This window comes from Watersipora subatra, chromosome 9 (genome assembly GCF_963576615.1).
Source record: "Watersipora subatra chromosome 9, tzWatSuba1.1, whole genome shotgun sequence".
Lineage (NCBI taxonomy): Eukaryota > Metazoa > Bryozoa > Gymnolaemata > Cheilostomatida > Watersiporidae > Watersipora > Watersipora subatra.
The window spans coordinates 53,876,089-54,019,104 of record NC_088716.1 but is presented as its reverse complement, the minus strand read 5'-3'; the positions used below and the strand labels follow the sequence as shown (position 1 = coordinate 54,019,104).

Genomic DNA, 143,016 nt, shown 5'->3' with positions numbered 1-143,016 from the left:
ATCAGTAATAAGTTTGTGAAGGTCGCTGGTTGAGTCATGCTTTTGATTAGCAGAAGTTGCAGCTGAACAAGTTTCAGGCTGTTAACACAACCCAGTGCCACCAGAATGGATATTTGTATTAAAATAACGAATGTGAAGAGAGAGGTTGTTTTGGTTACCAACTTAAAAAAAGGTGACGACAGTGATTTTAAAAGGGACGACAGTGATTTTAAAAGTGACTATTCTGACGGCAACTTTGTGTGGTAGGACACCCAAAATAAATACCATGTAGTACTTCTCCTTTCATATTTGAATATTTAAACTTCTGTACAATTAAGTAGTTTTCACCCCGTGTTACTCATGACTGGTTGTTTTTACAAAGGTTTTAGTTCTAAGGGAGGACAACTATCAGCTACGTAATTTGCTATCAATGCACAGCTAAAAATCTTTTTCCTATGAGTCATTTTATGCAGCTATAAATAAACATGCTTCAAGTTGTTCATAGAATACATCCAACTTTGTTAAAACTTCTCTTGAATAAATATTGTAATTATATATTACATTATTATCAATATCATGTTTCGATGCAAAAAATAAGCTCACCACCCTCCTATCGCTAATTCTAGTAAGTTTGAACAGCGAGATAGCTTTATTTGTAGAGAAGTGGTACGGAGAATATGAAATAGACCAAAATTTTATCCTTAATCCCTACAAAGCATGGGTTCCTAAGTGTCTTTTCTGCAATAGCTGAAGTTGAAAAAGTAGGCTACAAGCCAGTCTTTGCAAAAGCAGAGGTGTATAAACATATTGTTAGTGCAATAGGGAAGTCTAAGGACATCATATAAATTAGTTGCGGTATGGAATGTGTTTAATCGTGTTATACCGAGAGTTCAGAACTAGGAGTATAGACTGTGATCCTTTCGTAGTAAACAGTTCAACCTGTTACACATTGCAGAGACAAAGTTTTGTTCCTAGTAATGCTATCAAAGATTGAGTAAACAAAATAGATACAGTTATGATATTGCAGTTCAACAAGACAAGAGCATGGTTAGTTTTGTCTATTTATTATGACCATGAACAAGTGGGAAATTTATAAGTGTACTTGCTTTTTAACTCTAGCTTCAACTGCCATTCTATAGAATAAGCTAAACAAATACATTTCTTATAAATTAACAGTTTCACATAGAATACATTTGAGATATTGCACATTGGCTACTGCATATTGCATACTATATATTGTAGATGGTATACTGCAGATTGCTTATTGTATATCGCATACTGCCTATTGTTTTTCCTACTGTACCTTGCAAAATGCATATTGCACATTGTGTGTTGTCTATTGTTTTGCCTATTTTACATTGCATATCATGCATTACACATTGCCCATTGCATATTACACATTGCATATTGCATACTGGGTATTGCACATTGCATACTGGATATTGCCCATTGCACATTGCATATTGGGTATTACAAATCAAACTACTCAAGAATGATTCATAAGCAAAAAGCTGTTATCATGTGTGTGTGTGTGCGTGCGTGCGTGCGTGCGTGCGTGCATGCGTGCGTGCGTGCGTGGCCAAAGATACAGGAAATATTAATTTGTTGAATTGAAAAAGCACGGCTATGTCATGAGCTGTACAAAATCGAAGTGCAGTGAAAACGGTCAGCATAGTTCATGTAACTGTTTATTACAAACAAACGATACAATATACACATATCATTCGTGCATAGGAATGAGAACAGCAGGAAACATCAAACAAGAGATGAGGATGCTTGCTTTAAACAAGATGGAGGGCCGGACACAGAATTGAATCTGATCATATTGGTTTGTTAATTCCAATTGGTTAGTTTACCAACTGGAATTCTCTATATTGCACTTTTATTTACATCTCCGTATGTTTATTATTATGCTTTTTGTACTTCTGAATTAGAATATTTTTGACAGCTAAAAGATTAAGAAATTCATAATTTGGTTACAACATCAAAACATTGTTTAGCCACTGTCCCAATAATAAATAGATCCTCCTTTTTTACGAGCAATGAAAGCTGGTCTAATAAAGATATTGAGGAATGGCAATCGAAATCAGGGCTATGACAAGTAACCATAATATTAATATTTAATTATTAAATACACCTTAGCACGCTTGTAACATGATACACTGACAAGCTTAATATTATCAGGTTCAAGCTGGTACAATATTACAAAATATTGATACCAGAACCATCCTTTCGTCCTTCAACTGAGTCACTTGATGCCTTTTGGTTGCAAACCACAAGTAAATTAATAATAGATTTCTAAATATTTGTGGTGATTTAATATGAAGCAATCCAACCCTAAGTGATTCTTGCTTGTTTTGTGAATCATGGCTTCCTTTAAATACAAATTTGCCAAACTGAATACAATTTGTGACACGTTACGAAACGAGAAGGTCATCGATTGCGCATATATTTATTTGAGGCCTGTGATAGATGACACAGGTGTTTGAGGTGTTGATTGTAGCAACATGTTTTAGATTTGCATTATTAGACATGGCTATAATTTGGAAGACAGATAAACGTCTGGTGATAGAATGATTCATTATATCTCCTGATGCTGAGCATAAACGTACCCGGATATGGGCATATGATAGGAAATGCTGTATTAATAAAAATCGATTGCATAAGTAATCTAAGCTTACATGAGTTGTTAACCAGGAGGAATCTAATTCTTATAATCAAACATTGACCTCTCCCCTCCAGACATATCAAATGTTCTCTTTCTTATCACGGTTCTGAAATATTTCATAGAGTATTCCGTAACACAGCTTAGTACCCGTACATCTCACAAGCCGTAGCATTTGGCGTGCAATGTCACACAAAAAACAATATATTTATATAAAAATGAATGCTGATCACTATAAGGAAATGCTGACTAGCAGATCCCTGGTTACACAATCGAATACGAGCTTAAAAGATGCAAGCCTGTAATAAATTTCAGGCAAGATGTCTGAATGGCACAGAGACATAATGTACCTGTGCATAATGTACAATATGTAAATAAGTACATATTGTACATTGTTGTATATTGTGCAGATGACGGTTGAAATGCCTTAGCTTGTTTTCTGTTTCCTGCTTCCTTAGCTTGTTTGCTGCTGTAATAACCTAGTGCCATTATGTCTTTTATTCTTCTTTGATTACTCAAATTTCTGTTTTTAATCACGATTCTTTAAGAAATTGGAACACGGGGCGTCTGCAAAGCCCCCCTATAAACTGAAGAGCAGTAATGCACAACACTTTTCTTCCCTGTTCTCGCAGTTTGGCCTGCCAGTGGTTCACTTTTTTAATGCAATCCATTCTCTCTAGAACTGCTTAAAAACTTATCTCCTTGCATGGTTCGGTGGCTCAAATCAACCTGACCCAAGGCCATGTAACAGCTGTGCTAGTAGCCTAAGTTCCCTCAATCTATCTTTTCATGATGGGCACAAATGCCACACCCATGTGGCTGTTAAAACTGATGAGACTGAACACTCATGCTAATGAGCACTTTCGTCCTTCCAACCCAAGGTTATACACCTAAATCAGAAATTTTTTAGCATTGCCATTAATAATAATTATTTTCGCAGCATTCTGTAATCTTTGAAACTATGGAAATGGGTAAAACTGTTAAATTTGTTACCTTCACAGAGAAACAGTTGATATATCTACATGTACATGTATGTTCAATTAGAAACAGTTGATATATCTACATGTACATGTATAAGGATAACTATGATCTTAATTTAATATCGTCATGACGCAGGTGCGGACCACTCAGTGGATTATTAAATAAGCTTTTAAGAACAGCTATGCAAGGATGTGAGTTCCTAACAAGCCTTTCCAGCTTAAAGAGATTTATCATGAGACGAGTCAAACAATAAAACACATCACATAAAACCGCTGACTCTATCCTTGGGTGGTGTCAGCAGCCTCTATCTCCTAATCCTTGGGTGGTCCGCAGAATATTCACAAGAACTCGCTACACTGTTGTGTATTATTAGAAAGTTACGGTCTTGTGGAAGCTATGTGATATTTTCCCTAAGTGATTGGGACATGGGACTGTCACAGCCTTTTTTTAATTACAGTTATTCACCTGCGTATAAACACAACCCATCTTACATGTATGTCATTTGTTTACATCCAACTCCCGGGTCAGTACATTTCTTATCAAATAGACAAAGGTAATAAAATAGTAATGCTTGACATATCTATTCATTTTAAAAATTACTTGTTAGCAGTTCAAATACACTGAACAATGATAAAGGAAAGGGAATGTGTAACTGCTGAGAAACGAATGTATGCATGCGTGTGGTGTGTGGTGTGTGGCGTGTGGCGTGTGGCGTGTGGCATGTGGCGTGTGGCGTGTGGTATGGTGGCGTGTGGCGTGTGGCGTGTGGCGTGTGGCGTGTGGGCGTGTGGCGTGTGGTATGGTGGTGGTGGTAGTGGTGTGCGTGCATGCGTGCGTGCGTGTGTGTGTGATGTTTTATCGCATGTAATTTATGGGTAAATAATAGAAAATAAAAGAAATACAAACATAAAGCAAAAGGGACTGTCCAATAGTTTGAGAACAGCGACAAATGTGACTGCTTATTGGTAAATTGGATGCCACAAATTGTGTCAATTGAATACATACATGTATAATATGTTGAGTATAACATATCTATATGTATTTACTAATGGTTTACTAGTTTGATGTTATAGAAAGATTTTATAGAATTCCAAAACTTTCATTTATAAAGACTTCTTTGGAAACCTCCGAGAGGCCTTAGATACCGTATTAGCCTTAGATACCGTACGGATTAGCCTTAGATGCCGTACGGATTAGCCTTAGATACCGTATTAGCCTTAGATACCGTATTAGCCCTGGACGCGCTTCTTATTAAAAGCGAAAGAAGTTGAAGAAGAGTTTTTATGAGTTATATAAAGAACTTTACACATTTGAGCAGTATTTGCTTACAGTAACAATAAAACCAGATAACTCTTTGAAGTTTACGCAGGCATCTCAAACCCATGAAACTGACACTTGAAGCTGTAGACTAACAATTATAAATATATGTTACTGCTGTCGAATTTTCAAGGATACAAATAAAAAATATCTGATAAGAACAGCAAGTGGATATCAATAGACAATAGAATATAATGTGCAAAACTGAGGTAAAAAAGTATATGTACACATACTGGGTATATTGGCACTATATATGTATATATATTAATGAATATATTTATAAATATATATAAATAATTAAATATATATATATTTTTTTTATTTATATATATACATATTATACATATATATAGGGCCAGTATACAGCCCACTAAATAGCTCTATCTAATATTCTATTCCATGATCTAACACCACCCAGTATGCCCAAAGTTGAGAAAACAGAGGCCATATGCATGTCTTATGTCACAAGCAGTACTACTGTGAAAAATTCTTGAGCAGATTTGAATAAAAACTAACACATAAAACTGTGAAAAAATTATTGGCGTTTGCTGACAAACCTTTTAGCAAGTATCTTTCAATTCCCATTGTGCTAAAAAATTATGCAGCTTCACCTATAAACGGTAAGTTTTAAAATTCTGTAAGAAACAAGATCGATTTGTAATAAATAATCTCTTTGTTGTTGAACAGAAATTGTTTTGCAAAATAGCAAAATTAACTGGGCTTGTCCGGGATTTGAACCCGGGACCTCTCGCACCCTAAGCGAGAATCAATCCCCTAGACCAACAAGCCAACCCATGTGTCATAGTGGCAGGTATTAAACTGTACAAAATTAATCTGGCCTCCTTAATTACTATCACCTGCTCTTGTCAATCATGAACTTGCAGTAGTAATTCACAGCCCACTAAATACATGTAGCTCTATACAGTATTCTACCCCATGATCCAACACTACCCAGTATACCCAAAGTTAAAAAAACAGAGACCATATGCAGGTCTTATATCACCAGCAGCTCCACCGTGAAAATTCCTGAGCAGATTTGGATAAAACTAACACATAAAACTGAAAAAAAATTATTGGCTTTTGCTTACAAACTTTGTATCAAAAAGTTGGTTTCAAATCACATAGCATCAACAAAATTATGCAGCTTTACCTATTGCTCACCTATAAACAGTGAGCTTTTAAATCTGCAAGCAGCCTGATTGATTTATAACAACCTCTTTGTTGCTGAGCAGCCACCGTTTTTGCAAACAGAGCAAAATTAATTGGGCTTGTCCGGGATTTGAACCCAGGACCTCTCGCACCCAAAGCGAGAATCATACCCCTAGACCAACAAGCCACACCTGTACAATAAATGTAATGATTAGAAGAAAAATAGTTTTAAACATTCTGAAAGCTTTGCTGCTATGACAACGTAGAAAAGATAATCTGGTCTTACGATAATTCCTTTCAACAAGAATATAGAATTGCAGTAAAATTCACCCAACCAGAATCAGATTATATTATATTATTATATATATAATATATATATAATTGTCAGCCATATTTGCTGCTTTATAATATTATGACTATTTTTAGGCCCAAGGTTAATCTTTTAAGGTTGACTCTTCTTCAAAAGCTAAATTTTTGTAGCAAAATAGACCATTCAAACTGCATTGCAACAAATGTATGGATCCAATATCTGTTGATCTTTGCCATCCATAACTATCGTTCTATCGGCCTTTTCATATTTCGATCTTTTGCAGTCTTTTGCTCATCGTTCAGACTGTGCAATGACTATAACGCGCTGAAAATGAAATCTCATACGACTGGAAGATAATTTTGTAATTACCTAATTTCAATCTTGCAAGAAGCAAGATTGCTATAAATCAATCTTGCAGGAAGCAAGACTGATTTATAGCAATCTCTAGCAATCTCTTGCTATAAATCATTGCTAAACAGACATCCTTTTGCAATGAGAGCAAAAGTAACTGGGCTTGTCCGGGATTTGAACCCGGGACCTCTCACACCCAAAGCGAGAATCATACCCCTAGACCAACAAGCCGCACCTGTTAAATAAATGTAATGATTAGAAGGAAAATAGTTTGAACATTCTGAAAGCTTTGCTGCTATGACAACGTAGAAAAGATAATCTGGTCTTACGATAATTCTTTTCAACAAGGATATAGTTGCAGTAAAATTCACTCAACCAGAATCAAATTATATTATTACATGTATATATATAATATATACTTTATAATTTTCAGCCATATTTGCTGCTTTATAATATTATGACTATTTTTAGGCCCAAGGTTAATCTTTTAAGGTTGACTCTTTTTCAAAAGCTAAATTTTGTAGTAGAATAGACCCTTCAAACTGCATTGCAACAAATGTATGGATCCAATATCTGTTGATCTTTGCCATCCATAACTATATTTTTATCGGCCTTTTCGTATATCGATCTTTTGCAGTCTTTTGCTCATCGTTCAGACTGTGCAATGACTATAACACGCTGAAAATGAAATATGAAATCTTATACGACTAGAAGCTAATTTTGGACGATTGTACACACGCAAGCACCCACACGCGCATACACACGCACTGTCAAAGTGGGTTTTATTAATACAAATAATCAATTCATTAAACAAAAACAAATTATATGTTTTATCAATGTTAACTGTAACGAGATTTTAAACATAACAACCCTTTGAAAACGTACAGCCAAAAAGTTGTAACGTAATTCCGTTAGGCTGTCATACAATATTGTTATTCGAACGCAAATATTTTGCTGCTATCAAAAATAGCAAATGTTTTACGTTCTGTTTTGATTGACAGCAGATGTTTACAGCGCTCCGCTCGTAGTTGACACAGTCTGTCACTGGCTGCTGACGTATTGAAACTTTGACCTTTGCGCAGTTTGCATAAACAATGCAGAACAAAAAGGCTAAATGAGAGGATGGTCAGCCAGTTTGGACTGACTAGATCATTACCTGTGGGCGCAGCTGTACCTCCCATACCTCCCGTACCTACCGTACCTACCGTACCTACCGCAAAGGGTAAGTTATGGTGCATATACTCACATTTTATATATAATATTAACAATAATCTAAAACCTGAAACAAAGCATATGCACACTATAACACAGTTGCAGTGCTTTGCCTGTATGTAACAAGTACAGCTAAATATTTTGCTCATAAGAGATATGATAACATGGTTACTAGTACATATTAGCGGTAACCGAGACTTGCCACCGAAGATCAAGTCGGTTAAACTTTGATTAAGTAAGTTACTTCATAGCTTAACAGTTTAACTCTATGAGTAAGTAAAGCGATGCAGTGAATACACATCATAACTCTATGAATAAGAACTGCTACACTATGAATAATTTATACATAAATTGTGTGACTCTATGATTATGATAATTCTATGGTTAAGTAGTTTAACTCTATGGATGAGTGTAGTAATTATATATTGTGCAAGGTAAGTTATAACAGCGCTACTTCAAGATTAAACAAAGTAAAATAAGTTGGCGCAACTCTATGGATGGCTGTTGCAGCTCCATGGCAAAAGTCGACAAGTTGACAACACTGAATTCTCATTGCTGCCAGCCCTCTAGTTCTTGCCAGCCAAATGCTTGTTCAACTGATTCCAGAAAATCTCTCTTGTTTGTTTTGGTATGAGCGGCTAACATCACAAGCTCTGCAGATTGTTAACAACCTGCTTCCTGTTGCAGATGGACTTCTGGAACTTGTTGATTGCGCTGCTTGTTGTGCAGACAGCTTCAGCAACAACTTACGATTACTGGAACCCATTTTTACGAAAGCTTAGACCCGCATTTCCAAAATCCAAAGAAAACAGAAACCAGAAAGAAATGGCTAGAAATGGAGAAATACCAAAGATTTTTGAAAGTTTGAGACGAAATCTAGAGGTAATTTTACAAGATTTTTGACTTTAAACTTTATTTCAGCAATCAATGTGTGTCGCTCATATTTGTTTCTAAAACGGGATGTTTACAGTGAACTTTACCTGCTAGTCATAGCAGAGCTTAACCGAGAGAGTACAGTAGATGCTCCTACAACGTACATAGTGTGTTACAAGAAGATTTACCTGATAGGATTTTACATTTTACGAGCAGTAAAATACATGTAAACTGCCTAATCCTTCTCAAGACCGCCCTAAACTCACCCCGTTGGTCATTCAAAAAGGAAAAGCTAAACTTAACTTTTAAATTTAAGGACGATACATCAACTGTAATATTACTGGTTTGTATCAGGAACTTTTCTCTTTTTCTGATCACTTTTACTTGGTTCACAGTTCATGATTACGGTTATTATACGTTGAATTAAAAGGAGCGCTCACTTTCACTGTTAATTTACACCAATTTTTTCACTTTTTTTAGCCAGCAGGGTCAAGGTCAATGCTGCAAAGATAGAAAATGAAAAATACTGTATTCGTCTCAAAAAAAGTAAAGTAAAAATATATATTTACTTTTGTTAGAGCGGTTCCTGTTTGTCCCTTTGTTTTTCCAAAGCCAGGATTGAAAGTTAGGATAAAAAATTGCTTTCAATGAGACTCTAATTCATGACATTCAGAAAGGTAGACTGGCTCTTTAACACCTGCACCAATCATAAGCGTTTTTGAATAGTTGTGCACCTACTTATTCTCTTTGCTTTATACATCTGACGATCTCTCACTGCACACTAGACTACGAGAGTACTAGTATAATATATAACAGAGATACCTTTATACGTCGTTTTCTCTTCCAGGTGCAGCGAGAGAAAACGATATTTTAAAGGCTGACTATGGGAATCTCATTGTTCAAATCGAATTTGAGAACTTCTACTGATATGACGCTTGATATGATATAGAATTTTTTATTTAATACGATACAAAAACTTGAGAAATTTTTTTTACATAAGTGGAATTTACGTCATAGTGAGTTTACGTTATAGGAGCGTCTATTGTACTAAAATTAGCACTGATTATAATGTAGTTTGAACGCAATGCCTACATGAAATTAATTCTAAGGAATGCAAGTAATCGAGAGAATGCTTCTTAAGTCTTTATACTAAAGATCAATCCAAGGTCAGTGAGGTTACAAGGTCAAGCTCTAGCTTTAGTGACAATATGTCATGAAGAACATCATTCATTATCATAAATAACATAAAAGGCATTCAAAGCTGCACAAACTCTTGTGATCATCTACAGACACGAAAGTGATGCTAAAGCCTGGTTCTCATATCAATTGCGAGACTCTGGCGGTAACTTGTGCAGCAAAACGTTTGCGACGTTAGGCTCGGCAGCATATGTTCACATATAAGCTGCATCGCTATACATAATCGCGTAATCAAATAAAATGTTCGCTCGCCGTGCCGTTTCTATAATGGTGACCTTCACCTGTACAGGGCATTTTGGTAAGGGTTTGCCTGCGGCCTTTTGCAAAATTTGAACAGCGCTAAACTATTGCGTTGCCGCCGGCAACTACCGGCGGTCCTCGGCGGTACCCGGCGCGCAGGTTCCCATTTCACCACTAATAGCCTGCGGTGCTGTCGCCGGTGCTTTGCGACGTATATGGGAACCAGCCTTAACTTTTATATAGCAGCTGTGTTAGATCTGATTGCATCAGGGAACAGAAAACTAGGAATGAGATTTAATTCATGGGTGATACCTGACCATCCACAGCTAATGTTTGTAGTGTTTACTAACACATAAGATTGACAGATAAGACAGACGAGTCATAGCAAGTAGATACATGTAGCTACTGTGTACTGCTGACAACTTGATGCAGGTGGTCATGGCTGCGCTTAAAAAGGGGTGCTGAATAGTCAGCCCAAATCTTACAGGTAATGAAGCAAGAATGCCTAATCATTCGGACTCAAATCACATGTGTTGATATCTCACATTGTCTCGTTACATTTCAATTGTATTTTATCATCAATTTTTACAGCATTGTCAAAATAGTCATGCTCTTTACAAGCATCATTTCTGTTGTTGCTTAACCATAAAATTTAACAGCCTTCTTTGTATATACTTTGTAAACAAGGGCAATGTTATTTCCGCACTTTACGCTAAAATCCACCCAGCTTTTAGCGTTTGATTTTGAAGGATGAGTTAGAAACGGTGGCTATATACACTAAAACAGTTTCTGTTTAGAATTTTTTATTGCTAAAGGCTGGTTTACTCTATGTCTCCATATGTCAGCATTGTCCTCTCAGCGATTATTTGTCGATTATGTGTACAGTTAACCAAAGGCATCGTCGAGGCAACACGGATACTTTGGAAATAACTGCAGCTGTCAAACTTCCCCTGTCAAACTGTACCACTTCCGCAATGGTAATCGGTCGTCATGGATTGCTCGATCTATACTTCCGATCATGATAGTTACTGCGGGACTAGCATTTCATTGTTTTCATGAGCGCACTGCATAATGAGAATGCTACACTGCAGATTATTCGCTGATATTATATGGGTTTGTGATAGTGGGAATAATGTTATCACAGATGATCACTAAAGTATTGTGTGATTAGCTCCGATGTACGGCGGTATAGTGCGAACCAGCCTGTAGCGTTTTTACACCTTTAGACGTTTGTATGTGGGGGTTGACTTATAAAATGTTTTGAAATGGTTTTGACTATGTTCTGGCTCATCTTCATTTGAATATGTATTTAGCAGTAGAATATAGTAGTGGAACACGGTGAAACCTGTAGTACAAACAGCTATCAGATAAAATATAAGTGATAATAAATCGGTATGCAAGATAAATTTTGCATACTCAGTTAGGAATGAATTATGAGAAGCCATTTAAAATGCGAACAATAGCACAACGATACATATGCATATAATAAAAATTGAATAATGAAAAAGTAAAATTATCTTTTCCCTTCTCAGACAACCACTGGCTGATAAAGTTTACTGATTACTAGTTTACAACTTGTGCTGAGTTTTGAGTGTCTCAAATGAGACAGTATAATGCATATTTGGTCACATGACCGCCAAAAATGGGTATTAAAATGAGGGTTTAAGGACAGATTACATACCGCCTTTGTTACCTACATTGCAAGAGTGAGAATTGAGTGACAAAGCAGACTCAGCAATACTACACAGCCTTTAAGGTATAACGATACATATGAATATAATAAAAGTTGAATAATGAAAAAGTAAAACTGAACAATCTAGAACAATATCTTTTCATTTATAGCATACTCCAGTTTATCTTACTCAATAATAGCACTTTCTCCTTACGTAGCTTAAAGTGTTAATAAATGCTATAATGATTTTACCAACTAAGTAGTTGCCAAGAATGGACTGACATTAGAAATACTGAACATGAAGGAATGCTTTCGACACGTCTTTCATAAAATACTCTGTTTAAAAACGTGGTGTTAACAGAATGTTAACAGGTGTTAACAGAATGTTAACAGGCATTAACAGTATGTTAACAGTGTTAACAGAATGTTCAAAGGTGTTAACAGAATTTTTCAGCTGAAGTTGGTCTTACAAAATCTTTAAGTCTCGTGTTTTAGAACTAATGTCATCTGTTTTTAAGACATTTTTCTCAAAGCACTATTTTTAAAAAAGCTGAATTTATGCACCTAAAATGCTTAACATGTCATGCAATCAGTTATGCATAAAACGTGACAAAATCAAAACCAGTAGCACAACCGAGTCTGATATCAATTATTTTATTTCTTGTGAAATGGTAAAAAATTCTTGTGTGGCGATGGCTCTATTTGACATTCATACACATTTTTATTATTTTCTCATAAATATGGTAACTATTTATTTATCTAACTATTTATCAGTTTCATTTTATAAAAATTCAATGAACGATATATAAAACTACATAAGGTGAAGGACACATCCACCCATCTTTTAAGATTTTATTGGAAACTTTTATGATTACTCTGTATCATTCCCTTAGAATGACCTTGTTAGCACAAGTCTGCTACACCTAAATATAGTTGGACAGCCTATTTCTTATGGCTTTATTGTTCTTAATTATTATTTTATAACATGATCAGGTTAGTTGGTAATTATGAACATGTCGTAAAATTATTACTTAAAAAACCCCTAAAAGTCAGTGTGACAATCTTTACTATAATAAGAGTCATGTCTGTTTGTCTGAACGAAGGCTCACTCAGAGGTTAGGAAAAATATTTTTTTTGATAAGATTTGAACTCACAACTTTTACCTCCACAGATCAACACTGTACCACCTGAACCCATTGACCAACTTGCTGTATTTTAGAATATTGGAGCATACTATTAGTTAATACACTTGCCGATTGCCAATGCGTCTGACTAGACTGCCAGCTATTAGATTATATCTATAAATATCCATGTCTGTCTGTCGTTTGTCGGTCGTTTGTCTGTCGTTTGTCTGTCGTTTGTCTGTCGTTTGTCTGTCGTTTGTCTGTCGTTTGTCTTTCGTTTGTCTTTCGTTTGTCTGTCGTTTGTCTTTCGTTTGTCTTTCGTTTGTCAGTCGTTTGTCTTTCGTTTGTCAGTCGTTTGTCAGTCGTTTGTCAGTCGTTTGTCAGTCGTTTGTCAGTCGTTTGTCAGTCGTTTGTCAGTCGTTTGTCAGTCGTTTGTCAGTCGTTTGTCAGTCGTTTGTCTGTCGTTTGTCTGTCGTTTGTCTGTCGTTTGTCTTTCGTTTGTCTTTCGTTTGTCTTTCGTTTGTCTTTCGTTTGTCTTTCGTTTGTCAGTCGTTTGTCTGTCGTTTGTCTGTCGTTTGTCTGTCGTTTGTCTTTCGTTTGTCTGTCGTTTGTCTGTCGTTTGTCTTTCGTTTGTCTTTCGTTTGTCAGTCGTTTGTCTGTCGTTTGTCTGTCGTTTGTCTGTCGTTTGTCTTTCGTTTGTCTGTCGTTTGTCTGTCGTTTGTCTGTCGCTCATCTGTCTGGTTATAGTGATAAAGTTTTAGCAACAAAAAACCACCTTCATACTGGATTTGAACTAGCGACATTCAACCATGACTTCACTATCTAGCACACGTAACCACAAGGCTAAGCCGTTCTTATCATACCCTTGGCTCTTACCAGATACCGTATATCCTTTTCGTGATTGCACACACTAAATGTGCACTTTTTATTATTAATTAATACAGTGCACCTTTGGTTTACGATGCCCCTGTTATACGATTTTTCTGGCACACCATATGGAACATGATGTTTTTTCATCCTTGGCTTTGAGGCAAGGCTATACTAGTACCATACCTCAAAGACTGTGGTAATTATAGTTAGGTACTAAAGTTAACATATTGTTTTGTTACAAATTTTTAATATGTACAGTACACATATGAAATTTAGATGATTTTACCAGGGGGTGTTTGTATTAGATATTTACTATGAGTTTTTTGCCACTCAATACGACATTTTCACCTTACGATGCCAACACTAAAACGAACTAAAAGCATATAATTGTATACCAAATGATTTTTCATTTTAATCGTAGCGAAACAGATTTTATTTAGTCATTACTTGCTGATGGTTTCACATTCACATTTAAACACCTTTACAGTCGTTTTACTTTTTCTCTTAATTTATTTGAGCTGCACAAAACACTTCTCTCATGATATGAATTTTGAAAGTTAGAATGGTAACTGTTGTTAACAGTGCAGAAACTTTTTTATGTACCGGGCAACGCCGACCCATTCAGTTGTATATAAATCTCGGCATTTTTCCCTCGTCTGTCCAGTTAAAGCGATGAAGTTTCAGGAATGAAATATCCGCTTCGCACTGGATTTGAACTTGGTGCCTCTAGGTCTGCAGACCGATGAGCTAATGCAATATACTACCCCGCCTTCGCCATACTATGACATAATAGGGCACATATTTATGCAGCTCTTGCAAAATTACTATTGGCCAGCTTGACATTAAGCATAATGTCAAGCTGACTTCACAGCTATTATTATAGTAAAGACTTTTACTAGCTTAAGTTACTAGCTTACCAGCTAAGTTACTCAAATTCATTGGGTAGTTATTTTATTATCTGTGCAAAGCCGGGCATTCATCTAGTCTTTACTATAATAAGAGTTGTGTCCAATCGAGTGTCTCAAGCCATGTTTACAGTGTTAGGCAAATAATGCTTTGCATAGGAATTCAACTCATATACCTGGCATCAGTGGCTTGGTGCATCAAGGCATTAACCACTGCACCACTCAGCCACCTTCCCATATGTTGGATTAATTATGCACATAGTTATTACACCTGATGATCTCCCATGGTGCTCCGGACTGCTTGGGTACTAGTACAGTTGTCGCTCTTATAATGTATACCTCCTAAAACGTAAATTTCAGATAACGTAAAGAATTATTTTAAGGAAAGTTTTTGCTTCGCACTACATAAAAAATTCCTTTTAATGTAAAGTGTCAAATCGGGCAAGTTCATTAATTTGGTTTTAATGTTACTTTCTTTCGCTGCACTTGCGAAAGAAAAAACTGATGTTTTTTCTTTTGCAAGTGTTTGTTCGCAAGTGCGGCGAAAGAAAAAACTGATGTGTGTATAGCGTTATATCTACTATATATATTATACAACTTCCATTGGATTCTAGTTCAACGTGATGAATGTGTCGACAAAACAGAGAATAGGTAGCTGCGCAATTGTTCATATATACTTGAAGGCAACCGATTGGTGCAGGTGTTACAGCGCCGGTCCACCAATCTGAATGTCACAAGTTGTAGCATCATCAAAAGTTATTTTTATTCTAACCTTGACTCTTGGGTACAGATGTATGACGAACAGGTAGTACCATTTTTTATAGTAGAAGGATCTTGTTGTCTTGCTGTATTCTAGGCGAATAAATATTTGTTATTAGTTTTACTTTGCAGAATAGATTTTGCCGTTTAGAAAAAATAAGCAAATATTTGTAAAGGAACGTCGAAGATGTGTGCTCTCCATCAATTTATTGTAGAATTATCGCAATCATAGTCTATAAAACCAGTGAAATTGGTCAACAAAAAAGAAAAGAGTTGTCATTTAAACCAATAATACTGCATTTACAGTACAGCCTACGAGTTAAAAAAATAGGTGAGTTTGGAAAGATCTTGGAGCGGATTAAGTAATTTACATGTTCTTTACTGTTCTTATTAAATCTTCCTGGAATGTATTATTTACATTGTAGGAGCGCCCATTGTATACATAAGAGTTCACTTGTGTGGTGCGATGTGTGATGACACTTACCTTAGCCCAAAGGCTAAAGTCTTTGTTTGGGTGGATGTAATAGTAGAATCGCAATATGGCCACACAACACTAATGTTAAGCGGATGGTTTTATTTGTGCTATAAGTGAAACAGCGTGTATATGTGACCTTGAACACAAGTCAGCCTATCAGGTTAGAGAGGTTAAGCTTGCTAATGATTCATCTGCCAAGAATAATGAAGCAAGGATTCAAAACGTTGACATGTAGTGTGATGAAGACAAGCTGTCTATATGGTTAGACTGTGATAGGGCATATCCTTGCAAACTGTTGACAAGTTTATGTTTTCAGGAGGTCTCGTTAGGATCTGGACTAGATGAAGATGGGTCAGGATCTGGACTAGACGAAGAAGGGTCAGGGCTTACTGAAACTGCAATGCCCGAACCAGGTTCTTTTTCTTTCGAAGTCTTTAATCAAATGATAGAGCTTCAACTATCCCAGTCGACTTCTGCTGCTACAAGATCTACAGTAAGTAATATTATAAACGTATATATGTGCATGAATTAATAATATCACTTCTAAAATATGAGTGGACAAAAATATTCAATTAGTTATGAATTTTGCTTGTAGTTGGATTATCTCATGGAAGGTGATTATGATGGATCTGGTGTAGGCTCAGGGTCAGAAGAAGGCTCGGGCAGTGATGATGAAATAGAAACCACAGAAGACTCTCAGACTGATGGCAAATCTGGCACTGCTAGTGAGGTGATCAACAGAGAAGGTTTGGGTATCGAATATACACCTGGTGCTGATGATGAGGCGGAAACCAAGGAAGGTTCAGGTATCGAAGATACGCCTGGTACTGACGATGAGGCTGTAATCAAGGAAGGCTCAGGTGTTGAATATACACCTAGTAATTATGATGAGGCGGTAATCAAGGAAGGCTCAGGCATCGAATATACACCTGATACTGACGATGAGGCGGTAATCAAGGAAGGCTCAGGTATCGAATATTCACCTAGTAATGATGATGAGGCAGTAATCAAGGAAGGTTCAGGTACCGATCATACACCTGGTACCGGCAATGAGGGGGTGACCAAGGAAGGTTCTGGTATTGAGTATACACCTGGTACTGATGATGAGGGGGTAACCAAGGAAGGTTCTGGTATTGAATATACACCTACTACTGATGATGAGGGGGTAACCAAGGAAGGTTCTGGTATTGAATATACACCTGGTAATGACGATGAGGGGGTAATCAAGGAAGGTTCAGGTACCGAATATACACCTGGTAATGACGATGAGGGGGTAACTAAGGAAGGCTCTGGTATTGATTATACACCTGGTATTGACGATGAGGAGGTAACCAAGGAAGGTTCAGGTACCGAATATACACCTGGTAATGACGATGAGGAAGTAACCAAGGGAGGTTCAGGTACCGAATATACACCTGGTACTGACGGTGAGGGGGTAATCAAGGAAGGTTCAGGTACCGAATATACACCTGGTAATGACGATGAGGAGGTAACCAAGGAAGGTTCAGGTACCGAATATACACCTGGTACTGACGGTGAGGGGGTAACCAAGGAAGGCTCTGGTATTGAGTATACACCTGGTAATGACGATGAGGTAGTAATCAAGGAAGGTTCAGGTCGCGAATACACACCTGGTAATGACGATGAGGGGGTAACCAAGGAAGGCTCTGGTATTGAATATGCACCTAGTAATGACGATGAGGTGGTAACCAAGGAAGGTTCAGGTACCGATCATACACCTGGTACCGGCAATGAGGGGGTGACCAAGGAAGGTTCTGGTATTGAGTATACACCTGGTACTGATGATGAGGGGGTAACCAAGGAAGGTTCTGGTATTGAATATACACCTACTACTGATGATGAGGGGGTAACCAAGGAAGGTTCTGGTATTGAATATACACCTGGTAATGACGATGAGGGGGTAATCAAGGAAGGTTCAGGTACCGAATATACACCTGGTAATGACGATGAGGGGGTAACTAAGGAAGGCTCTGGTATTGATTATACACCTGGTATTGACGATGAGGAGGTAACCAAGGAAGGTTCAGGTACCGAATATACACCTGGTAATGACGATGAGGAAGTAACCAAGGGAGGTTCAGGTACCGAATATACACCTGGTACTGACGGTGAGGGGGTAATCAAGGAAGGTTCAGGTACCGAATATACACCTGGTAATGACGATGAGGAGGTAACCAAGGAAGGTTCAGGTACCGAATATACACCTGGTACTGACGGTGAGGGGGTAACCAAGGAAGGCTCTGGTATTGAGTATACACCTGGTAATGACGATGAGGTAGTAATCAAGGAAGGTTCAGGTAGCGAATACACACCTGGTAATGACGATGAGGGGGTAACCAAGGAAGGCTCTGGTATTGAATATGCACCTAGTAATGACGATGAGGTGGTAACCAAGGAAGGTTCTGGTATTGAACATACACTTGGTGATGACGATGAGGAGGTAACCAAGGAAGGTTCAGGTACCGAATATACACCTGGTATTGACGATGAGGGGGTAACCAAGGAAGGTTCTGGTATTGAATATACACCTGGTAATGACGATGAGGGGGTAATCAAGGAAGGTTCAGGTACCGAATATACACCTGGTATTGACGATGAGGGGGTAACTAAGGAAGGCTCTGGTATTGAATATACACCTGGTATTGGCGATGAGGGGGTAACTAAGGAAGGCTCTGGTATTGAATATACAGTTGGTAATGACGATGAGGAGGTAACCAAGGAAGGTTCAGGTAGCGAATATACACCTGGTACCGGTGAAGGCGTTGTCACTATTGAGAATATTGGACTTGATTATGATTACTTCACTGATATTGTGAGCTGCTTCTTTTTTCCTTCAATTAAAAAGGTAACTGTATCATACTATATGTCTATAAAATAATATAGATTTTAGCGAGTCAAATTCTTACTGCCTTCAAAGTATAGGAATCAAAAACACCATGTGCTTTGTCTAATAATGCAACTAAGTAAGCTTTAATTAAATATTTTTGTTACTTTTGGTGTTTGAATTGCTACTCTGTTTTATTGTATTTCTAAACTATGGAAAATTAGTTATGACCTTCCTGTTAATAGGATGACAAGAATTGGGATTACTATGAAGACAGTTTCGAATTGTTTAAAACACCTGATTTTACACTCGACTCTTCATCAAGCTATGAACAGACTTCAAGTTCGATGCCAGCTAAGACAACCCCTAATTCCAAAACAACATCTAAGGTAAGTTATGAGAGATGAAGCCAAAAATTGCTACTAAAATACAAGTTTACAAAATAAGCTTTTTGTTTACTTCTCTCTTATCTCAATATACAAACTTAAAACACATTGTGGTCTGAGAAACTTCTAAATCTCCTAGCAAATTAAACTCGAGTGGCAGTTGAAATTAGCTAATCTAATTCTCATAATTTTTGGATCTGGTTTTCTAACTTCTTCCACAGCCTTCGTTAATCAATTTCATGTACTTTACAAACGATAAGTTTGAATAAGTTCATATGTGCAGCTGTTTCTGTCAAAATATCTCTTCTGTAAGTTTTGATCTTTTGTTTTTCTTTTAAAGGAAGCGTGACATAAAGTTTCATGAACTTTAAAATTTAATCAAATTCTTATATTTGAAGTCGTTAAAAGTAATTTTATATTTGCTTCTTCCAGTTTGCTCTTTACACAATAGTACATTCTAATTTTGCAAACTACACAGTTTTACCTGTGTTCATGCCTATTGTGTCTATGCCTACCACGTCTATGCCTACGTGTCTATGCCTACCGTGTCTATGCCTACCGTGCCTACATCATGCTAGCATACATGAAAAAAAATTAAACATACTGGGCTATTGCCATGTTTTAACGCAAATAAAACAGAAGATTGGCAGGTGCTGTTTTTGTAGTATATAAGTAGTTTTAATGAACAAACAACAAAAATTATCAAACTAATACAACATAATGATCACTTACTAACCTTTGAACTATTACAATAACCTTTGAACTATTACAATAACCATGTAATTTTCCTCGCATTTGTAGACAATGCCTTGAAATTAAACTTAATTTCTCAGCATTACCATTTCCTAAAAAGTCAGGTGTGATAACAATACAACCTTTACAGTTATGATAGTAGAACTTGTTTTGGTGAGAAATATTGGGCTATCTTAAATAAAGGTTTACAAAATATGCAAACAAAATGAAATAATACAAAAATACTATGTTCTTTATAGATTTGTGTTCCTTCACCTAAATGATCAGTTGCTATAGAACTATAATGACAACAATTAATGTTTGAGATGACCAGGCGTGGCAAGTGGATATAAATTGTTCTAGGATGACATTCCGTTTAAAATGAAGCTGTTGGTCTGGTAATAAATTTGGTTGATGCAGAAAGTTTTTCACAGCTCACTAGTAGCACACAGCTCACAAGTAGCAAGCGCGCAACAAGCGCGCAGCCAGCGCGCAGCAAGCGCGATGCAAGCATGCAGCAAGCACACTCTGCGCACCAATTCAATGAATATCACAAGTAGTAAGCTTTTTCAGTAGGATATTTTTCCAGATTCATAAGAATTTTACTGCATTCATATAACGATTCATATATATATAATTTTTATAAACGGTGTCAGGGTGGCCTAATGAGTAGTGTCTTTGATTGTTAACCATGGGGTTGGTGGTTCGAGCCCTGCTTAATGCCGATCTGACAAAAAGCTCTCAGCAAGCTTTCAACCCTAAATTGCTGGGTCTTTCGGATCTGGACCATAGTTTGGAGGCCCGTGTACCATACTGACAACATGGGCATGGTAAAGATCCACTTCTTTCCTTCGCGCATTGAGCCAATGAAATGGCTACCTGGCTCTATCAGACTTGACGTGTTGCGAAATGCATCCCTTCGGGTTAATCTGACAGTTCCAGAAGAAGCTCTTGATAAGTGTTAGGACCACCCAAGGTATCATATAAGGATCTAGTCCTGTCTATCTAGTCTAGAGAACATGAGAACACTACCAAGCGCCCATCATTACATGAGGAAAGCATACCATTACCCTTCGTTTTTTCGTGACGTCATTCTATCGTCGTCTGCCATCTTTATGAACAACTTTCTTTGTTAAAAACATGAAGCTTCTGCAATTAATTATTGCAAACAATGCTTTTGTTTGCAAATTTGTTATTTTAGTATCAAAACAACACCGAAAAATACTATTAATCACAAGAATGACGATCGTTTTCTACAGAGATGGTGACTTTTTCGTGGACGAGCGCATGTGCAAACAGGGTCATGACGTCATAAAAACGATGGATTATACTTTTGCTTCATACAACGAGCTGAATAAACAGCTCTGATGAAGACGAATTCAGTAACGATGCAAAATAGTGTTTGCTGCTACATTTTTGGAATGCAATCCATTAAAATAGCCGATATAAATTTTTAATTTATTTAAGAGCATTGAAATTAGTTTTAGTATTTCAAGCAAGTAATATAATTCAGTTTTTTTAGTAACAAATTGCATTATTATTTGTTCAAACTTCTACTCGACAGAATCATGCCATTGGTTCTCATCTACCAGGACTATCAGAGAGTTCAGAAAGTACTGTGAGCCATGAGACTGTCAAAGTTCATTTAGGGGCATCTACTAAAAAAGCCTTGCCAACTTCAGAGAAAACTCGTGCGGGAGAAAGGACACCAAGTGTCACTCGGGTGAGTAATAAAACACAGAAACGGTTTATGTATCTGACTCTCTCAAAGTCAGCAAGCTTATACATGTATTGCCCTGCACAAGGGTCGCACACAGCTTTTTGACTGATGGGTTTATACCTTTACAGCTGAATACCTTGTAGACCAAAGTTTGGTTATTTTGTAGCCTCAGTACTTGAGCCTATGTAATACTTCACCTGTCACATAGTGCATTTCTATATAGAATCAGTGGCGCTAACTCTCAGTTGAAATATACAATTATCTTGTGTGCATGACTGTATAATAATAATAGTAATAACAATTATAGTAATAATAATAACAATAATAATAATAATAGTGATTAATGCTTGATCCTGGGCAGCAATGATCAGCCTTTCAGTCTCTGTCTCAAACGAGAGACTGAAAGCCTGATCATTGCTGCCCAGGATCAAGCATTAAGAACCAACTATAGGAAGGCCAAGATAGAAAAGTCAACAAACGATCCGTAATGCAGATTGTGTAAACAGAAAGATGAAACAGTGTCCCACATAGTCAGCGAATGCAGTAAGATTGCACAGACAGAATATAAAAGGCGGCATGACAAAGTGGCAAGTGCAGTGCACTGGAGCATATGCAAGAAACATGAGTTGCCCCACACAGAAAAATGGTACGACCACCGTGCAGAAGCTGTATTGGAGAACGAGAAAGTGAAGCTGCTATGGGACTTCAATGTGCAGACAGACAAGGTTATTGAAGCTAGAAGACCAGACCTGATAGTAATAAATAAAGAAACCAAACAGTGTCAGGTCATAGACATAGCAATACCTGGAGACACAGGGTAGTACAGAAGGAAGATGAGAAGATTGGTACATTCAAAGAGCTTGGGTTCGAGATAAACAGACTGTGGAAGGTGAAGACCGGCGTGATACCAATAGTAATTGGTGCACTCGGAACAATATCAATGAGGCATATAGCATACTTGGCGGAGGTGGGAGTGAATATGTCTTAAGATGTCTTAATATGTCTATAAGACGGCCATCTTAGGAACAGCTCACATTTTGAGGAAGGTCCTCTCTTAGTGGAGTTGAGGAAGATGTTGGATCCTTTGGCCTTTTGTTAAGACCCGGACTCAACATGGACAACAACCAGTCACCTACCACCACACGACTGTGAAGAAAAACTTTTACAACCATAATAATAGTGATAATAATAATGTATAATAATTCTTAAGTTTGCATAAGGTAATGCCAGATCATGGATTCGGTTTGTCAACATTAAATAATGATACGTCAGCTAAGGTGTCAACAACCTGGTTTACCAAAGGCTGCCACCGAAGTCTTTGCTTAATACCACAGCGCAATAACACTTTGCGATGTAGTACTAAGCAGAGTACTATTGCAGAGTACTACATACATGTATAATACTATAGCAAAGTTTCAAAAATTCGAGTTAATGAATTGAAGCAAATCGAATCACTTCAATTCACTATCTCGACTCCTCCGCAGTACTAGTAAATTACCAACTTTTAAAACACATTTGTTCAACTCAATTAACATTTCATGATTTTTGACTGTTCATTTGTTTTTGTTTTTGGCATCTAACAACAACACCATTTTGTTGATGATTCCAATGCTAGTAAAAAGTTATGCATACATAGAAAGATAGATATAAAAACAGTTGACGTCATCAAAGCCAGGTTTTTTCTGCAGAGCAGACGGACACATGCTTGACGCTCAGATGTCATTAAAATAATAATCTTTGGGTGTATAATGAGTAGCATTTGAGCATAGAGGGTCACTCAGTAGAGACGCTCAATCCGATCTGCATCTACTTTGTCAACATAAAATTCCTACAAAGAAACATGATGGCTAGTGAAGTGAGAACAGTCATAAAGAAGCTACTGAGAGTCTGAATCTAGACACTTGAACAGGAGCTGCTAATGGTTGCTACTCTATTAAACACTAGATATTGATTTATCAATAATCAATAATATTGATTTATCAATAATCAATAATATTGACTTATCAATAATCAATAACATTGATTTATCAATAATCAATAACATTCCTTATAGACTCTGGAAAGTAATCGTCTACCTTCTTTATGTTTCTTCATCTCAACTGCCGTGTTTAAGAGAGTTTAATAAAGTTTTCATTCATACATTCAGCTGAATTTACAGAAGATTTGTTTTAAAGATTATCTTGATTTTTAATCAAATTATATGCATCTTCTTTAAGATACCACTAACAGCCATCATTGTTTCACTTATAAGAAAAAATATCTCAAAAAAATGAAAAATATTCCTAACACTGTAATGCACTTAGATTTCCAGAAGTAATAAAACACAGCATTTGTAAAAAGAAAAATAACTGTACATGTGATCATGCAGTGAAGAAATATTTCTGAGTTTGTCTATTGGCCCACTTGTCTATAGATATTACCAACTTTGTTGACATCAAGTAAACAGAAACTGAGGCCGCGAAAGTTTTGAATCAGAGAGAAGCTTGATAATAATTTATGAGCTTTTCCTAGATCTCTCAATATGAGTGGGCTTTATATATTCACTAAATACTGGCATGGTTACGCATGAATTGACTGGTGTTAGAAACTCTTATTCATAGATCATGTGTAATATTTTGGTTTTTTTCAACAGTTTTTGCAACAGTCATAAATAATTATGTAATTATTGTTAACATGAAAGTAAAAACCTGTTTAAAGATTGTTTTAAAATGACAAGATCTGGACTCTCAAATGGCTTTTTTGTGAGTTTTATGGCCTTTGAATTAGGATTAGTAATTATGTCAAATAACTATGTGTAATGCTGATTGAATAAGCTTGTTTCTTACTGTACTCACTTGAATACAACACTTTTTAGGACGTTTTTTTTAATTATTCAACTCAACAATCAACTTGGTATAAAGACAAGTAGAGCGTCCAAATATTTATAGTTTTTTATTGTATGCATGTATAACTTTTTATTGACATTCGTAATCATAAAAAATGATATTTATCATTACATTCCAAAGAAAGAAAAAAAATGAAATGACAGAAATCAGGAAATATTGAGTGGGTTGAACATAAGTGTTTTAAAAAATGATAATCTAATAGCATTGCAAGAGAGTCAGGATAGTGACTTGAAGGTTGTAGTAACAGAAAGTTTATAAACTGAAACATACAGTTTTTATTCACCTCTTCCATTACCATTATGTATTCAGTGATCACTGTTTGGTGCTATTGAACTTATTGAACTACATATACAACTAATAGTAAAAATATTACTGCAGATGCCGTGTGTTCAATTGTTCTCTTGACAAATGAATAAGACTATAGCAGGTTTATAAACTCAAGTGAGATCCTTAGGATGACTGAAGGCGTATGCCGTCAAACCTCTAATTGAATGCCACTTCTAGTTGAACACCACCTCTAATAAAACGTCACCATAGAAGAAGGGTTGAAAAATACAACCCCACTGCTTAATTAAGTGCTACCTTTTCTTGCCCATAACTTTGACATTTTCTTATTTTTACGAATCCAAAACAGAAAGTGGTCAGTAGAAAAGTGTCCACAAAATAGTTCTAATGATGACTCGGATACATCAATGACAATTGATTTTTTGCTGTTGTTGTAGTGGTTGCCATGATTTTAGTGACGGTGTACCTGAAAAGATCGGTCGTTGCAATCATCAGAACTACTCTACATTCAAAATCACTAAGGACTAAATCGTATGCATTGTTTTCAGATTTGTCCATAATGTGGTTTACAATCTTACCTGAAAACTTCAAAGCGTTTTGATGAACAATGAGAAGACTTTTTAGGAACACCAGATGGAGTAATAGCAGCCATTAGTATGGCGTATTCCAACTTTAAAAAATTAAAAACGTTATATGTTCGTTTTCTAACTCCAAAGCTTTACATTTTTGTCTTCAAAGATTTGAAAGCGGGACTATCGAAATGCGTAATAACAGTACCAAGCTAATATTTTTTAACCAAAGCAGTTGGTTGTTTAAAATGTCTGATACTTCGACGTATATGAAAAACGTTTTAGAAAAGATGCTGAAGCCAACGGCATTAATGCCAATTTGCCCGAAGGAGAGTGTAAACTATAGGCTTTGATTTGAAGCCTATAGTTTACACTCTCCTGATTTTATCGTTCAAAAATCAAAACTAAGGCTTGGGTTTGATTTTTGAACAATAAATTTATAATTCAAAAGTTATACCGAGCTAGTCGAAAAATACAGCACTACCCTTTATTTAAACCCCACCTTTAATTACATGCCACTATAGTGGATGGGCTGAAAAATAGAGCGCCATGGCGTTTAAATATATAAAATATGGTTTTACAGTATATAAAAAGTAATTAAAATAAATATGAGTAGTTTTATTTTCAGCCCAATAAAACAAGTTATAAATATTGATGATTTTTGAATTATTTATGCTTTGCAATGTTTTTTAGAAATACGGATCAGCTACGGAGTTTGTAAGGAAGTACTCACACAGTTCCAGCTCAAAGTCATCTAGTAAGTTCGTCGGTTGGTAATGGAGCATGCTGACTATCATGTAATGGCTATTTGCCGTAGCACTAGAAGTACCAAGCTTCTAATGATCACCACACTTGCAACTAGTTAGCTTGAGCTCTTAAAACTTCCGCTAACAGCCGCTATAGCTATGGGAGTCAGCTAATCCATTTTTAAGCCATTATTATTGTAGACTGTTTAAAGTGAAACCTTGTTTACTCAATCAGAAATGATGAGTATTGGTGTCAATACGGTAGCTTCTGCTTTAACATAAATAATGTTATGCAGCAGAGAAATCAGCAGAGAAATAAGCTGATATGCAAATACAACCACACTGTAAAACAATAAAATTTGGCATATCAGCTGACATAAAAACAAGCGTGATGAATCATCAAGTGTCACTGATCTCAACTAAACTGGAATATATTTGTGAGGTTGAATTGTTGGTGGAAGAAATTTCTAGCACCTGTTTATACACGACAACACCTTTAGTTTCCATTCTATTTTCAGATGTTATCTGAAATAAATTAGAAAATGTGTCAACAATTCTTTTAGATCAATTTAAAATGTTTTTTGCAGTTTCACTGGCTCTAGCTGTCGGAGGACCTGTCACTGGTTTATTTATCATCTTGCTGGTCGTGTTTACTGTCTGCGTTTGCAAACAAAAGAGACGGAGTTATTTTGGCCAATATAGGCGTGAGTATGATTTGAATGACTCGGAGTCAGAAAGTCTATGTTCAAATGACACTTCTAACGATTGTTTGCCTTGACAGTTATTTGTCAACTTGTTAGGGTCTATTTCTGGGAGGTTCTGCACTGGAATTGAGATCAATCATGCATTGTCCTAAAGCTTGTTTGCGTGTGTTTTGCAACACGTTCTGCTGAACCTGGTCCAAGGTCACTATTTGACAAACCATGGTGGCCTATTATTTTCTCTTTTGTAGACTTTGAGGATACAAATCAGCTATTCGACAAGAAGAATAAGGAGCTAATTGGTAAGCTCAATTTTACTTCCTGAGACTTTGTGTTTTCACTGCAGCGATAAGCTACGTTGAACTACAGCCCAGCTTACCATTGAACAGAAGAATACATTTGAATTGTCATCCCTGGGAGGGACACAGGTGACGTGTCCCTCCCAGGGACGTGTCGTACGTGACTGGGGCACAACATGTCAGGAATTCAAAGATTTTTTAACATTTTGTCACATTTATTTTTTCAAAACACTTAACATCTTATAACTCAATAGAAAAATTATAGCAAACTGGATTATGTAGGCAGTTATAGAGTCATGTACACCAAAGGGAATGAGACCGGCTCCTACGTCAACAAGCACAACCATAGACAGTCTTTTCACCTAGCCTGTCTGCAAGACAGAAAATACAATCATGAGCAGTGTAGCCCGTTTTAAAAGCGTGTGACCGCATCCGCCAAGGAGCATGCTACGTAAACTTTGTGAGATACCAAGTTGTCCTTACAAAAGCTCTCAAGTTAACCTTTCCTTTCAAAATCTTTTTAAAAAGATAAGTTCATTTTCTTTAATCTATGCAATCGCTCATCGACAAGTTCAAGCAATACAAGTCCAAATATTTTTAAATGGCAGCAAGTGCTAAAAAATTTTTGAATTCCAAAATTTTGATAAAAAGAAATAATCAAATAAATAGCAAGCTGAAATGCTGCCATCAACTTATTACTAACTTTTCACATGATGGAGTCATCTCAGAAGATCAATCCACATTTCATAACTATTCCATTAAGCATGGTTCACACTATATCGCCGTAGGTCCGCGTTTTCCTTTCGGCGTTCATCAACAATTATATGAACCCTAAACCAATGGCATCAACGAAGCAACGTGGACAGGTCGGAAAAGTTTGCTGCTGTCAAACTTTCCCGAATTCACGGTTGCCGTTAGCGTGATTTATTTATTCCCATTTATAATCATTGTTGCGAGACTAGTATTTGATTTCAGTCATGCAAAAACAAAGAAGTTTCTTCGCGAAAATTTAAAAAGAGAAATGGAAGCACCAAGTCACGCAGTATTTGCTGATGCAAAGTCGGATGGTTTTGTGATAGTGTGAACATCATTATCATCGGCAATCACCGAAGTATTGTGGCATCAACTCCGAGATACAGCGATATAGCGGGAACCAGCCTTTAACAGATGTTCTACTCATATTAATCTCATCAATACAAGTGCTGTTGTCATATGGCCTGAAACAGTATAGAAAGATCGACTGCTACCTAAAACAAATTAGTCTAAAACACACCTGGAGTGACCCAGCCATAATGGCTTGTACCACTAATCCATGCTAAAGGATCCAATCGTTACTTTCTTAATCTTTAGTTTTTAAAGCAGCTATTTGACAACAGTATGCTATTTTGATTTGTAATCATAATTCAAAGATTAAATTTTCGTTAACTGAAAAAAATAAAATAGATGACAATGTTATTTTATTGCGAACAAAAGTAAGCGAAGGCATATTTGCCCACAACCCTAACGACTACATATTGTAGCTCTGTGTCAGTCTTGCTGCCAATAATTGTCAGTAACTGTGGGATGATCCTAGTTAGTGGTACAGCCAGAGATCTGCTATTGCTGCAGTTCTGAGCAAGAATGGGTACACACTACAATGTAAATGTCCCCTACACAATTCTAACCGCCGTAGCAGCTTACTGTAATTAGACCAAATCATTTCCGATAAAAGCCTCACTAAGGCTGTCATGCATTTGTGTGTCACGTGAGTATTTACATATATACCAGCTTTATAGCACCTGGTGGCAATAATATGGGTAATCTTAGAGCCTGGTTTCCATATGACAGAGTAATGATCGTGCAGGGCGCAGTGATCGTGCGCAATGCATTGCTTGGGCTGCGATGCAGTGTTTCCATAGCATGCGTAGGCGCAATTCTTGCATCGAACAGGGTGGGTAATTTCCGCTTACTCTTTTGTACGGGAGACCGATTTCTTCGCGATATTAACTAAAACAGCCATTGTGGAATAGGTTGAAAAGGTCGAGCGGTGTGTTGTGAGATACATCATCACACGCACCCGTCGTAAGAATTCATTCGGTTGGATCCTAGTGATCATCGCACGCTCGACGTGTGTTCGTCGTGCGATGAGGTTTCCACATCACTGCCGGCCTACGTACGACGTTGTGCGTCTTGTTGCGCACCTTGCGCTATCATATGGAAACCAGGCTTAAGAGTGTGAATAGTTAAAATTTTAAGGTCTACAAGAAAATGAGAGAGAAGTCAGGTTTATTGATATGATTTTACTGTATGAAACTTTCCCGTACGGACTACGCAATCATATTTTATACTTCCATATTATATTTTCATATTTCCTTTTATCTTTTAGTGTGATTGAGCAGGACTAGGAAAAGAGGGAGTTTAGGTGATCTCTGTGCACTCGCTGACCCTGATGGCCTCCACTGTACTCTCAATCTTATTTATAGCTACTGTTCAAACATGTAGATCATTGTGATCAACTTTAAACACTGTATGCATTCCGCAGCTTCAGCACAAGATGTGTCCTTAAATATATATATATATATTTTATGTTGTGAGCGATGACATCAATTTATTGATGCCAGAGCACCTAGAGTTCAATGACTTACTCTGTGCAAGAAACATATTTCTAACATTTGTGAGATGTCAGGGCCAAATACATACAGATTATAGCATGTGATCTGTAGATAAACTCTTATCTCATAAATACAGAGCTTATGCATTAAATTGTTTTTGAATTTTCGCTTCAACGATTAGTCTAATAGTTTTACCAAAGCTGACTTGTATGCAATTGACAGCATGTTAATTCATTATTTTTATAATAATACATATTGTTGATAGACAAGAACATGTTTATTTGTACATTTATGTAGGTGATAGTTCGTTGATTAGCTTGTGTCCCTACATGTGTGAGTCTAAATCCACTCTATAAATTAATGGAATGCTTCGGTGTCAGACTCAAAGTCAAACCTTTGACCAAAATATTGGAGTTGTTTTCCATTACTAAGGAAAACTACTGCTCTTTCCAAGTTCATGTCTTACGCTGTCACACTCGAGTTGATATCATTTATGTAATAAGACTTCATTCCTGTCATTACTTATGCTCATATACGGTGGCCTTGGACAAGCAATCATATCGCGCTTTTATTACCCAGTAAAAGCCATAACGTGCTAAAAGCATACGCATTGCATTTGAGCAGAGGCCAAAATGCTACGGTAATGGCAATTTAGCAACTTGACCTAGTGACAGGCATTTAGCTAACTCCATAATAGAGATATAGAGAGGCTAGAAAGGCTATGATGAGCCTCATAAGGAGAATGAGGACCAACCATCGGATGCCATTTAGCTTGATGAACTTTTGGTAGTTTAGAGTCTCTGTAGTCTAATATACTCTAACAGACTATTTCATATACCCAACCACCCACTTCAGATTTACACCTCACAAACAAAGACCCTCAAGTACACCAGACATGAACATCTTACTCGACCTATATCTAGAAAATCCTTATACCACAAGAATTTATTTTAAATGCTATTGAATTCCCATGTTATTATTACTTTTACGTATTTGTTTTTTCCAATGGATGGTTTTTGTGGGCATTGACTGGCGAAAACAAGCGAAGATCAAATTAAATGAGATATTTTCTGTCTGCTAGCTATCAGTAGCTAATAAGGTTCTTAGTTTCATTTATATTCTATAATTGTCTTGCAAAGAACAATTTCATGTGACGTGCTGAGATGAAAAGTCAACACACTTGTTAATATCAACACACTGATACCTGCCAATACTGGTGGTCTCCTGGCGTTTTACCATTTCTACAAGTCATTCTTTTGAAAACTTCAAAACATGGTTTATCTTTGCCTGCCTAAAAGTAATCCCGAAAAATTTCTTCAGTGTAAATATACCTTCGCAGGCAAAAGGAAAGTCGTTTCTATATAAACTTTAGGTTTTTTATGCTGCTGGGAATATATGTTTCCTTCTCAGATTCTGCTATCACTAGCAGATATTCCATTAACTGTCATCAAAATTGACATTAAATCCAAATATATTTTATTGTAACGGGTAATACCCAAGCTGAAGGTGTTATTCATTTATTGGTTTACTCAAGGTCGCTGATGTCATAGATGAAAAAGCAAGAAGGCGGGGGGGGGGGGAGGGGGGCACACGAACAACCAGGCTAATGTCTAATCTTCTAATCTAATGAATGCTAAATATCATAGGACTAGTAGCAATGGTTGCCATGTAGAATAGCTAGCTCTTTATAATGGTTGACAGGGGGCTTGTGTTTGGCTTCGACATCTGGTCGTTATGGAATAACTTACCCAGTGAACCGAAAACAAACCATTCTTTTTTTGGTCAAAACCTAACCTAAATTTAACGGCTTTAAAAGTCAGAGGACCAAAGAGTTACATAAAAGCTGATAATCAATTTTGTTTAATTTGGTTCCAGAGAGAGCTGAGGAAGAATAACAAATTGATCATATCATTTTAAGTTGATGTCGCAACAACTTCATAATAAGAAACATTTTCTTGCGTTGTTTGCTTCTAATCCGAGTCTGTAATTGGACTGTAGTGCAGCTTGTTTTATACCCATAAGACCTACCTATTGCGATGGGCCGTTCCCCTTGAATGACTCTAATAGCGCCTGAAATACCGAGGATGGGATTGGTCAGTCTAAACCATCGCCACACGCTTTCCCACCGCTGAATGTTTGTGTAGTAAATAGAGAGGCTTAAAACTGCAGACACGGATGTCAGAGCTCATAATCCAAAGATACTTTACAGTGACTGCCTGGTCACACAGTAAGAAGGTATTTACAGTGACTGCCTGGCCACAAAGTAGGAAGGTATTTTCAGTCCAGAGTGCCACATAGAGGTGAGTTTAGCTCAAGAGCTGTTTGCAATGGATTGATAATCTATTTTTCTGTAATTAGTATGTCAGGCATTGTTAGATTTCAGATGTTATGCTTTGTCAAATGTGGTATGTAGATATATGCTGTTAAACATGGCATCCTAATGACTACTAGAACCTGTAGTGACAGGTGACAGAGGTGACAACATTTCCAATCATGGACAAAGGATGCCGTTTGTTTCGCCAACTTACGAGTTTTTTTAATTTTCATGTAGGACTGTATGACTAGAAGATATACCTACAGTCACACAGTCAACCGTATGGCTCCAGGTATATACCTACATGTATATATACATGTATATATACATATATATACACATGTATATATACATGTGTATACACATGTATAAATACATGTATATATACATGTATAAATACATGTATAAATACATGTATAAATACATGTATAAATACATGACATAAATATATGACCTATATATATATAGGCCTATAAGTCAATCTATAGTCAATTGTGATAGCATTATAGCCCTATGATTGAAGTAGCTAACTCCATGAATTATTGCCATGTGCTTAGAATAGCATAACTTCATGGATAATAGCCCTATGCTTAGCACAGAATAACTTTATAGATCATAACCCTATGGACTATAACTCTATGGATAAGCACCACTAGATGGCTTTGGCTAAGTTATGTTTACCATGTACCGTATACCAGGTATGGAGAGTACTATTATGTTACTCGGACAGTACGAATTACCAGACAGTAGCGAAGCTGCCAAAAAGGTGTAATGCCAAATTCTGAAGGTGTTGGAGCCAAGTTGGACTCAAAGCAAAATAACTTTTATTTTAAAATCTGTCATAGTATTCTATAAATACATAGTATTAAAAATTAATGAAACAATAGCTAAACATGGTGGAATGCATCAAGTTAACTTGTAGCCACCTTGTACATGTATTGTGGAGCACTAGTAGCAGTATCATACCGCAATAAGTAGCAAAGCATCTCTACTATACAATAATACCACAACACAACTAGAAACTAAAGAGCTTGTTGCAACGACACTGATCACTATTAATAGTATTACTACTAAGCCCTATAACTATGTGTTATGACTAATATACTAGATACATCATAACTGCACTGTTACTATGTTCTGTTACCATGTACTATACCTATGTACTGTAACTATGCACTATAACTATGTACTGTAACTATGTACTGTAGTTATGTACCTTAACTATGTACCTTAACTGTGTACTATAACCATGTACTCTGGCTATGTACTGTAATCATGTATTGTAACTATGTATTGTAACTATGTACTGTAACTATGTACTCTAACTATGTACTCTAACTATGTACTGTAACTATGTACTGTAACTATGTGCTGTAACTATGTACCTTAACTGTGTACTATAATCATGTACTTTAGCTATGTACTGTAACTACATGTATGTACTGTATCTTTGTACTGTAACTATGTACTATAACCATGTACTCTAACTATGTACTGTAACTACGTATGTACTGTAATTATGTACCTTAACTGTGTACTATAACCATGTACTCTAACTATGTACTGTAACTATGTAGTGTAACTATGTACTGTAACTATGTACTGTAACTATGTACTCTAACAACTAACTATAACTAGGCCTAATGGCTATAGTTAAGCATTTTTAGATGATGTTATCAGATGTACTAGCACTCCTAATCAAAATATTGCATCAGCAAAACAAAATGCTAAAGGAGCAATAGGCCAAGGAAGTCGCCATTTCCATGTTTTGACTAAAGTAAAAAGTCGTTTAAGGATTGATTATAAACGAAAGCTAACGTGGTTGCTAGCCAATGTCTCACGGCAGCTGAGCTTTGCTGATCTCTCATGTTTACTTATCACCTCAAGGTCATCAGCGTTAGACAGTGGCTGCCAAAACACTATAAGCTATGACTAGGTTATTTCTCTATTGCAGATGAATCTACTTCAACTTCTAGCCACGCTGCTGCTAGCGCACACAGCAATGGCGAAAAGCCGAAAGAATTTCAAACGATTATTGGTGAGGCCATTGAACTTGAAGTTGTCTCGCAATTATTTATTCACTTTGTCCTTATTCTACAGGCTTAAAGATAAACTTGTACAAAATGTTAGTGTATTCTATCAGCAAGTACGGTATTTTTCTACCAGTTGCGATTGTTTTTAAGTTTGAGGTGATCTGATTGCCAGGATGTTTCGAGATTATAATCGACAAAGTTTGATCGCAGTCTCTCGGAAGAAGAATACATGTGAAATGACATCACTAGTTGATATAGTTGATATCAGCTAGTACATTCAAGTTGCAGCGTTACACATCTCGATTCTGTCGGTTCTTTTTGCAACTATAGATGTCATAGTCCCACTTTCGATTGGTCTAAGCATTGTCACCGCGATCAAGCTTTGTCGATTTTTATCTTGAAACAGCCTGGCAGTCAGATCACTCCAAACATCAAAAACAATCAGAACTGATAGAAAAATACCGATACTTCCTGATAAAATCAACTATATTTTGTGTGTTTATCTTTAATTAAGGGCCGGTCGCAAAGGCCGATGTTGTTTGTCTAGCAAAGACTTTGTAACTCTAAGTCTTAAGATTCTCAAGAGGGTCTTGAAAGACATGGAAAATACAAATAGACTACCCTGTTAAGCAAGATGTTGGCTAACAAGGTTGTGTAATTCCGGAACTCTTTTAGCTCAGCAAGCAAAACAATTGGCTTGGTTAACAGAAGAGAGCAAACAAAACAAACGATGCGTGAAGTTTGTTGTTTGCTGGTTAGATTCCTCCTTTGGCTTGTTGAGCAACAGAAGAAAGTTGATCAACATCTTAAAGAGTCTTAAAAAGGGGGAAAAGCTGCAGCCTGAAATACACTTAGCTCGGCTGTTTACAAACTTGTCAGCTGCTCAAGATGGTGCTTACAAGTAGTCTTCCAACATCTGACAGACGCTTTCATCCAGTTAATGGCATTCATTGGTGACTTGGAAACCAAACAATTTGTAGATGTCTGAAGTTTTATGACTACATCTGTGAGATTAACTGCTCATAGCACATTTAGTTTAGCGCATATATACTCAGAAATACTCAAAAACAAAGATAAGTTGACACACTTTTTAGCATATTATGTCGTTGTGTGTGGGACCACCAAAGTTTATCACTCTATATCAGGCATTGATATGGTATTGGCTGATATAGAGGTATATATTGGTATATCAGGTATGGATTTGACAACCCAAGTTATGTTGACTATAAATTACATTAGGGTGAGTTTTCTGTCAAAGTATAGATTGCGTTCCAACAACCATTATTAGTGTTTCCCATTCTTATTCATGAAAATTAAAACAGGAAGCATAAGTGTTTCGCATGTGCGTGTATTTCTCAAAAAGTTGAATTTTCTTCCGGTTGCAAGCTTCTTTAATTCTTTATATTATTCAAGTATGTTACATCAATGATCACAGTCTAGCCCTAGTTCCCTAGTTGAGTATACATGTACAACTAATCAATGATCACAGTCTAGCCCTAGTTGAGTGTACATGTACAACTAATCAATGATCACAGTCTAGCCCTAGTTCCCTAGTTGAGTACACATGTACAACTAATCAATGATCACAGTCTAGCCCTAGTTGAGTGTACATGTACAACTAATCAATGATCACTGTCTAGCCCTAGTTGAGTATACATGTACAACTAATCAATGATCACAGTCTAGCCCTAGTTCCCTAGTTGAGTATACATGTACAACTAATCAATGATCACAGTCTAGCCCTAGTTGAGTATACATGTACAACTAATCAATGATCACAGTCTAGCCCTAGTTTCCTAGTTGAGTATACATGTACAACTAATCAATGATCACAGTCTAGCTCTAGTTCCCTAGTTGAGTATACATGTACAACTAATCAATGATCACAGTCTAGCCCTAGTTGAGTATACATGTACAACTAATCAATGATCACAGTCTAGCCCTAGTTCCCTAGTTGAGTATACATGTACAACTAATCAATGATCACAGTCTAGCCCTAGTTCCCTAGTTGAGTATACATATACAACTAATCAATGATCAGTATGTATCCTCAGTTGAGTATACATGTACAACTAATCAATGATCACTGTCTAGTCCTAGTTGAGTGTACATGTACAACTAGTCAATGATCACTGTCTAGCACTAGCTGAGTATACATGTACAACTAATCAATGATCACTGTCTAGCCCTAGTTGAGTATACATGTACAACTAATCAATGATCACTGTCTAGCCCTAGTTGAGTGTACATGTACAACTAATCAATAGTCACTGTCTAGCACTAGTTGAGTGTACATGTACAACTAATCAATGATCAGTATGTATCCTCAGTTGAGTATACATGTACAACTAATCAATAGTCGCTGTTTAGTTCTAGTTGAGTACACATGTACAACTAATCAACAGTCACTGTCTAGCACTAGTTGAGTGTACATGTATAACTAATCAATGATCACTGTGTAGCCCCAGTTGAGTATATATGTACAACTAATCAATTATCACTCTTTAGCACTACTTGAGTGTACATGTGCAACTAATCAATAGTCACTGTCTAGCACTAGTTGAGTATACATGTACAACTAATCAATGATCACAGTCTAGCCCTAGTTCCCTAGTTGAGTATACATGTACAACTATGTTTACTGAGGCACGCATATAGAGTCAAATGTACTTATGCTGCCTTGTTGAAGCAGTTAAAATTTAGGGAAGATGTTATATGTATGGAGACTTTCATGCTAGTTTCTGAGCAATAATTTTATATACTGACTTATCTTATAAATAGATAGAGAGACAAGAGGTTAACTATGGAGAGATGTTTGAAAGATGGAACTAGACAAAAAATCTAAAAATCACAATCAGTCTAACATGACAACAGAATGGATATTGGTATATTTTGTTACTACCTGAATGCCCGGCATTACAAGAATAATAAAATAATTACCCAATGAATTTGAGTAACTTATGCAGGTAACTTAAGCTAGTCTAAATCTTTACTATTATAAATGCTGTGAGGCCAGCTTGATGTTACGACGCATCACGACGTCACATGTCAGTTATGCTAGCATTTCTGCAAGTGCTGCATAAGTATGTGCACAATTACTAATTAGTATTACCAATCGAACTGCGTAGTGTAGTGGTTAGTACACCTGTCTAGAAAAACGGATGTTCCGAGATGAAGTCCGGTGCCAAGCGGATTTTCATTACTAAAACTTTGTTGCTATAACTGGAAATCCAGATGACAAATGACAAACATTGAGACATATATATTGATTCATTATATATTACAGATATATAAATTATACGCTATGTATATATCTGTAATATATATCATATATATGTTATAGATTGATCAGAACGATCATAAAGAGTTCAACCCGATGCTGACGACCAAACAAGAAGCAGAATTTCAAACAATTGTTGAATCAGGAGATTTTAAAGCTCTGTCTGAGTTCCTGAATTACATCAGACGCTTGCAGGTACTCTACCAATATAAAATGCATTTTGATTTGTGGCAGTTGCAAACATTACCAATCATATCAATATTTGAAAGATGTGTAATTTATTAGAAAGTGACGGAAAGAATTGAGAATACTTACTTGTTATTAAAGGATGAGCAGTCAAAGTTTTTCAAAGGCTTATTTGCTTGTTAATTGTTCAATGAAATTAAAAGCTTAGGTATGGCTCTATAAAATTGGAATCTTAGACATTCTATAGAATATATAACAACTTGAATAAGTCTGTGAGTTTCTGTCCCTGATGGTTTATGGATAAAATACATGTCAAGAAAGCCGCTGAAAAAGGTCTTGTTTGACATAAAAGTAGCTGATACCATATCGTTACCAATAATCAAACAAATGGTGACAATCTTTTTACCATTTTGTGCTGAAATTCAATGAAGAGAAAATGAGTTTATTCAAACGGCAAAGAAATGGTACACTTACTATCATTACTCAAGTTGTAGGAAAGCTTTAAGATCTAACGTGTTTGTTTTAATATATACGTTTTGATATATATTCTAGAGTATATGTTTTAATATATGTATATGGGCTTATATGTACACAGCCTGTACATATAAAACATATATACAAACTTTAACAAACTCATTTTTAGCCTGAGAAACTGATAGATGACTCTGGTGAAGGGTCTGGTGTTCAAGAGGGTTCAGGTACTGATGACGAGTCTAGTGGCTATGAAGGATCGGGTGATTATGATGATGGCTCTGACGATAGTTCGGGATTTCCTTCAGGCTATGAGCCAGAAGTGATTGATGAGGTGATGCGATTAAATGAGTCTTTGCCCTAAGTGTAGTACTCTGTATATTAGAATATTGTAGTACTCTGTTTATTAGAATATTCTAGCACTCTGTATATTAGAATACTGTAGCACTCTGTATATTAGAACATTGTAGTACTCTGTGTATTAAAATATTGTAGCACTCTGTATTTATATATATATATAAATTAATACTATATATTTGTAAGAATACATTCTTAGCAATGGGTTTACTGTGTCTGGTTCTTGAAAATATACCAAGTTAATACTTAGCAGTCTCTTACAGTCTATACAGTCTACTGAAATACTGTCAGTAGCAAAATGTACTTAATACTTTTTTCATGTCATTGTAAATTGGCAATAACACCATTTGGCCAATGTGAAGAAGTTTGCGATTTCTACAAATGTGATGGAAACTACTAAATATAAATTTGTTTGGCTTGAAATTTGCAAAGATGGTGTTTTGAAAAACCTTGAAGGTTGACTTGCAACAAAATTCACATTACAGTTATTCGGTTTCAAAAGATTCACCATGTCTTACTCTGTTGTGTTGTAGGTGCAAAATATGTGGAAATGTGATTACAAGCTCTTAAAAGCTCAAAAACGAAAAGCCGCCGTAGATTGGAATCTATTTATCTGACGTAGTCATTCCAGTTTGGTTATCGTCTTGTCACGTATGTTCTCACGTGAATTGAAAGGCCAATAAAAAGCTCAATATAAAACTTATTGTAGCACTAGTTTATGACAAACACTTCGGGTTTTACCGAAGACCCCGTATCAAATATAGATGCTCGCTACTTTACAGTTTTCTTTCGGCATTATTCAATCGTCAAGTCGTAATCTGATCACGTGACCCAATACAGTCAAACATGGATAACTCGCCCACGGATAGCTCAAACACATGGTTAACTCGAATGGTTTCTTTGGTCCGTTCCCACGTAATGATAAATTGCTATAGATAACTCGAACTCAACACTGTTAACTCGAACTGTTTTTTTCCAACGGCTACCGAAACGGTTGTTATCGCTTTAGAAAATCACTTTATTCCAAGCCATAGATGTAAACCTCAACTTTTCGTAATTCATAAGCGTCGTTATTACAACCATCGGCAAAATATTTTTGTCAACGACTTTTCTAAAGGTTTGGTGAAATTTGATTTATACCAAACATCCGCATAGCGATCGCCCTTCAGAAGCAAGGTAAAGTGAGGTAATCTTTGCATAAACTTCAAGAAAAATCGGCAAAATTGATCGTGGGTAAAACGCTCAAAAGAAAAATATGTCTTTTCTTTTGAGCATTTCAACAATGATCAAGTTTTGCCAATGTCAATCTAAAAAACGTCCTGGCAATAACATCACCTCAAACAGCAAACCAATCTCAAGCGATAGAAAAATCTCTATACTTTTTGATAAAAACGTTTTAAACTTTACATTAGAAGCATTTAATTTGAAACAAGCCATTTGTGCTTTTGTTTTATATTATTGTTTGTATATGTACTGATGTCTTTTCTTTTGAGCATTTCGACAATGATCAAGTTTTGCCAATGTCAATCTAAAAAACGTCCTGGCAATAACATCACCTCAAACAACAAACCAATCTCAAGTGATAGAAAAATTTCTATACTTTTTTGATAAAAACGTTTTGAACTTTACATTAAAAGGATTTAATTTGAAACAAGCCAGTTGTGCTTTTGATTTATATTATAGTTTGTATATGTACATGTATCTACTAATAAATAAGTAAATACATGGACTTGTGACAGTGCTCTGATAACTTGAACGCTCTGATAATTCGAACACTTTTGCTCGGTCCCGTGAAGTTCGAGTTATCCATGTTTGACTGTACTTCGCAAATAAATTTTGCAGCTCTTTTCAATTATCACAGGTAACCAACAGGCTCATCATGATTATCAGACAATGATATATACTCCTTCGAACTAAGGTTAAAAAGTTTAACGATTTTTTACGATAAGTTATAAGATATCAGTGCTAAAAGTGACAGCATTACAATGACGATAAAACAGACGGGTAAAAACAATAGACATGGTTTTATTGAATGCGTGAAGTACATTTGTGAAAATATTTCGACGGATGAGGTTGCATGAAAGTGTAAACAGAAACCATCCTGTAACAACTACGTCCCATTTGAGCCATTTTGAAAAGTGAATCCAAACTACGGCTGTCTCGTGTGGCTGCGATTAACTGTTCGTTTTTGAGCTTTTAAGAGCTTGCAATCATATTTCCATATATTTTGCACCTACAACACAACAGAGTAAGACATGGTGAATCTTATGATACCAAATAACTGTAATGTGAATTTTGTTGCCAGTCAACCTTTAAGGTTTAATGCTGAATAACGGCTGCCGCTCTCGTTATATATTAAAGATGAGGAAATATCTAAAAGTGCTTACGACTATGACCTTTGTTAGTATTCTCCGCATAGTCAACCCATCTAGCCTTTGTACTATGTGGATGTGACTTATTAACCATTGCTTTTGAACAACTACCATCAGATAAATCTTGATGCGCTTATTTTGTAGAGAACTTAAACTCTGCCAAAAGTAAAATCAATAAAAGTAAAAAAGTATGTCAAAGTCAACTTATACTTACCGTTGCAGGAGCCTACTATAAAATAGACTAACATCATATATACAACTAGTTTACCCCTGGCACAATTGCATCTTTACTCAGCTGTTGCGTTCCTGTCAAAATGTTTTGTGCTTTCAAAATGCAACTCATATTCTGTTAATAGGAGGAGTTCTCAGGCAGCGACCCCGATCAGGATGGCTCAGGGCTTTTCGAGACAACCGAACCTCTTCTGGCGAGAACAAAGAGTCTTGAAATGATGTCATACTCTGTGCCATTCGAGCTCAAATCAACTCCTGCATTAAGATTTGTTGATGGCTATAAAACAACAACTGACATCACTTCTCTTGTTGAAAAGTGGCTTTATAGAGATGCTGAAAGTTCCTGGAATCAGTTTCACCCTTGGAGTGAGGATAAACCAGAATCTTCTTACACAGAAAGCATGAGTACTGAGGCTGTGACAGAAAAGTTTACAGCTAATGTCAAGGTATCTTTTTACACTATAGTTTACCCTATTGTATTATAATATGTTGTGTTGTATCAAATTATATCACATTATAATAGTATAATATAGTATAACATATTTTGTCTTCTTATATCATGTTATATTTGATTATGAATAATCAGTTGCTACCAATACTGACGCCCTACATGTGTCTGTCATAGTTTTTCTAATAAACTTTCTGGCTATGCTATCCTATCTACATGTTTTACTTCTGATATCCTACTGATTCGTTAATAATATCTATTTATGATAATCTATAATAATCTATAGGATGTTTAACTGTGGACAAGGGTGATAAGAATTGTCTCTTTCTGAAGATCTATCCTCAACTCTTTAAGAACCAAAATTTAATGAATTTTTAATAAATGATTATTAAGAGAGCGTAAAGTGACCATCCATCGGTTCATGGCATTTCATAAGACAGATATTCAGTATTCCAATTCATGACATCTTATTTTTTGCCTAGCTGAATGCCCAAGTAATAGCTGAAGCAACAGTGGCAGGCTCATATCAGATTGGTGAAATTAATTTCACTTCTTTATTTCATTAGCCCTATCAGTTATTCAAACATATTATTAGTGAAAACATTTTTATATGCGCCTGAAAATTGCCAGCCGTATTTATTGCTTAGTGATACTCTCACCCTTGTTTGGTACAAACGATTCGATCCTTCAAAGTCGACTTTCCTCCATGAGCTGTATTTTCTCGGCAGGATTGATCCTTCAAACTACATTGCAACAATTGTATAGATCCAATTTCTACCAATCTCTGCTGATGCAATGCCATTCAGGGCGATAGTTGTGCAGATATTCTCATGTAGCAGTATTTTGTTGATCCAATTCGTGGCGTTAAAAGTAGCTCATTGACAAAGTCTCTAAAAAGCTCAGAACTTATGCCATAAACGTAAAGAATTTTAATATACATCCTTCACATTACTATGGATATGTTACCACTTCAATATACTTTAATATATACCCTTCACATTACTATGGATATGTTACCACTTCAATATACTTTTTCAGGAAAGCTTCAGATCCATTGGAGATTACTCGTGGAGTGATGGAAATGTGAACATTGGTCATGGTAAATTCAACATCACTGGTAACCATTAACAGTAGTATTTAGATTTATATATTAACATGTCTTTGTTTCTTGACAACCTGACTGGGTAGTTAAATAATTTGAGTTGTGTATGATTGTGAAGCTACTCTCAGCTGCAGGAGGTAACACCGATTAGTGTTGTGACCACTCATATATATATATATAGATGCATGTATATAGATAAACTAGCTGTACTACCCGGCGGTGCCCGGGTAATAAAAAATTCTTTACGCAGAAAATTGATTTGTATTTAACATAAAACAACATTTGCCATTCTAACTTTCAAACTACATATCATGAGAAAAGTGTTTTGTGTAGTTGAAATAAATTAAGAGAGAAAACAAGAACAACTGTAAAGGTTTTCAAACTTTGTCAAACAACTGTAACTTCCAAACTTCATATCATTAGAAAAATGTTTTGTGCAGGTCGGAATAGTTAAAAGAAATAAAACAAATATAAAAGGGTTTAAATGTAAATGTGAAACAATTAGCTAGTAATAGCTAAATTAAGTCTGTTTTGCTACGAATACAATAAGAGATGGTTCGGTAATGATACAATTAATATGAAATGAGAAAACAAAGTAAAAATTCTGAATATGTTGAATTCGTAATAACAATTCTTGCATAGAAGTGTATGTATAATAAAGATTACTTTTCCACCAGAAGCAATCCATCAAAACTTTGAATATGACGATACTGGTACCTCTCGATACTGGTACAAATGTAAAAATGAGATATCATACTGTCTTTGTCTGACCGAGCGGTGAGAGAATGTAGAGTCATTTCTATTGGAGATAATAAAATTGTCCGCTTGAAAAGTATTGACCTTCACCGTGATTTAGCAATTGAACATTACGAAAGGTCGGAAATAGAAGTTCATGGAAACGCAAAAAAAGCCTGGTGTTTCATAGAGTAATAGAAGTCATAGAGTTTCAAATAATACGTCATTTAGCGTGGCATACACTATGCAGTATATGATAACGTCTTGGATCAATATGCTTTCCTAGCTCAGTGGTAGAGCTCGTGATTAAAAACTTGCGGGAGCAATCTCCGTAAGTTCAAATCTATCAGATTGTGGAATTTTAATTGTAAGTTTTTAATAGCCATAGATGGATATATACAATGATGAACGAATACACAAACTTTGAGACATATAGATATACATGTATAAATATATAGATAAATATATATTTCTCAAAGTTGGTCGTCGTATGTGTATTCGTAGGTTTGATTGTTTGGCTATAGATCTTAAAAGGAAGATTCCGTACCAAAGAAGATTTGTTCTCGGTCTTTACCGTTCACCAGTCCGACGCCCTACCCACTAGGCTACAGAAATTGAATTGTTAGCTTGCCAATATAAGTCAACATATGAGAGCAAATACTAAACGGCTTTGCGTACGATGTGGGTCATAGCATAATGCCACAAGAAGCTGTTCGCTCACATTATTAAACGTACTGGCTAATAGCGCGCAGGCTAATAGCGAGCAACTCTCACTACTTCTTATGGTCTATAAGACAAAACACTTTTCTCATGATATGTAGCTAGAAAGTCTAGTATATACATATATATATATATATAAAATTGAGTAAAAATGAAAGTTAAAGTTAAGTTTAAAACAACTTTATTACTAATAGTTTCATATTGCCATGCAATAATCATCAGATATTGCATGGCAATATCTGATGATTAATATTGAGCACTTTCATGCAAGAGACTGTTCATACTGTATCTACTGTATATATATATATATATATATATATATATATATATATATATATGTACTTATGTATATATCTATACTTTGAGCTGTGCTTCCCGGCGTTTCCCGGGTATTAAAAATCAGCTTATAAACAATGAGAAGTAATGAGAGTTGCTTGCCACTTGCTATCAGCCTGGCACTTTGCCAATGGAAAATTTGAATAGCCTTAATAATGAGAGCAACCAGCTTCTCTGACGTGATGCTATGACCCTACGTAGTACACAAAGCTGTTGGGCATTTGCTCCTATACAGCGACATATGTCAGCTAGTGAGCAAATCAATCTCTGTGGTGTAGTTGGTATGGCCCTGGATATGCGAAGGGAGGGTCCGAGATCAAATCTTCTTTGGTGTGGATTCTTTATTCCAAGGTTTTAATAGCTGTAGCCGGAATGCAGACAGATCCACATATGACAGACATACTTTGAGAACTATATAAATAGAATATATATATATATATATATATATATATATATATATATATATATATATATATATATATATATATATATATATATATATATATATATATATATATATATATATATATATATATATGTGTGTGTATATATATGTGTGTATATATATGTGTGTATATATAAAATAAATATATATATATGGATATATATATACTCATGCTACAGACAGTACTGTTTTGGCTATTGAAGCCTCATCAGTGCAGCAGCTCAGAGCAGGCAAGAGACACAAATCCCATTACCAATGAGAATTGACTAGATATATATATATATATATATTTTTTTTTTTATCTGAAGAGTGTGATACTTATTGTACCACATGAAACTATTAGTAATAAAATGTTTAACTTATAGAGTGAAGTTCCACTTTTACATATTTTATATATATATATGTATATATATATATCTATATATTGATATATATATCTATATATCGATATATATCTATATATCGATATATATCTATATATCGATATATATCTATATATATCGATGTATATCGATATATATGAGTGGTCACAACACTAATCGGTGCCACCTCCCACAGTTGAGAGTAGCGTCACAATCGTACATAACTCAAATAATTTGACTATATATTCAGATATATAAAACTTTATCGCCAAAACTGGACACAGGAATGATAAACGACCAACAGGCTAACGACAAACACTGAGATATATATATAGATTCACCTATTACTTATTCATCAGTAAACATTGTTGGATATTCCATGAATACTTATACAATTACTAGGTGAATGTCGGCTTTGCAGAGGTAAAAAAGATTATTAGTGGCAGTTAATGTAGTAGCCATTGGTTAAGTTTCTTTATCCAATGAATTTGAGTAACTTAAGCTAGTCTGAAGTTTTACTATAGTGCGAGCCAAGTCCGTCCATCTGAAACAAGCGTTAGGAAAAAGATTCTACTTCACAGGAATTGAACCCGTATATATAGTAGTTGCATGGATGTGAAGCCAAATGCACTACCATCCAGCCATGCAGCTAGCTTGCTACGGTGTGGAATAGTTGTGCGTGTTGTGCCTACAAAAATTGTTACATAGAAAATCATTACGCGTCATGATCTCTCACGCTATCATGATCTCTCACATTATCATGATCTCTCACATTATCATGATCTCTCACATTATCATGATCTCTTACGCCATCATGATCTTCAAGCTTGTTAGTTCAAGCATAATAATAATTATTAACTAATTTGTAAGTCGCATAGAAAGTAGTCTGTGCGGCCTATTGGATTACATCCCGCCTGCATAACCGTTGTTTCTGAGCTCAATTTCAGCATGACATGGTTTTTCCGTTAGCATATTTTAATTGCTATAACTAGACATACAGACGACAGACCAACAAACAGCAAACACAGATCTATATATAAACTTAGTTATTCTTACCATAGTATGAAATAATAAGCATGACTATGTTATAATAGTAGTATTGACCGAGTTAAGCTTGTTTACTCAATTATTTCACGGTTAATTCCTTTCCGCTAGCATTCACCTCTTATATGTCCAAACTTGCAATAGTCGTGTTCTTTCTTTGCACAATGCAACAAATTTAACATTATAGTACAAAATCTTTTGTTATTTTAAGCATCTTTTGCTATTGGCAAAGGGCAGAGCAAATGAAATTGATGTCTGACTTGCCAACTATGTATCAAACTGTTAGGAGTTAGATGTTTAGCTAAACATGTTTTTAGACATCTGCGGCAAAGCCACCTCTATTTCTTCTTATTAACCACGAATTATGGGCAATGACTTTTAAAACTTTAAGACAATAAAGTGATACAAAATTTATGAATAGGAGACCTGATTTCTCACAATAATAATGTTATTGAGGCAAACTAGTAGCAACATATCTTATCTCTTGCTTGTCTTGATTCTTTTTCTTTGTTGTATTCATTCAAGGCTGGTTCGCACTGTATCGTCGTATGTTGGTGTTGTCCTCTCAGCTATTATTCGTCAACTACATGTACCACAGACCGATGATATTGCCGAGGCAACACGGATATGTCAGAAAATATTGCAGCTGTCAAACTTTCCCAATATTTAGCCTTGTTTCCACGAGTCTGTACAAGGTGCACCATCCTTGGCAATGGTGCTTGGCTGTCACGTATTGCCTAATCCATTTTGCTCTTCATGGTAGTTGCTGCAGGACTAGCATTTCTGTGATCTCATTGTATAATGGGAACATTATGTTCCGGAATATTCCGGACTATTCGCTGATGCAAACGTCGATGGGTTTGTGATAGTGTGAACAACGTTGTAACAAATGATCACCGATATATTGTGGGATGACTGCCGATATACAGCGATATAATGTGTACCAGCCTTTAAGAACAGTTCAGGCACTGAAAAAATCACTTACTTTCTGAGCTGGTTTTACAGTACCCATGGCACTGGTTATTGGAGGACCCGTCACTGTTCTAATCATAGTCTTGGTGATTGTGTTTACCATATGTGTCTGTCGCCGAAGGAGGATGCGTTATTCCCGCCGCTACAGACGTGAGTAGCTGCAGGCATTCCCAAATATTATTCAAACTATTAGCTGTGTCTCATACAAAACTCACCAACTCTGCCAAGATTCTCTTTAGAGACTACTTATTTTGGTCAAATTGCCAAATGGCCTTTTGCTAGTACTCCAGCTAGCATGTTGTAGGAATCTCAATCAATCATAAAGCACCAATAGTTTATGCGTATCAAACAATGTCGCAATATCAAACCACCTTGATACCACTAGCTGAGGTTATGAAAAAATATCGCCATGTCGAGCTAAGTTTTTTGTTTGTAGAGTTTGGAGATGCAGATCAGTTGCTGGAGACAGAGAAACCTTACAATATTGGTAAGTTCTGGTTCTTCAGCATCCTATAAAATCTCTGTATACAATTACTGCCCATATAACAGACTAGTACAGTACTGTCAACTAAGAGTCCAGTATACTCCAATAGGTTGGTTCCTAACATTTTAAGATTACTGTATGTTGACCTGTAGTTGACCTTGAATGCTCATGTTTTCTGTTTACTACTATTATGTTCCTTGCGATGAGAGAGATTGGAATTGAATGAACATGGATGATGAAATTTGGTTCAAGTGATTTATGGGCATTTTATGGCACTTTTAGTTTATGTTGGTTGTCCGCTTGGATGTTGAGATTGATTAGGCTTAATTCAGGATCTGCAATCTTCCATCAGTCACTTATTCATTGATAAAACCTTTTAGTCACAGTGAAATGGTATTTCCAGCACCAAATCTGCAACTGCGACCATCTCTATACCAAAATATATCATGTTTCGTCTTTTGTAGTTTGAAGAGATCGAGAATAGAAACCTTCAACTGACCTTCATTTTTTAAAGTTTGCATTTCTCTAGTCTTACTATTTTAAATGCTACTTTGTAAAGTCATTTATAAAAAACAGTTATATAACAATTGTCTCCAACATTTTATCTGTCACATTTATTCAATTTTATAATAAAAAGTGTCTGAAGCAAATAAATTATACATGTAGGATCTAGACTTTATTTTCTGCTTGCTGTTGGCACACTAAACTCTTTTACCTTTGCTCTATGTGTCTACTTACATGTACTAACTACCAGCTACAAACTACTTGCAAAAATGTTTTAGTCTCGTTGCTATTGCTGCCAAATAAAACATTTTATATAGGCATACTCCACAGTGCTTGATTTGTGAAATAAACATTCAATGCATGATTACCCACAGCTAGCTAGAATAGCACCCAAAGTTACTGGGCAAATGTCTGTCTGTATCCTGAGTGCTCTACATCTAACCTGAGGGATCTTTCATGCTATAAGAAAGGTGATGATTTATATTGATAAAAATAAAACGACTTGGCTTACAATTTAACACTTGTTAAACTCTCCAGCTTCCTTAAAGCTTTGCTAAGAACTTCTGTTTAGGTGGTAAAATGTCACTTTGTACTTGCGCGTCAAAGACAGCAATTTCGAGCCCATCTTTACTATATTAGAAGCCGTGTCAGTCTGTCCATCTGTCAGTCTGCCTAAAGTCACGGCTAAAAGTTAGTAAAAAAAATCACAGCATACAGCATATCTGACTATCTCTCGCTGCACATCAGACTATCTCTCGCTGCACAGTAGACTATCTCTCACAGCTCATCAGACTATCTCTCACAGCACACCAGACTATCTGTCATAACACAATAGACTATCTCTCACAGTACACCAGACTATCTCTCATAACACAATAGACTATCTTTCACAGCATACCAGACTATCTCTCACAGCACACCAGACTATCTCTCACAGCACACCAGACTATCTCTCACAGTACATCAGACTATCTCTCACAGCACACCAGACCATCTCTCACAACACATCAGACTACCTCTCACAGCACAGTAGACTATCTCTCACAGTACACCAGACTATCTCTCACTGCACATCAAACTAGCACTCACAGCATATCAGACTATTTCTCACAGCATATCATATTATCTCTCACAGTGCATCCGACTATCTCTCACAACACATCAGACTATCTCTCACAGTACAGCAAGCTAAATCTCACAGCACAGCAGACTCTCAGGTTACTAGCAAAGATGAAGATTATTTTGGAATATTTTACTCATATAGCTATTAATTTCCTTGTTTTTATCATCTCAATGTAACATTTTGTCAAATAAATACTTTTCCTTTGTCTCATTGTCATAGCGGCACCGGAAAGCTCATCAACAGATTCTTAAAAGTATTTTAAGCAGCTGATTCTGCTTTGCTCATGAAACAGACTCCGATTTTAGCATAATTGTTTTCAAAAACCGCTCTTGAGTGTCAAATACTGTACGTAGTTCAGTAACTTGAGCAATTGCTTTAAAATTTGGGTTTTCTCTTGCTGTATGGGGTCTAATGGCAATCACCGACATAGAACTTGACCCATATATACCGGTTGACTGTTACTGTTGTGATGTTTTCCAAGCAAGCAAAGATGAGTCTTCATATTTACAGGCTATTAACAGGCTATACAAATAATTGACATTTAGAGTGTAAACGAATGTATACATTTATACAAACAACATGAAGAAACAATTTTCACACAAGCTCTCCATGAAAGTTTCCCAAATCTTTCACCAGCATTGAAATGCGTGTCATTAAACCTGCAATTAATACAACAGTTCTGGAGATTCAAGTAGTAATTTCTTTACTGATTTCTCTACGGGTAATGGCTTTCCAGCCAACTAGTGATGTAAATATTACATAACCTTCTAATAATTGACCGGTCATTGATGGCCAGTCATTGAAGCCGAAAGCCTCATGTCATTATGGACAATCGGCAGGCTATGGGATGATATTGGCTTAAAAGATCAAAAGCTAACTAAGTGGGTGTACTTTTCTACTCTTATGATGACAGCTAGGGTTTCCCCGAAGCTTTTGTCGAAGAATTAGGCATGTAGAGTCTAAAGGTCATTTATGTAGCTGTTTATCAGGTGAGCTATAACATTATTATTCAAATAATATATTTAGATATAATGAGCAGATATGTGAACATGGAGGGCAGAATATGGCTTGTAGTGAAGTCGCTGGTTTATACTAGGGTGAATGTCCTTTTACACTCTGTCGCATAGTTTTGTATGTACATTCAGGTCCCTGATCCTAAACCATATTAACAACTTTACATCAATTGTGAAGGCATTTAGGATAGCACAACTCTCTTTGAACTGAATACCATATTGACGCTCCAAGCTTGTAGAACTCGATGAAAAAAAGCGAAATAAATTATTAAAATAGTTTTTTCACTCTTTTAAAGATGTGATGTTTTAGAGGTAACTCAAGAACCATAATGATTGCAGTTCACTGAGTCTGATAGTGTGTATATTTTCTATGAACAGAAAAACAAATAGTTTTAGTATAAAGCTTTTGTTTCTGAGGAGAAGCTTTCTAGCTTTGTCTACTTTTGATCCTTTGTAACCAAGAATTTCATCCAGCTTTATTTTTCTACAACTGGTTCATCGCATAGCTAACAAATCTATTTGTGCAGCCAACAACAGATAAAGCTATTTTTTAAAGTTGAACTCTGATTGGCTGTAGCAAAGAATTTGGCTGCTCCAATCTCTCAGAGCAATATTTCTTATTATTGAATGTGCGTGTGTGCGTGCGCGCGTGTGTGTGCGTGTGTGCGGCTCCACATGCCCATTGAGCGCTCGCGTGCGCAATGGACATGTCTGATCACACTTTTTATATAACCTGATGAAAGGAATAAGAATAAGTGTATCCTGCAGGAAACTTGGGCTATTATTGGCAAATTGTTTATCGTTAGTTCTATGAGAGCATTACCAAATATGCCAACCAAGAATAGTTAGGTTGAAACAGAAGGAAAGGCCAGAGACTGTAATAGCATTAACTAGATGTAACGCACAGATAGAATGTAAGCCAGAGTAAAGTGGGTGTATAATACTAAACCTAACCATTATATTTATAATATGAGAATAGTTAATCAAGAGAGAATAACTCTTTAAGAATGGCTCAACAGTTTGAATAGTTACAAAGTAGGTTGTTTACTTTAGTAAAAGGCAGTAGTGTGCAGCATGTAATTATCAGGAGAACAGTTGTTGACCATTGTAATGTAATATGCATGTAACGTGTATGATAACTGCATAATATACATAATAGCAAGGGTTTGCTAGGTTAATCCTATGTTGCACTGACTATTTTATGGCCAACTACTGCTGGATACTCACTTGCAGTGAACACTCTATGATCAGACGTCATGAAGTAGGTGGTCTCTAACTTCATTGAGTGCTAAACTATTGTGCATGTTTTGTGAAACTGGTACAACAACAATAATACCGTGATAGCAAAGCGCATACCACTGCTACGAATAATTGTGATTTGATTTTAGCTTTTTACCGGCCAATGCCGATAAAGACAAAACCGAGTCTTATGAAAATAAATAACATAAAAGATCAATAATATTTAAAAAATAATTTATTATAGTATAATGACATTCTAAATATGGTGCGGATAAGATGTTTATGTCTGTTGTGCAAAGTAATTTTTATTGATGAGTCACAGCAATTAAGTGAGTGGTTGAGTATATTGGGTGGTCTGTTTGATTTCAGACGGCAGAAATTCTAAAATATTAAAAATATTAAAATATAATTCTCCTCATTGAGGCTCATCAGTCTACCACAAAGTTTTTGTAGCCTTCCTATCTCTATCTGATAAATATGGAAACCAGCAAGGTGTTGCGTAAGTCAAGACGGATAACACTACTCTGGTACAACAAAAATAAACTTTGTGGTTTTATGCCAACTTCCCAGAAATGAATTAAGGAGTGAGTAGCTGATTTAGTTTTAGATATTATATACTCAATATGATTGTAAAAGTATAAATGTATATCAAATCGAACACCAAGTAGTTTAACTGAATGATTTGCTTCTATATTTTTATTGGTTGTCTTATCCTTAGCTGACTTCTGCTCTAGTATGTTATTTTAAATCATATTTTCGTTCTTTACTCATTTTTTCTTCTTTCTTGATAATTTACCTTAGAAAAAACAAGATTTGTTTGCACATTGTAATGAGAGATTAATGCGGCGGCACTAAAAACGAAAATGGTCGTTATTTAGCTTTACCTAGATCATATTGAGGGGAGCAGCCTAATGGTGTAGTGCATTGTCTAGGAAACAATAGATTGCAGTTCAGTTCCTAAAATGTCCACCAGCAGTGGTAGAAACTCTATCTGACTTGAAGTTGTTCCCTCCGTCTAGCCAATGATAAAGCAGTCTGTCATGGTTGACTACATAGGAATCCGCTGAAAGACATTGCTGTTTAATTAGGTCATTTCAAGCCTATGTACTTGGGCCATAGATATATATAGGTTTATATATCTATGACTTGGGCATACTATGTATATAATCTTTATTTAAAGAAAGAATTAGTGGTGTTAAAAAAACAGCTGATTTAGGAGTTGTTTTCTTTTCAATTGGTTACACCATAGCTTGGGCATATAGCCCTCAGTTATATAAAAACAACAGGCCTGTTACAGTAGGCCTAATACTTTTTAGTGAGGTTGTTGACTTATCTCATACGTCTACTACAGTTTTAGCGATGTATGCTCGCTTATTTTAACCCACTTTTACAGTTTGATGAAAAACAAATGTTAATTTTTATTTGTAACACCAAATGCAAAAAACTAAAATTGCTGTACTACCATATAATCCATTCGCAGCTGCACTATTGTCTTCATCAGCTGAACTCAACTTTTGGAACTAGCTTTAGTCAATGAGTCATAAAACTTTACTCACGCATTCCACATAATTTATGATGTTAGCCATCAGTTAGTTGATTATAGAAAAAACAAGAGCTTTGCATTTCAAGAAGAAAGTCTTAGCTGAGCCAGATGAAAGTAAAATACAAGTTGAATTAAAAGAAACTTCACAATCTATTTTGGTTATATAAGTTAAGCAAAGGCAGAAAATATAATTGGTTGTTTGTTAAAGTAAATATAAACAAGATAGAGAAATTCAACAAATGAGAGTATTGATGAACATCTGCACTTATGCATGCACACTAGTTACTTACTTTCTGCTAAGAAATACAAACCTACAAATTTAAACATGGATATGTTGTTGAGCATTTTGATATGTCAAACTTATTACTTAAGTTGATCAAAGTTTGATATGTATATCCATGTCATAAAATTATAGTAATTGAGTACATCTAGTAGCAAGTAAATAACTAAGAATATAAGAAATACCATTCAGTGATTCGTGTTGCAATGTCGGTCGTGAGGGTCTCTGTTTGCTTTGCTAACTCATATTACAAGATGCTGCTTTATGAGGATGCTCTTATGAGAATACTGTTTGAGTATTATAGGATGAGCAAACAAAGAATAAGAGAGGTATCGTCTTTGTTTCCTACTCGCTGAAAAATATTTTTGAGAGAAGAACGTAATTGGATAATATTCTATGAATAAAAACCATACTTCCTTGTGAAACAAACAAGGAACTGGTTTCGTAATCATTGAAGGCTGTTTATGTAGATTTGTTTCATCACATTTAAAGATAACAATCAAGGTTTCTCCTCTTTATGTTTAACTTGCAAACAAAGCATTAGAAATTACTCTTGTAAAGGAAACTGCCGGTTTCCTTTACTCTCCACAACGCAGTCAAACAACAACACATAGTGTCAAGTGCTAATGGAATATATACCGTATTTACTAAATAAATATATAAGTTTGGATGCATGACAAGCAAAAGACCACATTCAAAGCATGCAGAGAGGGTGGCATACTGCTCTGCCAAAATGATCAAATCTTCATTTTATACTTTTACTTTCGTTTTAGGCTTCGCCTGTTTTCCTTTGTTCTACGCTCGGTTTCTCTTTCATCATTTTTTCGGTTTCTTCTCGGCCTCTCGGTTTCTTCTTAATAGCCCAAGCGCCCTAAGGGTGGTCGGGCCTTCCTCGATGTCTTGAAAGCTCAACCCTACGACTGTAGTGACTAAAAGGCCCATCGCTACGGCCCTGGTCACAGTGCTCTGCTGTAATACTCTTCCCCCAGTGGAGGCTCTAGAGGCTGTTCACTCTGAGCTAAGAGAAAAGAGCAGCTGTGACCAGAGCCGCTGCTGTTGAGCACCGCACACCAACCTGGCCACCTCGGTCCCTGCAAATGCTCGGTCTGTTCCTCTCCTCTCAGGTGCTGATCCTGAGGCGTTGGCTCGTTTGCAGCGCCATGCGCCGCTACTGTCTGCTGTTCTTGAGCAGCTACGAGCTCTTTTTTCTGCAGTATGTATAGCTCCTCATCAGTCGGTGCAACGCCTAGAAAATGAGTCAGTGGCTCTAACTGGCTCCCGGGCTCCATCTATGAGGCGGAGACATGCTCTGGTGGCGTTATCATTCTGACTGCCCTTTTCCTGGACGAAGAGTCATGTGCTTCTTGCCATGTCGGGCTTGATGAAGCCATGTTGCTACGCGGCCTATGAGAGACCCTCAGTGAACCCTGTGAAGAACTGCATGCTGTACAGGTGTGGCCGGAAGTGCTTTATGACCTTCACCACGGCGAGCAGCTCCTTCCAGGTCACGCAGTAGTTTTTCTCTGTGTGTTTCAGCATTCATGTGTTTCAGCTATCTCGCGCTTGGCTCTCGCTACTGGCATTCGTGTCCAGGATGTACGGCCAACTCGGTTCCGGGTACCCCAACACCGGGGCCAAGGAAAGGTACTCTTTCAGCTTGCTAAAAGCTGCTTGCTTGCCCTGGCCCCACATTCATTCCTCTCCCTTGCTCGTAAGTCAATTTAGAAGCCGGATTAAAGTGGCAAAGTTGGGTATGTACTGTCGGTAGTACCCTACTGTTTCCAAAAAGCTCTGTAGCTCCTGGAGTCCCCTGGGGGTCAGCCATTGAAGGAGGACTTGGTTTTTTGCTTGGGTCGGTAGTCATCCCTTCGGCGCTTGCCACATGGCCTAGATACCGGACTTGCAATTAGAGGAGCTCACACTTGGAAAGATTTAATGTTGGGCCGGCTCCCTTCAGCCACTGAAACACCTCCTCTAATTGCTGTAAGTGGGTGTCGAAGTCTGAGGCGATGACTATGATATCATCCAGTTAAAGTAGCAGCGTCTTCCATTGTAAACTGTGTAACACCTACTCCATCAACCTCTGGAAGGTGGCTGGTGCTGAAATGAGTTCAAAGAACAGGACTTTTCATATTCAGAGACTGGAGCAGATAGCAAATGCTGACTTTTCTTGTGCGTTTGCATCTAGTGGTACCTACCAGTAGCTACTGACCAGGTCCAGTGTGCTAAACTATTGGCTACCAGACAGCGCATTGAGGCTGTCATAGATCCGGAGAAGAGAGTAGGCATTCTGGTTGGTGACTGCTTTCAGCTGCCAGTAGTTCACACAGAGATGCCATTTTTTATCTTTCTTTCAGATAAAGACCACTAGAGAACTCTACGCGCCACCAGCCAGTTTACTGAGCCCCTCGTCTAATGGCTCCCAGACTTGACGCTCAGCCTCCGCCTTCTTCTCAAAGCTTAGTCAGTGCGGTGGTCAGCAGATAGAACAGGTTTCCTATTTGAGTGGATTAGAATGCTCTACTTCAGAGGTCCGGCCCATACTCCTATCTCGGGTGCTAAATGTGCCTTGGTAACATGCAGTTGTGCCAGTCATTCAGCCTGCTCCAGTTTTGTACAGTTATGTTGGGCTGCCACATGGAAATCTGCTAGGTAAGCTAGCACCGCTCCCTTTAAAATTTTCACACTTGAAAGTGTAGTTCTCAAGTCAGAGAGATGGTTCGTCATGTACCTGGTGATCTTCTATCCCTATGTACTTACCCACTGTACTACCAGCTCGGAGGTGGAGTGCAGGTTCGTCAGATTGAGGCACTTTCCATGATGCTTCCCTTTGACCCAGGCTGGTTCAAACTCATGTCTAGCGGTAGCCTATACGGACACCCTCAATTACTCTCAACAGGCAGTAGTTTCTGGTCATCACCCTGCATGGAAGGGCCATCTTGGTTCTAGCTGGCACCACCAAGTCGAGTACCACCTGGACTTTACTGAGCAGCAACCGGTCGTATCTGTTCGTACAGGTCAACAGACGACCATTCACAGATACCATGAGCGTCTAGAATTCCATGGCTCACTGGTGAGCCACCAAGAAGGGCATTCCTAAGAAAGCGTCCTCGCTAATCCAGCTCACTACAAAAAACCTCATTGGTCTTTACATTACGGACTGCATGGGTAGTCAATTGACTCCATAAAAAGACAGCCTGATCAAATCAGCCAAGAGCCTATGACTGTTACTTTTCTCCAACAAGTCTCTCGTGGCACAGGGAGCTTGTCAAAGAAATACTTGCTTAGTAGGTTTTTGGTACACCCGGTGTAAAGCAAAAACTGAACAGGTCACACTATACATGTACAACCTACATATGATATATGTCATGACATACATCCATGATGTATATTATTTATACTATACAACCTGCATATGATATATGTCATGACACACATCCATGATGTATATGATTTATACTGTACATGTACAACCTACATATGATATATGTCATGGCATACATCCATATGATTTTGTTACTATTTGTGACAATTCTTATATTATGAATGTTTTTTTGAGAAACTAAAAATTTTTGACAATATTCCAAGTTTCATCTGCTCTGTAAATTACGGCTTTTGTATTACACAATAATCTATATTAAATAGGTTTTAGATGCCCAGATTATTATATGTTCAGCAACTATGCTGTAGTTGTATTGCAATTTAATGCCATACCTAAAGTAACAAACTACTCAAAAAATGTTTTATATCTAATTAGCAAAGTGGCCTTCTCCGGAGGGCAAAAACACTGTTTTTCACTAATGGATTTCTCCATCAAAATCTCTCCGTATTTCATGTCTCAGTTGCGATTATATAGTCAAGGGCGAAATGGGCTGTCTGGAACTCAGAAGATATCTTTGTATTTTTAGTGAAAAGTGAGAACAAAAGGAATCATTCAATGAAATTTGATTAATAAATAAATGAAAGTTGTGTTGGCTGACTAACCATAACACAATAGCTGTCATAAAGCGAAAGAGGAAAGAAGGGGAGGAGGGAGGAGAGGAGGGAGAGTAAGAGGAAAGAGTGATACTTCCTTGCAGAAAGCGTAGCATCTAACAAACTGCCATTTTTATAACAGCGCCCAACATGTCATCAAACAACACCAGTTGTTTGATAATATGAAAAATGTTAAAAAAATTTTAGCATTATACAATGGGACTATCTTATATATAATAACATTATGTTATCAGATGTTAATCTATATCTTATTATATTGCATTACTGCACAATATTGTATCATGTAATATTATATTTAAATATATTATTTTATATTATACTATGTTAAGTTATATCACATGATATTGTACTGTGCTGTATTCATTGTATTGTGTTATACTACAGTATACTGTGTAACTGTGATACATACTTATTACATTGTTTCTTCATTGTTATAGCATCACAACAATACTGTTTACTTGCAGAATCGGTTAAGTAAGTCGTTAAGTCAAAAGCTATTTGCGAATGCTGATAGTTTGAGTCGACGTGTGGGGCTGTTACAAAGGTATCCCACATTGCTTGCACTCTGTAATAACCACACCTATGATTAATAAACATGAGCAGAGACTAGAAATAAGATCAATTCCCTGTAGCCCATCGACAGGCTTCAAGTGCGAACCATTTATCTAGAATACTTGAATAAAACTGCTCGGCGAGTGAGCAGATCTTTAGAAATGCTAGTAATTTTAAGCGCACGGGTTGTATGCCTTCTATTGTGACTATTGTTTGCTCGACAACATTACAGCCATCATAAATCTATCGATTGCCCTCAGCTTGTCATTCAGGGCACAACGACTGTACTGTAAGTGCATCACGAACAGAGAAGGAACTTAAAGCGAATCTACTGCTTGAGACAGGTAACAGGTTTGTTTGGTGGTTGAAGGTAATTGATTGTGGTAATTACTTTGAATAGACAAATTATATAATTGTCTAATAGTGAGTAAAATGAATGTTAATACGAACTTTTTTATCTGTTACAGATGGCGCGACGTAATTTCTGTACGCTGACAGTACTGCTGATAATTAGCTCAGCAGCACTGGGACAAGATTGGCCGACTACACCAGCTCCTCAGCTGATGCTCCCTCAAGGTTATGCCTGGCTCGAGTTTCAAATTTCCCTCATGAGTTTGGGAGGTCCAACCCCAGAGCTGACTGACGGGCAGTGGATGGAACTAGAGACTATGATGGATGAGGAAGGTTTCTTCAAGCTTTGTGAGGTTCTACTCGGAGATTTCAACACACCGTCCTTTGATACGGTATGCATATACAAATTAAGTCCTAGCATTGAAAGAATTGTGCAAATGGAAAGACAAGTCCTACAAAGACTTACGCATATAAGTTAGCCATGAATGGCGGCTAGATCTTTGGCGACCAAAATTTATGGTTTGTGGCACAAAAAATGAGTCAGCACAAATTTTGTGATTAGAGGTAAGCTTTCCCTAGAGGGCTAATATCACTAGAGGGCAAATGTCATGTTCTTAATATAAACTGTCATTCAGAATGTACATCTATATCTCAACTAGCCGAATACCCGGCGTTGCATCAGTAATAAAAAGCTTTTGCCCAGAAAATTCACTTTAACCAACACACATGACAGTTACCATTCTAACTTTTAAATGTCATTGTTTGTTTATTTCTGTGTAATGTGTTTATTTCTGTGTAAGTCAAATTGTATCAGCTGCAGTGCCTACTACAGATCTATACTGAATGTAATAGTCTTGTTGGACATGTGAGTTTAAGCATTTTTCTTCATGTATGGCACAAATTTTTCTTTTGGTGTGGTTTCATCCAGAACATTAGCTGCAGTGTTAAGCATGAAGCCATTAAAGATTGGCATGTGTAATAATTACGTGCCCAATTTATTCTGTAGTGTAGTCAGTTACAGAACGTAGTCTATTGGATAAATACCTGTCTGTAGAACTGCAGGTCGTGAGTTCAAATCCAGTGTGCAGTAAATTTTTAATTCCTAAAACTTTATCGCTATAGCTTGTCGCATGGATAGATAGAAGGACACACAGACCAGCAGACAAACATTGAAATTTATATATACAGTATATAACTGCAGCATAAAGCAGCACTATTTCTGCCTGTAACACTTGTAATTGTCTAATGCTAACATCAGCATGGCTGTATTAGAGAAGATTTAAACTCTCCCAGTCTCTCCCAGTAAATCATGGATCTATCGCAGTAATTGAAACTTAGGCCATTTTTTATTACCGAAGTAATCTTATAAAGAGACAACATTTAGAGATGCTCTAAATTGCTTGGTGTTCCATCGCATTTACAAGACACAGGATTCTTATGATTAGCTTTTCGAAAATGGATTTAAGAACTAATTTAAATAAATATAGTGTCTTTATAATTTCAAGCAGCCATATTGTAAGAAACAATGCTTCTATAATGTCATTTCATATCTGCTATACTTTTATTACTCTTGAAGAAAATAAAGTTGCCTGTCTGCAATTATTTTCATAAAATGCATAAACGCTGAGCTGTCGCACCTTTAAACCCTACTTAGAAAAATATTTGTAGACTAAAATATCAACAAAGAGAACTAAAAGAAAACAACTTTTGCTAATGTTAGACAAAGCAACAGCACAGACTGTGGGAATTTTTAAAAAGTTAGATTAAAAAGTAAAAATGACCCTGTGATCTTGACTGGACATGTCTGAGTCCAGTGCCAAAGAAACCTCAACAACTGGAGACATGCCCAGTTGCGAAGATCAATTTAGAGATGGATGTCATTCTTGCACCAGCAGAGGCCCTTTTTTTGGAATTGAACATGACCCTGTACACTTAGATACTGTGATACTGTATTACTGTAATACAGTATAGTCCAGTGTAATACAGTTTAATACTGTACAATTATAAATTTATACATTTGACTGTTTATAAACATTGTAGAAGACACCATTTCCTGAGATGAACACAGATGTATGGGTAAGTACATTTATAACTAATATTTACTACGTGAGCTGCCCAAAATTACAGGCTGCTGGTCTGGAATGCATCAAACAACAAGACAGTTCTATGATGTCATAGAAGATGTGTTACAGCAATTAGTATAATTGCTGTTTAACTGCCCAAATATAAATCATATTAAAAAACAAACTCACAGAGTTCAGTGGATACTTTAAAGTTTGCAAGACCTGCAAGGGTAGACAATTTGCTTATTTGAGCTCAAAAGATTTAGAGAACTGCAATATTTTATGCTTAGAGCCTGGTAGGCATATTTATTGATTGCGTGTGATGATTGCCATTTAAAGCAAATATGATAGGATATAACTTGCAATGTATGATATGATTCTAGTCAGAACTGGACAGTGCGGATGACTTGGATGGATTTCTTGAAGATCTTAATGAAGGGGGGTCTGGATTGTCAGAAGTCTTAGATCTGGTAAGCAGTGGCTGAGAAGTGTTTTTAGTAAGGCTAAATAAAACTGAGGCATTGTAGAACTATGTGAATGTTTGTGAGGTTTTTATCAGTAACAGTTTTCGAAAAGATTTTTTACTCAAATGTGACATGACAAATAAAAAATCTTGCATCTATTGCAAGTTAGCTGTTATTTTTCAAGTTATTTAAAATCTTTCAGTTTCAAATAGATTCAAGAATTTATGATAGAGTTATTATTATAAACAAATTGTTTCCAAATTTTTCCTATACAGTTCTAATGACATGTTTGTCATATGAACAAGTTGACCCAACAAGGTATCTGTTGATATTTTGTTGCTATATTCTGATAGCTGTTATAGGCTTGAAGTACAGCTTGCTATAAGCTTTACTGCTTATTGTAAAAGCATCGCTTGTTGAAGTCTGTGGGAAGTTCGCTAGCAATCAGCGACCAGTGACTTATAGCTGTTACAATTCCTTTCATTACTCTGTATACACGGCATCTTTGCTTCGCTCAGACGGCTTAAAGACCCAATTTATTTTAAAGCATGTATTCATAAAGCTCGAGCAATATGACTATTTAAAAGAATGTTTGTACAGTTCTGCTTGTCCTCTCAATCTCACCTGTATATAGACTCCGGAAATGTCGGTACTTCAAGCATGAATGAAAGTTCACACGAGTTGAGTCGATTGATTCGAGCATGCGGAACATTAGTACTTGATTTTCGGCTCCGATATTTTACTACCCTAGTATTCGTGCATTGACAACCAACTTAACTCTTAGTACCACTAACGGAAAGCATTGGATACAGTAAATGGTTTTTTGATCTGTCTGGAGATTATTTTGAGACTTAGCGTTTACAAGTGAACTTTTTCTGAGTGGTTTATTTTTATTAAACCAATATTCTATAGTCTACCACTCTTCGAACCGGTTAGCTCTAAATACTCTTTATACAAATCTCTGAGTCTCCTATGAAACGACATATGACTAGTGTGGAACAAGATATGTTTCACAAGATAGTAGCCAAATGAACCAAAAACAAAAATTTTACTGACTAATTTCGATAAAACTTTCTAATAGGCTTCAATTCAGTGACATAAGCTGTTTTACAGTGTAGTGGCTAAATTTATCGAAAGCAAGAAAAGTTATAGATCAATTTTAATAAAACTCTCTAGCAAGCCTTAATTCAGTGAAATAAGTGGTTCATAGTTCATGACCAATGCTACAGTAAGCTGATAGGATACCCTCAGCAATGAGTTTACTGTTTTACTCATTACAATTTTTATGCAGGTTGAAGCGACATTTGCTGATGACACGGAAGGAGAAAGTTATGAAAATACGCCGGAGAAAGTTTTGGAAGTATTTGATTACGAGTCAGCGGAAGAGGAAGATTATGTCGTGGATAGTGATGATTGGGAATACAACTCCAAACTGGGAATTGTTGAGGAAGGAGTCACTGGTACTGAGGTAAGTTTTGCCAAAAGCGCAGCACACTCTTGTTGAGTAAGATGACACATAAAGATAGTTTAGATTTTTTAATCTGTGTAGCTGATAAAATTGCTTGCAAGTGCTAGCAAGTGCTAGCAAGTGCTTGCAAGTGCTAGCAAGTGCTTGCAAGTGCTTGCCTTGGATTGAATCTCCATGTGTAATGGTCAGATTTGCTTTTGTAAAATTTATTATTGTTATCTAAACGGTGCTTGTTTTAGCTATGCAAAGCAAATCAACTGAGCAGCTGTATAATCTGTAAACAACAAGAACTACAATCACTTGCTACGTGATAGCAACAAGCATGGCAACAAAAATATTTACCACAGAAATAAGTTTGGCTAAAAAAATGCTCATGGTTGTTTGTTGCTGAAGTTGTTGACGAAGGACCAGAAATGCTACATATAATTTTTATTAAGACAGACTTTAAATCAGTAAGTGACACTAATAATTATTAGAAAACTACGTATAAATGTAAGTTATATATATATATATATATATATATATATACATTTTTTTTCTTTTCACCCCCACGCAGAGTAATGCAGTTAACTGAGCTTATGTTTTTTTACAACACTTTTTAAAAAAAACATGTTTTTAGGACAATGTGCTTATCTGAGATTAAGAGAGCTGCCGACCTTTACACTTACAGCCTGATATGCTTTCATACTTCATTTCATGGCTACATACTCTTGTACTGTTCGTATGTAATGAGTGTCATTTAAAGCAGGCATGCATGGTAGGATATGACTTGTAATGTATTATATGATTCCAGTCAGAGCTGGACAATGTGAAAAAATAATGACTTTTTTGACAAATATGTTCTTCTAACTCTAACATAAAGAATATGCAGAGAGATTTAATAATATCTAGGACTCAGTATTGTCATAAGTGCATATAATGAATTCTTGTGTACACCCGCTTACATTCGCAAAAATCATTTTACCGTTTATCAGGCAATCACAGGTGTCCCTCATGAACTCCTAGATGGAAAACACGCGCGAGAACGGGCAGGCAAACTCTGGAGCAGTCTGGCTTGCAACACCTTCAGTTGTAATCTATCGAGAGGTAATGTACACTCACTAAATCATCAGTTTACTAGTCTTACCTTTCACTAGTCTGGCACTGACACACACAACTTACGGAATCAAATCACTCCGCCTTTTAACTTGAACTTTTCTCTTACATGTGTAGTGCGGATGTACTCAGCTGAAACAACCAGGCTCATGGTCTCCATCCTTCAGTTTGATTTTCACTATGTGCTAACCAATTTCATTAGCACTTAGCTAGAATCCTAGTTGATTTTTACACCCAACGCCCAACCAATTAGCTGACTCTTACCAGCTCACTCACTGACTTTTACCAACTTACTATCTGACTCTTACCAACTCACTATCTGACTCTTAACAACTCACTATATGACTCTTAGCAACTCACTGACTCTTAACAACTCACTATCTGACTCTTAACAACTCACTATCTGACTCTTAACAACTCACTATCTGACTTTTAACAACTCACTATCTGACTCTTAACAACTAACTATCTGACTCTTAACAACCCGCTATCTGCCTCTTAACAACTCACTATCCGACTCTTACCAACTCACTATCTGACTCTTAACAATCCACTATCTGACTCTTACCAACTCACTATCTGACTCTTAACAACTTACTGACTGATACCAACTCACTATCTGACTCTTACCAACTTACTATCGGACTCTTAACAACTCACTATCTGACTCTTAACAACTCAATATCTGAATCTTAACAACTCACTATCTGACTCTTAACAACTTACTATCTGAATCTTAACAACTCACTATCTGAATCTTACCAACTCACTATCTGACTCTCACCAACTCACTAACCGACTCTTACCGACTCGCTGACTGCCTCTTACCAGCTCACAGTATCTTGTTTACTGCCTGCTATTGATACATCACTTAACAGTTAAGCTCGCAGACAAATTTCCTTATCTGGTCAATTTGTGTGCAACAAAACATATTCATATTACATACTTCTAAAATTGCTTTTAAACTTTATTAATAGAAGTCTGTATACTATGAATAAACATTTACAAGGAAGCTGGTCGTAATGGTTTAGCCAACCAAGTGAGAAACACAACCCAGGTGCCTTTTGCTGCAGAGTACAAATAACACAATATTTTTGCAAACATGTTAAAATATTTCGTTATTTTTATTATTAAAATATTTCATAGACATGTTTTTACAAACATGACTATAAAATATTTTAAACCAAGTTATTCTTGACATTATTGATTTGAAGATGCATCAATTGAAGATTATCTTGATTCTTCTAAACTCTGACACGAGTACCTTAGCAATAAGGCATCTCTTATAGCATATTTATAATTTAACTTATTAGTTTTGCTCAGTCCTGTACTTTATCTTTATACTGTACAATGAATTTAAACTCTACCGGTTGTGTTACAGGTGAACCCGGAGCCATTGCTGCCGTAGTTGTAGTGAATTTAGCTGGTGTGGCGGTGTTTGCACTAGCTGTCTTCCTTGCCTGCCGGAAGAAGAATGCGAAGGACGGATACAAGAGTAAGTTTAAAACACAAACTCCCGTGAAAATCTATGCGAACAATGACTTAAAATAATTTCATTTCACAAATAGAAATGTTTTTCAAATTAGGCCATACAACAATAGTAAAACAACAAAATAGGGAAAAAAACAACAGTTAGCCATTACAATTGAATAAATAGTCTGACAAATAGTGTTTAAAATGCCTTTCTCTGAATGAGAAAGGCATTTTCTGCCACTACTGAATGAGTCCTGCGCAATCACAGAGATAGCATTCTACTGGCAGCAATTTTCGAGAAAATCGAATCTGCTTTTGACAGCCTGCTATATTAAGCCCTTTATTGTTCCTGCAACTAAATTCATACAAACCTTGTAACAAAAAGATCTCCACCGTGACACTAGGCGGTGTCACATCAGCTCCGACATCAAGAAATTGCTTCAATAGCTTGCAGGATAAATTAACAATGAGTTGCTATAGTATAAAAAGGCCACACCACTATAAAACTCTAAACATTTATATAAAGAATATATGAACTTAGTTCAACACTACACGCAAAATCAGTTACAGTTGATACAGAGAATATAGAATTGTGACAAAGATGATTTGGAAGTGTTATTAGAATCTAAGATTCAATTCATCTAGTTTAGCTAGTGTAGTCAACAAGAGAAAAATTTTATAATTTTATAGATTATATTTCAGATAAATCATCTTCTTGAGTAGTCAGTCGATCGATTATCTTAATAGACCAAAACTAACGTATGAGCCAACTCTTATCAACTCCCTAACCATTCTCAATGACTCGCCATCCTTCAAAAAACCAAACAATAAGTTCAAAGGCAGTTGGATATAGCTATGTCTTTAATAGATAAAATCTTTGCAAATGATTTTAAGAAAACAGTATTCTAATAGAGCTTTTGGATTTTGAAAATGAAACCCTTCCAACTAAAACATCTCGCATTAATACATAAGCTTTGCTCCTCATTGCTGACGCAATGGCAGCTCTTGTTACAATAAAAGACAGCAAGGGAATGCTGAATAGCTATAGAAGAAAGATAATAGATGAATGGCTATAGAAGAAAGCAACTGCTCGAAGTAGCGATAAGCCAGGAGCCAAAATGCATACCGCTAATATCACAATCCCATCTACTGGCTGATACAGAAAACATTGCGTTAGCATATCCATGTCAAATAACGCAATGATGCAAGACAACTTGTAACAAGCTGCCACGAAAATGAATGAAAAATACGATTTAGAAGGCTGAAACAACTTTAACATTACTTCAAACCACCTCAATATGAAGCATTAACACCCATATAGTCTAGATACCATGACTTCGTCTATGAATAAATCTCTGAAGAAACAAGACAACATATTTCCAATGTGGCTCTGATCAAGGTCTACTATAATTCTGATTATAACTTTTAAGCAAGTTCTTGCATTTTTGTTGTAGCTAACTTGATCATATCATTGCTGTTTGCAGAGTTCAAACATGATGACACCTTGCTGGCTGATGAGGAGCAGAAAGTGCCACCAGTTTGAGCAAAAACAGTTGCAAAAAGACTCAATACTGAGATCCCTCAGTCTATGTTTAGCAGATTTCTTATCTGGCAGACCTTGTGCCATCATCAGCTATTTTTATATAGGCATAACTTTGTTACCATAAAAATTATAGCCTCCTATGTGTTCTTATATATGTACATATGACATAAAGGCAAGAATATATATGTATAAATCAGTTACATTGAGCTGGTAGCTCATCTTGGCATTGTGAAGTTGCAGAAGCGACACTATTAAAAGTGCTTTCATGAGTAACTTTGTATTTTAACAGCCAAAGAAAATAACATCGATGTGCAAACAGGAAGTGACACGTTTAATTGTCAGCCAAAGCATCAATCAATCTGAGCTGGTTTGGCATGATTCATTGTATACCGAATCAACCAATACCACAAAAACGTGATCATTACTAATTCTAGTCAAAATAGATAGGTCATATGCTGTGTTTTATTGCTGTTGTCTCAGAAAAAGTAAATACACAAATAGTTAACAGTGTCGATGTAAACTTCTGGAAGAAAATACTCATTAAAATATGCTAGATAAGAATAGTTTCATTTAGTATAAGTTCACTGGTAGCCGCTGTTGTGTAGAGTATTAAGGTCTGAGGCTCGTACACACTCACAGCTGCATAGATCCATATTGTATTTATCTAATGAAACGAATAGCTGAATACATGAAACAACTTACTTGCATTAAGAATAAAAAGGCAGCGGAAGAGAGCTATTGACTGGTATGTAAGTTCATAGGGAAGGAAAACACCGGTAGAGAGCTGCCATCTTGGGTTAGCAGCGTTGATCCAAGCAGCTTATCTGACAGACGCTAGCAGTACTCAAAATACAAAAAAAGTAGAGCTACTTTATGAAAGTTCAAACGCAGAATGTCGATAAAAAATAACGAGCTTGACAGGGTTTAGTAAGAAAATATGTTTTTACTATTTAGACTGAGCACTTGTGAAATGCTTGCCTTACTGTGCCCAAGGCACGCATCCGGATTTAAAGGAATCCTGCTAATCTAGGTATGACTTGGTCAATGGAACCGTATGCAGCATCTCGTCATATATAGACCGAGCATGGTCAACCAATAGGACAGCTTGTTCGGCAATATATGCGGAGTCGCAACCAAACTGAGGGTTACGCTGCTTGTAATGGTGACCTCCCGACTCACTTAGCTGTCGCACCTTGAACTCTACGTAATGCTGTATCATTCGGTCAGGTTTTTCTACAAAAAGAAAGAATCATTAAGCATAACTTGACTACCTGGATTGAATAAAGACTAATACTGGAACTGTCTTGCTATTTTTAGATGCCATGAGGATATGAAACGAAAACAATGCCGATGAAAATTTTATACAGTTTATATAATTAATACCGCCAGAGCATATAAAAAATTTATGTTTGCTTTGCTCACCAGCAAAACATTAACATACTCCTTTAAAAGTTGACAATTAAAATTGCTTTTAAAATAAAACGTCGTTCAAACCATTACCAAATGGCCGAAAACTCAGGTTATTAACGATTTTCAGAAAACCACCAGATCTGAAAATGACTATTAGGTCATCAATACAATGATTAGAGATAAAAAGCTATTTAAGAAGTGGTTTTTATGAACTGAAGCCAGCAGGACACAAGCAACAAAAATATGAATATTAGTATATGATAATAATATGAATACCAGACTTAACATACATGTATACATGTTATGTTTTCATATTAACAGCATTGGAGTGATCATAGCTTCTCTAACAGCTGGTCACTAGTTACCGGTATATGAATATATGTATTGTACAGAGAGTGTCATAACTTCAATGGCTCTATACAACCACTGTTAGAATTTGCATGTGATTATCACTATTGAAAGAGCTCGTAGCTGTGAGAAGCGAAAGCTTGACAGAAAACCCCTTAATTATATATAGCACTAAAAAAATGCATTACATAAAAATTAAATGTAAAACGCTAAATTGTATAAAATATAGCAAAGAAACAAAAACCAATCAATAAGAGGTTTTTATTGTCAGCCTTCAAGCTACAGACAGACGAATCAACGTGTAGCCTTAGTGATGAAGCAAATAAATGGTGTATAGGTAGGGAGGCTGACAAATACCGTAAAATGTCTAATTGAACGCCATGGCGCTCTAATTTCCAAACCTTCCTCTATAGTGGCAGTCAGTTGGAGGTGGCATTCAAATAGAAGCTGGCATTGTATTTTTCAAATAGCTCGTCAGAATTTTGAGAGGATAAATTTAACCCTTTTATGGGCAAAGCGAATGGCGCCTATATCTTGGCTCTTTTATTGCGAAGCAGTATTCAACCTTTTGGATGCAATAAATTTGTTAACTTCCCTTCAACTTGTAAAAGATCTCTTGATAAATATGTATTGACGAACCGAGAAATATCTCTACCAGTTGATATCTATTGCTTGCAATTAACCTGCAATGCTATTATAGCCTGTGTCCTGCTTTGCAATTTGTTGGAGCTTTCAATTTTTATTTTATTCTAAATTTGAAGAAATGTTTTTATTTTCTGTCGATATTTACCAATGTTGCGTAAAAGCTCATTGCATTCATTGATGTCTGCTATAGTTTGCAGCCAGAACTAGCTTTTTATGTGCAACAGAAGAGTTACGAGCGTCGATCAATTGTAAGATATGATTACCGCAATGATGCTATAAAATAATATGCTATTAATTAGCAAATTTATAAGTTATATAATGATAATCTACCAAATGCTACAAATATATATTCATGAACAAATGACATGATCGAACTATACTTATATTATACGCAGAAATAAAAATTAATATTTTTAAAACAAAAATATTTGCATCGTTTGCTCGGATAACTGCGATCTGACTGTTGCTTTCAATGGAACGAACAACTTCTGGTTGTCCAAAGCCTTTCACAAGGTCTTCTGACCTCAACTCTCCTTCTGCATTGCTGAACTAGTCGATATTAGCGTTCAAACAATTTTTTGGCAGAGCAAAACTTTTACGTGTTGGATTTAGCACAAATGCAACGTGTAAACAATTTGCTCGCCAAATGTAACCCTTGGCCTAACACTAGTTCATCTACCATCATAAATGTAAACCGTTTTTTATATACATGTACATGTACTTCAAAGAATCAAAACCGAATTAAACAGGGAACTACTATTAGAGTGAGACAGTTATTAATTATTTCTATGGTATAGCTTTCAAAGTTTTAACACAGCCAACAGCTTTAGAGCTGGACAACAAGAGAATTGATTGTTACTGATGTGAATGATTCATTATTATAACGATTTTGTGGACACTTTTCTACTGATCAGTTGATATTATGGGTTCATAAATATCAAAGATTGTCAAAGTGGCAGTCAAATGGAGGTGAAGATAGTAAAATAGAAGAAGGCGCTTTATCTTTCAATCCTTCTTTCATGGTGGCGGTCACATGGAGGTGGTGTTTAAATAGAGGCGGCGTTCAATTAGAGGTTTTACGATATATTGAGATGGTATAACTTAGACTATGTGATCTGAGATGGTAAAACCTAGACTATGTGATCTGAGATGGTATAACCTAGACTATGTGATCTGAGATGGTCTAACCTAGACTATATGATCTGAGATGGTCTAACCTAGACTATGTGATCTGAGATGGTATAACCTAGAGTATGTGATCTGAGATGGTCTAACCTAGACTATGCGATCTGAAATGGTATAACCTAGACTATGTGAGCTGAGATGGTATAACCTAGACTATGCGAGCTGAGATGGTCTAACCTAGACTATGTGATCTGAGATGGTATAACCTAGAGTATGCGATCTGAAATGGTATAACCTAGACTATGTGAGCTGAGATGGTATAACCTAGAGTATGTGAGTTGAGATGGTATAACCTAGACTATGTGAGCTGAGATGGTATAACCTAGACTATGTGAGCTGAGATGGTATAACCTAGACTATGTGAGCTGAGATGGTATAACCTAGACTATGTGAGCTGAGATGGTATAACCTAGACTATGCGAGCTGAGATGGTCTAACCTAGACTATGTGATCTGAGATGGTATAACCTAGAGTATGTGATCTGAGATGGTCTAACCTAGACTATGTGATCTGAGATGGTCTAACCTAGACTATGTGATCTGAGATGGTATAACCTAGAGTATGTGATCTGAGATGGTCTAACCTAGACTATGTGATCTGATATGGTATAACCTAGACTATGCGAGCTGAGATGGTATAACCTAGACTATGCGATCTGAAATGGTATAACCTAGACTATGTGAGCTGAGATGGTATAACCTAGACTATGCGAGCTGAGATGGTCTAACCTAGACTATGTGATCTGAGATGGTATAACCTAGAGTATGCGATCTGAAATGGTATAACCTAGACTATGTGAGCTGAGATGGTATAACCTAGACTATGCGAGCTGAGATGGTCTAACCTAGACTATGTGATCTGAGATGGTCTAACCTAGACTATGCGATCTGAAATGGTATAACCTAGACTATGTGAGCTGAGATGGTATAACCTAGACTATGCGAGCTGAGATGGTCTAACCTAGACTATGTGATCTGAGATGGTATAACCTAGAGTATGCGATCTGAAATGGTATAACCTAGACTATGTGAGCTGAGATGGTATAACCTAGACTATGCGAGCTGAGATGGTCTAACCTAGACTATGTGATCTGAGATGGTATAACCTAGAGTATGCGATCTGAAATGGTATAACCTAGACTATGTGAGCTGAGATGGTATAACCTAGACTATGCGAGCTGAGATGGTCTAACCTAGACTATGTGATCTGAGATGGTCTAACCTAGACTATGTGATCTGAGATGGTATAACCTAGACTATGTGAGCTGAGATGGTATAACCTAGACTATGTGACCTGAGATGGTATAACCTAGACCAGGGGTGTCAAACTCATTTTCACCGAGGGCCACATCAGCGTAATGGCTGTCCTCAGAGGGCCAGATGTAACTTATAATTGTAATGAAATGTAATCGAATAATATAATAATATAAAATAACTTAAACTAGTCTTTGATATTAAATAACTCTGACTTTATTACTTAAAGCTGCAAACAGAACAGTTGCACAGCAAAACATGCGGAACACTTGTTTCCGAAAAAAAATCAGAAAAGTTACACAATACCCATCAACATGGGCATACTTTCAGTAAAATCAAAAATTGTGAGCTGCTAAGAACATGAATTTGTTGGCATACACACATTAAATCTGCAAACACTAAATAATTGCAACAGCAGCAACACAAAATCAATATGTAAGCAGCAAAAAATCAAAAAATTATTTGCTATTTGCTGAAACAAAGTTAGACTTGCACCAAAGAAATTACAAAATATACAGTGTTTGACTAAAATTAGTAATTTATTACATACAATACAAAGTTATGAATATCATTTATACATGTACAGTTAGTCATGAACATGAAAATCACGAAACTATAATTTCGAATTTTTCCTCGCGAGTATTATCTTCATAGCAAATCTACATCCCAATATAACTCAGATAAACTGTCATTAACATGTTTCAAACAATGAAATTATGTTCAGTAACTCTGTTCTTGACTTTTCAGACTTCAGGGGCCGCTCTAAGAATGAATATGATCCTATCGAGATTGAATGATAACTTTTGTCTGACTACGGTTGACAGCCTAAAAAGTGCATTTTTATTCGAGTGTAACGATGCAAATTGACAAAATTAAAAGTTAGTAAAAACTTTGAAACATTAAAAATAATGTTTCAATTTGATTTATGCAGTCTTTCACTGTCTTACCCCTTCTGAATCTGCATATTTACTTCTGGAGTTGAAAAAAATTGATCGCGAACGATAAATTTTAAAGTGACAGCGATGAATTTCGGTTCAGTAGATGTCGCAATGGGCGTAGTAATTTAGTTATAACTTTTGCCAGAGAGATCATTGAGGTATATATGTACGTTTGTTTGATTGGCCAGAAATTTTTTTTCTGGCTAATCGAAATTATTCTTATGTAATGTAAAAATAACAACACAAGGAATAGACAAATTTCAGAGGCAAGATAACTCGCATTGGTGTGCCTAGCAACGTTATAAATACGGGAGAATGAGTCTCGGGCGAATGAGTAATGAAGCCCTCGCGGGCCACATAAAATGAGGTGGCGGGCCACATGTGGCCCGCGGGCCATGTGTTTGACACCTGTGACCTAGACTATGTGATCTGAGATGGTATAACCTAGACTATGTGACCTGAGATGGTATAACCTAGACTATGTGACCTGAGATGGTATAACCTAAACTATGTGAGCTGAGATGGTATAACCTAGACTATGTGAGCTGAGATGGTATAACCTAGACTATACATCTGATATGGTATAACATAGACTATGTGACCTGATATGGTATAACCTAGACTATGCGAGCTGAGATGGTCTAACCTAGACTATGTGAGCTGAGATGGTATAACCTAGACTATGTGAGCTGAGATGGTATAACCTAGACTATGTGAGCTGAGATGGTATAACCTAGATTATGTGAGCTGAGATGGTATAACCTAAACTATGTGAGCTGAGATGGTATAACCTAGACTATGTGAGCTGAGATGGTATAACCTAGACTATGTGACCTGAGATGGTATAACCTAGACTATGTGAGCTGAGATGGTATAACCTAGACTATGTGAGCTGAGATGGTATAACCTAAACTATGTGAGCTGAGATGGTATAACCTAAACTATGTGAGCTGAGATGGTATAACCTAGACTATGTGAGCTGAGATGGTATAACCTAGACTATACATCTGATATGGTATAACATAGACTATGTGACCTGATATGGTATAACCTAGACTATGTGAGCTGAGATGGTCTAACCTAGACTATGTGAGCTGAGATGGTATAACCTAGACTATGTGAGCTGAGATGGTATAACCTAGACTATGTGAGCTGAGATGGTATAACCTAGACTATGTGATCTGAGATGGTATAACCTAGACTATGCGATCTGAGATGGTATAACCTAGACTATGTGAGCTGAGATGGTCTAACCTAGACTATGTGAGCTGAGATGGTATAACCTAGACTATATGATCTGAGATGGTCTAACCTAGACTATGTGAGCTGAGATGGTCTAACCTAGACTATGTGAGCTGAGATGGTATAACCTAGACTATGTGAGCTGAGATGGTATAACCTAGACTATGTGAGCTGAGATGGTATAACCTAGACTATATGATCTGAGATGGTATAACCTAGACTATGTGATCTGAGATGGTATAACCTAGACTATGTGAGCTGAGATGGTCTAACCTAGAGTATGTGAGCTGAGATGGTAAAACATAGACTATGTGAGCTGAGATGGTATAACCTAGAGTATGTGAGCTGAGATGGTATAACCTAGACTATGTGAGCTGAGATGGTATAACCTAGACTATGTGAGCTGAGATGGTCTAACCTAGACTATGTGATCTGAGATGGTATAACATAGACTATGTGAGCTGAGATGGTATAACCTAGACTATGTGAGCTGAGATGGTATAACCTAGACTATGTGAGCTGAGATGGTATAACCTAGACTATGTGAGCTGAGATGGTATAACCTAGACTATGTGATCTGAGATGGTATAACCTAGAGTATGTGAGCTGAGATGGTAAAACATAGACTATGTGATCTGAGATGGTATAACCTAGACTATGTGATCTGAGATGGTATAACCTAGACTATGTGAGCTGAGATGGTCTAACCTAGAGTATGTGAGCTGAGATGGTAAAACATAGACTATGTGATCTGAGATGGTATAACCTAGACTATGTGAGCTGAGATGGTATAACCTAGACTATGTGAGCTGAGATGGTATAACCTAGACTATGTGAGCTGAGATGGTATAACCTAGACTATGTGAGCTGAGATGGTATAACCTAGAGTATGCGAGCTGTAAATTAAGCCGACTTGTTTACTTTTCATATTTGACATACTTTACATTTTCTCTGTAACAATACCCCTATACTGTTCCCTTGGACATGTTTCAGGCTTTTTTCCTTTGTATTACTTTTACTTCCTCTCTTACGATATGTACAGATAGTCTTGAGAGATATTTTAAAGAATTAATTAGATGACAATATTTTAGTTTTTTTTATTATATATCGCTTTCATTTAAAAGTCTGCCTTCTTCCTTTTTAATCCCTACTACCACTCAACAAAGTATTCCAAGAAGCTATGGTTTTAAATCTAAAAAGGAAGATTTGAAACACAATTTTCTGTTATTCCAGCAGTAGATAGCCAAACTACGTGATGGAGAACTGCATACATTCACTCAATTACCAAACTGAGGTGTTTCCAGAAACTTCAGACATCATATTTAAGAAGTTTATTCATATATTAAGAGAGATTTTTTTCAACTTTTGGGGAAAAAATTTGCAACATGAAGCGATTGGAAGTTGAGGTTTGACTGTACAACTATCGTGAGAAGTCAAAACCCTACAATATTGCTGCTACCTCCTTCTAATGACAAATTATGACCTCAGAGAGCTTCGGTATAGGCCATACCTCTTCTTACATATGTGCAAGAAAGGACATCTGTTAGTTTTGCATGCAGTTGTACTTCATCTTGAACGTGCATCATTTTGAGAACATAAATTCCTTGATCTGATGTGAGAAGGCTGTACGCTTCTTTCTGGCTTGAAAGCCTGATGTGTCCGACGTACCTAGTACAAAAAGAGACTGATTTGTAAGGAGAAATTCTCTGGTAGAGGAGGGATATTCTGATAGAGGAGAGATACTCTGACAGAGGAGAGATGCTCTGGTAGAAGAAAAAGATACTCTGGTAGATGAGAGATACTACGGTAGAGGAGAGATACTCTGATGAAGGAGAGATACTCTGATGAAGGAGATATACTCTGATGAAGGAGAGATACTCTGGTAGATGAGAGATACTCTGATGAAGGAGAGATACTCTGGTAGATGAGAGATACTCTTGTAAATGAGAGATACTCTGGTAGATGAGAGATACTCTGGTAGATGAAAGATACTCTGGTAGATGAAAGATACTCTGATAGAAGAGAGATACTCTGGTAGAGGAGAGATACTCTGGTAGAGGAGAAATCATCTAATAAAGAAGAGACACTCTGATAAAGGAAAGATACTTAGACAAAAAAGATATTTTGAGAAAGCATCCAATGCCTGGGGCAAAAGAGGACAAAGAGTAGGTAGTCTGAGAGAAGTTGCATTTTTCAGTAGTAAAGAGTAAACTTCAGTGGTAAATAGGATATGTAGAGAAATGGCTGTAGGAGGGTGAAATAGCCAGCCAAAGATACAATATTATAGCAGCCCAAGGTATGACCATGTGGTAATTTAAGTTGGCTCACGCAATCTTGTAGATTTCTAATGAAACAATTTTCAGAAATCTACAATAATTAAAAACAATTTATATGTATGTACAGTGCACCCTCAGGATATGATTTTGAACCATTCCAGGGTTGGCATCGTATGGTACAAAAACCGTATGTAGGGGTAAAGAAACCATAGTAAATATATAATACCAATACCCCCTGGGAAAAATTGTCAAAATTTTATATAAGTGCTCTACATATTAAAAATTAGTAACGAAATAGTAGGTTAGCCTTAGTAGCTATAGTTACCTACAGTAACTTTAACGTATTTAGTGGTTATGACCTGCAATAAAATGTAACATTATAATGTACCATATACAGTACGTATCGTAGGGAGTTCTTACCTTCAAGACAGATGTATGTATAACATAAACTTTGAATTCATCTTAAATAAGTTTAGCTTACTAAACACATGCACGCACACACACTTAAAGCAATGTTTTTGGATGCATTTTTAACCATTTTACTGAATTTCAACTTTTTATCACTAAAATTGTATCACTTATCAGTTTCCATCTTCGCTTTCACTATAATTTTAAGTGGACCCGTTTAAAACCTTTTTGAACCTAATTCGGCAAGAAAGCCCAAACGATGTTGTTTTCATAACGGAGTGGATTTTTGTTAGTAGGTTAAGAAAAGTTGTCTGATCACTGACCTTCTGTTTGAAGGGATCGCAACTCTAACTTTGTTACTGGTTTTGAAGGAAAAATATTATCGTTAGACACACGAGAATTGCTGAACTGAGAGAAATTGGTCATTGTCTCTTTCAGGCGTTGTAAAAATAATTCCGGCGAATAGCATTTCGGTATCTTTGTTATTTTGACGCAAGTAATAATTTGAATGGTCAATTTTGAACTCGGGTGAAAATTTTGTTGAATTCGTATAGTGAAATAAGATTCGTATGGTGATGTGAAAAAAATCATTATGTTCCACTTTGTAAGGTGAAAAAATCATATATCAGGGTAATCGTATCCTGAGGGTACATTGTATGTACTTTTGTTATTATTATCAATATTACCTTTTGCGTTTGTTTTTCATTCGAAAGTTTTTAAAAGCCTTATATTCATTACCTATTTTTGTTACTCTGTCATTTTCAAAAATCCCGTTTCAATTTACATTCCTTCAATTTCTGATTCTACGAGCAACTATTCCAAAGATCAATCGATAAAAACTGTAAAAATTAAAAGCTTTTCACATGGACAGTTGTATGTTGCGTTATTTTCAATAGAACTTGTCACAATGTTGCCTCTACAAGGTACCCATATGCGCTACACTGCTTGAGTGGTATCTTTAGATGCTTCTGATATCTCATTTTTACGTTTATACCAGTACAGTCAGATTCAAAATTCTTATGGATAAATTCTGCTGCAGTGGTAACCTTGTTTATACACATACTTTTATGTACTCATTGTTATTATTAATTCAACATATTCATGACTTTTATTTTTTCCTCGGTTCACATTAATTGTATAAGTAGCAAACCATTTTTTATTATAATCATTGTAGTAGAACAGACTTTATCTAACCATTATTTGCTTATTATTTCAAAGTTGAAAAGTTTGAGAGTTCAAGAGAAGACAATTTCCATAAATTAAAACATGATATGAACTCCAATGAGGAAAGATTATTAAAAATGCAATTTTTGTAAAGAGGAAAAGGCATCAGTATCAATGTTGAAAATAAATATTTACAAACAGTAGGACAGAGCTTTTTATCATCACTTTTAGCGGTCATAACATCTAGTTGCCGGAACAACTACCGAATTTCTCATTAGGTGAGAATAAATCACTACCGGGTTAGCTAAGATGTACGTATCTCTATGTCAGACAGTCTTAAAACTTTATCGAGGTTGTATGTATACACCAGAGGTAGACAACACCTATTCAGTACAAACCTCTAACACTATTAGGAGCTTTAGTAATATAGAAAGAAGACAGAAAAAGACACTTGCAAAAAAAATGAAAGCGTAAATGTATTTCAGAAAGTTCAAATATAAAAACTAAGGGGATAATAAAGGCGAAGCCCATCAAATTTTCAAAGAGAGGATATCTTGTAGCAAAGGTTTGGAGATTAAGAGAGCCCATGTGCATTTTTCTTGTTTTGACAGATGTAGCTTTTTATCTGCTGGAGGGATTACACCAATCATTTGACACACAATGTCAGCAGTAGGAAAGCGATTTTTGCCTAGGAGGTGAGTTTGATAATACTGGAACAGGTAAATAAGGCTATCTGTTAAAACTTACTTAACACTTGTATTGCTCTTTTATGTTTCTTTCCGCAAAAGGTATAGTTAACTTTTAGTACATTAGTTTTAACTCACACGCAACAAATAGATATAACTGATGCATTGTCGAGACGTGCAACAACCCCTCATACCAATCAGATCACTTACTAGCCCACTGTCTATAGCAGTCGTAGAGCTACATGCAGTACACAAAATGACATATTCATGATACACCTAAGACGTTTTTAATATATATAAAACCTTTGGTCGCACTAATCCTAACTTAGATTGCATATATAAAACAAGCACCAACAGTACTAATCCTAACTTACATGTAGATCGCATATATAAGACAAGCACCAACAGTACTGTCCCTAACTTAGATGGCATATATAAGACAAGCACCAACAGTACTGTCCCTAACTTAGATGGCATATATAAGACAAGCACCAACAGTACTGTCCCTACCTTAGATGGCATATATAAAACAAGCACCAACAGTACTGATCCGAACTTAGATCGCATATATAAAACAAGCACCAACAGTACTATTCACAATATAGACAAAATGTTCAAGTCACAAGATACATTAGAACTAATAAGAGCCAGGCTCACCTTTCAAAAGAACCAATATGAGCCAGGCTCACCTTTCAAAAGCTTGTTTTTCTCCATTTAGAAAGGTGACAACACCCTGACCTTGTGCAGATGATGAGCTGTAAACCGGTAAAAGACCATCCTTGCCATAGCAGCATCTTGGTTCTCTTTTCTTTTTGGTAGGTGGTGGGCCTGCCCCTCCTCCTATCAATTAAAATAAAACCTCTAGATGAGCCCTGGACATCGATTATAAAGGCAGTAAGGGGTACGCACTCATTATACTAGAGTATTCATTATATTAGAGTATTCATTATACTAGAGTACTCCTTATACTGGAGTACTCCTTACACTAGAGTATTCCTTACACTAGAGTATTCCTTACACTAGAGTATTCCTTATACTAGAGTATTCCTTATACTAGAGTACTCCTTATACTAGAGTATTCCTTACACTAGAGTACTCCTTACACTAGAATGCTCCTTATACTAGAGTATTCCTTACACTAGAGTATTCCTTATACTAGAGTACTCCTTATACTAGAGTATTCCTTACACTAGAGTACTCCTTACACTAGAATACTCCTTACACTAGAGTATTCCTTATACTAGAGTACTCCTTACACTATATTATTCCTTATACTAGAGTACTCCTTACACTATATTATTCCTTATACTAGAGTATTCCTTATACTAGAGTATTCCTTACACTAGAGTATTCCTTACACTGGAGTACTCCTTATACCAGAGTACTCCTTATACTAGAGTATTCCTTACAAATTCATAACTTCCCTTCCATCACTAAAGATAGATATAACTCACCTGACGTGTCCCGAAGAGCTGTGGCAGCACCAGAAGCAAAATCGAGGACACCAACTAAAGGCTTAGTGAAAGTACCTACCACGCCTTTGCTAAGGCCCGTCACAAAACCCTACAATATAGGGTAAATAATTTCAAGGAAATGTACTGGAAATGACATGAAAACTGAAAAAAATCTGAAAAATTATTTGATTCGTGTAACTTCCCCTGACTTAGTGCAGCATGCAGATGACTCTAGATGTATAACAGTTGAATTCTAACAGCTAAAATATGTTAGAGGTAGACTTAACTACCCTAGGACACTTATATTTCGCTAGTATTTAGTTTCGTGAGTAGCACACAGAGTAAAATTTCGCTGCAACTTATTTTCGCGGCTCTGATGAGTGCGAAAATATAGTGGTGTGAAAATAAATGCAGTGGAAAAAACATTACATTCCTCAGGTCCAGTTCACTAATAAGAAAAAAATTCAATTTGGGAATAGTTCGTATTTGTAAACCACAGGTTGAAATGTGTGGGTGAGATCGACAATTCAATTTGATCGCTTGCTGCCATTTGTTTCTTAGACTATTAATGACGTTTAGGTCCCTCCCGCCGTGACTTTCACACTCGAATCCCAAGAAGAAGAAAATCGATAGGTAACAATCAACTTCACAACCAAAACTGTATAACCCTTACGCCGTCATAAACGCATTTATGCGTTTTCTAGGGGCCACTGACATAAACGCAGTTTCTGACTTTCTCAGCAATTGTCTGGTAACCTGATTTTATTATTTGTTGACCACATAACCCACGGTCTTAAAGTGTTTTATGAAATTGACTGTGTTGTCCGAAGATTTCTCTATAAAATCAGCCTAAAACAACGAAGCAGTTTTAAACTTTTGTTTGAGAATTTCTAATCTAAAAACGAACATTTTTCTGTGAGTTCATTAACTACCCCGCGCGAGTCATAAAACAGGTAATTAGTTGTTGATGACATAACAGACAATTTAGATTTTCGTGATTATACAGATAATTAAAGTAGAACTTGAAAAATACTGTATACATATCATGAAGCAATATCGGCAATTTCGGTAAAATGGCTGGCAATAGGCCGGTAACGAATTTGTACATGATTGGCAGTGAAAGAGATAATGTGGTTGGACCTGATGAGGGTTGATATTGTTTTTGGATAGTAATAAAATTCATCGCTGCAATAATTATTCTTCAATTTTACGACTTCACCTACCAGACTTTCATCATCATCAGTTACAAATTCGGTGACTAAACTGATATTGCTTTGTCATGCTGCTCAGTCGGTGTATTAGCTATAATGAGTTTACCAGAAATCTCCCATTTATCCTAACCACAGACGAAAGTTGCCTGCATTTCTAATATTACGATTTTATTGTGGATATCAACAAACAAAGCTATTTAACTTCGCGTTTTCGCTCGTTCGTTATGATAGTTTAGTTTCGCTCATTAAATTTTCGCGAGAGGATTACACCGCGAAAACGCGAAAGTTAGATGCCGCGAATACATAAGTGTCCTAGGGTATAACAGCTCAAGTATGTTAGAGGTGGGCTTAACTATAACAGCTCAAGTATGTTAGAGGTGGGCATAACTATAACAGCTCAAGTATGTTAGAGGTAGACTTAACTATAACAGCTCAAGTATGTTAGATGTAGACTTAACTATAACAGCTCAAGTATGTTAGAGGTAGACTTAACTATAACAGCTCTCTGAACATTAAGATGCATGTTTAATGATGGTATGATATTTCCAAGCGCTATAAAAATTGATGCAGCAGAGAAAAAAGAACAAGCTTTTTAAAAATTAGATTAGTCGAGGTGCAGTTACTAAATACATGAGAGTTAAAGTATAGCATAAACATGGTGACCTAACATAGCAGAACATAACATACATATAGTAACACAATGTAACATAAGCCTAGTAACAAAACATAGCATATCATAAACATGGTAAAATAATGTATACACGGTAACATATGTAATGTATACATGGTAACATATGTAATGTATACATGGTAACATATGCAATGTATACATGGTAACATATGTAATGTATACATGGTAACATATGTAATGTATACACGGTAACATATGTAATGTATACATGGTAGCATATGTAATGTATACATGGTAACATATGTAATGTATACAGGGTAGCATATGTAATATATATACATGGTAGCATATGTAATGTATACATGATAACATGTGTAATGTATACATGGTAGCATATGTAATGTATACATGGTAACATATGTAATGTATACATGGTAGCATATGTAATATATATACATGGTAGCATATGTAATGTATACATGATAACATATGTAATGTATACATGGTAACACATGTAATGCATAGATGGTAACACAACACAACATATTGTAGTATAACATATTATTGCAACATAATGTAGTGAAACATGAGCATAGTAACATAACATAGTGTACCGGAGACAGAGCAGCGTAACATAGAGAAGCAATGATTAACAGAGATTAATACTTTACTATTCACTAGTAATTAGTCGATGTGATATAAAACGTTCATAGCTAAAAGTAAGATACAGTGTCCACACTATCAGTATACAATTACATATTTAGATCTACTAATAATACCAAGTTAATTGTAATATTGAAATACAGCGAAGATAGGAGTTGCTAACAAAACTTTAAAGCTTATAAACGACGGTTGTCTCAATGTGATCAAAGCTATTGAAATGAATGATCTTCTATAAGTGTTAACTTAATTGCCATAAAAACATTTTCACTAAAGCTAGTAGAGAATGTACATTGACCAAAATAACGACATTTGGGATGGAAAAGTTACTGGAAAAAGAGGTCTCACCTCAAAACCCTTCTGTGACGTTCCCTCAGCCGTTTGTTGAACTATGCTGGTCAGACCTCCGAGCATTCCATGGCCCAGGCTCCTAACACCTGAGCAAGTACATGAATGCTTTGACATCAAAATAGTACTCGTAAAGAAGAGAAACAATTAAGCTAAACGAAGCAAAAGACCAACCTAAAAGAACATTAGACCCTGTATACTGTCTTCTTATCAGCTCTCTGGAGTCCTCATGCTGATCATCCATGGTCATCCAGCCGAGACCCTTAGAGAGCGTACCTGTCACCTAGTGTAAAAAAGCACATGACTAATGTTAAATGTATATCAGCTCACATTGTATTAGCAGCTGTACGAACTTGTAGGAAATAAGGCAACACTAGGAAACTCTACATTGAATCCTAAATCTAAAAAAAGAAAACTGATGTTAGAGATGGAGCACATTGAGACATTTAGAATAGATGATTGGTTCAACTGATTATAGAACAGTCTGGGTGTGTGGTCACTGTAAATGTCATCAAAGAATGCTGACAGCATTGAAACAGAGTTATACCTTATGATTTTTTCAACTTACAAATTTTCCAACATACAACATAAAATTGAAACAATTATTTGTATTTACACTAGAGATAACTTCCAGTCTTTGAAGTTCAGATTTGCTCTATATATTACAGTTTTATCATAAAAGAGATGAGGGTGATAAAAATGAAAAATATATAATAATAGAAAACACACAAATAATAAAAATTATAAGCCAAGTTAGAGTACACTTACATAGTCTAAGGTAAATAACACTTACATAGTCTGAGGTAGATAACACTTACATAGTCTAAGGTAGATTACACGTACATAGTCTAAGGTAGATAACACTTACATAGTCTAAGGTAGATAACACTTACATAGTCTGAGGTAGATTACACTTACATAGTCTAAGGTAGATAACACTTACATAGTCTAAGGTAGATAACACTTACATAGTCTAAGGTAAATTACACGTACATAGTCTAAGGTAGATAACACTTACATAGTCTAAGGTAGATAACACTTACATGGTCTGAGGTAGATTACACTTACATAGTCTAAGGTAGATAAAACTTACATAGTCTAAGGTAGATAACACTTACATAGTCTGAGGTAGATAACACTTACATAGTCTAAGGTAGATAAAACTTACATAGTCTAAGGTAGATAACACTTACATAGTCTGAGGTAGATAACACTTACATAGTCTGAGGTAGGTTACACTAACATAGTCTGAGGTAGATTACACTTACATAGTCTAAGGTAGATAACACTTACATAGTCTGAGGTAGATAACACTTACATAGTCTGAGGTAGGTTACACTAACATAGTCTGAGGTAGATTACACTTACATAGTCTAAGGTAGATTACACTTATAGAGCCAAAGTTTGATTACAATTACACTTTCCACTGGTTATAACCTTACCATTAATTCAGTTTTTTACATGTAATCCAATTTTTGAATTTATTCTTTTGTTTTCATGCTGTCTGTAATTACCTGCCGAATTTACACTATTAAGGAGTTATAGGTTTTGGGGCTGTGAAACGAATTAAACATTACAGTGTATTCTTATAACAAGACTTGTTTCAAGCCAAGAGTTTTTTCAACATCTCAAAACTAATTAACTTCATATGCAGACATTCAACTATATAATTATTCTAATATTGTGTACACCGAAAAAAAATGTGATAACTACACTCAAACACGAATAACTCGCCCAACGATAGCTTGAACACATTGTTAACTTGAACGGATTTGTTTGGTTCATTCCCACACAATAATAAACTGATTTAGATAACTCGAACTTAACATTATTGACTCGAACAGTTTTTTGCCGAAGGAACAAAACAGGGTTTTTGTTCGTTTTATTCCAAAGGAATTTCCATTAGCCATGGAGTTACGACTACTTTGCTCTTCTAGCGAGAGCGCTCCCTATACGTGTATAGTGTACATATATTTTCCCCTCTACCGTATAATGGAACCGGGTAAGAAGCCGTATAAAAAATGGTTCATAGGGTCGCTAACATGTTGGCTTAGTTACGGCAAAACTATAAATGTTACAAAGTATCAGCGATAAAAATATAATAAAGATAGACACAACATGCAAAATACACATTATAAGAGTGATTATATGTGGATATATAAGGATAAAATGTCAGAAATAGATTCGTGGCCAGGCGTTCGCTACAATTTTAATCTGAAAACCTCCTGGCAGTCACATCACCTAAATCAACAAACAAATCTCAAAAGATAGAAAAATATCTATACTTTCTGATAAAATCTTTTTAAACTTTACATGAGACATATATGCCATTTAACTTGCAACAAGCAATCTATGCTTTTGATTTACAGTCATACTTCGACTTACGAGCTTAATGCGTTCCGAGACTGAACAATTAAATATATATTGATTGGTTTCCATACTTTAAAAAATGCAAATAAAACACTCAAAACAAGATATTGTAACAGAAAGAACATGTTGGTTATTGTCCTAACTTACCACATGCTTTCAAAAAGCAACAAATAAAAAATAATGCAAGGAAATGTGATTAATTAAAATGTAAAATTAAATACATACAATAGCAGCTAACGCTAGCATTTACCAGAGAGGGAGATATAAGTTATCCTTCATTACAACGGTTGACTTTGATAAATTTTTATTTTATCAAAGTCTTAAAAGACAAATTTCGAAGCAAACCTAAAAGCAAACATTCATTTTTAACTTAACGTAATTAAAATTTTTTCGGCGTTCATAGTTTGAAGTTTCTCGCTGGTTAGTTAAATTTTTTCTTTGTTTCGCTTTCACAACTAGCCGGCCGTTTTAAGATAAACCTATCTAAGGACGTTTGCCTTTGTCGCCCTTTCAACATGTTGCGATTAGGATGAACACAGGTGTCGTCCCAAAGGGTTAATGCACGACTACTAGCCAACTTGTCCGAATGTCTATTTTTATAGTTTTGATCGATAGCACCGGCCTTTTCACACAGCATCGTTTCAGTTACGCTGTTACGGGCCAATAGTTTATCTTTTATCCAATGCCTGAGCAGTCTCTCCATCAGTGGTCGTGAAGATCGCTGCGCTGTTTAGAAAGTATGGTTAGTCCTTTTGCGAACTAAATGCCCTGAATATAATCCTTCTGTTTGATAATTGTGGATGTATTTCAGTCATATTGCTGAGCTAGCTCAATCACGCATACACATTTCGCATATTTTTCAATAATTTTCCGTTTAATATCAATTGTTATCATTTGCTTTTTCTTTGCATTATTTTTCATTTTACTAGCAAACTTTCGGTCTACGTACAGTACTTTTAATTCACATAATTCTGCACTGAAAATCGTGCACAAAAACACGGTACAAAAGTACAACCTGAGCAGTTAACAAATACAGAGTGATGCTGTTCTCATAAAACATCTCCGGCATACTTGGCAACTGACTCAAGTGCTCGTATATGAAACATGGCTCGTATGTTAGTGCTAAAACTTGCTTAAAAGCTGGCTCGTATCTCAAGTTTCTCGTACGTTGGAGCACTCGTAAGTTGAAGTATTACTGTATATATATAGTTTGTATATGTACATGTATCTACTGATGAATAAATGCACTTGTGACAGTGCTCTGATAACTTGAACGCTCTGATAACTCAAACACTTTCGCTCGGTCTCGTGAAGTTTGGGTTATCCATGTTTGACTGTACATGTAGTAGCAAGGAGGAATTGTCTAACCTTGGCAATGGAGTTGCTTGCCCCATGAGTAACATTTTTGAGAAGCATGCCTACGTTGCCATCAGTGACGAGACCAGATATACCTGTTGTAACATCATTCACCAGACCAAGGGGATTGCCCAGCAAATCAACAGCACCAACGATTTTCGCAGCTTGTCTTTGGAGTTCTTGTTTGAAATGTGTACCTAAAAACAAACAGATTCCATGTGATATGAATTCTATTATAACAATCTAAAAATTTTAATGGCGACGATAGTTGACTAAAGACTGGCTAGATAAAGAAGGTTCTCAAAAACAGCAGAATTAGTTCTAAAATAGATACTGTTTCTGCACTTCCATTTTAATTAAACATATGCTAAATTAAATATGTCAAATACAAAAATATTTATTATTAAAAACAAACTGGTACCAAAATTTTGTCATCAAGATATAGCATGAGAGGCAGAGATAGCCAGGAGATGCCTGAACATACATATAGAAAAAAACTTCAAGCATAACGAATGATGAAGCTCATACACTATTTAGTACTATGTTAAGTCGCAAAGTTGGCAAGAAAAAACTAAGAATAAAGATGGTTAGAGATGTTTGATCAGGCCAAAAAGAGGACAGTCATTGTCGTATCGACAGACTCCTATGATGATTAAGTCAAAAGTCAAGTACAATAGTATTTGCGATTCTAACTTGCCAATCGAGATGCCGATGCAATTCTGTCTTCTACTAAAAACTATTCTGGTTATTCAAATAAATGATTCGCAATCAGAGTAAAACCAAATTTTTAAAATATGAACTGCAATAAAACGGATATGAATGTCAGCTGACACCAATCAATATTTGATACGAACTGATTCTATTTAGCTGATAGTTTATGTAATAACTGAACTGTTCAGTACTCAAATGGAACACTCAGTGTCATCCTACAGTCACCAACTCTCTTAACCATATTTACATAGATTCATGAACTTATAGATCCACAGATCTATAAGTTCATTTAATAATTTACAGAATTATAATACTGGTATAAAATTTGATATTCAATATATAAGAGAAACAAATGTTATTTGGGCAACCAAAGAACTGAGATCATCTGTTGAATTGAACTTTGTAATGAATTTGTAATGTTGGTATATGGGTTGTATATTGGTTGTAATATTTTTCAATATACATGTATATGGGAAATATGTTATATCAATTACATCTTGACTAAAACTAGCAAACTGTTAACTAAATTTATCTACTTTGTTGCTCAAATATAAATAAAAAGGCCTCACAAAGGTCAGAATTCATCCAAGTGATTAAGTTCTTTAGCTTATCATATTTATTAACATGCTCTCACGTGAGGAATAACGATTTTAAAAATTTTGTTTCAGACTAATTTGAGAAATGATTGACTGATACTGATCCAGATGGTGATACCATCTCTAGCTCTAACAGACAAGACCATCTATATATATAAGTATTTGTCTGTCCGTCATCATTGGTATTTCCAGTGATGAGCGATTGGTTGAAATACGCACCTCATAGGAATAGTTTGCACCTCACAGGAATCGAACCTGTGCATTTGGATGCACGGATGTGAAGGCAAGCGCCCTACCACTGAACTATGCAGACATCTATTCACACATTGGATTTATCGTGCGTATAATCATCACACATCATGATCGGTTGAGCAGTGCGGCATGAGAGATTAAAATGGTTAAAATACGTACAAAAGTGCGTATTTTAACCATTCGTTATTAAATGGACGTATGACGACAGACAAACATTTGATTTTATATATATATTGATTATTATTCTGGTAGCCGCATGGTTTAATGATAGGGCGCTTGGCTTCACATCTGTGCATCCAAATGTACGGGTTCGATTCCTGTGAAGTACAAACTTCTTTCCTAACTCTTAGCTGGCTTCAGACAGACAAACAGCTCTTATTATAGTAATAATTAAAATATTCGCTCAAGTTCTTCAAATTTATTGGGGAAAAATTAGCCACAGACAACTTCATTACCTGCCACTGTTTATAAGCTATTTTAAATCTTAAGGAATCTGTAGCATAAGAAGTAAGAGATGTTTGTCAACAATGTGTTTTAGCTATGTCTCGAGCTTTCAAGTACAGTCAAACATGGATAACTCGAACTTCAAGGGACCGAGCAAAAGTGTTCGAATTATCAGAGCATTCAAGTTATCAGAGCACTGTCACAAGTCCATATATCTACTTATTTATTAGTAGATACATGTACATATACAAACTATAATATAAATCAAAAGCACAAATGGCTTGTTTCAAATTAAATGCCTCTAATGTAAAGTTTAAAACGTTTTCATGAAAAAGTATAGAGATTTTTCTATCACTTGAGATTGGTTTTTTGTTCGAGGTGATGTTATTGCCAGGACGTTTTTCAGATTGACATTGGCAAAACTTGATCGTTGTTGAAATGCTCAAAAGAAAAGACATTTTTTTTTTTGGGGTTTCACCCACGATCAATTTTGCCATTTTTTCTTGAAGTTTATGCAGATTACCTTACTTTACCTGGGATTCGTTAAGAGCAACACTCCGAGGCAGTTCAATTAGAAGTTTTACGAGGTTTTACGGTACATTCTATATCACTCACGCTTTTTAAATAGATACTTATTGAATGTACACACGTATTCTGTGTTTAGGTCAAACGATGAATAGTTTTTTGTAGCTCAGACAACGTATACGTTTAATTACAACATTTTTTAAGACATTTTAAACATTCAACATTCCGACGTTGATTCAATACGGAATCAACGTCGGAAAACTATTCATCACGGGCTAGCCGAGTCACGCTTTCAAGGATTTTCGCCACGCACATACAAAACAACATGCGATTTTTGTTTTGTATGTGCGTGGCGAAAATTCTTGCGCGCGTGACCCGGCTAGCCCGTGCTATTCATCGTATCGCAGTATAAATCAAATTTCACCAAACTTTTAGAAAAGTCGTTGACAAAAATATTTTGCCGATGGTGGTAATAACGACGCTTATGAATTACGAAAAGATGAAGTTCACCTCTATGGCTTTGAATAAAGTGATTTTCTAAAGCGAAAACAACCGTTTCGGTAGCTGTTGGGCAAAAAAACAGTTCGAATTAACAGTGTTGAGTTCGAGTTATCTATAGCAATTTATCATTACGTGGGAACGGACCAAAGGAAATGTTCGAATTAACCATGTGTTCGAGCTATCCGTGGACGAGTTATCCATGTTTGACTGTATATAAATTATGTGTTGGCCAGACACACAGAGAAATAAACAAACACCTTCATTGAAAAGTTAAATAAAATGAACAAAAATATTCATTTAAAAGTTAGAATGGTAAATGTTGCATAAGTTAATTAAAATGTTGACCAGAGGTTTTTAAATTTAAATTGCAAAAGCTTTTTTATTGTTATCATGTACCGCCGGTCATTCATCTAGTATATCAATATAGTACCAACAGTTTGTCTCTGAAACAAGAATAAGAGAACACACCCGCTCAAACACGCACATCCATGCACACAATAAATGCAGCCATTGCCAAAAAGGTTATGCATTGCAGGATGGATTACGAAGGTGTGTTCACAACATCATATCTATAAATGATTTAGCAGTTGTAAATTGTCTACTGCGAATATTCTACGTGTACTGAATTACCAATGGCACCTGTAGCAATAGTTTAAAATTCATCTCTGCTGGGTTGGAAGGATTTGTAGTGACCAATCGATCAATATTTGACCGTAGATAGTTTTCAGCAATTGTACATTTCTCATTTGTTAATACTACCACCTGGTGCATAGTTTGAAACAGAATATTTTAACATAAAATAATAGTCGAGCACTAATTCATATTATCATTGGTTGCTTAATAATGAACTCTATTGGTCAATACCAAGAGTAAACAAATTCTATTGGTTACCCCAAACGTAATGTTTTATAAATCCCTAATATTAATAGGTACACAGCAAGCAAACTCCAAGTGAAAGGCTCAACTAAATGGTGTGTTTCTTGTATTTTCTCAAATTTCTCATTTTCAGGGAAACCTTTGCAGCATCTTAAAATGCACAAGTAGACAATAAATAATCATACAATCAGCAAATGTATTTAGCATAGCTAATACTGTATCTGTGTGTGACTATAAACCTAATTATTAACTTTAAAATAAAACACGATTATTATCAATGCATCTTTTTTGTATGTATTGTATTATTACTGATAGAATTACATATTGCTACTACTCTAGAAAGGAGCATCTTTTACAACATAGCTGGAATGGTTCGGTGCCATATTGAGGCACAGGAGCAATTGCAAACCAGATGCTCTTCCTGAGATTCCTTAGGGAGGATAAAATCACTCACCTGACACTTAGCAGTTCACAGTGTTAACCACTACACAGCGGCATATTTATAAATATTAACCATGGAAGTACCGTACTTTTCGGTTACCGAAAAGTACGGCAACCGTAAGTATACTGACAATGCGCACAAAATGTTGACGAAAAAATACAGGTTGACACATGAACACAGATTGATAAATAAAAAGTGAACTCAGATTGAAAATTGAAAAGTAAACACAGTTAAAAAGCGGCGAGTAATAACAGGTTGACAAGTAAATGCGGGTTGACTTTTAGCGAGTGAATGATCCCTTAAATGGAGTAATGTAAAGACAACAAAAATTCAATGGCACTTAAAACTTACCTATTGCTCCAAGGAGGAAGTTGAAGCTCTCAAACGGATGCATTTGGAGAAACGGCTCAAAATCTAGCACAGCATTCTCAAAATTCATCATTGGAGACATGGCTTTGGATTTCTTTAGCTCTTTTAGATGTTTAGGAAGACTGGTCGTGTGAACGCTGAGAGTTAGCTGACCACAGGTTACCATGAGTAGAGCGAAGTAAAATTTCCTTACATTTACATCAATGTTCTCCTCTTGCGGCAGCTGCATTCTACCAATATCGAGTTCGTCGGCGCTCTTGTTACCCGAACCAAACATTTCTACGAGCTTGAAGAGTAGCAGTTCATCGATGTCCAGCGAAAAAGGAGCGAGTTGGGCAGACAAAAGCTTGAATACATGCATTGAACTTTTCACTCCGAGAACGTGCTGCCACTCGACTTCTAGCGCTGACGTGCAGCGTTGGGTTGCTGACTGGCGAGACTTGCTAGGCGAAGCGTAAAGGATGAGAGGACAGGTGTTGTTCATCAACTGATTATCCATCTGCAGCTCTTTGACAGTCAAAAATACAGTCTGAAGTTTGGAGTTCTGTTCAAGCTTCAACTTAACATAACTTAGGGTAAGGTAGAACAACTCCTCTCTTACATGGTTGACTACTGATAGACCTATGGATGGGACAGTGATGGTGACTTGAATTTGTCTACTTGGTTCATTGTTTGTACTAAGTTGGGAGACTGAATTGAGCCTAACATCCTTCATGCTCTCTAGCTCATTGGCATCAGCTAGCCTTAGTACCCTCGTTGGGCCATCCGTTTCCACATTAACTGACAGAACACCACTGCCAGGTAGCATCTTAGCCATCGACATCATTGACCCTATACTTGGTAACTGTTTATTATCAAAAGGCCCTAAGGCTACCCTTGCTCCGGGTTGCATGCCCCCGAAGGCTGCAAGAGACTGCACACACTGTAGCTTGCTGCGACAAACCAGACGACCGTCCTCGAGAAAGCTCCAGATTTGAGTAGTTCGTCTTCGACTATCCACTTTCCTGAGAGCGAGGCATGAGCAACCCTCTACAACCACTGCCAACTCAGCGATATCAAGGCAGTATTTAGATGAGCCATGAGGAGGCTGCACACTCGCTGAACTCGTGCCCTCGTGTATCAGCTGTCCTTCTGCACTTTGGCTCCACAGCTGAGAACGCCGACCAGGCTCACGGTGAGAGAAGACGACATTGTTAACTCCCACAACATCCAGCACCAGATTCTCTGTCGAGCCAGTAAGAAGAATGTAGAAAAGGTTTTCATACACAAGATTTGTGGCCTGGCCGAGTGTGTTCATGTCATAGGTTTTCTCCGCTGAGCCCATGCCGCACTGTACAGCACATGTAAGGGTTTGGGCCAAAGTTGGTTCATCCCACGCGTAGGCAACTGCAAGTGAAGATCCATCCTGATTGAAACTATCTAGCAGCAACAAATCTTAGTTATTTTAGATATCTCAGGGGAGACAAATCAACAATCTCATAAACTAACCAAACAGACATTCACAATTCTATTATTAAACTCAGCAAGGGAAGGTTAGTGAGGTTTGACAGCAGATGACTCTATGCATAAAGAGAGGCAACAATAAGAGTAAATCCAGAGCAATATCTGTGTGTCCTGGCCTGACATACAAATAGTGTATATTTCTCAAGGAGCACCAACTTACGACTTGACTTTGGCTTAACTATAGTTGTGAACTTGTCTTGAGCCACTTCAGTCTGCCAGTATTTGATGGAGAGATCAGTGTAGTTTTCAATACGCAAAGGGGGAGGTATGTCCGAGGCGTCCGCTACTATCGTTGTGAAAGTGGATCCCAGCAGCACTGTTTCTACCTTCATTAATCTGTATTCTCCGCTGTCAGAGCACCTGAGACCAAAAGATCTTAGACATAAATCAAACAACAACGGGTCATGCATGCTGGTTACTACCAATACACATATATCACTGCCTTTGCTTGCTTAATCTACCTATATTGTTTTTAATTGTAGCTACGAAGCATGGCTACCAAACATGGCTAGCAAACATGGCTACCAAGCATGGCTACTAAGCATGGCTACCAAGCATGGCTACCAAGCATGGCTACCAAACATGGCTACCAAGCATGGCTACCAAACATGATTACTAAGCATGACTACCAAGCATGGCTACCAGACATAGCTACCAAACATGGCTACCAAACATGGCTACCAAACATGGCTACCAAGCATGACTACCAAACATGGTTACCAAACATGGCTACCAAATATGGCTACCAAACATGGCTACCAAACATGGCTACCAAACATGGCTACCAAACATGGCTACCAAACATGGCTATCAAATATGGCTACCAAATATGGCTACCAAACATGGCTACCAAGCATGGCTACCAAACATGACTACGAAGGAGCATAATACATTAGAAGCTTTTACAATGTAAGTACTCTATTCCAGGAACATTTGCATTATAGAGATTTCAAGTTATACAAATAGTAAAACACATTATTGCTTAATCCTAATTGCCTAAGATCTCCTCGAACTTGCCCCTTTGTCCTTTCAAAAAGGAAAAACAAAGATTTCACTTTTTAATTTAATGACTAAATTAACTGTAGCATTCTTGGCTTTTATCAACAACTTTTCTCGTTTATCCCGTACGCTCGGTTTAGAGTTCATGATTTCAGTAATTTTGCGATAAGTTAAGGGGAGTGCACACCATCGATGTCAATTGATTTTTTTCACTTTTTTATAGACAGCAAGGTAAAAACAATAAAAAATATGGTTTATGTCTAAAATAAAGTAAAACAAAAATATATATTTACCATAATGAGAGCAGTGTCTATCTTTCCATCAGTCTTTTAGTCGCCAGGGCTAGAGGTTAGGCCAAAAGATCGCTTTCAACAAGACTTCAACACAGGACATTAAGATTAGTAGACCGACTCTTTAACACCTGCACTAATCGACCGCCTTTAAGTATTTCTGAATAATTGCACAGCTAATTATTCTCTGTGCTTTATCAGCATATCTGACGATCTCTCACGGCATACTTGACTGGCAAAACTTGAGATACAAGAAACCTCTGCAAAGCGAGCATACAAACCGGTTCTTGGTGTCCGATGGCAAAGTGTGCAAAAGGCCGCTTTCGAGAGCAGCAGCGCTCAATTTTTCTTGTCGAATAGTGTTGAAATTTTTTTAATAAAGTCGGTAAAACGTATAGTGAAAGTAAGGCGATAAGCGCCAAACAGATAATAAAAAATTAAGACAAAAACAAAATTAAAGTTTAGCAAAAGATTAAAACTTAGCTTTAAGTGTGTGTTTAGTAAGATAAATTCATTTAAGTTAAATTCAAAGTTTATTGTTCTAGCGTACCGAACGCGTTGCTGCCAAGTATCTCTCACACCGCCATTAGCCACTACGTCTGTCTCGAAGGTAAGAACTCAATGGAGTTCTTACCTTCGAGACAGACGTAAGATAATCTGCCAATAGATAATTGAGTAAGCTTACTAATAAGAGCTACCTACGTTATGCTATGGCTTTGCGTCATGACCGAAAGCGGTGGCCTATTTGCTCCCATATAATGACATATATTGCCTAGCAAATATATCAAGCTCGTGTGGTTTAGTTAATAAGGTGTTGGTCTGACAAATGAGAGGTTCTGAGATCAAATCTTCTGCTTTATGGATTCTTTATTTCAAGATTTTAATAGCTATAGCTGGACACGCATGCACACATATACAACTACACACAAACTTTGAGAAATATATACATGGATATGTCATAGGAGTGTCTACTGTAGTCAACAGAAGCCTAGTAATCTACCAGAACTGCATATTATCATTTGTCTGACTGGTAAGAGAGAATGTTAATGACTAGAACTGGAGAGATATGTTAACATATTAAACTTTTAACAACAAAGCTAACAATATATTAACAATTAAGCTAAATAATCTAGCTTCGACTTAACCATTTCAGAGAATGTCAAAAAATTTAACTCTTTCGCTACCAAATTAATTTATTTACTGAGACATAATTATGTATTCGGTAAACCTAATATTTGATAGAGGCATGTGTAAACCGTCATAACTTTTGAACCACGTATTCTATAAAAAATATTATGGTACCAAGTTAGTCAGCATAAAATTTTGCATCAGCTGATGCCATGAAAAATACCACAAAAGCGTAGCAAAATGAGAACAAACACCTTTTCGACCTTTGTCAAAACTACTGGGAGCAGGTCTGAGCCAGACGATTGATCAATACTACTACAGTTTACCGTTATTATTATTACTGATAAAAATATAAATAATCATTCAAAGTAGTATTACTGCTCAATAAAAATCCCCTAAAGTCCATTGATCTGAAGTTAGTAACGATTCGTAGCTGTAATGCGTCGAGAATGACTGGGTCAATGCTAAGAAGAAATTGCAATAAAAACAAGTTTTTGCAAAGTGAAACCATGCTCAGGATGGGTTGTAAACACATTTTTATTGGTTCAACGCATGCAGATAATTGTTTCCTTTCTTTTAAGTACAGATACAATAGGGTAGTTTATTAACTAATCACCAATCAGAAACAATTTGCATGAAACCTGCTAAAACCGCATCATGCGGATCTCGGCCATACGGAAACGCTTTGCCGAACCGTACTACGCTAAGTAGTAGCTAAGGAATTCATGTTGCTTATTGCCCAACTCTACCTGTCAGCCACTACATCCATATGAAATAATAAGCCACCTGTGGTTGATGTCAGCCACTACATCCTTATGTAACAATAAGCCACCTGTAGTTGATATCAGCCACTACATCCTTATGTAACAATAAGCCACGTGTGGTTGATGTCAGCCACTACATCCTTATGAAACAATAAGCCACCTGTGGTTGATGTCAGCCACTACATCCATATGAAATAATAAGCCACCTGTGGTTGATGACAAATGAGTTGAGCTGGTCAATCCGGAAGGCGCCAGACCAGAGCATGTTAGGCAAGTCAAGAATCTTTATGCAGAGCAATGGATCTAAGTCATGTCTAGGCCAGTGGTAGGCTTGACTAGATCCTGGCAGGGAAGCTTGGTATATCTCGTTCTACAAGAATTGGACCAGATGCGTCTCACTTACATCCACCAGACAACCATAGCTTTAGCTTTTATTAGTCTATGAAAATTTACAATAATATATATTATTATTATCATCAATTTACATTTTTGACTATCTGGTTAGTTGTCAAGTGCTTTTAGGAATATAAAAGGTTTGAGTCACTCAGCTTTAGATATTCCACAAAAATTACAAATTTATAAAGATTAGCTACCAGCTAAGTGCTCTTTATATTCTATATTATGTTATTATTATATATAGGTAATTATGTCTTACTTAAAACTACTGAGGGTTCAATAAAATTCTATAAAAACATTAGAGCTATACAATATCTGGTACTAAAGGTTTGATATGAATCCTTCTTTATTATTAATTTCATATAAGACAGGTATACTCATCAGATCAAATGATACAAATGAAACATCAAATCATCAAATCAAACTCACAAAACTAATAGTAATAAAATGATTTTTATCAAAGTTCTAGTAATGCATACTATATTACTTGGTATATATTAGTATATTTGTATATGCTTAGAATCATATAAAAATTCACATGTAAGCTAGTACACATACATTGGCATACAAACAAATAACAAAATCTCAATTGGCAGATTAATGATCGGAACAAACCTAAGGAAAGTGTTAATAGATACATGCATGTATTTTAATAGAAAGGTAAACACCAAGTAAAGAAGTAGAGATTGGTGACTCCAAGTGGCAGATATATTTAGATATGTACTAGAGTTTTGTATGATTAGCAGCCACTAAAATACAGGTAAGAGAGACAACTCCAAGCACAGTACAAGTGTATTCTTGTGTGGCCAACAACATTAAACTACAGGTAAAGTGGATAACTCCAAACAAGATACATCTATTCACCAACTACAAGGCAAATTGACAAGAAAAATCCAAGATTTTATTTTCTACTTTGGAGAAAGGGGCTTCCTCTTACCTTTTGTGTGAAGTGCTTTTGGGTGAAGGCTATCCTGTGAGACGATTTATTAATTATCTTGTTGTAAGGCACCATAATAGCCATATTTGTATCCTGATATTTCCCTGAACCTCGCTTTACCTCAACTCCAATGTTATATACCCTAAACAAATCATCAAGTATGAGGAGTTGTTTTATCTTGGCATTGAAATGAGATAACCCCAGTCTCTCAGTATATGACAGTGTTTTCTACAGCTTTAGCTTTTATGCTAATATCAGAGCAGAAGATATTAGAGTACGAGTGGGCTCACAGCAACGACCTTTCCGCAATGTTCCCCTGAGTCAAAAAATATTTGTCATTTTAAGATTATGCAGACAATGGATGATGGAGCAGAAGATAAATGCATCAAATTGGTTTATCAAGATGACCATCTTAGTTAAGAAGGAATTCACCAGAGCAAACACCTGGAGTGTATACTCAATAGTTTAGGCTAAACACTCACCAATCAGGGCGTCCATCATCAGGTGTCACTCTAAGCCTCCTCACATGATTTCCTTTGTCTATACTGAACCTACTCGACCAGCTTGGTGTACTCGCCGTGTGTACAGTGTTGCCCAGTCTCATTGAGCACCTGCAGACACATATCATTAAGTGTCAATCTAAGCCTCCACACAGGATTTTCTTTGTCTATACTGAACCTACTCGACCAGTGGGTATACTCGACCAGTGGGTATACTCGACCAGTGGGTATATTCGCAGTGTGTACAATGTTGCCCAATCTCATTGAGGACTTGCAGACACATATCATCAAGTGTCACTATAAGCCACCTCACAGTGTGTACAGTGGTGCCCAGTCTCACTGAGCACCTGCCAACACATATCAAGTGTCATTCTAAGCTACCTCAGTGTCCACAGTATTACTAAGTCTCATCAAGCACCTGTTGACACATGCAACTCTGCAGCCCTAAGATTTTGCACTTCAACTGGAAGTCATAGATTTTATCAACTCGGCATCTGCTACTAGCTGTGTGAAGAGATAAACAGAAGATAAAACAATTAATGATTTACAACAAAATATAGAAGTAGGAACACTCTCGGCCATGGTCAACAGTCTGAAAAACCTTCAAGGACACTTTTACCTATGATTAAAATATTTCAACACATGAAAACCTTATGAATTCATTTACCAAAAAGTTGTTGCAAAATTTTTATTAAAACCAAAATATGGCAAAGTTTGCTACAGAACTATAGGTGGTAATGAATGACATCAGCAACAATAAACTTGCTGCCACAAACATGATTACAGTCATCATTTAGATAACTATACAAGGCTAATGCAGTTGCTGTCGCATAGACCTAAAACCATAGAACAAATGGACAGCTTACAAGTCTGGGTGTTCTCTGTCAGAGAATGAAAACATTAGGGGTGCCAAGCTACGAGCTAGCTCGTGTTCCTCGTATTGTCCAGCAGACGTCCCTTTAATCCCAACTTGTCTGAAGACCAGAGGCAGCCCGGTGTGGTTTATTAACCAGTACTTTACAGATATAGCAACCTAGAGTGGTGAAGATTACAAGTATGTATATATATTTTCACCCAACTAATGTTAACTCTTTGACTAAAGAATTTTTGCTGGTTCATAAGGAATTAATCCATGCCAAAAAACTTTTGATGGCGGACATTTGGAATTGTAAAAGCTAGTTGTTGTCAGAGCTTTATTCTAAAGTTTTTTGTAATCAACAAAAAATTCTGCCCAATAATCAATGCATTTGATAAACAAAAATCATGTATAATATTTTTTTAGTTTAGTGAAACCTGCTGCAAAAGAAAAATGCTATCATTTTCACAGTTTAAGCAAAATGCAGACCCAATTTCCTAATATAAAAATACAGTTATCAGAAATATCTGAGGCCCAATGTTGAAGAATTTCTCTAAAAGAAATACATTTAGGTCGCTGTTTACAATTTTTCTTTTCATTCGTTCTAGACCAAAAATTTAGGAACCGCAATATTATTATTATGAGAATTTTGAGTTAAAAAAACTAATTGATTCGTTTTTTAGCAAAATGATATGATAACCTAATTTCATAGATTAATTGGGGCAAAACCTTGAGTGGATTTCTCAACTCTATGACCCTTGATCAATGTTTTTTACATAGGTACTAAGGTGCCCCGGTATAAAAGCTTTCTGTAGAGAAAGAGTTACTGAAACATTTCTATAAAGTTATATGTGACCTTGACAAGCTCTTGATATCATGACAAGATATCTGAGAATATAAGCAAAAACAATTTCTGTAACTGAAGAGAATTCATCAACACAATTATAGAGTATCAATCATGAGTGACAATCATGAGTAACTTTATCTACCTTGACGGATCCTAAGGCTAGCCTTGTGACCTTGGCCTCCAATAACAAGAGTCGATCTGAGTTGTCATAGAGTCTGACATTGATGAGATGGTCACTTGTACTTGAGTTGATATGAAGCACTCCACCCTTGTGGTAACCATCAGCAGCAAAGTCTATCTTCATGTAAGCAGAGGCGTCAATCTACGAGTAAAAAATATTTTCATGGAAATCACAGTGGTGTCTTTTTCGATGTAGCCTAAACATATGTTTACTTGCTCAATTTCATAGTAGTGCAACGAGGTTTCAAATCCTGTGAAAACTATGCGCATAGTATTTATATTTATCTTTGCACATATTTGATAAACATCGTTTTTATTTCGTGACACCAACATAATTATATTCACCATCATATGTTTCAGTTTATGAACTTTCTGGTAGTACAACCTTCGATTTACTATCCCAACTCCTTCACAATACTATCAGATTACCAACTTCAATAATTCCTGATTTTGTCTTTTCATTTTTTCTTGTAACAAAAACCATCACTTTGTTGATGATTACTAAAGCCAATACATGGTCACATTTATAACCTCACTGAAATGGTCTCGCCTAGAAGAAACTAATATACCACCTACCTTATTTAGTATTTTAAAGAACTTAAAATAAAAATAATACATGTTTACCTATTTAGTAGGTAGTGGCAACCAGTTAGCGTCAACCATTCAACACTTCTGTTGAATAGTCAGTAAGTGGCTATTTTAAGCAGAGCAGAATCGGTAACCGTTTGGCTACACCTGTCAACTCTACATGGATTATATCTACAGTGTGTGTCAGCATAGACCTGAAGCGGTTCATAGTTTTGTTTGGTGTAGTGCTATCATGGCTAGCATACTTCTATGGCATTCAAAGCATTCATTCAAAGTACAGCAAAGTTCTCATCGTTTATGCTTCTCTAAGTAGTGTCAAAAAGTGTGGCAAGTTAGTTCTTATATTCCTAGTAACTTTAAGTTAAGTCAATGAAACTTTGAACTAATTTACTCACATGCATATATTAATAACTTTTATTAAAACTGTAGAACATTCTATAAGCTTTACTATTGCAGCTTCAAATGCCTTAATTTATCGCAGTGTTAGGGAAACACTAAAGTGTAACAACCACAATAAACAAGCCTGTCTAAAGGCATATTATATAAACAGTAAAAAAGTAAAACAAGCCTTACCTGATGCAAAGCGGTCTCCTCTCCAGGCTTCAGTTTTCCCGTGTGGCCAGATCCATTGATGAGATAGCCTAAGTCAACAGGCAGGAGGTTAACCAGGGTGAGAGGAGAGAGAAGGCTGATGGTATGGCCAGGCTGAAAGAGGGTCTCATCCCCTAAAGTCTCCATAACGGCATCATATGGGTAGTATTCATGCCTGATGACAGCTGAAAGCCTAAAAAATTTTTTTCCATCTATAAATATGTAGATATAAGCTATAAATGTAGCTTAGCTTTTTAGGAACGAAATTTGGGGATGTTTAGTCCAATTTAGAATGATAGAGATGGGTGTCTTAAAACTCATTATCTAAATTCAGCCTTCAAAATAATCTCAGTCTTTTCTCAAAGGTAGATAAGCTATTTAATAATGCAAATTTAGAAATTAGCTCAAAAAAGCACGATAACAACGCTAGCTTGCCATAAAATCACACTTTTTTGAGTTCATTTTTCTCGGTGTTCAGCCTATTAAACATCATGTAACAACCTACAAGCAATTGTAAATAGTTTATCTACCTTTCATAAAAGACTGAGATTATTTTGAAGGCTGAATTTAGATAATAACGGGTTTTAAGACACCCATCTCTATCATTCTAAATTGGACTAAACATTCCCAAATTTCATTCCTAAAAAGCTAGGCTACGTCGCATATTTATGGACGGAGCTTGTTGTACCAATTGTGTTGTTTTCGAGACCGATATTGAAACGCTTTAAAAAGCCTTCATGACTTTGAAAGTTAGTGGACCAATCTTTATTTTGAGTACAAAATCGGAATCAGTGTGTCTGATTTACCTAGAACATACGATAAAAGTTGTACGTGACGATTATGGTTTAATACATGAGCATGTTCAGGCTCAGTCTATATAGCTATCACTGTTTTCATGGTGCAGTTAATCCTCAAGATGGAAACAGCAAAAATGTGCAAGTCGAGCAAATTTTGTTACTTAATAATTTTTATCGAATGTTTCTTGTTTGCAAAAAATGAAAACTTCATTTGCGAATGATGCGCAAAAAAACGTCGTGCAAGCTATTCCATTTTAAACATTTTCTACAGTTCAGCCTGCTATGATCTTTGGCATAGAGATCTTTGTCTTTTTTCGCAAAGCGCCAGCATTAATCCACAACATATGAATATTCATTAAAACACTTATTCATATGGCGTGACAACTCCTTGAACATACAATTCCAAATCAACATCACCCGCACAACATAGTGAATTAAAGTAAATCATAACGGTTAAAGATTATATAAAAAATCTTATGATTCTCAGGCTATTTACATAGAAATAAACATGCCAGCTGCTATGATAGAAATGAACTAATAGGCCAAAGATCGGTTTATGACAGTTAAAAACAATACAAATTTGCAAAAATTATTGCTAACAACTTAGTTTAGTTTAATTATATCATTGAATACTCTTTACTTTGATGACTCTATATAAGATGTCTTCGCAGAATTGTATTTAAGTCTGTCTAACAACTGTGAAATAGTGAACTCACACGCTACTGATAACATTGTGTGTCCCTTATGACCAATCCAAATATTGCTAGTCACGCATTGCTAAAAAATTCAAGTCTATCGTACTTGTAGTCATTATTGAAAGCCATATAAGTTGCAATTTCAAATGTTTGATGTTAACAAAGCATAGAACCATTTTCCTTCGAATTATCTTGATTGAATGACAAGGTAGTTCTTATTTTTAGTGTATCTACAAGAAATCTTTTTTGTTAATTTCTTACTATACATGTATAAGCCTATAGAAACTATAAAGTAGCTGGAAGGTCTGCAATATACCATCACTATAAAGACACACGAGTTGGAAGGTCTGCAATATACCATCACTATAAAGACACACGAGTTGGAAGGTCTGCAATATACCATCACTATAAAGACACACGAGTTGGAAGGTCTGCAATATACCATCACTATAAAGACACACGTGTTGGAAGGTCTGCAATATACCATCACTATAAAGACACACAAGTTGGAAGGTCTGCAATATACCATCACTATAAAGACACACGAGTTGGAAGGTCTGCAATATACTATCAGTAAGAAGACGCACGAGTTGGAAGGTCTGCAATATACCATCACTATAAAGACACACGAGTTGGAAGGTCTGCAATATACTATCACTATAAAGACACACGTGTTGGAAGGTCTGCAATATACCATCACTATAAAGACACACGAGTTGGAAGGTCTGCAATATACCATCACTATAAAGACGCACGAGTTGGAAGGTCTGCAATATACTATCACTAAGAGGACGCACGAGTTGGAAGGTCTGCAATATACCGTCACTATAAAGACGCACGAGTTGGAAGGTCTGCAATATACTATCACTAAGAAGATGCACGAGTTGGAAGGTCTGCAATATACTATCACTATAAAGGCGCACGAGTTGGAAGGTCTGCAATATACTATCACTAAGAAGACGCACGAGTTGGAAGGTCTGCAATATACCATCACTATAAAGACACACGAGTTGGAAGGTCTGCAATATACTATCACTAAGAAGACACACGTGTTGGAAGGTCTGCAATATACTATCACTAAGAAGACACACGAGTTGGAAGGTCTGCAATATACCATCACTATAAAGACACACGAGTTGGAAGGTCTGCAATATACTATCACTATAAAGACACACGAGTTGGAAGGTCTGCAATATACTATCACTAAGAAGACACACGAGTTGGAAGGTCTGCAATATACCATCACTATAAAGACACACGAGTTGGAAGGTCTGCAATATACCATCACTATAAAGACACACAAGTTGGAAGGTCTGCAATATACCGTCACTAGAAAGACACACGAGTTGGAAGGTCTGCAATATAACGTCACTAGAAAGACACACGAGTTGGAAGGTCTGCAATATAACATCACTAGAATGACACACGAGTTGGAAGGTCTGCAATATACCATCACTATAAAGACACACGAGTTGGAAGGTCTGCAATATACCGTCACTATAAAGACGCACGAGTTGGAAGGTCTGCAATATACTATCACTATAAAGACGCACGAGTTGGAAGGTCTGCAATATAACATCACTAGAATGACACACGAGTTGGAAGGTCTGCAATATACTATCACTATAAAGGCGCACGAGTTGGAAGGTCTGCAATATACTATCACTAAGAAGACGCACGAGTTGGAAGGTCTGCAATATACCATCACTATAAAGACACACGAGTTGGAAGGTCTGCAATATACCATCACTATAAAGACACACGAGTTGGAAGGTCTGCAATATACCATCACTATAAAGACACACAAGTTGGAAGGTCTGCAATATACTATCACTAGGAAGATGCACGAGTTAGCAGTATAAAAACTATAAATTGTCTTGAATTTTCAGAAATCTCTGGTGACACCTCCTTTGACAGACTCACCAACTTTCATAAACGTACCAACTGAGTGAATGTTACTTTAATGAATAAATAACTTCTATCACACAACTGGTTCAACTGTCTTGCAGGTGAGTAAATAATAAATAATATATTATATTTATTGTATTATATTTCAAACATGGGCCTACCTGTATGACTGGGACCGGTCTAGCACAGAATTACATGTCAGTGGAACAGACTTAGTCTCTCCCGCCTTCATAGTGCTGTTCTGGCAGCTGACAGCAAAGTCGGTGTAAGTCAGCATCTCGTCTCCTGCTGGTCTAAACCACATCTGACTAAACATGAAAGCTAGCGGAAGAGACTGACTGCTGCCAGAAGGAAGCGTCATCACATGAGATGCTCCTGCAACACCATATTGACAAAGCATAACAAAGATGTATTTCTACTAAATTTTCAAATCAGCAGATGCACGACTTTTCTTCTGGTTTTCAACTCATAACAAGTTGACAAACCAAATATGTCTGCTGTGCACTGAACAGACAGAAAAATGGCAGTATGTATACATAGCCAGCTGTGGCAACAGCTGATAAAATATCACGTTTAATTACCAATTATTTCAATATACCCTAAGAGTCAAAAAACTGGTTCACGCAGAAATTTTTTTAATGTAGCAAAGCAAAACACTCCTGAAAATGGTTTAAATGTGATATGGTAAGTTATATTGTCTTAAAAAGGTTGGTGCATCTTGGTGTTGGAGGTATGACACTTTTATTACATTTCATCAGCACACAAAATGTTTTTCCGACCACCTTAAGTTGAGCATTACATCAGTGTTTATGTTAGCAGAGTGAGAATTATGCGAGAACTAGCCGAATGCCCGGCATTGCACGGGTGTTAAAAAACAGCTTATAAACAGTGGCAGGTAATGTAGTTGCCTGCTACTTGCCATTAGCCTGGCACGTTGCAAATGACTAATTTGAGTAAGCTACTATCCATATTGCTAAACTTACTAATAAGAGTCATGAGAGCAAGCTTTAGTGATGTTGCATAACGTGGTGCCAAGTGTGTTTTAACCGACATTATGACTCATATCGCCTAACGAATTCATTGCATCTCGCGTAGCTTGATTGGTTAGATTATCGCCTGGTGAACGAGAGGTTTCGAGATCAAATCCAGAATGAAACGAATCTTTCATTCCTAGTTTTAATAGCTTTAGCTGAAAACACCGAACAACGGACTTTGGGATTTGTATATATAGATATGAGTATCTGTGAATATATTATGTGAATATGTGAAAGTGAATGTGAATATATTATATAAATATACTAGCTGTGCTTCCTGACGTTGCCCAGGTATTAAAAATCAGCTTATAAACAATGAGAAGTAATAAGAGTTGCCTGCTACTTGTTATTAGCCTGGCACATTGCCAATGGAAAATTTTAGTAAGCTTACTAATGAGAGCTACTCGTCTCACGTTACGCAATCACCCTGCATAGTACGCAAAGCCATTGAGTATTTGCTTTCATATACCGACATATATCGGCATATATCTAACAAATTGATCTCTGTGGCCTAATTGGTACGGTTTCGAACTTGCGAGCAAGAGAGTCTGAGATCAAATCTTCTTCGGGACGAATTCTTTATTCCAAGATTTTAATAGCTATAGCCGGAATGCAGACAGATCCACAGAGAAATATTGACACAATATATCCACTTTGAGAAAAATATATAGATGTGAGTGAATGTGAATATATTATGTGAATATATGTGAGAAATGCAAAGACTAACCTCTGTCTACTAGAGACTCCAGTCTAGCCTCCATGGTGTAAAAGGTCTTGTTAACAAGAGTTACAGGTGATTTGACAGTTATACACTTGGATGCATTCTCCATGCAGACAATATCAAACACTATCCTGCTGGCCACCACCTGTCGCAAAAAGTCGAACTTAGCTATACCATGTGGCTATATCTGGCATAATGTAATAGAGTATGGACTTTTACCACGCGCTTTAGCATTTCTATATCATTCTCATTAAACCTTAATTTTAGCCAGTTTGTACAATAAAAACTTTTTATTTGTGGATTATCACCCCTTTGATTATATATTATATACTGGCATATCAGATATGCCAGTCAACAGATGCAAAAAAATTCCTATAGTTTTTCTACTGAAGGCGCTGAGGATTAGAACGAAGAAGCTACATAATTTTTTTCGCCATTTAAATCTGGATGCATCAAGTCACAAACATGGCATTTAAACTCATTCAAATCCCATGCACTCATAAAACACAAACCAACTAAGGAACGAGGCTATAATTCTTTTATAATGATTAAGTTATAAAAGTTAAGCTGCACCAAATTAAATGATAAGACCAAGAGAAACAAGGATAACATGCTAACAATTTAAGACTGTGGCTTTAGCCAACAATCTTAGATGCGACAAATGTATAGATGTAAAACACATTATGGATGATGAGTATCTTGTTAGAGCTGATGGTTGTTGGACAAGCTTCTAGAATAGCATATCGTAAATACCAGAAACTGGAGAAAAATGGCTTCATAAACAACAACTAAATATATAAATTAATATATATGATTATATAAGCAGCTATGAACATATGAAAGTATAACAACAAAATAAATCTACCATAGGAAGGAAGCTCAGTGTACGATGCACAAAGTAGAACACAAAATAGAACCAACATTAATATACATTTCTAGCAGCAGATGGATGAAAACACAGTAAACAGCTTTTAGTGCAAATTGATTCTAGGTTGAAGCCGTGCGTCTCTATTTTATAGTCTCTGCTAAATACTGTATATGAAGCTTCCTCAATGGCTCAGCTGTCTATAGATACAAAAAACTTGATAATAGATAAACTTATATCCATCATATTAGTATACTAGGTGAATGCCGGGTGTTGCATGAATATTTAGAACAGTTTTTGCACAGAAAATAAATTTTTAATCAACATACAATATCTATCATTCTAACTTTTAAAGGAAGGTGTTCGTTCATTTTTGTGTACTGTGTTTATGTCTGTGTACTGTGTTTATTTCTGTATAATTCATACTGTACCGGCTGCAGGGCTTACTACAGATCTACACTGATTGCAAGTCTTGTAATAGAGTTTAAAAGTTTAACAATTTTTTCATGCATGGACTCAAACTTTTCTTCTAATATGGTTTCACGCATAACGCTAGCTGAAGTGTTAAGAGTGAAGCCATGAAAGATTGGCAGGTGTAATAAGTATGTGCACAATTTATTCTATAGATGTATAGTGTATTAGCTTAATCCCTGTCTGCAGAACAGATACATGCCTGTCTGCAGTTCAAATCCAATGTAAAGCAGATTTTTCATTGCTAAAACCTTTATCGCTATAACTGGACATGCGAACAGACAGAATACAGACAAAAACCGAGATGTACGTATATAGATTACAGGTATAAACAAATGTAGTCTTTTATACTATGTTCATATAGAGTCCTAAACAGATAAAGATCTTTATGTATAATGAAACATTTAGTTATGTTCTGCTATGCCTGTCACAGTCTATCTTTATGTATAATGATACATTTAGTTATGTTCTGCTATGCCTGTCACATGATTGAAAAGCATGTATAATGATACATTTAGTTATGCTCTGCTATGCCTGTCACATGATTGAAAAGCATGTATAATGATACATTTAGTTATGCTCTGCTATGCCTGTCACATGATTGAAAAGCATATATAATGATACATTTAGTTATGTTCTGCTATGCCTGTCACAGTCTATCTTTATGTATAATGATACATTTAGTTATGTTCTGCTATGCCTGTCACAGTCTATCTTTATGTATAATGATACATTTAGTTATGTTCTGCTATGCCTGTTACAAGAATGAAAAGCATCGAATTCACAGTAAAGGTGAAAATGTTTTGACAAGAGAAAGTAGATAGAAAAGATGCAAAGATAGAGAAAGCGTAAGCATGCCAAACCTTTTGTTGGTAGGCCTTGCAGTGCGGGTCTGTTTGCACAGTGCGAAAAAACTGTCCCACTTTGTCTATGCTTATGGGACAGGTCTTTTGCCACCCTTCAACCATGACTACGAGCTTGTAGTTGGTAGACTTGTGTGTGCTCTGCAACAAGAGGGGGTCTTTCTCAAAGCCTTTAACACAACCAATTAATTAATTTTTATAATCTAATGATGAGATGAGGCGCAATAGTGATTATTGGTTTAGTGGTGGTACAATGGTAAGCCTTAATACCCTCTTGAGTATATGATATACTCAGGAGAAAACGAGATAGGGTCACTAAAGTCTTAAAAGTAAAACGAGAAGACAACACTAGAGTAAGCGAATGTGTTCAAAGGGTTGTGACCTCTGATGACACACCTGGTGACGCTGCTTCAGCTGATAAGACATGAAGGAGAATGCCTTCGTCTGTCCAGCCAGTACTTCTGTCCAAGATGTAGGAAGGGATGTAGTTCCATTAGCCTTTGTTACTATAGCGAATAGCAGAGTTCTGTCTGTCTGGTTGTGTAATGAATAAGGTACGAAGGACTCTCGGCTATAAGACAAAGTAAATTATATGGTCAATAATAAGATTGTTGCATGTGCAGTTATTACGAACTATGGCTAAGCATAAACTATCACCGGGATGTTTGGGGGACTGTATTAGCATATAGAATAAAATAGTTGTACAAGGATAGGTCGAACTAGCACATAGTTGTATATACATGTATGATAGACTGGTACATAGTAGTAAATAGTATAGACTAGTACACAGTAGTAAATATGATAGACTAGTATACAGTAGTAAATATGATAGACTAGTATACAGTAGTAAATATGATAGACTAGTATACAGTAGTAAATATGATAGACTAGTACACAGTAGTAAATATGCTAGGCTAGTACACAGTAGTAAATATGATAGACTAGTATACAGTAGTAAATATGATAGACTAGTATACAGTAGTAAATATGATAGACTAGTATACAGTAGTAAATATGATAGACTAGTATACAGTAGTAAATATGATAGACTAGTATACAGTAGTAAATATGATAGACTAGTACACAGTAGTAAATATGATAGACTAGCATACAGTAGTAAATATGATAGAATAGTACACAGTAGTAAATATGATAGACTAGTATACAGTAGTAAATATGATAGACTAGTATACAGTAGTAAATATGATACACTAGTATACAGTAGTAAATAGGATAGATTAGTACACAGTAGTAAATAGGGTAGACTAGTATACAGTAGTAAATAGTATAGACTAGTGAATAGTAGTAAATAGGGTAGATTAGCCAACAGCAGAAAATACAGCAGCTAACATGACTGAACACAGCAACCAACTGGTAATAACGAATAACACTAATTTGCCGGAAAAAGCGTAGAGTGTTTCCGTTGACAAATATGGTTACTATAGCAATGAAAGTAACAGCAATGGTCAGACTGACCTTGTGATTGGGTGATTTGAAGACCTCTTGTCAGCAAGTGAGTTAAACAGATCCTGAGTGCTGCGCAGCATATCCAGTAGAGCACTCGTCATATTAAGGTTTACCACCTCAAGCGCTAGTGGAAATACATCAATCGCTTAAGGTGACTACTGTAGTTGAGGTATCTACTGTACTCTCTATATGGTTATACCAGGAATATGTGAGTTGTGTACTGTAGTGGATGTGTTTACTCCATATATAATATTACTATGATTGCATAAGACATCTGCTATGGTAGGAGTGTCTACTATATTTTTATATAGAATAATAACAATGAATACTTACATGTAGATTGCTCAACATATATTTTATAGTAGAAGCACTGTCAAGCCTTCATTTCTGTTCGCATGTACGTATACAAAGTGAAATACCAAAACATCCTTTTATTGGCTATTATTTAATGAATTTGTTTTTTTACATATAATTTAGTTTTTAACATAGTTTTATTTAATTAATTTGTTTGGTACTGCATCTAAGATCTAAGGTTTTTGTTAAAGAGTTACTGTAGAAAGTTTAAACTTTTGAATAGAGTGAAAAAGTTGTAGTGTATTCTTATTATCTGTTCCAACATGTGACAGCTTTAATATTTGAAGCTGATTGTGAACAAATTAAATTTCTAAGTAAAGACTTGACTGTAGGATAACCAGCAAAAAGATTGTCAAAAATCTTCAAAACAATTTCTTATTATATATTATATTTTCAGTTATAATAGCTGAGAAGTTTTTGTAGTAGTCTACAATCAGAGAATTTTATGGCAAGTGTTGAGCAAACCACCCTATTAGCCTTCAACACTAATATGTCTATATTAACAGTGAGTTTTAACATCCAGCTGAGTGTAAAATGTTTATACTAGTTGGGAAGTCTGATACTGTATGCAATGGGAAGGCAACTTCTGAGATCTCAGTAAATGTATTTAATTATTTATTGCTGGATCATCAGCTTCAATTTTGGGCTAATGTTCTATATTTGTCTCTACAACATGGGCTCCAAATTACAATAGTTTCAGAAAACAATTTTAAAAGGTCTGTGATTTTAAAAAAATTTTAAGTTTAAATTTTTTAAATCACAATGGAGCATGTTCCAAATGTTTACCTCCCAAGCACAAAACGTAAAGATACTACAAGAACTTTCTAAGTACCAGCTCATTTGTATGATACGCAGTGTGACATGCTGACAGTGTGACATGCTGACAGTGTGACATGCTGACAGTGTGACATGCTGACAGTGTGACATGCTGACAGTGTGACATGCTGACAGTGTGACATGCTGACAGTGTGACATGCTGACAGTGTGACATGCTGACAGTGTGACATGCTGACAGTGTGACATGCTGACAGTGTGACATGCTGACAGTGTGACATGCTGACAGTGTGACATGCTGACAGTGTGACATGCTGACAGTGTGACATGCTGACAGTGTGACATGCTATGGGGAACTATTACGGTGTATTTAAAACCCAGCTAAGTGATTCTATTACAAGTAATAAAAATAATGAGATCAGCACTCGGCTAAAGAATGGGAACCGCTGCCACTGACGACTTACCGGCAGCTTTCACGGTTAGATTATCATCCGCAAGAGGATTTCCTGTCCAAGAAGCTTTCAGATGCCACGGCTCAACCAAAGGCTCCCAGCCACTCAGCATCCTATTGTAGTAGTTTAGTGCCATACAGAACGTCAGACTGCCTGTGACTGGATCCTTAAATGTCACATGACCTTCCTCCCTAGCAGTCTCATTGGATAATGCAGACAACGCCTGGTCTACTCTAAACTCTACAATCAGGTAACCATTAAATTAGCCATATGATTTGTAGACTGATGGATGACAGAAAGGGCTACGTAGTCTTCATTTTAACACAACTGTCTTTAATTCAACCGTCCTGGATCATACACCATGGCTCCCTAGCTAATAGGAAAAACCATGCTTCAAATACTAAGTGGTTTTAAAATTAGTATAAAAGTAATTCTATAAATATAGTAAAGATTTCAAGATCTAATGACTGGTAGAGTAATCTTGAATAAACACAATTTCAAATATTCCTATTCAGCTTCTCATTGTACAATATTTTGAAACCAAAACTTCAATTACAATCCATCATTTTTTTGAAGTCATCACCCTGTTTGCACATGCGCTGGTCCGCGAAAAAGCCGCCATCTTTGTAGAAAACGATCGTCATTCTCTTGATTAATAGTATTTTTTGGCGTTGTTTTGATACTAAAATAAAAAATTTGCAAACAAAAATATTGTTTGCAATAATTAATTGCAGAAGCTTCGTGTTTTTAACGATAAAAGTTGTCCATAAAGATGGCTGACAACGATAGAATGACGTCACGAAAAAACGAAGGATAAAATTGGTTGTTTGGAGTAAACTGTATATATAAACATCACTGGTTGTTTGGAGTAAACTGTATATATAAACATCACTGGTTGTTTGGAGTAAACTGTATATATAAACATCAAACTTGTTCAACATTTGTGCGATCAATTAGCATTAAACCTTCTTCTCTTACCAAGCCGACCATTCTTCAACATCTGCATGGTTTAGTTTCCGCTTTTTCAAGCTCATTGAATAATATTGTTTAAATTTTAAAAAGTAACACTACATTTTGATAATATTTGTCACCAGCAAAAACAAATGCATTAATGTTAGCAACTTGAGCTTTTCTTTTTTGTAAACGTAAGTGCAAAAGACACCAGTTCGACCATCTCCAACCCAAGTACAAACAACAGCTTCAGTGTGAGAGAATGTACAGTCAATGTAGTTAAGCATTTTCAGTACCATACACCATATTATTCTGAACTCTTTGTATTTGTGTTAATGCGGCAAATGGTAATGCTTGTAGACATAATCAGAAATGTATAATGTATGATTAGCACGAGCAGCTTGACTAGTGATACAGAATGAACACATGCACACACTAATGAACTGAGTATAAAAAACAAAATAACAGTGCAGATACTCTATGCTAGTACTAGTAAATGCTGACTGTCCCATAAAATTGCTAATTAAGTGAAAAGGTTGATTTTCATAGAAGCTTTGCCTCCCGACTTGCTGAGTCAGCAAGTCCATGGGTGTATGAATCCTGCCATCAACTCCCCTTTATCTACCACAACCTGTTACTGATACCGATAACTACACGTTCTCAGTGTGGTGATCAGACCTTACCTGTGATCTTAAGGTCAAACAGGGGTACATCCATGTCAGCGCTGTCATTTATAAGGCAAACAGAAAGGCCATCACAGCTCAGATCCACACTCGTTATAGCTAGGCTCGTCGAGTCTGGCTTTTCTTCTCCTTGTTCAACTAAAAACCAAACTCACGTCAGTATTCGCGGACATGAAGTAGGGATCATCAATGCCTGAACATAGATGGAACTTGAACACTTAACTGTGAAGTCATCTAGAGTTTCCTTCGCCATTTTTTGTTGTAGCTCTACGAGTATTATCTTACTGATAGTCTACTGTGGGAAAGTGTACCTTATCTAATATAGTACACAATGTACAGCACACACACATGAAGATGAGGTTTTTGGTTAGTAGGAGAGAGTCAGTTGGTTTTCCTGACGCGGATGATGCGAGTTTGGAGTTGTGCGCACATTGAGTTACCGTGTGTTAAGTATTTCAATGGACAATCGCGTGTTGAGAATTAACAATTACACTTTGTTAAAAAGATAAGGACTTCTAGGCTAGAGGTCATAGCGGCACATTTGGAGCTGCTCAAATTTAAATATGGCCAACTGAAGTGTGGAAAATCTTTAAAGTGGAATAGCTTGCGCGTCATTCCTTGCACATTATTCGCAAGCGCTGTTTCCATCTTTCGCAAGCATGAAGTACTCGGTAAAAATTTGCAAGTAACAAAACTCGCTTGGCTTGCACATTTTTGTCATTTCCATCTTGCGGATTAACGACGTCATCGAAACATCGCGAGTAAGGAGAGACTTAAGACACTGAGCAGACACAGATGTTAGCAGCCATACATACTAAATCCTTAGTGGAGAACTGCTAGCTCTATCTACCACATTCGGGGTACAGGTATATTTTAGGCATATATAACTACTGTAAGTACACTTACAAGAGTAACAAAAACAGTACTATTATACTCACTGCGCTGCTCTTCATGAGAATCTTGGCTCTCAGTAGTGATTGCTGACTGTAGCTGGCTGGGCAGTGACTGAAGTATCCGTTTAAAGAGCAGCAGATCGTTGTAGGAGAACTTAACGCACATCTCAGAGAGATGAACCTGTTGGAAAATTATTTAATAAAGCAAAATCTGGCTCTCCTAACCAGAGGCCATTTTAACTGGCACACAATACGCTGCCGTAATCATTTCCACCATTAAAGCTGATAAAAGTATACTCGGCATGGGCTGGCGGCCTTTCCAATAGACCAATTGTCAAAGAGATGAAGATGAGAGCTGAAAAACTAGTATATAATCTAAAACCAAAACCAAGCAGAAATCCAGCTACCTGCTTCTAAAGTGCAAAATGTTAAATCGGGGACAACAATTTTAGTTAAACAAATAGCTCCACATTCAAAATTAATTTACAAATTTTAGAGCCATATTGTAAAGGAATTTTTTTAATAATTTATAGTGATCACCATTACATATTTAGTCAAATTTGATTACTATTACATATTCAGTCAAATTCACGTACAGTGCATAACGTAACTATAAAATTCATAGGGTAACTAATACATCTGAAATACATCTGAAAGTCTGTATGCTGAGGATTATGTATATCTTTATGTACTAAGAACATGGCTGAGGTGAATCCGGTTCATGTACAACTCTATATCATTGAATAAACAAACAGCATTAAAGTAACGATGTATTTAAGTTTTAACCAACTTTAATTTGAAAACTCTGTACTACTAAAAATATAGATTTTAATGGTGAATTTAGTGCATTCTCAACTACCTTTGCCCTCGAGCTGGTCAATTTTTACCTCAAACCTATATTCACATGAAGCAAATAAATTTCTTTGTTTAAAAGTGAGAAAAACACAAAACAACACATTTTGCTAGATTACTTCCTTTTGTTTCTGACTTGAGCAATTCTTAAATTTACTAAAACTCGCAATAAAACAATACTTTAACAAACATTTACGTAACATATAAAGGTGGCAGAACAATCGTTATCTTTATTCGCTACCTCCAAATTTTAAGTTATCTTGCTATTCAGCTATTAACCTGATACAAAGTTTAAAGCAGGAAATACATTTAACTATTGCTTCTGTCCAGAGTCTACGAATACAAATTCCAGGAATAAAAACGACCCGAAGTCTTTTAAAGCAATACAAAACCATTTCCTATTCCCTGCTATCAGCGTACATGGCATAAACATTCCACTGTAAACAATGCTATACAATTAATTAAAAACAACAGAAAATGGAGAGCTTACCTCGAGTCTGCGTGCCAACACGTTCTCATGCACTGTTTTAGATTTCAGCAGTTCGATACTCACATCGAATGGATCGATTATCGACAGCGCCGTGTTGCCTTCATCGCTGAGGCAGCAAGAAAACAGCTCCATTTTCTGAAAAACAGATGGTAAGGCTCTGTTAAGCACCATTAAATGAAAGGACAAGGATAGGATATTCAAGATAGAGGATATGAAATCTATATTAATAATTCCCATTACGCCATTGTGTCTGTCTGTTAGTCCACGTAAACACTATCAGTCTCCTCAGTTTTTGCACAATTTCGTTCAAACTCCACACGCATATGCGTGCCTTCCGGCTGATCACCAATAATATTTGATTTCAAAACTTCATCCGATTCTCAAGAACCAATCTCTTAAACATCCACCTGCAGACTATAACTAGATCGAGAATGAAAGAAATCTCAGGCATCCCTGGGCTTATTAACTAATGTTCTATAATTCAATCAGCTGATGATGCAAAACAGATGATAATTTGATAGTTTTGCTGACATATTTGAGGTCATGAACTGATATTTTAAAATTTTATGGGCAAGTGATATATAGCGACGTAATGAGAATGTTCCAACCACCTTAAAAAAGGAACAATCAAGTGACTCCAAAGGTGATTTACAAATAATCAACTATGTAAAAAAGGTAAAAGCTGACAACAAACGAAAACAAGTTATTGCAAAACAACTTGAAGCATCAAAATATTAATTTAATGTCTGAGAATACTCCTCATTATTTTGTGGAGATGAAAATGAAAGAGAGAAATCTAGAACATGGAATAATTTCTATAAAACTCTATAAACCTTTTTCATCCGTACGTAAACAACAGCATTATGACATTTACTATGCTGGTCACTACAATGTAACGAACAACTACATATTAGAGATCTAAGAAGCAGACCTGAAGGTTGCACGTGAGAAGCCTGTGGTCCTGGCTGGGCACATAGTGACTCACAGCTGTAGTCTTTAGTATAATGGCATTGCTACTGTAGCTGGACAAATCATCGACTAATACTAGCTCGGTGTCTGTGAGGTTCATCTTCAACTCAAGTTTGGGAGTTTGTGCCGGCGTCTCCACTACGTCAGTCAACAGACTGTGGGCTACAGCCTGACTCACCCTGAGACGATCCATACTTGAACATTAATCTTGAAGTTTGAGTTGGACATGAAGTAAAGAACAACATGCTTGTACTCTGGATACAAGGTCATTTGTCATGTCGTTCATAATATTATTTGTCGTTGTAACCCTTCCTTTGCCAAATACGCAAACTTAATATATTATAAAATAATATATTATTATATTATAATATATAATCAAAATAAGTAAATAAGTTTTGGGGTTGTTACAGTAAATGATAACCATGTGTAGCTGTTAGACCTATCTTACTAGTTGGATGCTAACTATCGTCTGCACTGCAACCACAATAGCAAGGTGCTAATATAACTGTATTTTCATATGTAACAGATATGATTGGGGAGTTGTAGAAATCAAAAAAACTATGTTACATTTGTATGAATATTAATACGCGCGTAAGTATATTTTGAGTCAACTTATGATTTAGGTATCCACATAGCTACTAACATTTAAATACAAGCTTTGGCGTCATCTGATGAAGCAGCATCACTGACAATACCATAGAGTAAGTATGGCGCATCGTGTTGGTATGTAAAAACTGTACAGATGAATGGTTTTAGAAACAGCAATGTCACTAACAAACTTTTAGACTTACCCTTCTCTCATATCTCAGGCTCAACCAGCAGCTACTAATAATACTGCTCAGTTACTCTGAATGTACATAACCAAACACCCTGAGCTAAAGGGCACATACATCTTTGACCTCACAGATCATACCCTAGCGCTGACAGTTTAGGGCCAATCACCTACCGAGGAACCTCTGTGAGAGCTTTCTTCTCAGCATTGCTGGCTAAATACTCTTTGAGCGCGAACAACCAGTCGACTACGCAGAATATTCTCACATTGTTGAAGAGTGCTGAGGCACAACTCCTCTCCTTGCTCGACATCATGTGCAGCTCCATGTGCAAGACAGTAGGTTGCAGCTCATGGGTAGCCTAGTAAATCACAAATTGATCATTCAGTTAATCATCAGTTAGTCATCCAGTTAGTCATCGGTTAATCATCAGTTATTCATCAATTTGTCATCAGTTAGTCATCAGTTAATCATCTATTAATCATCCGTTAATCAATGATATACAATGATATATATTGGGATGTTTACTAGGCTTGCACTCTGGCAAGACTAATGGATAAGGTTGTACTGAAACGGGGAGAGATAGAAGAATAGAAAACAGAAGGAAGAAGAAAGGCAGAAGGGAGAAGAGAGAAAAAACAGAGAGGTGAAGGTAGAGAGGTGAAGGTAGAGAGGTGATGAGAAAAAAGGAGCGATGAGGGAGGAGGGAGCGAGGAGGAGAAAGGAAAAGAAGAAAAAAAAGAGAGAAAAGCAAAAAAGGAGGAATGGAAGAGAGCACAAAATGGGAGTATAGACCGAAAGAGATAATAACATTGCAGTTCCTCACACGGTTTCCTATTGAGTTTTTATTCAACTTGAAGTTAGCCAACTTCTCAATGTTGGGCAGTTATCTTAATAATCCATCTGGAGCACAGAGACAACTCGAGCTAGACTCCTCCCAACCTACCCCGTTTCCCCATCATAGGGAAATAATAGGCTAGAGATGGAGTGCGCAACTGCATTCTATTTTTTGCCACCCCATCATAGTGACTTTCATATACATAATCAGGCTAAGTATAACCTTTTCAAGACATTCAAAAATTACTTATTTTACATTTACCTGCAGGATATTTTTGAAGACAGGATTTTCAGAAGCCCGTGTATCTGTGACACGTATCTCCTGAGATACTAAGTCTATGTCTTTGCTCTGGTTCGAGTAGGATACAAAGGCTAGTTTAGAAGTGATGAAGTCAAGTCTTGCTAAAGATACAGCGGGCTTTACAAGAGTTGCATGCTCATGGAGTAGCTCTATGGTCACATTGTGCAAATTTATGGATATGTCTAGTCCTGTCCACACCTGAAATTAATAGAAAATTTAATTAAGGAATAAGTATTTATAACAGGTGATTGTCTCATGCAGACGTTAGAGTGAAAGGACAACATTTTTCTAATGATAGCATGTGAGAAACTAAACCTTTTAAAAGTAAATAAAAGTGTCTAAAATATAATTTTCTGGCAGCCTGCAGTAAATCTATATCAATAAACCACACTTTGTCATTGTGGGTCTGTCTGTGTGTCTGTACGAGTGTCCATTAGGCTATGATGCATTTCCATACTTTTTGGTTGATTTAATCCAAACTTCACACGTATATGCTCCGTGTTCAGGTTGCAAAAATATTTGGTTTCAAAACTGAATCTGGTTTCTGAAAAGCAACCTCTAAAACTCCCACCTGTCGACTAGCCGAGTACATATGATAGAAATCTTGCGCATTCCCATTTTAACTCTAGTAATGGCTACAACTAGAGTTATCTACATGGCCATTCACAGTTCTAGTAACTTTTGTTCTTAGCTTGTGCTTCTGAGAATGGTAAAGCTAAGCATAGTATTCACAAGTTTAAATTATCTCATCTCTTAAAACATATTTGCAACATCTGCACGTTGTCAAACTGTCAAATGTCCAGAGAAAGGCATTAGCTTTCATTGAAGACATTGTGGAGCATATGTTAAATACAGCCAAAATTGCATGAATAAAGAGTGTGAGACTAACGTTTCCAGAAAGAATAGTCTGAATGTGCGGGAGTTGTTTGGCAACCCGCTGTAAGTCTTGAAGTTCTTCACCAAGATTCTGGTCTAAAACTGCCCTGACCAGCTTGTATTGTTCAACATCCAAATGGCAGTAAACAGAGGAGAGGGCCCCTTTAACTGCCATCTCTGGGCTCGAGTGGTTCAAATCATTGTCCAAGTTACGCTCGACAATTAAGTCCAAAACGCATCTATAAAACAATATTGGTAAAATGTCAGACTAGGTAAAAGTTATCAGCTCAGTACACACAACTCCATTTGTAATAACATGAGCTGGCCTTCTAATAAAAAACTTCCAATCCTTTGTTTTTCGTGACGTCATTTTATTGTTGTCAGCCATCTTTATAGACAACTTTTATCGTTAAAAACACGAAGCTTTTGCAATGGATTTTTGAAAACGATGTTGTTTGCAATTTTTTATTATAGTATCAAAACAACACAAAAAAATATTACTAAATAAAAGAATAACGATCGTTTTCTACAAATATGGCGGCTTTTTTGTGAGCGAACGCATGTGCAAACGGCTTGATGGCATAAAAAAACTTCCAATAGATTATAAAAACAATTCTAACGAATGGTAAAGAATTAAGCCTGCAGTATAGTTCTTAGTATGCAATAAAAATGTAAAATAATTTTTCACGGTTTTTACCATCAACTCTTGGATATGTCAACATAAATACATGATACTTTAGGTAGCTGAGAAATAGAATATAACAAAATAATATGAAATTATTTTATACTATTTCTTTTCACAGCTATATTTTATATTGCCATATGCTATATTATTTTATAATTATATTAATAACCATCTTAACCTAGATTTCTTTGTATCTCATTACCGATCATTGAAGACAGGGTAACACAACCTACAGCAGAGTAGTGCTGCACGATAAAACGATATTGCTTGATAGGTGTCGATTTTGTGTGGAACGATTTCATTTTGGGGCGGTTTGTAAGCCGATTCTGTAATCGAGTATATCCACGTTTTCGATATCATGTCAAGACAATAAATAGCTGTGTTTAATTGGCAGAACCAACATTGATTATCGCCGGCTTTCGTGACTCAATACCAGCACAGCACGATATTTATAAATTTATACACGATTATCGCCCTCTTATTTCTGCTTTTTGGTGAAATGACACGATAATCTATATCAAGAGAGCATAACTCCAAAGTTTTGACACTGCTCGATATAGATAACTCATAGGGCCGATACATTGTTTTGGCACGTGGTGTCACATCGCACAGCACTACAGCAGAGCCAGTATAAGCTAAAGCATCAGGTTGTAAGTACAACCAGGAACCACATTGCCGTTATATGATTGCGTGAGCCTGCACTAGTTATAGCTGGTACTTGTAACAGCTATAAACCATGCCATTTACCTTTCTTTTAGGGGATGATTACGATCCATCACAAAATAGTAATCTTTTAACAGTATATCGCTGTCATTTTCAAGGTCAGAGACAGGGATACTTGCGCCCTCAATTCTTCTCGCTGAATAGAGATCCATATCTGTCAGCCTAACGGACATGACATCTAGAAGGCAAGACTGGCTTTTATGCTCTACAGCAGCTTCCAAGCTCTGTCCCGGTGCACAGTAGAGACTAGATGTCATCGGATCTGATAAGACATATAGGTACAGTAGAGACTAGATGTCATCACATCTGATAAGACATATACGTACAGTAGAGACTAGATGTCATCGGATCTGATAAGACATATAGGTACAGTAGAGACTAGATGTCGTCGGATCTGATAAGATATATAGGTACAGTAGAGACTAGATGTCATCACATCTGATAAGACATATAGGTACAGTAGAGACTAGATGTCATCGGATCTGATAAGACATATAGGTACAGTAGAGACTAGATGTCATCACATCTGATAAGACATATACGTACAGTAGAGGCTAGATGTCATCAGATCTAATAAGACATATACGTACAGTAGAGACTAGATGTCATTAAATCTAACAGGAAAGGCTAAGCAATGGATATTAGATGCAATAATTGGATCTAATAATATAGCAATCTCTCTGCAACAAGTTTTCACAAATGAAACATGCGCAATCTTAGCAAACATGGTTATTTTCTCAGAACGTAAAACATATAAGACTATAAATTCACGCATAACATCATTATATTCTATGTTCTTAAGAAGGCAAGAAAACCCTCTAGGTAATCGGAGAGAAAATCTTGGTGATGGCAGCTTATACAATTAATAATAGTAGTCAAATAACACATACAATGCTAGCAGTTACTTATGTCATAATATATCCAAAAAATTAAAATCATTCATCATTTGGATATAAATTCAAAGATTCAAGTACTTCGTGTGATGCATGGTGTGATCGATTGGTATCCAAACCATACAAGAGTTAAAAGGTGACTAATATAAAATCAATTACGATCAGTTCTAACTTCTTGATATGTTAAATGGCAATGCTAACAATGAATCTGATTGAGCATTATATATACCAAAAAAACCTCTAATTGAACGCCCCCTCAATTCGAACGTCACCTCTATTTGACGTTATCTCTATTTGAACGCCGCCTCCAATTGACCGCCACTATAGAAGGGTTAAAAAATAGAGCGTTATGGCGTTCAATTGAAGGTTTTACGGTAGTTCTGAAGGCTAACAACATGCAGCCTAATTTTTTGAAACCAAATCTTTGAGAAACTGTAAAATATAGTTCACATATAAGATGAAATTTTAGATAAGTGCAAAACTGAAGGCAGACAGGAATGACTTTAGTCATGGATTTCCCTATGTGCTTGTGACTTTAGTATGCAGAGCCTGAGAGTACCAACCGTATGAGTATTCTGCAGAGCCGGATTGCGGCTTAGTCTTTTTCTCCTTCCCATAGTCTAGGGTGCCCTCTGAGCCAGCCCATAAGAACTGATTGGTTACTGACAGGTTGCCCAAATGCATCACAATCACCTTGAGCAACAGAAATCTCATTTTTGTCAACAACAATTCATTTTTGAGGTAATATCTGGCTACAATATTAAACAAAGGTGTGCATTCAATATAATCCATATGAGTTTTAACAACCGTAAACATTAAGAAGTTTAGTAATTTACAATTTTATCATATAATAAAAATAAATTTGAAATAAAGTTTTCGATTTTCAGGATCTGACTAATAAGATGCAATTTAGCTTATGCAAATCTTACCTCTTCAGACAAAGAGCTGCCAGGCAGTATAATTATTGGAGTGCCAGCTCTAATGTTCAGCTTTAATCTGGCGGAATGACCTGGTCCATCAGGTAGCTGTAATCGAATGACAGAATGAACAAAGAGTAGGTGGAGGATACAGTCTATAATATAAACAAATCGCTTTTGCTGCATAGTTTAAAGTATGTGTATCTGTTTATTGTTTACAAAGTAGTTGCCTAAGTAAGCACCTTCACCTTCCATCATATGAGAAGCAGAACTGCATAATATTCTTTTTTGAAACACACAGCCCTTATCTTTTAAATTGTTAGAAAACATGCTCGAACTTACTGAGTGGGCACAACTGCTACAACCTGGTACGAAAATAATGACCATAGGCATGGTCTGATAAGGTTTTATTTGACTTAATAGCCTGTGATAGCAACTGACTACTAGGGGCAGTTGTTGTATCTACTACTAGAGGTACTGCTGTAAATCACCATGGGCAGCTCTGGTGTGCTCTCAAGTGTCCTGAAGATCTTCGTTACAAACTTGCCTAGAATCGGCTATCATGTGACCTATTGACCTCTGTTACCTGCTGGCCAAAACCGTATAGCTTCGCAGAGTCCCACAACCAACGGAAGTGTATATGGGAGCTCACTCGTCTCCAAACAAACAGGCCAAACCTACTATTTTAAATGCGTTATACTGGAGAGGCCGCAACATTAACCAACAAAAATTACTCCCATTGGCAGTCGTTTTAAAATTGATTGTTGTATCATAAACCATTTGAGAGAGGACAAAATTCCCTACAAAAAGCTACTAATAACTTTTTTGCGAAAACGTAAAGTAAATGCAAAAAAGAGAGGTAGGTATTGAGAGCGAGGTATGAATATTCCATTAGAGATCGGTATGCCGATCGGGTTTGTTTGGAAACAGGCGTTTTTGTTTCTGGTTTTTGTCGCAAAACTCTGTGAAGCTATACAGCTCTGCTGTTGGCCAACAGCTGCTCCCATGTGACCTATTAACCTCTGTTACCTGCTGGCCAACAGCTGCTGCTCTCATGTGACCGATGCTGTCATGATAGTCAAGGAAGTCTTGCAAAAAGTTCAGGATCTCAATCGGGAATCTCTTGGTGAAGGTGTAGATCACGGAAGACATCTGAAGGTCAACAGAGATATCAAAGTCTCTCTCCAGCATTTCATCAGGCACATCATGTCTGTAGGAAATAACCACAATTCAAGCAAAACTCATGAATTTATAGCAAGAACTACTTTACCCTTGCAATTAACATAAAGTACAGAAGTACTTTGTGCCGCCAATGGTGAGACTATAAGCTATAGGAAACTTGATTGAACTCAGATGCAACTTGTTAGAAAAATAATATCCTACAATGACCAAAATATATGAACATGGCTCAAGTATACAAGTGTGTACAGGAAATGAGAGGTGATTAGTAACGCACGCCTAAAACTTACTTAAAAACATTGAATTTGAGGGCAGAGCTATCGGTTGAGTCTGCAGACGAGGATCCAGCTTGAGTAGTGAACTTACAACTGTGCAAGCAGCCATGTGGAGACAGGTCATCCAAGCAAAGGGACCCAAGCACACCTGCATAGAAATTATTAAAAGTAACTCCATGTTGATGCATACGCTCTGGTTGTCGTATTATATCTGCTGTAGGATATCGTGAGGGAGATTTAAGAGAAAAGCGAATAAACCTACGGTGCACATTTATAACTTTCGAATTACCCAATGATCTAATCAGTAGTCTATAAAAGAAACACAAGAAGAAGAGAAAATGCAAAGAGAAAAATAAAAATGGGAAATAAAAAGGAGACAAAAACGAAAAGAGAAAAATGGAACAGAAAAAGAGAAGCAAAAATAAACAAGGGAAAAAAGAGAGGAGACAAAGAGTAAAGAACAAAAGAGAAAGGAAGATAGAGGCTTCCCACCTGAGAAACGAGTAGCCTGTTGTTGTTTGATGATATCCACTTGAATATTATTGATGTTAGCTCGAGCCAAGTCATAGCACTTCTTAACAAATACTACAGAGAAACTTTTCACTGATAACTTGGCTTTCATTCCTTCAGCTACAAAATCGATGACATATCTAGCGTTAGTTGAAAAAGTATTCATAAAGCAAACTATCTTAAATCCTGCCCTTCAACTGAAACTAATGGAAAACTTTTTCAGAGATTAAGAAATAATAAGTAAGACTCACTGGGTGGCTGACTCCTCAGCACAGTGTTAACTTCATGCTGTTCTTCAGGAGTAAACACTTTAGCGCCGAGTCCAAAAAAATCAAGAACCATTACCCAGGTCTCCTGGTTAACGACCAGTTCAAGGCTGTTGAAATCGATATCCACCTCAGTGTTTATCTGCAACATATTTATGATTCACATTACGGTTTCCCTTTTTGCAGTTTCATCTACATCTCGCTACAGTCCCACTTTCATCCAGCTAGAGTCCCTTTTTTTGCTTACAATCCTAACTTCACCCCCCAACAAATTCCACTGTCATACAGCCCACGACCAAAGAATTTCCTCCTAGAAATTCCACTGTCATACAGCCCACGACCAAAGTGATATTGGAAAAAGTGATATCGCTACAGTCCCACTTATCATACATCATATGAATATCATATGATATGATAATATCACTTATCATACACTTATGAATACTTAAGGGCTGTATCACCGCCTTAACCCTGTTACAGCCCCACCCTAATCCTGCAATAGTACCCTCTTCATCCTGCTACTCAAAGTGAATGCACACTAATGACCTCAAATTTGAACAACTATTTTGCTAATGACTGTTACAAATCACTGTTACCTACTAACCCTTCACACCTACAATATACTGTATATCTTAGCTACCCACATTCTCTCTCATGATATATTTGTTACTACCCATTGACATTTTCAGCCGCTGTGGATTACGACATCAACATGTAAAACACATCTACTTACACTTCTATCAAATATGCCCACTAGCATATACAGTCAAACATGGATAACTCGAACTTCAAGGGACCGAGCAAAAGTGTTCGAATTATCAGAGCGTTCAAGTTATCAGAGCACTGTCACAAGTCCATATATTTACTTATTTATTAGTAGATACATGTACATATACAAACTATAATATAAATCAAAAGCACAAATGGCTTGTTTCAAATTAAATGCTTCTAATGTAAAGTTTAAAACGTTTTCATGAAAAAGTATAAAGATTTTTCTATCACTTGAGATTGGTTTGTTGTTTGAGGTGATGTTATTGCCAGGATGTTTTTCAGATTGACATTGGCAAAACTTGATCGTTGTTGAAATGCTCAAAAGAAAAGACATTTTTTTCTTTTGGGGTTTTACCCACGATCAATTTTGCCGTTTTTTCTTGAAGTTTATGCAGATTACCTTACTTTACCTGGGATTCGTTAAGAGCAACACTCCGAGGCAGTTCAATTAGAAGTTTTACGAGGTTTTACGGTACATTCTATATCACTCACGCTTTTTTAATAGATACTTATTGAATGTACACACGTATTCTGTGTTTAGGTCAAACGATGAATAGTTTTTTGTAGCTCAGACAACGTATACGTTTAATTACAAAAATTTTTAAGACGTTTTAAACATTCAACATTCCGACGTTGATTCAACACGGAATCAACGTCAGAAAACTATTCACCACGGGCTAGCCGGGTCACGCACTCAAGAATTTTCGCCACGCACATACAAAACAACATGCGATTTTTGTTTTGTATGTGCGTGGCGAAAATCCTTGCGCGTGTGACCCGGCTAGCCCGTGCTATTCATCGTATCGCAGTATAAATCAAATTTCACCAAACTTTTAGAAAAGTCGTTGACAAAAATATTTTGCCGATGGTGGTAATAACGACGCTTATGAATTACGAAAAGATGAAGTTTACCTCTATGGCTTTGAATAAAGTGATTTTCTAAAGCGATAACAACCGTTTCGGTAGCCGTTGGGCAAAAAAACAGTTCGAATTAACAGTGTTGAGTTCGAGTTATCTATAGCAATTTATCATTACGTGGGAACGGACCAAAGGAAATGTTCGAATTAACCATGTGTTCGAGCTATCCGTGGACGAGTTATCCATGTTTGACTGTATATACATCCTTTTCTCAATGACCAAATAGCAATTTGTGACTTACGCTGCCATGCTGTGTAGAAAAGCTGGGTATAGACTTGTCAATCAGTGTGATTGTTACAGTGACTAGGTTACCAACAGAGTCATCAACCGGCATGGCTTGCTCATTTCTAGGAGTAGATGGTGGAGTAGCGGGTGAGATGTTGTCAGTTTCCATCCACACTGGTCTGCAGTGAACACGTTCAAATGGGTTAAGATTGCATCTGTTTTAAAAGGTGAAAGCAAACTCTTCAATGACAATAAAAATGCTATCAGTAGCTGCCCTGGTATTTGGAGAGATTTCAACGACAGCAAGGATCAGACGTACAGTGTGTTACAATACCCACCCGCACACAAAAATTTTAATGTTAAAACAATAAAAGTGGACTAGTATTCCATTTTGTTAGTATGAAAGCTAAGCTTCATACTTCACTTCATATATAGTGAAAAACACTGTTTGCCGACTTGCTACTTTATGAGTTGGTGTGAAGGCACATAAAAACTTAAACTCAAATTACCAAACTCTGTTTCATTGGTAGAACACGACAATTGGGCTCCATAAGAACCTGACTATGAGAGCGCTTAAGTTAGTGAGACCCTCAATAATGCTAGCTTCCCCTTGCTCAGCCAGGAATACCCTGAATAAGAGGTATCATTAAACAACTTTCTGTAAACTTATACGGAATCGGTAATTCCCAAGCACTACCACACACTTTTTTTACTAAACCTGATAAAGTCTAGAGAGTTGTGCAACAGTAGGCCATGGACAGGTTGCGTAGACAATCTGTGATTATGAGTCTTAAATTAAAAACAGACAAGGATTGAAAAAGCAAGATCAAACAGATTCATTATGACGCTACAAAAAACTGTGCTCCTTCCTGTAGAATCAAACAGTAAATTAGAAATTAATAAAAATAACAACAATAATAATAGGAATAATAAAACTGAAACATACTTAATGCAGTGACTTGAGATGGACAAAGGATGTGACACTGAAAAATCATGGTCATATAGCTTGCGTTTCCTAGATTTTATTAACGTGCCGGGTAGAGACGTAGACACAAACTTTGGCATGGCTTCCCTCTGATGGGACTTGTTTAAAGAGAGAGCTAAATAACGATGCTTCGAGTCTTCTGGCTACAAAACAAAATGATAAAATGTATCACTTCCTGTTGATATAGAAGGACAGAATGATAGAACGTATCACTTCCTGTTGATATAGAAAGACAGAGTGATAGAATATATCACTTCCTGTTTTTATAGAAGGAACAGAATGATACAACATATCACTTCCTGTTGATATAGAAGGAACAGAATGATAGAACCCATCACTTCCTGTTGATTTAAAAGGACAGAGTGATAGAAAATATCACTTCCTGTTTTTATAGAAGGAACAGAATGATAGAACATATCACTTCCTGTTGATATAGAAGGAACAGAATGATAGCACATATCACTTCCTGTTGATATAGAAGGGACAGAATGATAGAACATATCACTTCCTGTTGACATAGAAGGAACAACCAGCAACCTAATTTATACTTATTCACTCAAGTGTCGTAACTGTTCCCTCATCTTGTTGTATTATTTTAGGCAAAACATTTGATTCTGCAAATAAAGTTGATAAAGCTGATAATAAAGTTGATAATAAAGTTGATAATAAAGTAGCCAAACCATAAAGAATTATAGATAATAATAATAATAAAGAATTATAGATAATAATAATAATAAAGAATTATGTTACTGCTAGAAAAATAGTATACACAATTTATGTGTAAATTCAAGTTAATTGACACACACCTGTAACAAATCCAGTGCGCTGAGTGAGCTTAACTGAAGTTTGAGAGAAGCGATGTAAGGATTTTTCTTCTCATATGCGAGAGACAACTCCTCCAACTGTAGCTTGATGATGCCTTCGGTCTCTGTCCCTCCTACAAGATGTAATACAATACCAAACATAAAAACAGCATGCAAGATTTGCTGATGCTGCTAAATTTTAGCCTGACATAGTATTATTAGGTCAACTTTACCTGTAAGTCTCTGGTCAGCTAAAACCCTAGCTTTACCTGTATGTCTCTAGCGGCCTAGCCATCCATACCTCTAGTTCCACCTGTACATCTCTGTTTATCTACACCTCTAACTTTACTTAAAATATCTGTTTATCTGCACTGTTAATTTTACCTGTAAGTCTTTGGTCATCAACGACTTTAAGATTACTTATATATATTTCTAGTGATTTGAATTTTTAGCATGACACAACTAAACAATTTGTCACACATTAAATGAAAGAAAATAGGAAAACAAAGCACTGGGTCTCTTACTTGTCACGTCGCCCAAAAACAATAACTTACAAAAACAAATGCTTTTTCCTGGGAACGAAATATAAAATGCTTCTATTTGTTATAAGTTATTACGAAAAAATGCCACCCTTGGTGTTATGACTACTATAAATCGACAAACAGGTGCAAGTGGTTTTTTATAGCCTGATTTCTATACATCTACCAAAATTCAGTTGGATGACATGTGGAAATGATAGGTAAAAAGAGAGGACATTTAAAGCTAACCAAGCTGGTCCTTGATGGCAACCGACACAATAGGTACGGTGAGTGCTGCTGACACATACAGCATGGCATCCGCAGAGTTGGAAGAAAGATGAGAAGTTGTACTCTCTTGTCCTTTCCCCGCATGCATTTTCATAGGATCACTACCAGAGTCATTGGTCGAGCTTGCAGTTTGTACTGCCTGCAGTAGCAGGTCATAAGCCTGACGTGACAGTGAAACCTGCACAGAAATGTAAAATATAAATCTGTCAGATGAACAATGAGAAGATTATTATTATTTTATTCTGTAAGGTGTAACTGTAAAGTTGTTTAGTAAAATCTTTCCACTCCACAATTAAGATTTTATTAAAAAAAACTTTCAGCCGAGAAAGCTCAACATGTTTAAAAGATAGTGCAACTAGGAGAACAACTACACAAATCGCACCAGCCAATAAACCATTGTCTGTTGAGACAAGACTGCAAGCAATTCAATTCACTGTACTCAATTACTGCATAACACAGAGCTAAGAATTAAGAAATACGCGGAATGCAAGTTACCTGGAGTGGATGTGGTACTTCTGCAGAGAGACTAACAGCTTTTCTACAAGTGTTCTCAGCGAATTCCTCTCCGCTGAGTTCTAAGTGAAAGTCTCCCCCATCTGAGGAAGTTTCTGTTTGGTTCTCCAGAATCTACAACAACTCATAGGTAGGGAACTTATTCTGGGTGAGAAGTGGAGAAACTTAGTACACATGTCTTATTGTGTTATTAATTGTGTAACAAACTGCAAATTTATGATTTCAACTAGCAAACTAAATCAAATGTTTTTCAGTGAGATGCAGCGGAGTAACATAAACACAGAGCAACATCTGAATGACTGTTACTCTTCTAGCTACAAGGTAAGCACCTGAGTGTTACGAGCCTACTTGACACTTCATTCTCATTTCCTACCTGTAAAAAAGAAAATAAGGCAAAAAACAGAAAAGTGCTACTACCTGGTTATGAATGATGGTCAGATTTATTCCTGCCTCCTCAACAATCACTTCCTGAGTGAAAGTGTCAATCTTGGGCGGGTCAACCTCCTTAGCTACCAGCTTTATATCTCTATGACAAATGGAAAATACTAAAATCACAGATTTGTCAAGTACGTTTGGTATTAAACAAATCGGAAAAGGGTAAATCGCAAATATTGACATAGGAATATTACAAGCTGCATAGGACTCACCTAATTCGTATATCAATGATATCTCTGGCAGTATATCTGGTAGGAGAATCAGACAGCTCTGTAGCATTAGAAATAACCATTCTACCTAGCTCTGCTACAAGCACCTGTGTAGACCTGTCACTACAAGGTAGCACAAGTAGCGGTGCATCCAAGGTCACATCCAATTCCATGTCACAGAGAGGAGCTGCAACACATGGTGTACAAATGTTTTAAATCTAGGATTAAAATACTTGTCGAGGGGCGACATTGGCAGAAGCTATGTGCCTCAGCATACAATGCATGGAAGAACATCTATGCAACTATATGTAGCGGTAAGAGATCAAAACATCAGCAACATTGACAGAGGCTACGTGCTTCAGTAAGCATGACATGCCATGCCATCTGTGCAACTATATGTAACAAGAGAGAAGAGCAAACATCAGCAACGCTTAAATAAAAAATTACACAAAAAATGATTTTTTTCGTCTGATCTTCCTTCCAACAGCAATATAAAATGTGAACACTGCTCTCATGACACGTGTGCACTGTGTCGAAAGACTTATCTGTGACATATTGTATTGCAAAGCTATAATCAATGATATAAACAAAACAAGCTCCTATTTAAATTGTGCAGAATGTAGTAAAACTTTAACATTTAAACTTTCTACAATTGTCAGGATCAATACTTTATACTTAATATAAATAGACAGAAGCTATGCACACTGATTGGTTAGCTGGTAATTATCTTCTCTCAAATGATGCATAAAACATCTTCATATCTGAGTCCTCCAAAGACATTGAGGTTTACCTGATATGGCATTGCTAGAACTTGTTTACTTGGTGTAACAATCCTAGCCCTATGTTTACCTGGTGTGGCATTGTTAGTATTTGGCTTGACGAAGAACTCGGCCACCTCACTAGCGGCATGTCTTATTCTTTGCTTCGCATTCTCGATGTACTCTAAAAGAAATATTTTAACGCCACATTTGGGGTAAAGAATCAAGACAAAATATTATAAGTAGAGAGCAAAAAATGAGAAATAATGACATAATTTGCTAGCCCACTCCTCTGTTGGTATCTTTCCTGCAATATTTCAAGAGAGTCTCCAGTAAAATTTTCTTGCCAAAAGAGATAATTTTACGTTACGTAAGATATATTTCAGAGTTTGAAACTATTTGATTGAACAAGATAAGCAGAAAGATTTTTCATATACTTGTTGCTAGTAGTTAGTAACACAAACAAAAATTGGTCAAAGGATATGTCAGTGATGGAATGACCGGTCAAGCTAAGCTTCATCAAAGGATATGTCAGTGATGGAATGACCAGTCAAGCTAAGCTTCATCAAAGGATATGTCAGTGATGGAATGACCAGTCAAGCTAAGCTTCATCAAAGGATATGTCAGTGATGGAATGACCGGTCAAGCTAAGCTTCATCAAAGGATATGTCAGTGATGGAATGACCAGTCAAGCTAAGCTTCATCAAAGGATATGTCAGTGATGGAATGACCCATCAAGCTAAGCTTCACACAAGTTTTATACTTCTAAATTCAACTGAGATAACCTAATATGCAGACCGCTGATAGACTTGATCTGATTTTTATATGACCAAGTATTAAGTAGTCTTAGACAGGCAATAACCCTGCAGAGGAAAATGCAATAATCTGCATCAAGTAACTCTGACTGCTAAATCAAATGTAAAAAGTCTATAATAGCCAATAATATTAACTTCTAAAATTTAATATTGACAACTTCATACACATTTTAAACCAATAGCAAAGCTTACCGCCATCAGTATATGATACACAGTGATACAAGACACAAGATATACATATATATATATATATATATATATATATATATATATATATATATATATATATATATATATGTATATGTATCAATGAAAGGTAATGTAGTTGCCTGCCACTTGCCATTAGTCTGGTACATTGCCAATGGTAACTTTGAGTAAGCTTACTAATGAGAGCTAACTACTTGCTCTCACGGTAGAGCAAGCATAAAATCACGTTGTGCCGTAACGGAGAGCGGTAGCATATTTTAACCCACATAGCGGCATATATCACCCAAAGAATCCATCGATCTCGCGTAGCTAAATTGATAAGGCATTTGTCTGACAAGCGGGAGGCTCTGAGATCAAATCTTCTGTGATAAGGATTCTTCATTCCAATATTTTAATAGCTATAGCCGGAGAAACTGAACTACACTCAGACTTTAAGATTTATATACATAATATTATATAAATTTCATTCAAATAATATACATATATAAACTTTAGTCAAAAATCATCTAATTGATATATATATATATATAGGCTATGTGTATATATAAAATTGGACAATTTTTGACTAAAAAATTTTCACAACAGCTACAGCGTTGTTTCGAGCGTGGTGCTCGTCAGGCTGATGAGCGCCACACGCGAAACAACGTTGTAACTGCTGCGAAAATTTTTTAGTCAAAAATCGCCTATTTTTATATACTAAACTCGCAGAGTTTAGAGTTGTCTTCTTAACTTAATTTTTTTGAAACAACGTAGATATATTTTTCATTTTGACTTGACTGGTGAACACGGAATTGTTTACATCTATTGAGTAACAAAGATACAAGCATATATACTCAACAAGGTTTCACAACTCCATTTTTAAAACTCTCATCTGGTATGTAGCTAATGAGCAAGAGAGCAGGCAGTAAAGCTAGACATATTCTACTAGATCAAGGTGAATAAAGAGAGGGGAAACTTACCGTGAAAGAGGCTGACAGATCTGTAGAGATCTGAGAGAAACCTGGGTACATGGATGTACTGTATGGAGCCAATTCCAAGTTTCACGTTGTCTTTACCTGGCACATCGCATGCCTTTTTATACATCATGTGAAATGCTTTTTTTTCTTCTAGAGCAGTCAAATCCCCAATGCAGGTCTGAGAAAGAAAGATGGCAAATCTCAGAAGGTGAGGGCACAATCTAATATGGAAAGATAAATGTGTTCGTCAAAAGAAAAAAAATTTCCGCAAAAAATGATTACTATGTACTTAATAAACCTTGGAAGCAATAAAAAAGGTAGTTGGTATTTAATGTTTATACCACAACATTACTTAGTCATTCCAATGAGTTTTGCTCATTCCATTCCCCTCCCATCTCTACGTGATAATGTATACCATATATTAATTTTAGGAGTGGCTCTTCTGGTTACATGCATTTATATACATGTATATATACATGTATATACCATACTTTTCAGACTATAAACCGCACCCCTATATAAGCCGCATCTGCTTTATTTTCCAAAAAGTGATAATAAAACAGTACATAGGCCGCACCTTTGTATAGGCCGCAGAACTCAGGACGGTGCTTTTTAACGCTGCAGCAACTTTGCTGTTTAAACGGAACAGTGCCTAACGGCACTGTTTGGTATTAAACAGAACTTTAATGCGAAACAGTGCCGTTAGGCACTGTTTCGTAATTTCTTTCACCGCTAGAGGCGCACTAACCGGAGATTCTGGTTAATGCGCCCTAGCGGTGAAAGAAAAAGCCACACCTTTATATAAGCCGCATGGCTCAAATCATCAGAAAAAAGTAGCGGCTAATAGTCCGAAAAGTACGGTATACATGCATTTATAGATGTAGATATACATGTATATATATATATATACATATATATATACATATATATATACATATATATATACATGTATATATATACATGTATATATATATACATGTATATATATATACATGTATATATATGTACATGTATATATATATACATGTATATATATATACATATATATATACATGTATATATATATACATGTATATATATATACATGTATATATATACATGTATATATATATATTTATATATATACATGTATATATATATATATATATATATATATATATATATATATATATATATATATATATATATACAGCCTTCCCTAAAAAGTCCATTAGTCCCATTAGTATTCCCTCAAAAGTCCATCCCCATTACTCCAGATATCAGATAAGATGGCCAAATTAGGGCATAGCAGCTGCAATCAAAGTGCAGTTACGTTCAAACAATTGATAATCAGTCTATAATTATTTTAAAACAAAATTTACAAAATTATTAAATGTAAGACACACTTATCTATTCGAGCCATCTATATGAAATAAATTACTCACAATACATTTTCAATCTTATTGTTTGTGTGCCATTCGACTTTCATGGTGGTGAAATATAATTTACGGGATATAAATTATAAATGTTTGAAAACCAAAAACATAAGTTCGAATTAGTTTGAAACCGTGTCTTGGTTAATATCACTAAACAAACCAGTTGTAATACTTACTTTGCATGAGCGGAAATTTGCACAACTAAATTGTCATTATAAAAGCTGTCTAACCTTTGTTGCTATTTTTAGAAATTTCTGCAACCTAGAGATTTTGCGGATGTTTCCGTTCCATTTTTGCCAAATATTACAACCCCAAATTAACCAGCTAGTGATCTGCATTTTGAGTGAATATTCCTGTGTTTAGACATAAATTAGACTTCCATTTGTAACTATGTTTTTATGACACCTTTACATAGAGAAACAAATATTTGCTTTGCTTTCCTGTGATTGAACTGTACTTTTTTCTCACAGGCTAAATATTTTAAATTATATGCAGCATAGTATAGTGCAAAGCAAATAGTGCAATGCAAATAGGCCTTATCAAATTGATTTTTCTTGTATATATACGTATATAGACCTATTTAAAGGCATATCGGTTCAACCAGACAATTGGCTAAACCATCCCATCCACCACCCCTATTAGTTCATTTTAACAAGGATTGACTGTACTTTGATGCAGAGTTGTCTCCCTTATATGTAAAATAGACTTGCATAGCAAGTTGTCTTTCCCACTAATAATATCACACTTTAGAGCATGGAACCTAAAAATCCTAAATAGAAAGGTTTTCCTTTTAGATGCAGTTCTGTAAAGTTGTTCTCTTAGATGAGAGATAGGGATATAGCAACCTTCCTTTACCTGATACGTGTGTGCTGGAATATAGCAACCTTCCTTTACATGATACATGTGTGCTGGAATATAGCAACCTTCCTTTACCTGATACATGTGTGCCGAAATATAGCAACCTTCCTTTACCTGATACATGTGTGCTGGAATATAGTAACCTTCCTTTACATGATACTTGTGTGCTGGAATATAGTAACCTTCCTTTACCTGATACATGTGTGCTGGAATATAGCAACCTTCCTTTACCTGATACATGTGTGCTGGAATATAGCAACCTTCCTTTACCTGATACATGTGTGCTGGAATATAGCAACCTTCCTTTACCTGATACATGTGTGCTGGAATATAGCAACCTTCCTTTACCTGATACATGTGTGCTGGAATATAGCAACCTTCCTCTACCTGATACATGTGTGCTGGAATATAGTAACCTTCCTTTACCTGATACATGTGTGCTGGAATATAGCAACCTTCCTCTACCTGATACATGTGTGCTGGTATATAGTAACCTTCCTTTACCTGATACATGTGTGCTGGGATATAGCGACCTTCCTTTACCTGATACATGTGTGCTGGAATCGTCTGATCCATAAGAGATATCTGATCAGAGTTCATGTTGCCAAAAGCGAAGACATGTGTGTGGAGAGAGCCTGGAGAAAGGTCTGCTATCTGCAGTCCACCTAATTCAGCCTCTACTGTATACAGAGTGCCATTGCCTGTATCAAACAAACATTCCTCTGCTGTGGAGACCAATACATATATCATACCTTCCTTACTCTTAAGACCTTGAGACTATAAGAGAACAGATTACCTGTATATGTCAGAACTATCTAGTAAGCATAAAATAGTTTATAAAATGTAAGTTATATTTTGTAATAAAGTTAAATTTCATTAGATAAGGTGATTGGTCATTCATATATCATCTAACAAACTGGTTGGCCATCTAACCTCTACCAAATATGCTGATTGGTCAGCCAAGCTTTGACAAATCAGTTTTTTAGTAATTCAACAACCACCATGTGATGTTCAAGTATTTAAACCACATCAAGTAAGTTAACCAAACATTTAAACCTCATCAGACAAAACTCCATCCTACACTTGCTCTGCTAGCAGTAAACTTTTCCCAGTACCATAACTATTTTGTGAAGAATGAAAACACAACTTACTGAGAGCAGCTTCTATTCGTGCTCCAGTCATGTTAATGATGGCCACTTTAATGACGGAGGTTTCAGACCTGGCTAGCTCTGACCTTGACCCTGACTGGGGTACATCAGGACGATGCAGAAGAACATTCAGTTTTCTGAATTCCGCTTGCACTACCATTTCTTCTCCTGCCTGAGTATATAGCGAAAACCTCAAGCTACCCGAAAACGAGATCATGTCAGACATGATATTGTAATATAATCAAATAAGGGCTACATCTATACTTTTCCACACGATTATATACCTTGTTATCAGTGCTGGAAAGTGATGGTTGGGCGTCTTCAGTTTCAGAAACATTCGACCCTCCTTTACTCATCACTGCTAGACTACCTTGAGGCATCACTTCATTAAAAAATGCCAGCAACTCTACAATTGTCTCCTGATTGGCTGAAAGAATAAGCAAATTAGCAATCTCGTCAAATCCGATGAAACCAAATAAGTTGTGCCAAGACAATGAGAGGAAAAATGTACCTACGCTATAACAACATAATAGTATAACACACCATAAAAAATAAAGCGGTATAACATGCTCTACAATAATATACCAGTATAATATATCTAGAACAACATAACAGTGTAACAGCTAAGCCAAAAAGTGGATATGCAATGCAGATATAGCTTCAGACGTTTCCGATATCAGGTTTTTACGTTTGTACTAGTACAGCTGTATTTAAAATTTTTATGGATAGCTTCTCCTGCAACAGTAACCTTTTTTATACACACAATTCTATGTACTCATCGGTATTATTAATTCAACATATTAATGACTTTTTTTCTCAGTTCGTATTAATTGTATGAGTATCAATTCATTTTTCATTGTAATCATTGTAGTAGAGCAGACTTTATAAAGACATTACCTGCTAATTATTTCATGTTTAAACACCTCTACAATTGTTTTATTTTTCTCTAAATATATTTGAGAACTGCACAAAACACTTTTCTCAATATATGAAGTTCAAAAGTTAGAATTGTAAATGTTGTATATGTTAAATAAAAATCACTTTTTGTGCAAAATCGTTTTTATTACTCGTACAATGCCGGGCATTAACCTAGTAAATCTATAATAATGACTACAAAGTTCCTAGAAAATAATCATTCATACAACATTAACACGTTGAAGCCTAACCTCATATACACAAGCAGGTCCACTGATCCTAGATAGTATTAACAGCTTTCGATCGACTCTGAATGTACTCAGGATAACACAACTCCTCAATGTACTCAGGATAGATCATATTGAAGTACCAAACTTGTAAAACTCAATGAAAAAAAATCAAATATAGCAAATAGTTTTTTTTCACATTTTTTCAAAATTGTGATGTTTTAGCAGTAACTGAAGAAACATAATTGTTGATGTAAACCTAGCCGGATAGAGTGTGTGTATTTTTTATGAATAGAAAAACGTATACCGTACTTTTAGTGTAAAGATCTTGTTGCTGAGGAGAAGGTTACTTGCTTTGTCTAACTTTCATATTGATTATAAAGAATTTCAGCCACTATGTCATTAGAAACTTATTTTCCGAGAGCAGCAATTTATTGGTTAGTTAGAAGTGCCATCTATATTTCAGCAATATCTCAAGAACTAAAAGTCTAATCAACTTGAAACTTTGGAATTACAGTGAAAATGTGTACCTTGCAAAGCGACCAAAGTTTCTTAGTGTTACATAAACCAAAAGTACAAAACTAACTAGTTTTATGTCGGCAGCCATGCTTGATTTATCGGTAGGTCAGAAGGTTGTCAGTATTTTAGTGATGCCTTATGAACTAATAGTAAAATGCCGCCAAAGCTTTGTAAAGCTCCATAGGCTGGACGGTCATAGAAACAAAACTAAACTACGAATCCCAAGTTTACTCGGGTGTAGAATCAGGTGGACAAACATATTCTCAAACTATCTGTGGTCCAGGCCTCAATGTCTTAAATAACAGATTGAATATTGAAAGATTTGCCAAGGCCTGTGCTCACATGACAGCTCAAATCACTGGAAGGTACAAGTAACAGAGCCTACCAACAAGATCAAGGCTGTTGAAGACAACATCCAATGAGCTCCGAGAAGAGCCCTCGTTGGTTCCAGAACTTTTACAGATGTAGTTGACCTTGATGAGTGGTTCTCCAAGAAACAGAGAAGAAGCGGCTTGATTGTCAGCTGAAGACACTGAGTGAGCTTTCAGTCCCGTAGAATGCTCAGCGATTGGAGTGGCTGCAACAAAATGCAAGTGACCTTGAAGAGTGGAGTATCCCGATATTTGCAATAGTTATAGTGTCTACAGCACAACCAAACATGAGCAATACTAAAGGATAAATTAAATAGCAACCAGTGGAGGAGTGTCCACAGCATATATGAGTGTCCACAGCATATATGAGTGTCCACAGCATATCAAAATTAACCTATACAGCACATAAATATCAAAGCGCTTTCATCGACACGGTCTGTATAGAGATGCTTCACTGCTTACAGAAATTTTCCTTAAAGCTTTGAATTAGTTTTTGGTCACTTCTATGTAATTTTTGGTGCTCCCTCCTTGATATACAAACAAGCACAGTTAGTTCCAGACTAAATTAACCCTAATTTGATTGCATATTATACAGTGTAAATGTCATATATATAATACGAGGTGAATTCCCGCGTTGCATGGGTAATAAAAAAGGTTTTTGCACAAAAAAGTTACTTTTAATCAACATATACAACATCTACCACTCTAACTTTAAAATGAAGGTGTGTGTTTAATTCTGTGTACTGTATTTATTTCTGTGTAATTCATACTGTACTGGATGCAGTGCCTAGTACAGCTCTAGACATACCGGATTTGTAGATATATCTGGTATATACATATATGTACGGTGTATACAACATGTATAATGTATATACCAAAAACGATTTTTCCATGACCAGATGCTAAGGGTCATGATATCCATTGTACTACAGTGCACACTATGCAAGCGCAATGTTTCGAAATCAAGCAGGTTTTAGTCAGAACTTTGTATAAAAATAATCTATAGAAAAGGGTCAGTTTAATCTATTCATGTAGAAATAACTCTCAATGCTCATCACTGACCAGAGGCCACAGGTAGAAGATTCTGGATACCAGAGAGGACTGCATTCTGAAAGCTTGTGTAGCTCGTCTGCCTGCGGGCTGAAGAATGTACATGTTCTGGCTCGGGAGAGCTCGGTGACCGAGGACTAGGTGGGGACCTGGGAGAAGTTGGAGAGGTTAGCATGGAGCTGCACATGCTGCCGCTCTGACTGTCTAATCTGGTAAAGGGACAAGAAACAAATAGCATCAGCATACTGTTAGCCACCCTTATAACTAGCTAATATCAGTTAATTTTATTACCATTTACCCAAACTGAGGATATGTAAACTCCCAAGAACAGACATAACCATGGCATCACCTGCAATCAAATGTCAATGTGAAGTGTGACAAGTACTGTTCACTTTTAATGTAGGTTGACACAAACCATGCTGTTAAACAAAGCAAACTCATCAATACCGCAGAAACTAAAATGTTTGCACTTTACCTCACATTCTTGTGTGACGCCACGAGCAACTCAAAGTCGCTGCCATATGACTGGATGGCATCAGCCACGATAAAACTGTGAACTGTCAATGATAAATCTGTTTCTGATGGCAGCTTAGTAAACTCTGTCTGTACGCCTGCAACTTGCAGCTCTACTAAGCATCTTTCTATAAAAGACAACATTTGTGTTAGAAGCATGATGAGACAACTACTTTTTCCATTATAAATACCCTATCTTTTGTGTATTACATGTGGTGAGAAGGCAACTCTAGGCAACTATAGGATATGTTTTCCTACAGCTACCTTGAGTTGTCGTTACCTGGCATACCTTTGTTATGTATATCCAAAGACATCTGATTAATATCCAGGTTGCATTTCACAACTTTGGAGTTATCCAAGACTGAGCGTGTCTCGAGGGGAGCGAATGACCTGTAGTGAGATGTAAAATATATACATAGGATATGTGACGCAAGTGCAAAATATTGGAGCTCACAGTCAGGAAAATGTGTACAGAGATTCTAGCTAAAAATAAATGTTAGTCGCAATAAGTAGAACACTTAAAAACAAAAAGAATTCTGGACTATTTAAAGAAGCTGACATGAAATCCTCAGCGAGCATGGGAAGATCTCAAATGGTTAAACAATAGAAAACTGAGCTGCCCTAACCTAATGGTTCTCACTATTCTAATCGAACACGCTGTGCATATAGCCAATGCATTGCATCATACTGAAAACTATTGCAAACGCCTATGCTCAATGTTTTATCATAAAAGAATGATAGAGGTGACTACATGCATTGTGATTTCATATCAATCGTGTGCCACTGCATATGTCAATCATGTGTGATCTAACGCAAATCATGTAACATTTCATGCAAATCATGTGCTATTTCATACCAATCATGCATCACCTCATGCAAATCATGTGTTATATTATAACAATCGCAATTACTATAGTTATGATTATATGTAGTTAGCAAACAGGACTAGCAACTATGAGCTTTTGGATTGGCTGATAGCTCGTGGTTTCTCTCTACTCTTAAATTCAAATGTCACTGAAGTCGGCAAAACAATTCAGCATTTTTCATACAAATGGTATGGTGGGCCAGGAATATTGCACTATTTTTACACAGATTTACAGCAGAGTAAGCCAAATCTTCAGACTGAAAGAATAGATGGTAGTTTATAAGAACTGTACCTGCTCTGTGAATGTGCAAGTCTTGCTTGACCAGTTGAAGAAGTTAAAAGGGACTCTGCCGATGACGACTGAGAAGTTGAATGAGGTATGTCATCACTTTGAGCTGTGAGTTTCTCTATACATCGTTGGAGTTGCATAAGTTTAAGGGGTGAGATGTGGATAGATAGGCGATCCATCACTGCTGATACCCTTATGGCAGGCCACTCTGGGTCAGCAGTCAGCAAGAGCCGCCTGAAAAGGTGATCAGATAAGAACAGTTTGGTAGCTTCTCTTTCAACTTGGTAGTCACTGATTTACACTCAAAACATTAAAAATTGCAGGAGTTTTGTTTTTATACAAAGTTCAACTATTGAATAATAACTTCGGCCAAATTCTCAACTAAAGAATGGGTGTGAAACTTTACCTTTCAAACCGAAAGTTGACGCTAAGCTTGTCGATGATATGAAAATGACTAAGGCCTCTCTGAGTCGACAGCCTCCAGTTATCTTTGCGGCTCACAACCAGCACCTGGATGTCAGCTAGCAGCACACGGTATCTGTAAACCATCATCATTAATGCAAAGAGAGTAGATCATCTCATATAATATGGCGTACAGCCATTCCTACTAGCAGCAAGTTTTTAAAACTTTCTCACAATTTTGATCAAAGTTGAATACGAATTTGACTAAGACCATAAAGAATACAGCGAAATATTTCAGTAAGGTCAACAAATCAGCAAAACAACATTAAGCAGGCACTTTTTTCATGCCTATCTAGAACTGGCATTGAGAACTAGCTCTAAACCATGTTATACCACAAAAAATGCATTAAAACTGAATTCCTTGTGACTAATGGTTACAAATAGTTGTAATCAACAATGAAGATTCATGAATGATCTTGCCTTGAACATCTTTTATATGTCATACCTAAGAGATTATATCAAAAAGCTCCCTCACCTGCCATACCTATGAGAGTATATCAAGAACCTGCCTCCCCTGTCATGGCTATGGGCGTAAATCAAGAACCTCCCCCACCTGCCATACCTATGAGAGTACATCAAGAAGCTGCCTCACCTGTCATACCTATCAGAGCATATTAAGAACTTCCCTCACCTGTCATACATATGAGAGTATATTTCATCACCACTCATGTTCTCCTCTTTAGAGGCGCTTGACAGCAGACCTTTCTCAGATACACTCTCTGAGGGTTCAGGAGGAGTAGAAGGTGGAGTCACAAAATCATCTGCATTAGAATTAGATCACATTTTTACTATAAGGTATACTATGGCAGCCTTTGACCACAACAGAGTGACAGTTCACAAAAATAATCTAATAGAAACTTGAGTTTGGGTCAAGTGTGCCAATGCTTAGGGTTTGATTCATGTTCACTAGAACCCAACAAAGACTCTAACAAGGAACTTAAAAGTGCTTTTGGTATAAAGTTCAGTTAGACCAAATTTATAATGTTAGATTGGTGAAGCTATAGCAGAATACTTTGAAAAAAAATTTCAATTCTGTTACGAGACCACAGATCAACCACAGATCAACATTTGCTAAACAAACTAGGCTACTAATTATGAATGTACGTGTAGATGATTAGAACAAAATGGTTCAACACATACAAGATGCCTCAGCTATAATCAACATTCCCTTTATGATGAGAACAAATGACAGAACAGTAAACAGTTTGCTAGTAGACCAGCCGAATCGTAACGCCTACCATCATCCATTATATCCAGATCATCTTCTTGAGCTTCTTGACCTCCTGGATCAAGGCTGAATGTTGGCTGGTCATCCTCATCCTGGCTATCTAAATTGGTGACTTTAAGTTTACCAAGGTCAAACACCATCATATTCGTGTCACCGTCGAGCAAATCTTTGGGCACTATAAACTGCGGAGCGGATATGTCAAGCCTCACCCCAACCCTTTTCGAGAGTTTCTACAAGATACGAATCAACTTTGTGCCATACTGACACCTTGAGATTATGATGCCTCATATGCATGTGACCTTAAACTTGAGGTAGCCATCGTAATCTTAAATACAAGTAAAAGGTAAAATACTAGCCAACTAGTCAGTAAGTTAAGTTGATGAGTAAGATGATAGGAAATCAACAGGTGACAGCAGATAAATCAGGTGACTGTGGATAAATCAGGTGACAGTGGATAAATCAGGTGACTGTGGATAAATCAGGTGACAGTGGATAAATCAGGTGACTGTGGATAAATCAGGTGACTGTGGATAAATCAGGAGACAGTGGATAAATCAGGTGAGAGTGGATAAATCAGGTGACAGTGGATAAATCAGGTGACTGTGGATAAATCAGGTGACAGTGGATAAATCAGGAGACAGTGGATAAATCAGGTGACAGTGGATAAATCAGGTGACAGTGGATAAATCAGGTGACAGCGGATAAATCAGGTGACAGCAGATAAATCAGGTGACAGCAGATAAATCAGGTGACAGTGGATAAATCAGGTGACAGTGAATAAATCTGGTGACAGCAGATAAATCAGGTGACAGCAGATAAATCAGGTGACAGTGGATAAATCAGGTGACTGTGGATAAATCAGGTGACAGCAGATAAATATGGTGGCAGTGGATAAATCAGGTGACAGCAGATAAATCAGGTGACAGCAGATAAATCAGGTGACAGTGGATAAATCAGGTGACAGTGG

At 36.4% G+C, this 143,016-nt stretch overlaps 7 protein-coding genes and 3 non-coding genes across 11 annotated transcripts in view; 3 read left to right on the top strand and 7 right to left on the bottom strand.

The window, feature by feature from the left end:
• Window positions 1-5,659: 5,659 nt before the first annotated feature.
• Window positions 5,660-5,731, bottom strand: Trnap-agg (transfer RNA proline (anticodon AGG)). The gene has a single exon. It is a non-coding gene; the product is annotated as a tRNA-Pro (tRNA).
• A 475-nt stretch (window positions 5,732-6,206) lies between these two features.
• On the bottom strand, window positions 6,207-6,278 carry Trnap-ugg (transfer RNA proline (anticodon UGG)). Its single transcript has one exon. It is a non-coding gene; the product is annotated as a tRNA-Pro (tRNA).
• Window positions 6,279-6,911: 633 nt separating this feature from the next.
• On the bottom strand, window positions 6,912-6,983 carry Trnap-ugg (transfer RNA proline (anticodon UGG)). Its single transcript has one exon. It is a non-coding gene; the product is annotated as a tRNA-Pro (tRNA).
• A 955-nt stretch (window positions 6,984-7,938) lies between these two features.
• LOC137405222 (uncharacterized) lies at window positions 7,939-30,104 on the top strand. The gene is made up of 10 exons (XM_068091451.1): window positions 7,939-7,974; window positions 8,652-8,846; window positions 16,396-16,572; window positions 16,675-18,945; window positions 19,170-19,313; window positions 21,607-21,765; window positions 26,195-26,258; window positions 26,835-26,951; window positions 27,200-27,250; window positions 29,613-30,104. The coding sequence occupies exons 2-10, from the start codon at window positions 8,652-8,654 to the stop codon at window positions 29,615-29,617; spliced, it is 3,183 nt and encodes a 1,060-aa protein (XP_067947552.1). The 5' UTR covers window positions 7,939-7,974; the 3' UTR covers window positions 29,618-30,104.
• A 1,867-nt stretch (window positions 30,105-31,971) lies between these two features.
• LOC137404190 (chondroitin proteoglycan 4-like) lies at window positions 31,972-48,556 on the top strand. 2 transcript variants are annotated; one of them, XM_068090353.1, is made up of 9 exons: window positions 31,972-32,138; window positions 34,107-34,190; window positions 37,529-37,660; window positions 38,295-38,456; window positions 41,208-41,528; window positions 42,569-42,629; window positions 47,280-47,396; window positions 47,683-47,733; window positions 48,195-48,556. In XM_068090353.1, exons 2-9 carry the CDS (start codon window positions 34,107-34,109, stop codon window positions 48,197-48,199), a joined length of 933 nt encoding a protein of 310 aa, XP_067946454.1. In that variant the 5' UTR covers window positions 31,972-32,138; the 3' UTR covers window positions 48,200-48,556. The 2 variants fall into 2 exon arrangements, with proteins under 2 accessions (XP_067946454.1, XP_067946453.1); XM_068090352.1 differs by having other exon boundaries at window positions 31,973-32,138; window positions 42,569-42,647.
• A 9,691-nt stretch (window positions 48,557-58,247) lies between these two features.
• On the top strand, window positions 58,248-66,628 carry LOC137404495 (uncharacterized). Its single transcript, XM_068090719.1, has 8 exons — window positions 58,248-58,324; window positions 58,448-58,723; window positions 60,372-60,407; window positions 60,778-60,864; window positions 62,150-62,326; window positions 63,301-63,412; window positions 64,803-64,916; window positions 66,379-66,628. The coding sequence occupies exons 2-8, from the start codon at window positions 58,448-58,450 to the stop codon at window positions 66,435-66,437; spliced, it is 861 nt and encodes a 286-aa protein (XP_067946820.1). The 5' UTR covers window positions 58,248-58,324; the 3' UTR covers window positions 66,438-66,628.
• Window positions 66,629-66,707: 79 nt separating this feature from the next.
• On the bottom strand, window positions 66,708-122,614 carry LOC137405221 (intermembrane lipid transfer protein VPS13D-like). The gene is made up of 32 exons (XM_068091450.1): window positions 122,588-122,614; window positions 121,571-121,666; window positions 121,205-121,334; window positions 119,773-120,010; window positions 118,354-118,579; window positions 117,426-117,662; window positions 116,503-116,687; window positions 115,519-115,735; window positions 114,588-114,722; window positions 113,291-113,426; window positions 112,353-112,490; window positions 110,731-110,958; window positions 109,148-109,262; window positions 108,068-108,242; window positions 107,672-107,812; window positions 105,479-105,617; window positions 103,879-104,092; window positions 100,300-100,510; window positions 99,101-99,280; window positions 98,122-98,288; window positions 97,238-97,366; window positions 96,756-96,897; window positions 95,629-95,792; window positions 92,402-92,601; window positions 90,721-92,124; window positions 86,035-86,219; window positions 82,471-82,579; window positions 82,297-82,385; window positions 79,447-79,555; window positions 78,682-78,832; window positions 74,969-75,126; window positions 66,708-67,670 (listed from the first exon to the last, which is right to left on the bottom strand). The coding sequence occupies exons 1-32, from the start codon at window positions 122,612-122,614 to the stop codon at window positions 67,459-67,461; spliced, it is 6,387 nt and encodes a 2,128-aa protein (XP_067947551.1). The 3' UTR covers window positions 66,708-67,458.
• An 83-nt stretch (window positions 122,615-122,697) lies between these two features.
• On the bottom strand, window positions 122,698-125,871 carry LOC137405220 (intermembrane lipid transfer protein VPS13D-like). Its single transcript, XM_068091449.1, has 5 exons — window positions 125,719-125,871; window positions 123,774-123,930; window positions 123,505-123,642; window positions 123,032-123,160; window positions 122,698-122,771 (listed from the first exon to the last, which is right to left on the bottom strand). The coding sequence occupies exons 1-5, from the start codon at window positions 125,869-125,871 to the stop codon at window positions 122,698-122,700; spliced, it is 651 nt and encodes a 216-aa protein (XP_067947550.1).
• Window positions 125,872-126,222: 351 nt separating this feature from the next.
• On the bottom strand, window positions 126,223-132,325 carry LOC137405219 (intermembrane lipid transfer protein Vps13D-like). The gene is made up of 9 exons (XM_068091448.1): window positions 132,193-132,325; window positions 130,303-130,395; window positions 129,457-129,640; window positions 129,227-129,335; window positions 128,792-128,923; window positions 128,258-128,474; window positions 127,494-127,624; window positions 126,649-126,830; window positions 126,223-126,331 (listed from the first exon to the last, which is right to left on the bottom strand). The coding sequence occupies exons 1-9, from the start codon at window positions 132,317-132,319 to the stop codon at window positions 126,223-126,225; spliced, it is 1,284 nt and encodes a 427-aa protein (XP_067947549.1). The 5' UTR covers window positions 132,320-132,325.
• Window positions 132,326-133,408: 1,083 nt separating this feature from the next.
• The window catches only part of LOC137405218 (intermembrane lipid transfer protein VPS13D-like), a 23,933-nt gene continuing 14,325 nt past the window's right edge, over window positions 133,409-143,016 (bottom strand). The window contains exons 17-28 of the mRNA XM_068091447.1: window positions 142,060-142,279; window positions 141,453-141,582; window positions 140,766-140,897; window positions 140,363-140,593; window positions 139,495-139,595; window positions 139,168-139,333; window positions 138,705-138,901; window positions 137,657-137,848; window positions 135,895-136,037; window positions 135,614-135,782; window positions 134,967-135,163; window positions 133,409-133,480 (exon numbers count right to left, since the gene is read on the bottom strand). Of these exons, the coding sequence (XP_067947548.1) occupies window positions 133,409-133,480; window positions 134,967-135,163; window positions 135,614-135,782; window positions 135,895-136,037; window positions 137,657-137,848; window positions 138,705-138,901; window positions 139,168-139,333; window positions 139,495-139,595; window positions 140,363-140,593; window positions 140,766-140,897; window positions 141,453-141,582; window positions 142,060-142,279 (1,950 nt within the window). The remainder of the gene's footprint in view (window positions 133,481-134,966; window positions 135,164-135,613; window positions 135,783-135,894; window positions 136,038-137,656; window positions 137,849-138,704; window positions 138,902-139,167; window positions 139,334-139,494; window positions 139,596-140,362; window positions 140,594-140,765; window positions 140,898-141,452; window positions 141,583-142,059; window positions 142,280-143,016) is intronic.

Bases quoted from the DNA above. Each gene is read 5' to 3' on its own strand.
- LOC137405220 (XM_068091449.1), bottom strand. From the start codon at position 125,871: ATGGAAACTGACAACATCTCACCCGCTACTCCACCATCTACTCCTAGA. The intron at 123,931-125,718 runs GTAAGTCACAAA...AATATGTTGCAG, and splicing joins TTTCTACACAGCATGGCAGC to ATAAACACTGAGGTGGATAT. The intron at 122,772-123,031 runs TTAAGTAAGTTT...GGTTATTTCCTA, and splicing joins TGCCCTCAAATTCAATGTTT to CAGACATGATGTGCCTGATG.
- LOC137405219 (XM_068091448.1), bottom strand. From the start codon at position 132,319: ATGATGTATAAAAAGGCATGCGATGTGCCAGGTAAAGACAACGTGAAA. The intron at 128,924-129,226 runs GTAGTAGCACTT...GAGTTGTTGTAG, and splicing joins TGACCATCATTCATAACCAG to ATTCTGGAGAACCAAACAGA. The intron at 126,831-127,493 runs GTGTGTGTCAAT...TTTGTTTTGTAG, and splicing joins GCGCACTGGATTTGTTACAG to CCAGAAGACTCGAAGCATCG.
- LOC137404495 (XM_068090719.1), top strand. From the start codon at position 58,448: ATGGCGCGACGTAATTTCTGTACGCTGACAGTACTGCTGATAATTAGC. The intron at 60,408-60,777 runs GTAAGTACATTT...ATATGATTCTAG, and splicing joins AGATGAACACAGATGTATGG to TCAGAACTGGACAGTGCGGA. The intron at 64,917-66,378 runs GTAAGTTTAAAA...TGCTGTTTGCAG, and splicing joins TGCGAAGGACGGATACAAGA to AGTTCAAACATGATGACACC.
- LOC137405222 (XM_068091451.1), top strand. From the start codon at position 8,652: ATGGACTTCTGGAACTTGTTGATTGCGCTGCTTGTTGTGCAGACAGCT. The intron at 16,573-16,674 runs GTAAGTAATATT...TTTTGCTTGTAG, and splicing joins CTGCTGCTACAAGATCTACA to TTGGATTATCTCATGGAAGG. The intron at 26,952-27,199 runs GTGAGTATGATT...TCTCTTTTGTAG, and splicing joins TTATTTTGGCCAATATAGGC to ACTTTGAGGATACAAATCAG.
- LOC137404190 (XM_068090352.1), top strand. From the start codon at position 34,107: ATGAATCTACTTCAACTTCTAGCCACGCTGCTGCTAGCGCACACAGCA. The intron at 41,529-42,568 runs GTATCTTTTTAC...ATACTTTTTCAG, and splicing joins AGTTTACAGCTAATGTCAAG to GAAAGCTTCAGATCCATTGG. The intron at 42,648-47,279 runs GTAACCATTAAC...CTGGTTTTACAG, and splicing joins TGGTAAATTCAACATCACTG to TACCCATGGCACTGGTTATT.
- LOC137405221 (XM_068091450.1), bottom strand. From the start codon at position 122,614: ATGAGAGCAGCAGCTGTTGGCCAGCAG. The intron at 112,491-113,290 runs GTGAGTATAATA...TTTGGTTTTTAG, and splicing joins TTCTCATGAAGAGCAGCGCA to TTGAACAAGGAGAAGAAAAG. The intron at 98,289-99,100 runs GTAGATAAAGTT...TCACCACTCTAG, and splicing joins TAGCCTTAGGATCCGTCAAG to GTTGCTATATCTGTAAAGTA.